The 122,014-nt window shown below is 56.5% G+C and overlaps 5 protein-coding genes across 9 annotated transcripts; 3 read left to right on the top strand and 2 right to left on the bottom strand.

Moving 5' to 3' along the window:
* Positions 1-6,003: 6,003 nt before the first annotated feature.
* CFAP410 (cilia and flagella associated protein 410) lies at positions 6,004-16,157 on the top strand. 2 transcript variants are annotated; one of them, XM_020883597.2, is made up of 7 exons: positions 6,004-6,297; positions 8,078-8,096; positions 9,464-9,510; positions 12,059-12,288; positions 12,465-12,636; positions 13,571-13,661; positions 15,727-16,157. In XM_020883597.2, the coding sequence occupies exons 1-7, from the start codon at positions 6,221-6,223 to the stop codon at positions 15,856-15,858; spliced, it is 768 nt and encodes a 255-aa protein (XP_020739256.2). In that variant the 5' UTR covers positions 6,004-6,220; the 3' UTR covers positions 15,859-16,157. The 2 variants fall into 2 exon arrangements, with proteins under 2 accessions (XP_020739256.2, XP_020739255.2); XM_020883596.2 differs by having other exon boundaries at positions 13,568-13,661.
* Positions 16,158-21,751: 5,594 nt separating this feature from the next.
* Positions 21,752-47,146, bottom strand: PFKL (phosphofructokinase, liver type). Of its 2 annotated transcripts, XM_070466861.1 has the most exons (22): positions 46,977-47,146; positions 41,614-41,687; positions 39,498-39,575; positions 37,376-37,565; positions 36,559-36,724; positions 35,923-35,967; positions 35,566-35,674; positions 33,786-33,881; positions 32,760-32,852; positions 31,415-31,540; positions 30,323-30,387; positions 29,611-29,674; positions 27,663-27,809; positions 27,232-27,302; positions 26,675-26,762; positions 26,056-26,208; positions 24,430-24,594; positions 23,879-23,940; positions 23,550-23,661; positions 22,885-22,984; positions 22,692-22,797; positions 21,752-22,308 (listed from the first exon to the last, which is right to left on the bottom strand). In XM_070466861.1, exons 1-22 carry the CDS (start codon positions 47,059-47,061, stop codon positions 22,161-22,163), a joined length of 2,343 nt encoding a protein of 780 aa, XP_070322962.1. In that variant the 5' UTR covers positions 47,062-47,146; the 3' UTR covers positions 21,752-22,160. The 2 variants fall into 2 exon arrangements, with proteins under 2 accessions (XP_070322962.1, XP_070322963.1); XM_070466862.1 differs by lacking the exons at positions 31,415-31,540; positions 32,760-32,852.
* A 4,930-nt stretch (positions 47,147-52,076) lies between these two features.
* AIRE (autoimmune regulator) lies at positions 52,077-62,704 on the bottom strand. The gene is made up of 15 exons (XM_020883572.2): positions 62,624-62,704; positions 62,227-62,559; positions 61,565-61,739; positions 61,195-61,350; positions 60,767-60,841; positions 60,105-60,218; positions 59,171-59,313; positions 58,917-58,997; positions 57,921-58,036; positions 56,754-56,856; positions 56,052-56,231; positions 55,170-55,291; positions 54,901-55,036; positions 53,318-53,386; positions 52,077-52,341 (listed from the first exon to the last, which is right to left on the bottom strand). Exons 1-15 carry the CDS (start codon positions 62,702-62,704, stop codon positions 52,261-52,263), a joined length of 1,965 nt encoding a protein of 654 aa, XP_020739231.2. The 3' UTR covers positions 52,077-52,260.
* Positions 62,705-64,374: 1,670 nt separating this feature from the next.
* On the top strand, positions 64,375-101,369 carry DNMT3L (DNA methyltransferase 3 like). Its single transcript, XM_020883571.2, has 13 exons — positions 64,375-64,448; positions 84,662-84,790; positions 86,875-87,365; positions 87,682-87,726; positions 88,602-88,681; positions 88,756-88,868; positions 89,899-90,070; positions 91,982-92,069; positions 93,195-93,283; positions 95,187-95,262; positions 95,763-95,902; positions 99,049-99,134; positions 100,897-101,369. The coding sequence occupies exons 1-13, from the start codon at positions 64,375-64,377 to the stop codon at positions 101,060-101,062; spliced, it is 1,749 nt and encodes a 582-aa protein (XP_020739230.2). The 3' UTR covers positions 101,063-101,369.
* Positions 101,370-108,556: 7,187 nt separating this feature from the next.
* ICOSLG (inducible T cell costimulator ligand) lies at positions 108,557-121,187 on the top strand. 3 transcript variants are annotated; one of them, XM_070466860.1, is made up of 7 exons: positions 108,557-108,754; positions 110,429-110,469; positions 111,379-111,741; positions 112,761-113,042; positions 116,015-116,185; positions 117,102-117,137; positions 117,988-121,187. In XM_070466860.1, exons 3-7 carry the CDS (start codon positions 111,402-111,404, stop codon positions 117,996-117,998), a joined length of 840 nt encoding a protein of 279 aa, XP_070322961.1. In that variant the 5' UTR covers positions 108,557-108,754; positions 110,429-110,469; positions 111,379-111,401; the 3' UTR covers positions 117,999-121,187. The 3 variants fall into 3 exon arrangements, with proteins under 3 accessions (XP_070322961.1, XP_070322960.1, XP_020739258.2); XM_020883599.2 differs by lacking the exon at positions 108,557-108,754 and adding an exon at positions 108,784-109,057; XM_070466859.1 differs by lacking the exons at positions 108,557-108,754; positions 117,102-117,137 and adding an exon at positions 108,782-109,057.
* Positions 121,188-122,014: the final 827 nt, after the last annotated feature.

The raw sequence follows: 122,014 nt of genomic DNA, 5'->3' as shown, positions 1-122,014 counted from the left end.
CCACACAGGGTTCACCCCAGCAGGTGCTGCCCCAGACCCACAGGTGCCTTATCCCCACCCCGGCTGCATGGCCCTTCCCAGTCCTTCTGGCTGGAGCACAGAGGACTGAATGCTGACTGCTGAAAAACTGATCGAAGCTCTTCCTACGACTCCAAACTCCCTCACCACAAATCTTTCACCCCACAGCGGCCCTCTGCCCTCTCCTTCCTGGCTGCCACCCCATGCAGCCTCATGATCTAGGGAAGTGAACAGGGTCCTGTGCCTCCTCTGATGGCAGGGCCTGGGGCTGCCAGCTGACCCTCATTTCCTCCTCTGGGTGCATGGATGCAGTGTCCAGACTCCTGCCCAGAGCATCCTCCTCTGGAGGGCCTTTTGCCCCATCTGCCTCTGCCTCTCTGCAAAGCTGCCAGGTGCATGGACAAAAAGTGCCCCAGGTGCACTGGTCAATGGCTGGCCCCTGTCTCACTCGCCCGCCACCCAGAGGTTTCCAAGCAGCTTGGGGTAAGTGTCAGAACCCATCAGATCTCCTTGTACAGCACTCGATCGTTTTCTCAAGGTACTTTGAAGATGACTAGAGTCTCTCTTCCAAGGTGGTTGGCACCACCAGTGGTGGCTGTAACCCAACAGCTCTGGTCTGCAGGGCTGCCCACTGCAGGGCACAGTACCTCGCCATCATGGCTGGTCCACAGGACTGCAGCTCTGGCCTGCAGGACTTCACACTGCAGGGGCAGAGGCGCCAGCCACAACAGCTGCATCTTCAGAGCAGTGGGTGCCCAGCGAGTGGCCATCACGGGAGTTCTTCTGCTACACGGACGGCCACAACCCCTAAGAGGCATCTCAGACCCTAGTCAGCCAGTGAAGGAAGCGGAGACCCACCCGTGTCCGCAGCCGCTTGTCAGCAGCTCTGTCCACACTCTCACCAGGGCTCCTTCCCCGATGCCCTCTGGCCCGAGAGTCACCTCACGTCTGAAAGCGTACTAAAGGGAAGTTAATATTTCATGAGAGGGCAGTAACTGAAGAACCGTCGGACACAGTGGCTTTCATTTCCATGTATCCCAGGGCCTCCGTGGGAACATCACTTAAGGCCGAGTATCTCATGAACCAGGCTTCTGACAAAACATTTGTGCCCACAGTGTCCCCTCTGGGGCTCCTTCCCTTCTAGAAAACCATATATTTCACAAGCAGGTCATGCTCCATTGGCCAGACACCACTGCAAAAGCAATTATGAAACATCTTTTCCATAAAAATAAGAAGCAGGAACCATAGAGTACAAGATCAGCAAGTACTGATCCTGACTGAGGGGTGTTTCAAGTTCAGATAAAGGAAACACAGGGGAGAGGACTTCGTTACAGCACAGACATCATGCCAAAGACATAAAGCCCCTTGCTCTTCCAGCCAGAGAAAAACCACAGTCACTGAAAAAGAGAGTGATCTGACTAGCATGGCACGCTCTTGTCATGAATAATACATTGAAATAAAGAGGTGAGGCTGTTGGCTCCTTGGAGGAGGAGCTGGGGAGGGTTGGCCGAGGAAGGAGGGGAGAGTATGAGGGCTGGGAGCCCCAGCCCCTAGACAGGCTCTGCCCATGCTGAGGCTTCATGAGAAGCCTAGAGAGGGACTACAGACTTTTATAGGGGGCCAGATGGTAAATTGTTAGGTTTGCACCTCCGTTTAAACTACTCAACTCTGTCCTTGCAGCCAGAGAGCAGCCATTGGCAAAACACAGGCAGGTAGGTCTGACTGTGTGCCAATAAAACTTTATTTACAAGAACAAGCAGAGGGCCTGGCTATGTGTCAATAAAACTTTATCTACAAGAACAGGCAGTGGCTGGATCTGGCCTGTGGGCTGTAGGTTGCTGACCCCTGGTTGAGAGAGAGGATGAAGAGTAGTGGGCTTCATGCTAGGGGACAACATTGTTTTCCTTCATCACTTCATTGATAAGGTCAAAAGATGGCCTCCATTCTAGAAACGTCTAATCAGAAAAGACTGCCCATGGAAATAAATGGGCATGGTGTGCTGCCCAGGATGGTAAAGACTGTGGACACCCTAGTGGCTGAGTGCCCTTCTAGAAAGTTCTACCAGATTGCCCATACATTCTGCAGTGACAGCGATGAGAATGGAGGTGGAAATGACCCAGACAGTCAGGACATGGAATAAAATGAATAAACACAGGCCACTCTTCTCTCTACAAGTCCTTCCTGTGTTTTGCCACAGAGTCCATCCGTCCATCTCAATGGCTTTCTGCACCAGCCAGAGTCACTGTCAGTGGAGGAGGGCAGAAAGGCTCAGTCACTCAGCCTGGGCCCCCCACACGCCAAGCATCGTGTCAAGTTCCCACGTGTTTGCAGACTTTGTGATCCAGCGTAGAAGGAAATCTTCTCACCCCCAGTGGATGATGAGGGAGTGGTGACTTGGGAACCTGCCAGAACTGGCATCGAAGGCACCTGCAGACCCTGCATGCTCATCAGTCGGCCAGCCCACAGGCACCTCCTGAAGCCTTACTACAGGGAGTCCATGTCTAGGGGCTGGGGCTCCAGGGAGAAGAGCCCAGGCCCGCAGTCCACGGGGAGAAGGGCATAAAGCACAAGGGACATGATAAACATTGAGGTCAGCAGGACAGGAACTGGAGGTCACAGTGTTGGTGGGAAGGTAGCTGGGAAGGCCTTTCTCAGCAGTGTGGATAGAGGAAGTGATCCACTTTCTGAGGAAGTAATGGATCACGCCATAACAATCAATGAAAGGCATCTGGATCCAGGGAAGAGCAGGTGCAAAGGCCCTGAGGTGAACTCAAGTTGTATGTTTGAGGACCATCAGGAAGTGCACCAGGGGAGTGTGGCATGAGATGAGGGGAAGGGGTGGGGGCCAGATCACGAAGGGCCTTTGGGCCCCTGAAGTGGGTCCTCTAGTCTGATGCGAGGTGTGGGACCGATCCTGTGCTGGTGGATCAAACCACAATGAGCCCCAAGACCGTGGTACTGGCTGAGTCCCCACAGGCAGGAAGCTGAGCCCAGATCCAGAACGTGTCCATCCCGCTGGAGCGCATCACTGCCCAGTCTCTCCGAGGGACAATACTGTGTTCAGCCTCCATCTTGGTCACACCCTGTCTGACCCACCAGCCAGTACCAGGCTGGTTGAGGAAAGAGGCTGACGGTCATCGATGGGCTGTCTACCCGCTGTCCAGTGCCTCGTCCATGGTGGGTGCCCCACGGCCTCACAGCAGGGTATGAGCATATCCACCTGCCAGCCTACACCTAGTGCCCCTTCCAGACCTCCTTGCCCTGATTCTCCATCTCTCTCCTTTTTCTCCCCCCCGCCAACACCACCAGCGGGGTCAGGCCATCCCTACCTGCCGGTGAGCCCATGCACAATCCAACATCGGCACACTGCCCTCCACACAGAGCAGACGGACAGGCACTCCACGTGGCAGCCAGGCCCCTAGAACTCTTGCTCACCTACAGGTCTTGCTGGTGTGCCAAGGTGGCAAGGCTGTTTCCTTTGGTTGTTCCTACAGCTGGTAACCTTGAGACATGAGGGTCATTACCCCTGGACAAAGATGGGGATCGCTCACTACTGGCTGGAAAAGTGGTGGATCCACAGCTCCCTGATCCTTCTCGGTACCATGTGCGCCCATGGCACAGGCAGTGAGCATTCATGGAGCCCACCAAGTCGCTCCTGTGAAACTCGGATGTGGGGTCGCTGATGTATATGTGTCAGTGCCACGAGGAATAAGCCATCCTTTGCCTCTGACCCAGGAGTTGCAGTCTCCTGCCGGAACTCACAAAGGAGTAACAGGCTGACTCACTAGCCTGCTAGAGGGATCAAGGGCTTTCCCTGGTGGCTCAGATGGTAAAGAATCTGCCTGCAATGCAGGAGACCAGGTTCAATCCCTGGGTTGGGAAGATTCCCTGGAGAAGGGACTGGCAACCCAGTCCAGTATTCTTGCCTGGAGAATCCCATGGAAAGAGGAGCCTGGGGAAGGTTACAATCCATGGGGTCATAAAGAGTCTGGACTGATTGACTAACACCTTCAGCGGGATCAAACCAAATCCCAGGCCAGCGCCCTGCTCAAAGTGCTGCCTGTTGTGGGCACTGGCCTTCACGAGTCTTTCGGGACCAACAGAGGGAGACATCCTGCAGCTAGCACTGAGCCAGCCATCCTTCACCAGCTGATCAGAGGAGCCCCCGTGTGGCCACACAGGCTAGTAAACCAGTGCAGGTGGCATGTGGGTCTGGGACACCTGTGCTCCAGCTGGCCGTGCTCTCTGCCCCAACTCCTCACACCGATTCTACTCACTTAAGACTGTTGCTGGGCCCACCCACTGTACAGAAGAACCCAGGCATGGATGGGGGGCTCAGGCCAAGACTTGACTGATAAACCCTTTGCAACACCACATGTCCCTGCAAAATACAGCACACGGGACGAAATACAGGAAATGCAGCATTTAAACTACTGCAAGGATGCTGTTCTCTTTTAGAATCCCCTGTATTGTCTTTATAATAAACATAACAGGCTACAGCAAAATTCCACTCTCCCCCACTGAATCACGGCCCCTGGTTGTGCCAGGAGTCCCTCATACAGGCAAGTCCTCCACCAGTCTCCAGGACCCTGGGCTTCGGATATTGCTGAGACACCCTGGCAAAGCCACCTCTGACACTTGTGAAAGAAAAAAATTATCCTGACACTTGTTAAAAGGGTAAGGAAGACTTTATTCAAGACTATTGCACTTAGACCCAAGCTCAACTCCAAATTCAACAAGGAATAGGGGGATTTACAGATAAGGAGCAGTGAGAGGACATTGGATGGAAAGTTACTAGGAGATCAACCTAGAGAGCATATTAAAAAGCAGAGACATTACTTTGCCAACAAAAGTCCGTCTAGTCCAGGCTATGGTTTTTCCAGTAGTCACGTATGGATGGGAGAGCTGGACTATAAAGAAAGCTGAGCACTGAAGAATTGATGCTTTTGAACTATGGTGTTGGAGAAGACTCTTGCGAGTCCCATGGACTGCAAGGAGATCCAACCAGTCCATCCTAAAGGAGATCAGTCCTGAATGTTCATTTGGAAAGACTGATGTTGAAGCTGAAACCCCAATACTTTGGCCACCTGATGTGAAAAGCTGCCTCATTTGAAAAGACCCTGATGCTGGGAAACATTGAAGGCAGGAGGAGAAGGGGACAACAGAGGATGAGATGGTTGGATGGCATCACCGACTCAATGGACATGAGTTTGAGGAAACTCTGGGAGTTGGTGATGGACAGGGAGGCCTGGCATGCTGCAGTCCATTGGGTCGCAAAGAGTCGGACACGACTGAGCGACTGAACTGAACTGAAGTGAGGAGACCTCAAGAGCGGAGGATCTTACAAATGACAGGCCAAGAATATTAGATACCACTTGCGAGGGAGGGAAGAGGAACAAAATCAGACAATGAGGGTACGCAAAGACCAGGGTGGGGGTGACAACAGGATCTTTGCTGAGACTGGACTGGACAGGCCAAACACAGGAACCGGGTCCAGTGAGAAAGGTGTCCGAGGTGAGGCTGAGTTTGGTCTTGTCACCTCTGAGGTCTGAGATCTCGGACACCTATTTTAATGTACTTTGCAACCCAAGCAACCCTTTGATTTCTAAAATGTCTGACTACTTGTGAGGTCTCTGTTACCTTTGGCACCTGCCTTCTTTGCTTAAACGCTGAGAGGGAGAGGAATCAGCGCAGCCCTAAAACTCTTCTAGATTTTTCGTTTCAACACTTCAGTGAAGGGGCCTAATTCAGGGCAGTTAAGAGACCATCACTTCTAACTCACCAGCCTCGGGGCGAGGACTGGGGCCAGGGGTTGGAGTTCGGGGTTCGGGGTGGGGATCGGGACCTGGGTTAGGATTTGAGACTCTGGCGACGTCGCTCATAGCCGTCTGGCGCTTCCAATCCGGTCGCCGCAGAGCTACGTCAGAGCTTGCGTCACCATCACTGCGCACGCGCAGGACGGGGCTAGTGGCTCCAGGGGCTGGTCGAAGCAAGTGAGGGAGGAGCCAAGACGCGAGGCGGAAGCCCAAGCTGCCCCACTGCACTCGCGCCGGCCCGTCCCCTCACAGGGGGCCAATGGGCTCTCAGGACGCGCACCTAACGACGCGGGCCCCGCCCCTTGGAGACGCGCGCCGGCCTGGCCAACATCCGCCGAGGTAGCGAGAGGTTTGAGAGGAGTCTGGGGTCCTGGCTGCCTGCCGCGATGAAGCTGACCCGGAAGATGGTCCTGTCCCGGGCCAAGGCCTCGGAGCTTCACAGCGTGAGGAAGCTCAACTGCTGGTGAGGACCAGAGGCCAGAGCCCGTCCCGGCGCATCCTCCCCGCTGCCCGGCAGCCCTTCTCCGGACCCCCGCCCTGGGGCAGGACTGGGAAGAGCTTTCTAGGAATGGAGACCCCTGTCCAGAACCTCCGCCCTGGAACGGGGACCCCTGCCCGCCACCTCTTCTCTGGAGCGGGGCCTGCAAGGGCCTGCAGAGGATGCACAGGGGCTTGGAATCTGGGGGGCGGGAGGGGGGGGCACCTGGGCCTCACTTTCCTGACCCATGTCTGGTTCGCCCAGCCTTTGGGAGGTGTTCCATAAGCTCAGGGGGCCTTTGGCGAGACCATTCCAGAATTTTCATCCCTCCTGACCGGTGGTGTTTCACACACAGCTCCAAACCTGCCCTCCTTGCACAGGACAATTGGAATTCCCTTGAAGACTGGCTCTTGGGCTTCTAGATGGCTATAGTGGGGCAGACAGTTCTCTGTAGAGAGGTGTCTTTTCTGAAATTGCCAGCAGTCCTGGGAGCCAAGCCTGCTGATGAGATGGGAGATCAAGGTGGTTAACACCCTTTCTAGGGCAAAGAAAGGAAACTGAAACTCCAAAGTGATGCTTCAGTAAACACTGTTGTAATTAAACCCTGGGTAGGGATGCATTGTCCCCACTGTCTTGGAGATAATGGTTGGAAATACAGGTGCTGTGGGGTCAGTGCAGCCTCAAAGACAGGGTGGCCAGGGCTAGCTGAGCCAAGGAAGGACCACGAGTGCTCCTGGAACTCCTGAAAGGCCTCCCTGTGTTCACTGGGGACTCCAAGCAGGGCACCGAGTGCCTCCGTGCCCTGGACAGTTCAGCTGGCACTCAGCCAGAAGCGGATGATCCTCCTGCTGGTTTCGGGCAGATCGACTGCAGTGAGATCTGCCTGCTCATTAAAAGCCTTTCTCTTTGCCCCGCACATCTGGTATTTTGGCCACAGCATTCCTGTCATTTGTTTTCAACAATGCATGCCTTTGTTCTGCGTGAGCAGTCAGCCTTCCCCTCAGGAGGGAGGCACAACGACCCCATTTCAGGCTTTCTGAAGTGTGTTTCATAAATCATACGTTCAGCCTTTGAACGTGTCCTGTTACAGAGACTCCCTTGTTTATGTCTGTTAGTCAGGGAATTATTCCTGGGCACAGCAGCCTTGAGAATGAGGAAGTCTTTGTGTTCTTCAGATCGGGCAGCCTCTGCCACTGCTTAGTCTGAAGAGCAACTGCCAGCATCAAATTGTTTTGTCCAAAATCAACCAGGAAATTATTTTGGGCACCTTTGTCAGTTATCTGGGAAAGTTTTCTTTGTCATTGAAATCATAGACCTTTTTTTTTCTTCACGTATAGATTATTTTTTAAAAATGCAGGTATTTAACTTTTGGCTGTGCTGGGCCTTTGTTGCTACATGCAGGCTTTTCCTGTAGTTGTGGCAAGCGGGGGCTATCCTCTAGTTGCAGTACGTGGGCTTTTCTCATTGCAGTGGCTTCACTTGTTGCAGAGCATGGGCTGTAGGCACCTGGGCTGCAGCTCATGGACTCTAGAGCACAGGCTCTATAGTTACAGTGCACAAGCTTACTTACATGTGGAATCTTCCCAGACCAGGGGTGGAACCCATGTCTCTTGCACTGGCAGGCGGATTCTTATCCACTGTACCACCAGGGGAGTCCAAAGTCGTAGACTCTTAAAGTTTGTAGACGTTTGTCATTAATTTTTGTTTTTAGTTTTTTTATTCAGCTTGGACAAACTAAAAGTGCATATGTCTTTTCTCTCCCCAGGGGCAGCCGTCTCACTGATGTAAGTACCATGCTGATCATCTCCAAATGGTCCCTGATCCCTCAGAGGAGGGTTAAGTGGACAGATCCACACCCATCCCATCCAGGCCCCTGTCCATTTGTTACTTTAGCAGCTCTAGTAAGGAAGAACCACTTGTGAAAAGAGGTTCTATAGCCCCAAGTTAATTCCGAAATCCCTTCACACATCCTCCTGCGGATGAGAAGCAGGCCTCACAGAGGAGGGGGCTAATCCAGGATGCAAACCTCTCCCACCTGAGGAAGGGCCCCACAGGCTTGGTTGACTTTAAGGAGCAGTGCATTTGGCTTGGGGGAGGGGGTGTTTTTTAAATTTTTTAATAGGTTCTTGGACTTCATGTCCCTAAGGAGGTTCCTCACTTCAGTCCCTTCCCTGGTTAGATCCATCTTCACCCCCTATTCCCGTGGCAGGAATAGATGAGGGCCAGGCAGGGGCAGAGAGAGGAGCTTGGCAGAGCTGAGTGTCTCTGACTCGTTTTCTTCCAAACTCCAACCTCCACCCCCACCCCCCAGTCCTGGGATGAATGTCTCCATCTCACACAGAGTGTGGTGCCCAGCAGTTGGTTCTTATTGACTTCTGTTTTGTAACTTGAACTGTACCTGTCCTGAAAAGCAAAGTTGGACATTCTGAGTATTGGAACCCTCCAGAAAAGCCTGTTGCACCTGATTCTGTAGTGGCAAAAACAAAGCAAAACACTACTGTAGCAGAAAACAGATCCACTGCAAATGTGAAGCATTCTGACCAGACAGCTTGTTGATGTCAGGAGGCCCCTCTGGCTCCATGCCCAATGTCTGGCAGACACACACACACATATTCGGGGCTCCACTGCTCATCAGCCTTGCAGGTTACAGGGTCTTCGTGGACCAGCCTGTGCCCCACTGCCCCTTTCCCCCAAGTCAGTGTTAACACGCTCTCAGGTCTAGTTTTGAGCCTGTCTCCATATCAGAACAGTTCTGTTGGCAAGAAGGGGCTTCTGTCCTTTCTTGGATGTCAGGGACAGTAGAGAGAAAGGCTCTCTGTCCGTTGAGATCTCCTCAGTGAGATCCTTTAAGGATATCTACAATTAGGAATGCCCCATCTCGATGGCTGCCAGCATTTGGTGGTAATGATGCTGGTTGGAGTTGTGGAAAGGGTGCCATTTTTCCATCAGGCAGTGGGGACGTCTAGGCTGCAGAGGGGAGTGGGCTGCAAAGCCCTGCGTATTCCTAGTTGGGAGAGGGGAGGCTTCTCCGCTTGGGCCCTTGACAGGGGTTGGGCAGCAGCTCCCCCTGGGTTCTCTTGGCTGCTGGAGAGGTGTGATGTCACATGCCAGCATCCCGTGATGTTTGCAGTCACTTTCTTTTCCTTTGTAGATCTCCATTTGCCGGGAAATGCCCAGCCTGGAAGTGATCACCCTCAGGTACTGAACCCAGGCTGGCCATCCCTCCTAAGTCACCGGGGCTGGAAGATGAGGAGAGTGTCCAGATCCCTCCCGTGGGCTGGTCAATAACCTGAATAACTGATTATCCTTTGATAACTCCCAACCGTGGTCTGGGAGGACTACTTCTGCAGGCCACACTGAGGTGGCACCAGGGCTTAGCTGCTCCTTAGCTCTGCCCTCCTTCCTGGAGGGCACCCAGGCCTCCCCCTGAGCTTGCCCTGCCTGTCCCAGGGTCATGGGGTGCCACCCCAGAGTGGTTGTGTCTGTCCCAGCGCCCCCAGTGCCAGCTTTGTCTCCCTCCTGGTCCCATCAGTGCCCGGAGCTCTGCCAACTTCCTGCACTGCATGGTCTGTCGTTGATAATAGTTACTCTTCCAGGGTCATACACCTTTTAAGGAAAGCTTGGATGAGCCAAATGCTGCCTTTGGGGCTCCAGGCTCCGGGTAGGGTGGGGGCATTTGGAAGGTGAGGGAAGGAGGAAGTCTCGCCCCACCTGAACTCTGACCCACCCACTCTGGGTCTGGGGAGGAGGCTGTCCCTGCAGATGCTGGAGTGCTTTCTGCAGGTCCCCACATGTAAACCTTGTGGAGATTGAAGCGCTGCAATGAAGGCTAACTCCTTGCTTGGCAGCTCAGAAGGTCTCGGGAGTCGCCCTGTGTGTGGGGTCATGTGGGGTCACATGAGTGACCTGGGTCCCATGCAGGGGAGACTTACCCCTGAGACTTACCTTCCTCATCACACTGGCCACCCTGTCCTTCCTGAGACCCCGCTTGTCCTTTGTGCCTTCAGGGGTCACCCTGGGTGCCTTCTGCTACCCACCTTGTGCTCACCCACCCCCAGCCCTGACCCGACAGGCTGGGGCTGGCACCTGCTTGCAGGATGAAGGAATGAATGAAGGAGTGGGCCCGGAGCCCCCTTCCCTGCCTGGGCCCAGCTCAGCCCTTGTGCCTCAGCTCCCCCAGCTGTAAGACAGTGACTGTAGAGGTGGGGGGTGAGGAGGAGGGGATGCAGTGGGGAAGATGGAGCAGCCAGTGTGTGCAAGCGCCTAGCGTCTGCTGTCACTTACCTGTCATGATTGTCAGTGAAGCTGACAGTCAGGGGCATGTGCGCCTAGAAGGCCTTACCTGTCATTCCCCAAATAGTAGGAAACTTGGAGCAGGCGTGGACTTAACCCCGTCTCTGCCAAGCACTGTCCGAGGGCTCTGGGGCAAGTCCCCAGCCTCTGAGCCCGAGGCCCCTCGTACCACAGGGGTTCTCATCGCTGCGGCCTGAAGCGGGACAGTGCCCGGGGTTGTGGCCTGGACTTCTATCCCTGCTGGAACTGGGGGGCCCTGCGGCTAAGCCGCCATTCCCAGGCCACTGGACAGCAGTCCTATGTGATGTCGTTTTGGTTTGGTCTCAGTGCCCGTGGGTGGGCAGGCTTATTCGGGTCTGGCTGCTCTAATGGGATTTCACAGGCATTTGTCCCTCATAGTTCAGAGGCCACAAGTCCAAGACCAGTGTCTGGGGAGGGTGCCCTGTGTCCTCACCTGGTGGAAGGTTCGGACAGCTCTGGGGGTCCGTTTCATAAGAGCGCTGGCCCCACTCATGGGGGGCCCGCCTCCTCACACCACTGCACTGGGGGTCAGGATCTGAGTATATGGCTCTGGGGACATACAGTGTCCAATGTATACAGATCCAATGTGTGGGTCTGTAGCAACAGCAGCCATAGCCCTGTGGTCAAGGAGGGGTCTCTCAGCCCCTGCCAGCTGAAGCCCTCGACCTCAAGCCTCCAGCCCGAAGGCTTGTGTGGCTCCCCCATTGCGAGGGTCCCAGAGCCTGGGTTCACTTGTGCTGAGACGGTGGCACCCTTGTCGCTGCTTCAGTGACAGTGTCAGGTGTGGTGGCAGTGATGCTCGGGACGTGTGAGGACGTCCCTGCCCAGCCCAGCCCAGCATCCAATGGAGAGTGGTCCAGACAGTCTGGCAGGACGGGCAGGTCCTGCACGGCCTGAGGCTTATGGTCAGCCACCCCCCTCAAACTGAGCCTGCATTCACGGCTGGTCCTTCTGGGTGTGCAGGAGGTGACCTTGCTCTGTCAGCTCAAACCTTCAGGTCTCTGCCTGGTGTCTGGGTGATTTCCTCTTTCCTGTTCTCTCAGTTTAATTCTGTAGTAAATTCTTCTGTGAACATGGGGTTTGGAAGTTCAGTGCTAAGGTCTTGGTCATGTGGGGCTTGAATGGGCTTGCTTACGTTCACCATGGGTTTTCCTGGCTACTGCCCGTTTTGGGCTCACTGGTGTATCCCACGGAGTCCTCAGTCCCCTGTCCTGTCAGGGGGAGGACTCCCACCCCGACATGGACTCCTCACAGCCTCAACAGAGTAGGGGCTGCCACTCCCACTGCAGCTGGAGGGTGAAGCTTTCTCTTGGACCTGGGGGCTCCCTTGCCCTACACCCTAAGGAGAGGGCAGGTGGGTACTGGCTGGCAGCGCTCATCTGCGTGGAGGGGTGGGGGCCCCGGGCCAGCGCTGATGGCTGCGTCCACACAGTGTCAACAGCATCTCCAGCCTGGAGCCCGTGAGCCGCTGCCGGCAGCTGAGCGAGCTGTACCTGCGCAAGAACCGCATCCCCAGCCTGGCAGAGCTCATCCACCTGAAGGGCCTCCCGCGCCTGCGCGTGCTCTGGCTGGCCGAGAACCCCTGCTGTGGCACCTGCCCCCACCTCTACCGCATGACCGTCCTGCGCACCCTGCCGCAGCTGCAGAAGCTGGACAACCAGGGTGGGTGCCCTTACATCCCCCCGCCCCATCACAGGTGCCCGAGAGGCCAGCCTGAGGGCTGAGCCACCTCTCCAAAGGGGACCGTGCTGAGCCGAGGGGACAGCCAGGCTGGGCCGGGTGGGCTCATGTGCGGTGAAGCCACTGATGCTTCTGCACTGCCCCCCCCCGCCCCCCAGCTGTGACGGAGGAAGAGGTGTCCCGGGCGCTGATGGAGGGAGAGGAGGTCACGGCCCCCAGCAGAGAGGACTTGGGGAGCAGCCCACCTGAGCTGTCCTACACCCCGAGTGCTGTGGATGCCGCCACTGAGACGACACAGGATCCCCTGAGCCTCGGCGAGGGGGAGGCCAGGTGTGGCCTGGGGGCCTCCCGGCCCTCCCGCGACTGCACTTCCAGGGCTGGGGGTGGGCTGTGTGTGCTTGTTTCTGGTCTGTCTCTGGGCCCCTGCCTGGTGTCAGCCGCATGGCTGAGAGAAGGCTCAGGGCAGGCAGCTCATGCCAAGTGCAAGACCAGCCCTTCTGGGGAGCAGTGGACTTGGGCAGTGAGCTGGTGGAGATATGGAGCTGGCTGCACGGGAGGGAAACCCTGTGGCCCTGGCCACCCAAGCCACTGGTCAGGAGTCCTGGGGATGGCAGGGCATGCAGGCCAAGGAAGGGCCCTTTCTGACCCACAGGGCACCTCGGCTGATGGATGTTTGTGGGCAGAAACTGGACGGGGGAACATGGTGAAGACCATTGTTCTCAGCGGGCCCCAGGCCAGGCATCCACTCACAAATGAGGGCCACCTGCTGGCTGTCCCACGGCATGGCAGGAGGGCACGTGGCTGTCCTGCGGCGTGGCAGGAGGGCACATGGCTCTCCCGCAGCGTGGCAGGAGGGTATGTGGCTGTCCCTTGGCGTGGCAGGAGGGTGCGTGGCTGTCCTGTGGCATGGCAGGAAGGCACGTGGCTGTCGCCTGGCAGGGGCAGCTGCAGGCCCCCCTCCATGTCTGGGGCTCACATTGTCATGTGTGTTAGTGCCCCTGTCCCGTGTGAGCTCCAGGGGGAGGGAGGTGACCCCAGGGCTGAGAGAAGTCATGCTGCCCCACCCCCCTGTCCACTGCTCCCAAACCCCAGAAGCAGAGTCTGGAGTGGCGGTTTCCCTGCAGGTGGGCAGGGTCTACTTTTAGGAGTCTTCTCCTCCCTGGGCCCTGGGGCGCCAGGCCCGGACCCACAGATGTGTGGACGGTGAGGGCTGGGCTCCAGTCGCCTCAGGCCTCATGCCCCGCTGTCCTCCTCCTGCCAGCAGCGACCAGGGGCAGCGTGGCCTGAAGCCCACCTCCCGGGACCGGTTTCCTCCATTCTCACAGCGGGAGGCTGCAGGCAGTCGCGCGAGCAGGGTGAGTGTGATGAGGCCACCTGGCCGGAGGTGGCCCTGGTTCCCCCTCTGCAGAATGTGGACACTGGGGGCTGAGAGCTGAGGGACGGGGCTGAAGACACTGCAGTGAAGCACAAAGCCAGGTCCTGGGGGTGGGATGCCAGCCATCTGGGTCCAATGTCTGTGTCCAGATCTAAGCTGGTCAGACGTGGCGAGCAGAGGGGGCTGTGTGGGCGGTGGGGTCCCCAGCACCGGGGGCTGTGCCGAGGGCGGTCCTGGGGGGTGGAAAGGTCACTGTGGCAGTGCTTGACCCAGAGAGGTTGCTGCTTGGGAAGAGCCCTCCCGCCTGCTGTCGGAAGTGGGGATGCTCCGGTGGGGGCAGGGGCGGGGCAGTGTCCCTGTGCGGGGACCACGCGGTGGGCCCCTGGGCTCCACAGGCTCCCCTGTGAGGGTCACGGATGTTGGCTGAGCGTAGGTCACATGGGCGGCAGGGGTACATGGGTGAAGACCAGCTCCCTCCAGGGTCTCCATCTGCTGCTCGAGTCGCTGCGGCTTGCGCCCGGGCTCGTCCCCGCTCACGGGCCACCCTGCCTCCGAGGGCAGAGCCGTTTCTCGCTCCGTGTCCTCTGGCCGGCACAGCAGCTTCCCTGTGTGCCCCTCCCCCCAGCAGGTTCGGAGCCATCCCCTGACCCGGTCTTTGGCAGGGAGAACTTGGAGGGGACCTCGCCACCTGGGCACGGGGGGAGGGGCTGTCCGAACAGGACCAGGGTCTGTGGGAATGGCCAGGACCCCCTAGCACCTGCTCCAGCCCCTGCTCGGCCTGACCCACGCTGTAGGGTGCTGTGACCTCCCTGTGGGTGAGGGAAGCCACAGCGGGGCCTTCCTCACTCATGTGTGCAGCGGCAGCTTGAAATGGGTGCAGAGCTCACCGGAGGTGCAGAGGTGGACACACTGAGGCCGTGTCCCTCCAGAAGGCGTCCCCCCAGGGCTGCGGTGGGTGTGACCGCAGGCCAAAGGCCAACGCAGAGAGCAGTCGGTGGGCCTATGGCCAGTCTCCTTCACCCGGCCCCGCCCCAGAGGGCCACTGCCCCCTGGGACCACAGCCTGCTCTTCCACGAGGTGGCTGTGTGGACAGCTCCGGGTCCCTGCACACACCTTCCACATGTCTCAGGAGGAGCCCAAGGTGTGTTCTGTCGCTGGTGGCAGGTCTGCCCAGCGGCTGGGCTGAGGCCAGGAGCTCCCCACCCCACCCCCATGGCAGGGCCTCTGCCGAGGAGAGTGGACCAGGGATTGAAGGTACTGGTTCAACTCCGTGCCTGCCATAGATACATGCAAAAGACTATCATACCTGTTCAAACAGGATGCTTGCTCTGAAAGCAGAGGACAGAAGGGTCTGGCCCTGCTTCCAGGGGTCCCTGTGGTCACCCAGGCTGGGTGGCCCTATGGCATCCAGCCCCCCACAAGCTTCTGAGTGTGGGTGCTGGTGGCCAGGAAGACCTGGGAACACGGGGAGCTAGAGAGATTTGAGGGAGCAGGAGCCTTAGGGCATTGCAGAGGCCAGGGGCCAGCATCCCAAGCGTGTCCACATGGGCCACGTGCTCTGATTTGTGGCCATCCCTCCAGTCATCCCACAAGAAGGATCAGCTCAAATAGCCCCTTTGTGTAAAATCCTTCCCGGATTTTCCCAGTAGAAGCGGCGTTTCCCTGCTCAAATGCAGATGGAACCCAGGTGTGGTCATGTGGACATGTGTGTGCATCGCACACTAACCCCATGTGCACTTGAGCACATGTTACTGATCACCTGCTTCTGGTCTCTGCTCTATTGCTGACCAGCTGTGTGATGAGGACCCATTACTCAGCTTCTCTGGGCCTCAGGGCTGTGAGCAGGAGGTGAGTCAGTTCATAGGAAGTCCCCGCAGGTGACAAGCGCTGTACCCCAGCTATAGCCACGGCTTCTGTCCGCCCGGGTCTGTCTGGAAGGCTGCCCCTCTGAAGGCTGTGCTCTGGTGATGTGTGTGTGTGTGTGTAGTGTGGGTGGCCCAGTGTCACAGGTGTGGCACTCAGGCAGTGACTCTCTGTGTCCCCAGAACAATGTCCTGACGGCCATCCTGATGCTGCTGCGCGAGCTGGACATCGAGGGACTGGAGGCCGTCCACCAGACCGTGGTCAGCCGGCTCCAGGCCCTGCACAAGCAGGAGTTGCAGGAGGGCATGGAGTGACCCCAAGTCAGCGGGACCCTGCGCTGAAGCCCAGTGTCTTCCCGAACCTGGGAAGGGGGCTCCCAGCCACAGCCTCTGCTGGACAACCCCAGGCTGAGCCCAGGCACAGGGCTGCATCCCTGGGAAGCTGGACTCTTGTAGACGGCACCCGGCAGGGGCAGGAGAGGCTGCTGGGTAGACCGCCCTGTGCCCTCCGCTGGGAGGGTCATGGCTGGGTGCCTCCTGTCTCCCAGGACCACGTTCGTGTGGCTCCTCCTCAGGGTGGGCTTTGCGGCCATCCTAATAAATGCTTTCCTGAAGTCTGGTGTGGGAGCAGGCGTGTCCTCCATGACAGGTTCACTCTTGTTAAGGTGAGGGCATTGCTCACATGTTTTCTCCATGCCAGTTGTGACTCAGTCACGGGATGGATTTCTGTCAACCACAGGGAACTTCCAGAATGAAGGCAGCCGTAGGGACAGGCCGCCTGCCGCCTCCAGGACATTTTGTCTGCAAGGCACTTTGTGTCCATTGTCAAGAGCCCCACATGATGCAGGGGTCTATGCTGCCCCTGCATGAGGGGCTGGACGGGGAACCGGTCAGAAGCAGCAGCTGCATGGGAAGGGACAGCTTCTGGAAACCATGCCTTAGGTTTTCTTCTGTTGGGAAGCATCGTTGGAGAGGAAGCCGCGGTCCCAGGGGCTGTCCTGGGGCCACAGTGCAGTGGGAGGAGGGGCCCTCTGACCCATTAGGGAGTGCCTGCCTGTTCTTGCTGGGGTGGAAGTGGGCACTGGTGTCTAGTGGGATCTGAGGGTGCACAAACCCAGGGGGGGCTGGCTGAGCACCTGGAAGACCCCTGACTCTGGGAAGAGGTAGCTGCACCCACTGAGGCTCATCTCCCCTGGGAGGGTGGTTCACCTGTGGGGCCCCCTGTAGTTCTCAGGGCAAGGGTGGGCTCTGGCCTTGGGCAGTGGGGATTCGCCACGTGAGGGCATCCAGAACGGATGGCCACTGCCATGCACGTGCCTTCTCTTGTAATTATGAGATGTTGGATGTTCTCAATAAAGTCCATCCTGATGAGAACAAGCTGGGTGTGTTTGTGTGATATTAACACCCTCCCTCTCCCCACCCACCGGGCACTGCTCACACCCACCACGCCAGCCCCATGACCTGGTACACCTCAGCTGGGGACCCTTGACTTGCACCCTGGTTGGAATGAATACCCGCCTCAGCCCCTTGACTCTTCATCGCCCCCATATCCCACCTCTGACTCCCTAGTCAGGGCCTCCCATCAACTCACTGTCCCACTCAGCCACCTGCCTACTCAGTGCCCTTTCAAAGCCCTCAGGCTGGACTGAGGACAAAGCGCTTCTACCCCTGGCCTGGATCCCAGGCCTCCGATAGTAAACGTTCACGTCACAGCCCCTACTCTGAGCTTGTCCCCAGGTGACATTGAGAGCAGGGTTTCTGAGCAAAGCAGGTGTTGGCGTTACACCCTGTGTGTGTGTCCTGCTGGTCCCAGTTATGGAGCGGAGGGCTGAGACCCAACAGGACACATCGTTCATCTGAAGTCTGTCACTGGAGGCCAGCCATGCACCACACACTCCCCGTGAGCTGCTGAGCAGGAACAAGGGCAGTCACTATCTCAGACCCACCTCAGGGTCCACTAAGCCAGTTGCCAGCATGCTTCATGGAGAGCCCAACATTCATCTGGCAGGACAAGTGGGGTCTGGGCCTGACCTGGCTGTGGCACTGACTGGGCCAGGCCACAGTGCAGCCAGAGCCAGGGGATGGCTGATGTCCCCCCACCAGAGCCTCCCACGTGGAGGTGACATCCATCTCAGACTGCCAGGTGGGTGGGGACCCCAGAAGCCCCTACAGCAGTTTTGAGCTGCAGACCCTCCCTCTGCCCTGCCCACCCCCACGGTGAGTCAGGAGGGGAGCTCTGAGTTCTGGGGAGACACTCTCAGCGTGCCCTCTGATCATGTTGACTGGGGGAACCTTCCAGAAGGAGCAGGAGGGAACAAGCCTTCCAGGGGCCACTGACCCACCATGTCCCCAAGCCCAGGGCTGCCCTGTTTGCAAGAGGACGCTGGGCCACCCTCTGATAGTCGTCCCCTGGGGCTGCACTCATGGATGCCTCCATCCCTGAGCCCATGGGACACTCACAGGTCCCCCATCAAGCTGGGAAACAAACAACAAACAAGGGGTCCTACTGCCAGCATCCTCCCAGGACAGTGGTTCTCCAGGGTGAATGGACACTGGCTCCAGGATCTTCCTGGGAAGCCTGTGGTTCCGAAGGGACCCGCCAAAGCCTGGGAGGATCTGGCTATGCCGTGCAGGCAAGATGCGACCGTGGCACCCGCCAGATCTTCTCGGGCCAAGAAGAGTGCCAGCCCAGCTGGGAGTGGCAGTGCACGGTGTCCCGGTTGAGTGAGGCCAACCGTACTGCCAGCATGAGAGTCGTTCCTGCCCTACGCTCCTCGGGCTACTCAGCCAGCCGGAACCTCAAGGGCACGTGGGACCCCGAGCTGGGTCTGCACTCTGCTGTCACCAACCTGAGAGTCTTCATGCTTGTTCAACAAGGGGCCTGCTCCCTGGGAAGTCGGTTTCTTTCTGTTTCTGCAGGCCTGTCACTTTTGACATTAGGGAAAAACACTGTTTCTGCATAAAGGCAAAGCTGCCCATCACAGCATCATGCAAGAGAGTTGGATGGCCACGGCTTGGCCTGAGGAGCCCCACAGATACCTGTCCCCCTCCTCAGGGGACTGGTAGGTGGGTGGAGCAGGATTGAAGAGACAAATCTATGAACCTTAGCCAGGCCAGGGGTGTAGTGTCTGCGTCAACACTTCCTCAAGATGTCAACAAGTAGGAAAGTCAAGACAGTGTCACTCACCATCCCCACACACCCAGTGGGCGGGACGGCCGACAGGTGAGGACCCCGATGGATGGGTACCCCAACTCGACCATCACTCTGAGACAGACACTGCCTGTGGCCTTGATGTCCCCTGGTGTCACTCACTCTCCCCACACACCTGGTGGGCGGGACTGCTGACAGCCGAGCACCCTGACAGGTGGGCATCCCAACCTGACCATCAGACTGAGACAAACATGCTGCCTGTGGCCTTGATGTCCCCTGGCCGGACTGTCCGGGCTCTGCAACAGAGTCTGAGGGCCTCTCCCGCCCCCTGCACTTAGGCCCTCGGGGAGGTCCGTCCCACTGCCCCATCGGAGTGCACCTGTGCAGAAGCCTCTGGAACGACCATCCAGAACACTCTCCAGCTGAGTCTGCTGAGCCTGCCGCCGGCAGAATTACAGAGAAGGGCTCTAGTTAAACCTGCTGCACAAACGTCTGCTTCGGTGGATGCTGTTCAAAGTTCCATCACCCCCGCAAGAATGACTCATGGGCTGCCTTCCTTGGAAACCTCGTGGAAATAGCAGGGTTTGGTAGGGCCTGAAATAATAGTCTTCACATAGTGAGAACGAGCTCGAGAAGGCTGAGACAGAAAAACAATGCACTTGTGGTTGCATGCGTCCCAGAGCCTTTCCTGGCTGCCTCCGCAGTGGGCACCAGGCTCAGGGAGGGGGTGTGGCTTGGGGAGAGCTGCCCTCCAGGATCGCCCTGGGCCAGGGGGCAGCTGTCAGTGTTGAGAGGGGCTCTGGGTTCAAATGCTCCCCTCCCTTCCAGCGCGGTGGCCCTAGACCAAGGCGGCTGAGCAGGAGTTGTGGGCACCGGGAGTTCAGGCTGCTTCCCAAGGTGGGAAAGTGATCGCCCCTGCTCTCTGGACCACATGGATGCCTGCCCAGCACCCCTGTGTGCAGCAGACCTCCCTCAGCCCCTCCCAGGCCTCTCCCCAGCCTCAGGCAGCCAGAGGGTGATGCGTGGCCTCTGGCTCACCCTGCTCCTGGGCCCGCAGCCCCTCCGACCAGCTGTGTCCCCTGTGGCGTGTCCTTGGCCGTACACAGCACCCCACCCTGTTCTGAGAAACTGCAGCGCACACACTCCCCTGCAAGTGAGGCCCGCGCTTGTTGTCTGGGGGAGGGGGCGGGATTCCCAGGTGCCCCAAGGTCCTGACCCCTGGTGTTTCCACCAGACAAGACCCCACCCCTAAGTGGGAGGGCAATCTGAGTGTGGATATGCTGCCTTATATGGCCAAGGTGAAGAGGTTCACAGATGTAGTGATGGCCCTCATCAGGTGAAAGTGAAAAGTGAAAGTCGCTCAGTCTTGTCCAACTCTTTGCGACCAAGGAATTCTCCAGGCCAGAATCCTGGAGTGGGTAGCCTTTCCCTTTTCCGGGGGAATCTTCTCAACCCAGGAATCGAACCCAGGTCTCCTGCATTGCAGGCAGATTCTTTACCAGCTGAGCCACCAGGGAAGCCCCTCATCAGGGGGCTCTGCCTAATGAAAGGAGTGTCCTGTGGGCTTGCCCTGATCGGGTGACCTCAGTTCCCCTGACAGGCATCCTCAGATCAGGGCTAAGGAGGCCGTGGTCCCTCCCTCCCTGAGCTCAGGAGCAGCAAACACTGGAATTATGTCGACAGGCAGCTCAGTGGGATTGAGGTCCTGGTGAGACCATACCTGGCCAAACAGGGAGGCCCCTTTGCTTGGGGAGCCCAGGGCTGGCTGAGAGGAGGAAAGTGGGTGATGGGGAGGAGCAGAACAGTGGTTGGGCCGGACCCCTAGGCTCTCCTGCAGCAGCTGCAGTCTCACCCTCAGCTTCCCGGCTGCAGGTCAGGTGGCCGGTGGCATTGCTGACATCCTTCAGCCTATGAGGCAGCTTCCTATGTACCCCGCACTGACATGCCCCAAGGAGGGAGGCTGAGCGGCTCCAAGGAGGCAGGTGGCAGGCCCAGAGGACCTGTCCTAGCTGGCAGAGGCCAGCATGGGGCTGGGTCCTCCCCTGCTGCTGAGGCAACAGCTGCCTGCCAGGATGCCACGCTGGCCCAGGCACTGCCCAGTGCTGGCCTCATCCGTGCCCAGATCCCCTTGACCCCTGCAGTGATAGGGGCCGGGCCATCCCAGGACACCCAGTGCCCAGCCTGGAGAAGTGAGAAAGAGCCTGTGAGGCCAATATTCCAGGGTTTCACCAGCATCAGCAGACTCTGCCCATTTAAGCAAGACCAACCTGAAAATCCTGGAAAAACCCAGGGTCTGTGGGGACATGAAGGAACCAGAGAAGGTGGGCCCCAGCCTCGGCCCTAGAGCCGGTCAGCCAGTTGAGACCTGACCAGGAGGCCCCCCAACCTGGGGACCCCCTAATTGGGCCTGCAGGCCCTCCAAGGTCAAGGCCTCCCCAAAAAACCTCATCTGACCTTCTGTGGGTGCCAAGGGCAAGAGTGCAGGCGGAACAGCCTTGGATGAAGTACCCAGGTGACCGCTGTGGAAACGTGTGGATTGGCAGCCTGCTCAGAGGTGACAGGGACTCCAAGCGCAGCCGTGTGGTCCACATCCAGCTTGTCCTCCTCTCGGCGCCTTGCTGGCATCTGCTGTGGAGCCAGGCGCTATCACAAGCCAGGGACTTCTAAGGCTCAGCCCACCCATAGCCCCCAGTGGTGACAAGTGTCTAGCTGCCTCCCAGCCCCCCCACCAGTGTCTCCTGGGTGGTCCCTCCCACCACCACCTGTCCCAGGGTCCTTGGCTCTGCTTCTGAGACCCCAGCCCAGGCAGAGTCTGGGGAACATTCCAGGTCAGACTCAGAAGTCCTCCCAAGACTGGTGTGGGGGTCAGGTCACCACACAGACAAGGGTGAGGAGCTGCTGGTCCAGGGAAGGGGTGTGGCCCCAGGAGACGCACGTCCCTGAGACAGCCTCAGCCCAGGGGCCAAAGGAGGACCCCAGACTCATGCGTACAGGTCCAGGGATGACCAGCCCCCAGCCCGCCCACCCTCCCCATGTTTCCAGAGACTGACAGCGCTCCACGGTCAGGTGATTTTATTCCTAGAAAAGGTGAGAAGCTCTGCTCAGCCCCGGCGGCCAGTGCACACAGAAGCAGGGTCACAGTGAGGTCCACAGGGTATGCCCTCCCACCGCCTTGGGCCTAGGGCAGGTGAGGGTGCAGGGCCGCCTAGGAGAGAGGCTCCAGGCCACAGAGGGTGCTGAGTCAGAGGGGCAGCCATGTCCAAACAGATGCCAGCACACGCCCCTGCAACTGGAAGAGGGTGCCCAGGGTGCTCTGTCCCGGGAGAGAGCCGAGAGGGCGGCAGGAAGGAAGTGGGCGGTGGCCCAGCGGCCCACAGCCCCTGCCCACGCGCCTGCAGGGTCCAGCAGCCCGGCCCCGAGGAGCGGGGGGAGGCGGGTGCAGGGTGAGTGGGGCATGGACGCGGCTTCAGAAGCCAGTCTCGATGCTGAGGGTGCGGCGGGTGACATGCTCCAGCTCCCCGGACACGTAGTCGGCCATGCTGATGCGGTAGTGTGCAAGCATCTTCAGCATGAGCCGCAGGTTCAGCCACCACTGCTCCCGGGGCATGCGGTGCCTGGGGCGGGACAGGGTCAGCGTCAGAGGGCGGGGTCAGGGGCGGGACCGGCGGTGCCTGCGGCAGGGCGGGATCAGGGGCGGGGGCGGGGGCGGGGCTAGGGGAGCGGTAGCTCCCAGGCACGTTCCCTCAGGACAGCTGGCCACTGTGTTGGGGTCCTGTCCCTCTGGGGTCCACACCCAGAAGAGCTCAGCAGACTGAGTACACCCTGAGACCTGACCATCGCTGACCCCCACCTTCTCACTCTCACCCTCTACCCTGCTGGTGGGGGACAGGGCAACCCTGTGGGGTCAGGGTTTGAGTGTGGCCACACCCCTCTCCCAGCACATTCGTCCCAGGCAGGTCTGGGCCCTGCGGTCCACCCTCTCTTTGGAGGCACTCACTCAAAGTCGGTGTCCTTCTTGAGCTCGGTGACAGGGCTGAAGGCCACCGCTTTCTTCTGCAGGCCGATCACGCAGGCCGAGTCAGGGGCGTTGGCGAACACCCGCCCTGTGGACACAGGCCCGTGATGGCAGCCCCCACACCAGGGATGCCAGTGGAGGGCAGGCTGGGCCGGCTGCTGCCTCCCCCACTTACCGTTGCGATAGACTGCCCGCAACTTCTCCGACATCCAGAGTATGGCTTTCACCCCAAGCTTGGTACCATAGTTCCGGTCAAAAGGGGTGGGAGCCCCACCCTGGAAACACAGTGGGTGAGCCCAGGTTCTGGCCTTTGGGGAGCCATGGGACCACAGGCAGCCCTAGCCCTGGCCTGAACCCAGCATCCTGGCCCGACCTTGACTTAGGTGAGCCATCCCAGAGAGTTCTGACACCCCATCCCCTCGGCCTGCAACAACTCAGCCCCTTTCTCCATCCCTTATCTAGCCTAAAAGCCACCTCCAGAGGCCGGGCAGTGGGCTGCCGACTCATCAAGTGCGGGGCTTCTGTGGGCCCCGGCATCCAGCAGACAGATCCCACCACTCATGTGGAAGGGGTGCCTTGTGGGTGCACACGGCTCTCACATCTGGCTGGGAACCCACAGCATGGGTCTCACCAAGACACAGCCTGGGTCTCCTGCCTGTGCAGTGGGTGATGAGCACTTGGGTCAGGGGTGTACGGATGAAGCGGCCCCTGCAGCCAGGTGCCCCATGAGGAGGGGCACAGAGACATGTCCTCATTGTGCTGCAGCCCCCTGGGGCCCTGGGCCCGGGCACAGGTGTCAGGGGGTGGCCTTTCGGAATCCACGTCCCCACCCCACCACACCTGCTGCAGGTGGCCCAGGACGTTGGTCCTGCAGTCGAACACGCCCTTGCCCTCGGAGGAGTAGAGGTTGTACAGAAACTCTGTGGTGTAGTGTTCATGGCACTTCTCGTTCCTGGAAGAGGAATGTGGGACCTGAGTCTAGCAGGATGCTGAGCCGCTCTGGGCTGGCCCACAGGCTCGAAGGAAAGCTCAACCCCACCACGACTGCCTCAGCCCCCGTCCTCCCTCCGCCCAGCTGCCCCTCAGCAGCCCTGACCCGCAGCCCAGGGGTCCAGAAGCGCCCCCCCCCCCCCCTGCCCCGGGCCCTGTGGGCTCGCCGGCAGCCTCACCGGAGCACCAGGCCCCGCTGGATGTCCGTCTTCATCTTCTCGGTCATGTGCTCCACGTTGGCCTGCAGAGGGAGGACCAACCACAGTGCACAGTGAGTGAGGTCGGTGCAGCCGCCAGCACTGCCCGCCCCCTCCAGCAGCTGCGGGCTGTCCAGGAAGAAATGTTCCAGAATACCGACAGGCAGGGCCAACATGACCCAGGTCAGCCTGTGGGGGCGGGCCGGTCAGGGATCCTGCAAGCCCTGAAGGACTAGGAGGGCTGGTGCGGATGTGGGCCTGTGGCTGGACCGTGAGGCCGGGTGGGGAAGCCACGGGGCGGGGAAGGGGGACTGCACAGAGGTGGGGGCGAGGGGGTGGGACTGCACAGCGTGGGGGGACCGCTCAGGGTGGGGGGACTGCACAGACCACACTGTGGGGGAAGGCGTGCGGGGGTCATGGGCTGGGTCCCCTTGAAGGCGGTGAGTCTCCAGCCTGCTGGGCTGTGCTCCTTGGCAGGAGTCCCAGCCCCTTCAAGTGGTCTGCAGCAGGAGAAGCGCAGGGGCTCCGCTCACCTTTAAGTCTTGGATGTTGAAGGGATCCTCGAAGACATAGGCAGCGTCGGCCCCCACAGCGATGCCAGTCACAGTGGCCAGGTAGCCGCAGTAGCCACCCATGGTCTCCACAATGAACACACGGCGCTTGGTCCCCGAGGCCGACTGCTTGATGCGGTCACAACTCTGGGGGCCAGGGGGTAGTCAGAGACCTCCCTGCAGGCCTCAGGGACTCGGGTCTCTGGCCCAAGCTGAGGACCAAGACTGAGGCAGGGAGGGGCTGGGACAGGGTGTGTGCCAGGGTGCTGGCAGCCTTCACCATGATCCCTCCTCTTGGCCACACAGAATCGAATTCCCAGTCTCGGCAATTCTGCCCCCAGGATGAGGCGGGTCACTAGTGTCTGGTGGGTGGAGGCCAGGGTCACTGCTAGGAGGCTCTCCCTGACCTCGGGCCAGGGACATACTGGGCCTTAATCTGCCAAAGGGGGAGACATGCCTCCACGTCAGGGTCATAAACAGGGGCCCAGACAACACATGAAGTAAGTGCTCAGCACACACCAACGATAACGTGACACCTGATAACAATCCTAGCTCTGAATGGTTCAAGGAAATTATAGTATTAGATAAAGAACCGAGGAAGGAGAACTAAGAGAGATAAGTAGGTCACTGGTGTCTGAACTGTGAGGATCAACCCCAGATAACCGATGAAGAGCAAAGCGGAGGAAACGGCCACAATGTTTGCAAAGAGTCTGTGTCCCACAAATGTAAAGAGCACTTACAAATAAAAAAGAAAACGTGCCAAGAGAAAAATAGGCAAGTGGTGGAAAAAGATAATTTCCAAAAACCCACAAATGGCCACCAATAAATGCAGGGAAAACGCTCAGCTGTACCAGAAATCAGAATTGCGAATGGAAATAGAATCCTATCTTCCCCCACCTGGTGAGGTTCAGGGACACCAGAAGTTTCGGAAGAGCAGTGGGTGCAGCGACCCACAGCCAGTGCAGATGGAGGTTGGATTCTAAGAAAACCCCTGAGGATCGTGGTATTCTGGGAAGGAGGATGTAGGGGTGGGGGGTTTGGGGGTCTCCTTTAGTCTCTTGTTCCACTAGTATTTTCTCCTTCATCTAATAACATGTAGCACTTATTAGAGCAGCACACCCTTTTCCAGCTTCAGATCCCCCAAAGGGAGGTGCTGAACCCTCAGGGGAGCTGGGTTCATGAGAGGTAATAGACAGGGTGGGAAAGGTCTGGAGAGTGAGTCAGGGGGACGCCCGTAGGGAGCAGAGTGGGGTAGCCTGCTGGGACCCTCCCCAATCCCAGAACAAGGCTCCCACCTCCCACGTCCCAGTCAGAGCCCTGGGTACCCCCAGAGCCACATGTGGCTGCTTCACCAGACAGAACCAAGGCTGGATGTCCACACCAGTACAGTAGCTCAGTTAGGTCGGCTGCAGCCCTGACCACCATCATCCTCACACCCCGTCACTCCAGGGCCACTCCCCCCGGTGCCATCCACGAGGCCTCGGGGGGCAGCTGGGTCCTGCCGACTCCCCACACAGGCCACCAGCCTCGGTGGGGACCCGTACCTGTCCCACCCGCTCGGCAGCCCCTCTGCACGCTCCCCGCTCCTAGCCAGCCCCTGGCCCGCACCTCCATGGCGGCGTTGACGGCCGTGTCGGAGCCCAGGCTGAAGTCAGTGCCCGGCACATTGTTGCTGATGGTGGCGGGGATGACGCACATGACAATGCACAGCTCCTCGTAGCGCCCACGGGCCTCGACCAGCTGCAGAACCCCCTCGTAGGCCTGTGGGGGTGGGGGGCAGCTCAGGCCCGGCCCTGGAGAGGCTGGGCTGGGGGCCAAGGCCAAAGAAGGGGACCCTGGGTCTTGCTCCCCGCCATATGTGCAGGGCTGGGCATCTGAGCCCACCTGCCCCTACCCGCAGGGCCGAGATCAGGTGGGCCCCACCCAAAAGCTCTGTAGCCACCGTCCCCAGGGAAACTGGCCTCCACAGAGGACAGAAGGAGGCCAGCTGCCTTGACCCCGACCCACTGCACACATTCTGCAGGGGCTCAGGTTCTCTCAGGAGAGGGCAGGAGTGGATGTCTGTCATGTAGGGGGGCTGACCGAGCACTAACATCACATGGACATGCCCCCACTACTCACAGCTCCACTCTGAGGACTGGCCCCGCGCCAGCAGGAGACTGAGGCCCTCGGCCACTTGGTCCTCCTGCCCAGGCTGCCCCCGCATGCTCCCCTGTGGCCCCCTCACCTCAAAGCCCCCAATGACCAGCAGGGCGTGGATGTTGTGAAGGCGGATGTTTTCCACAATTTTCTCCAAGTAGCCCTTGGGCAGCGTCCTGCAGAAGATAAATCAGATGGATACGTGAGTCCGCACAGAATACCAGGCTGGAGGGACACACGTCCACACTGTCTGACCGCTGGAGAAGGCAGGCCTGGGACCTGGTAATGCAATTATTCCCTGTTAGAGGTGGAGGCAGAGGTGAGGCATGGGTGGGTGTGGGTGAAGGGACTGCCAGCAGGACAGGTGGCCTGGCACCTGCTCAGTGCCCTCGCTGGACACTGGACACTGCCCTCCCCACACCTGGGCTGTAAGCCTCACTTCCTGCCTGAAGTAAGGGGGTGCCTCTTGCAGGCTGGGTAACCAGAATAGCTGTCCTCTACACAAGTGCCCTCAGAGAAGCCCCAGGCAGCAGGGTCTGTGTCCCGCTCTGGACAGGCCATCAGCCAGGGAGGACTCAGCCTGGGGCCACAGGGCTGGTTTCCCTGATATACCCCCCCACTGTAAACAGTGGCCAAGCTGCTCACCTCTTCGTCCCCAGCATGGAGCCGCCACGCCCCAGCCAGCCAGCCACGTCATGCCAGTTCACTTCTTGCACCTGTGGGGGAGGCACGGCTTCAGGGAGCAGGCCAGGGGCACTTGCCCACTTCTCTGCAGGCCATGGGCCTGTGCTCAGGAGCACACATCCTTGGAGGGACAGAGGCCAGGCCAGGGACTGACCCCCCAGCCACAGGTTGGAGCAGGGTCTCAGGGGCTGGCCTAGGCTGAGGTAGATCCAGCTGTGCCCCCTCCACCCCGGGGAGCAAGCCCGGCCTTTCCCTTGTGCCCACGTCGTGAGTCCCTCGGTCCTTGTGTGTCTGTAAGCCAGCCGGGGACGCAGTCTAAGCTGACCAAAGGCAAACAGGCCCACCACCACAGGCCAGGTCCCCCACCCGACCTCGGGCACGGCCGCACCTACCTGATTCTTGGCCAGGCCTTCAAAGCCATCGTGCACGACATATACTGTGTGGCCCTGGGAGATGCCAGAACGCACGGCCGAGCGCACGGCCGCGTTCATGCCGGCCGCCGGGGCCCCCACATTCAGGATGGCCAGGGAGAAGTTGGTCTTCAGAGAAGAGGGAGAGACAAACACGTGAGCACGGGGCTAGGAGAACCGCTGACCCAGATGGAAGTCAGCAGACAGCAGTTTCCGGGGAAGGGGCCCCGGTCCTCGGGCCAGCCTGGACACCGTCCTGGGACTGACCTCCCCTGGACATGACAAACACCTGTCCTCCTGATGCCATAACGCTCAGCCCAAGACCACACAAGCTACTGTGAAGACCCCACCCACAACCCACAAAGTCCTCATCCAAAGGCAGGATCGGGACTCCAACCGCTGTCAGCCAAGTGCAGCTCGGGCCACAGTCAGCGCCTGCCTGGATGCCCCAGGCACTCACCCTGTGCTCAGGGCTCAGCGCCCCAGGACATCCTTGGTGAGCAGCAGGGGTGCATAGAGAGAAGGGGATCTCTGCAGCCACAACAAAGTGCAAAGAAGCAGACAATGCCAACTTAGTACTAATGGTGGTGTAGTCACCAAGTCAGGTCTGACTCTGCAGCCCCATGGACTGTAGCCTGCCAGGCTTCTCTGTCCATGGGATTTCCCAGGCAAGAATACTGGAGTGGGTTGCCATTTCCTTCTCCAGGGAATCTTCCTGACCCAAGAATCGAACCTGAGTCTCCTGCATTGCAGGCAGATTCTTTACCAACTGAACCACCACGGAAGCCCTTTAATATTAATAATTAATAGTAACACAATGGTTGATTTAACCTGATAGAACCAATATGTCATCACCTCAACTCGGAATCAATGTAAGAAATCGGGTCTTTCACACCCATTTCCCCCGCTGCTCCTCAGACCCTACACCTATGGGGCATGCAGGCACCCCGCTAGGGACAGCCACATTCCCAGCAGTCGGCAGCCACGTGTGGGCCGCTGGCTCTGCTGGGCTGTGTGGCTCTGGTGGGTCCTGGTAACACCAGCCTGATGCCCCAGAAGTGGTCATGACCCAGAGGGTTCTGGAAGGAGATGCGGATACCACTCCACCTTGCCTGGAAATGCTGCCCACCCCCAGCCAGCTCTCGGGATAAATGGTGGGGAGGTGGACCAGGACCCCACCGTCCAAGATTGTCTTGGTCTGGCCCTTTCTTTGTCCCGTGATTTCAGAGACGGATCCTGCTGTTGTCCTTATTTGGAAGAGAGACCATTTCGTGAAGTTTTTAGCTGTTTGGGAACATGTCTTAATACTCTTGAGAGTCCCTTGGACAGCAAGATCAAACCAGTCAATTCTAAAGAAAATCAGTCCTGAACATTCATTGGAAGGACTGATGCTGAAGCTGAGGCTGTAATACTTTGGACAACAGATGCAAAGAGCTGACTCACTGGAAAAGACCCTGATGCCAGCAAAGACTGAAGGCAAAAGTGAAGGGGGCGGCAGAGGATGAGATGGTTGGATGGCATCACCAACTCAATGGACATGAATCTGAGCAAACTCCAGGAGATAGTGAAAGACAGGGAAGCCTGGAGCGCTGCCGTCCATGGGGTCTCAAAGAGTCAGACACGACTGAGCAATGGAACAACATAACAATGGAGCCCTCCTCTCCTAAGGTAAACCTATGGGCCTGACTTAACCTTCAGCCAACTGAAAAGCGACAGGCCAGTGTGATCCCCGGGCCCAGACACATGCTGTTGGGACCTACTGGTCAAGCAGAGGCTGAGCCTGCCCTCTCAGCCCGCAGCTCAGACCCAGGCAGGAGGGAGGGTCCCAGCCCCCTGAGCAGGGGCGTCTCCCTACTCCCTGAGCCAGGTTGTGGGGGAGCTGGCAGGTGGAGGCCACAGACACAGCCAGGGCTCCGCACCCCGCTCTCACCTTCTCCTTGGAGATCTTCTGGTGGGCAAGTAGCTTGTAAATGTTCCAGTTGTTCTCAAAGCTCCTGGAAAGGAAGCGGGTCGTGCACAGCGCAGCCACAGCCGAGCAGCCTGGCCCAGCACAGCCACAGCCCAGCCCAGCACACAGCCTCCAAGGGGCCAGACACGGGCGCGGCCCACTTCCCCACTCTTGTCGCCATGGAGCCTGGCTGGGGGCCATCGCCGGGCGGCAGAGACCCCTCTAAACATGCGTCCCCAGTGCCCCCTCAGCAAAGCAAGTGCCCGCGTTCAGCCGGCATGGTCTGCAGCTCCAAGGCCAAGGGAACCAGAGGAAAGAGACCTGTGGGTCCAGTCAACCTGGCCCCAGGCCTGCTTCCACTGCTTCCTCCTGTGGTCTCCCCTCCTCCTGCCCCCTCCCCAGGCCCCCTTCCTGACTCTACCTGCGCTGTGTTCTGCACTTCCCCCCAGCCCTGCAGGCCCCTCCCTGCCCCATGGGGAGCATCCACACAGCCTGCCTGCTTCCTGGTCACAGGGACCGTCACACCCCATCTCCTGCACGATGCATGCCCGAGGAGGGCGGCTCAGAGCACCACCTCTGCAGGTGGGCACATCCGCGTGTCAGGGGCAGGGGGTGACAATGGGTGAGCCACTCGGAGTCTGCTGGGGCCCCCGTAGAACAGACCATTGCACCATTGCCCAGTGTGGGCCCTCACCTGCCTCGGAGCTGGATGGCCTCGTCAAACCTCTTCTCGTCCATGGCCTTCTGCACCTCCTTGGTCTTAAAGCAAACAAGAAGCACAGGCTGGAGGCAGGGGTCTAGCACACTCAGCAAGAGAGGCCTGGCCCAGACCTGCCAGGAGCTGTCACTGCTGGCAATCGGGAGGTCTAACGGCAAGACAACCCCACCTGGCCCGCTGGGTCTTCCCCTCCCTGGAAGGGGCACCTGGACCTCACACCTCCTCAGACCCTGGCTGGCAGCCAGGGTCTAAGAACGAAAGGGGAGGCAGTTCTGACCCCCAGGCTCACACCACCAATGACCAGCCTGCCCCGAAGCAAGGCCCCATGAGGTCACTGCAGTAGGGTGTTCCAGGAGAAGCGCCAGGGCAGCCCCCTTCTGCCGCCAACCTGCCTCCCCTAGGTGGGCCCCACCCTGCCCCCAGCTGCAGAAGGGAAGCCAGCACCCACATTTCTACCAGCCTCCCAGCCTCTCTCTGCCCTCACCTCCCGCTCCCCCTCCCGCAGTGGCCCCTTCTCTGACAACACAAGATGTCCCAGTGGTTCTGGCTTCTCGCTCCCCCTTCACCCTCTCATCCCCACCCCATCCAGTGCAAGACCTGTCCCAGACCACTGGCTCAGGGAGGCTAAGTGACCTTGGCTCCCCGCAGGGTTGCACGAACTCCAGCTCACCAAACCCCCCCAGGCTCACCGGCTCCCTGCAGCCCCCACACCTCTCTTAGGACTTGTCTCCCCGAGGCACCTGCTGACACCTCCCTCCCCGCTTGGATGACTGCAGGCCTTGGATACCCTGAGGCCTGCTGGGGTGGGCAGCAATGCACCAGGGTGGGCACACCAAGAGGTGGTGCTGTGTGAACCGCCTGCTCCCTGCCACACACGTGGGGGAGCAGCAGGACCCCGAGAAGGATGGGCTGGGGGCCCTTGCAGCCCTGCAGGCTGGGCCCTGAGAGGCCTGGAAGGGCAGGCAGCTCCGGGTTGTGGTGGGGAGGGGGCCACAGCAGAGCCCAGCAGAGCACAACGGCCCCGGGCACCTCCCTGGACACCCTCACCCTGGGCAGGCCAGTGCTCACCATCTGCACACACTCCATGAGGGGCAGCCGCACGGACTGGTTCCCTGAGAGGCTGACCACGCAGGCCGGCGTGTCGGGCGTGGCCTCCAGCAGCGCCATCACCGCCTCCATGCCCATCTTGCTGCTCTGAACGGGGAGAGGGTGGTAGAGCTCAGGCAGGTGTAACCAGGAGGGAGCCAGCCCCATGCCACACACATCCCACAGCAGACCCACAAGGCCTCAGCTCTCAGAGCCTGCCCACCACACACATACACACACACATGCACATATGCGCTAGAAGCTTCTAGAATAAGTGGCACCATTTATTTTAGAAATGCTGACTCTGCATGGTCATCTTTCACAACACCCACTGCCCCGCCTGGCACCATTTCTCAGGTCTCAGCAGCCCTTCTAGAGGGCATGGCCCCGGCACCCCAGGTTGCAGCGGCAGGGCCAGACCTGGGTTTCTGGGGTTCTCTCCACTATGACGAGGTTTCTCATTTTGGGCTCCCTTGTCACAGCTGTTCTGGGGTGGGTGCAAACGGGGGCGTGGGCTGGCAGGCTGGACCAGCTAAATCAGGTAAGGACTGCCCTCCCTGGGGACAAACCACAAACCTGGGTCCCAATACAGACAGCGGGAACACACAGGTGCGTGGAGAGCAAGGCCCGTGGCTCTGTTGGGTGAGACAGTGTGTCCCTGCGTGCACCACGCCGGGCCTCCCACACTGGCCAGGCAAGTGTCACGAACAGCCTCGGAGGAAAGGCCCCGCGTCCCTCGGGAGCACCGCAAGCCGGCCCCCCTCCTATAACCCCCTGGGGGCCTAAGCTCGGGGACCAGCACCAAGCCGCTCCTCCTTTGTCTCCCTCCCAGGCATCCTGTGTCTCCACCAGCATCCGCAGAACCGGGGGCCCAGGCACAGCTCCCACCCACCCCGCAGCCTCCGGCCCCTCCCCAGGGTGACCAGTGTCTCACAGGCAGGCGCTTTACCACCCAGGGGCGTCCCTGACTGAGTCCCTGTCACCCTGGGGCTGCAGCAGGCTTCCCACCCTGCAGAGGATGAGGCGGGACCAGCAGCAATCAGGACACCGATGACCCTTGGGCCAGGACCCAGCGCCTGGGCCCTGGAGCTGAGGCGCCCAGGCCACTGGCCAGACTCAGAACAACCAGACATCAGACCCGCTGCTCCCCCAGCCCTCCTCCCCAAGGTCTCACCAAAGGCATCGCCAGGAGGCTGGGGAGCCTGGGCTGCCAGGCCTCAGTCTCACTATGAACACCGGCAGCAGTGAAGAACCATGCGCCCGAGCATGCACACACACCATGTCACCCATGCACGCACACCCAGCACCAGGGTGATGCCCCACCTACCAGGATGCGGTCGAATGCCGAGGGGGTCCCTCCCCTCTGCACGTGGCCCAGCACAGTCACACGCGTGTCGAAGCCCAGCCTCTGGACCACCAGCTGCTCATAGGGACAGAGAAGCAGGCGCCCTTGGATTTGCCATACCTCTCCCACTGGACAGGGCCACCGCGTGGCCCCCAATGCTCTTCCCTCCCCCGTCCCCCACCTGCCTCAGGGATTTCAGGGTGTCAGAACCCCAGGGGCCCTACAGAGCTAGCCCAGGGTTCACTCCGACAGCCTGAGTGTGCCGGGGGCTGTCTCCATGTGTGTGTGCGGATGCATGCTCCTGTGTGCGTGGGTATCTGTGTCACCATGGGGGCGTGTGTCACTGTGTCTTCACGCACACATGCCAGGTTGTAGGAATTCGTCATGGTCTCCTGCCCCTGTGGGTCAGGCCCCACCAGCCACTGGCGGGAACCAGGGAGCACAGTGAAGGGGCAGACGGGCCAGTTCCTGGCAGCACCTGACTGGACCTTGAGGACAGGGTGGGTGGCCAAGGTGAGGGGCATGGAGGCCCCCAGGGGCTGTGCCCCACTGGGGGACATGGGCCCAGGGCCCTGGGGCAGAACCAGGCATGTGGGTGCGGGTCACAGGTAGGAAGGATTCCCCAAAGCCCCAGCTGTTCTGTTATGAATCTGATATGGATGGGCGGTGGGCATCCCTGTCACTGAGGGGCTGGCAGGGGCTGGACTCAGCCATTGGGACACTGTTGGGGACTGGATGGGGCTCCTAGGATGGGGGCTGTCCTGAACGAAGACTGGAAGCCAGAAGGTGCAGGGCTCCCAGCAGGTGGGGCCAAATTTCAGCCTGGGGGCCCAGGGCTTCTCAGGGGGTCCCAGCCATGCCCATCCCACATCTGACAATCACTGGGGCCAAGGACACTCCCTCCACGGGCCAGGGTTGGGACCCCAGCAAGAGCACGTGGGGACTGGAGATAAAGGGGAGATCCCCCCGAGGCCCTGCCAATCCCACATGACCCAGGGGTTCACTCACGTCCTTCACGTAGCGGGATGAGATGGGCTTCCCGGTGCGGTCGATGGCGCCCTCAGCAATGATGATAATGTTCAGGCGGGACCCTCGGCTCCGAGTCTGGGTCAGAGACACCACAGGGCTCAGCCACCAGCCTGCAGATACCTGTCCCCAGACACCTGGAGCCCTCCTTGGGGTCCACAGCTCGGGGCTCATGTGGGCGAACCAGGACCCTGCTGCCCAACCTGGGCTTGGGGGTCAGGGAGCAGGAGCTTGCAGGGGGCTGGGGGACTGGAGGATTCTTGCCCGTCACCCACTCCCCAGGCTGAGGGAAGTCTTCCTGCCTCAGTTAGTGAGGATGAATTAGCATCACCCATTGCTGCAAATGAGAGGGTCTTGGATTTAAAAGTGCTTTCTACCTATTTCCTCAACAAACATTTGTAAGAGTCACTCTGATCCACCAGCCCCTGTTGGCCCCACAGCATTAGAAGAAACTGAGAAAGATAGGATTGGAGTAGCTCCTGCGAGGCATGGGTGCAGAGGGGACGGGGAGCCAGGCATGGAGGGCTGCCTGGAGGAGGTGGTGGCGGTGCAGTGAAGTGAAGCTGCCAGAAGGGCCCACACCTCCCCGCCTCACTCACTGCAGCCCAGGAGGTGGGCAGGGCAGAGAGTGACAGCTGCATGTAACAGGTGGAGAAACAGGCTCAGGGAAGCCCTGGGGGGTGGGGCAGGGGTGGGGCAGAGGGCCTTACGCAGAGCAGGAAAGCAGCAGGATGTGTGAGCCTGAGTCCAGGCCACTTCCAGGAAGATCAGCCTCCAGTTCTCAGCGAGTAGGTCAAGGCCAAGACCAAGGTCAGCTAGGGACCATCACCCCCAGAGCCGTGCTCCACCGATCGAGGCTACGAAGCCACTCGGGAGTACAAGGACTCCACCCAAGGAGAGGACACAGGCCTCTGGCCCGCCTCCCTGCCAGGCTCATTTCAGTCTCACCCTTGCCTTCACTGGGGAAGGTTCCAGAATGCAGTCGTGACCCTCAGCCCCACCCACTGTCCTGGGCAGGGACACAAAGCCCTGGTGGTGGGGGTGGCTGGCGGGGGAGCATTCACCAGTGGATGGGAATGAGGCCACCTCCTTGGTCACATGGGGACAGGGACATGCGGGAAGCACAGGGCTGGCTCTGACCACCCCCAAGACGCCGGAACAGCAGGCCCAGCCCCAGGCAGCCTCCACGCTTGTCCTGCCCTTGGGCCAGTTTGCAGAGGACATTGTGGGTGGACACAGCCCGTTAGGGCCCCTGACTGGGCCTGAGCGTGAACTTGGGAGCACAGTCTCAGGGGCTCCCCAGCTTCGAACCCAGACCACAACCCTGGAACACCACCTCATGGAAGGGCGCCTCCCACCCCTGTTCTAGCCCTCCTGTCCACCGCTGAGCCCTGGCCTAGCCAAGCGGCCAGCCTATCCCAGTTGGGGGCTTTGGGGATCCCTACCTAGGCCAGGGTATCTGCCTGTTCTGTGCCAGAGGCCCCAACTTCATCTTGAGGGACCAGAGAGCTGCGTCCTGGGCACCCTGGCTCAGGCGCCCCTGCTCATCCCTCCTGGGTGAGGCCTCAGCCCCCCTTCTGCTCCCACCCCCATGACCTGCCCCGTCGGAGGCCCCGCCACACGTGCCTGTGCACCATCATCACAAGGCCATGCCCCCAACTCGGGCTCAGCAGTCAGGGCCCCCAGGAAGCCAGCTTGACTGTGTCCCTGCTCCCGCCGTGCTCATAGCAGGGACCCTGGGAGAAGACCCTCACCCGCTCACCTCGCCGAGCCGCTCACACATGAAGTTCTCCCAGCCGTCCTCGGGGGGCGCCTCGGGTATGAACAGCCAGTCGGCCCCCGAGGCCAGGGCGGACACCAGGGCCAGGTACCTGTACGGGCAGGAGGGGGCGGGGCTGCAGTGGGTGGACCCCCACCCAGCATCCCGGACCCCGGGGCCCGGGGTTACAGGGCAGGTACCCAGCCCCAGCCCCAGAGTCAGGGCTCCCCAGCCCCACCCCAGCTCACACCAAAAGCATCGAGGGAGCACCCGCCACGTTCAGGGCACCGAGGCGGCCCCGCGTCCTACTCCCGCTCCCCAGGAGCCCCGGGCCCCCGCTGACCGGGACCGCCCCCTTACCCGCAGTGCCGTCCCATCACCTCCAGCACGAAGGTCCTCTGGTGGCTGTGGACACAGAGCGGACAGAGGGCATCAGTGCTGAGGCTCGCGGAGCAGCCTGGACTCCTGTGTCCCGCCACCCACCACCCCAGCTCAGCCAAGAGCATGCCTGGGAGACACAGAGGACGCGGGGACAGCCCAAGGACAGACAGCCTTTGTCCTTCCCAGGGCGGCCAAGTCTCTGCACTGAGTCACCTCCGTCGGGCTCACACCCGGCGTCAGACTGGTTTTCACTAATCTTCTGTTCCTGAGGCTGAAGGCCATTTGCCTGGCCTGGGCTTGGCTGTCTTAGCTAGCAGCTGAGGACCCCTGCGGGATGCACCATCACCCAGGGCCACAGGAGCCCTGTAAGAGCCGGCGCCCACCCAGGGCTCAAGGGAACCTGGTGGGGTGGGGACCAGACCAGAGACCTTTCTGCTCACCCCACTGTGAATCTCCCTCTGACTGGGGGCAAAGGGCAGCCAGCACAGACCCCTAGGGATGGAATCATACTGACAAGCCGTTGACTCTGCAGAGCGGCCACCTCAGCTCCTGGCTGGGGGATGGGATCCCGAGCTTGCCTGCCTGGTGGCCTGGCCGGGTGGAGGCCTCGCTCACCTCTGGGCGGTGGTGGTGATGGCGTCGATGACTTCCATGATGCGGTGCAGCGCCGAGTCTGTGCCGATGGTCATGTCGGTGCCGCAGAAGTCGTTGTCAATGGAGCCCACCAGCCCCGCGATGTTCAGGTGCGAATAGGTCTGAGCCGTGCCCTCTGAGATCTTGCCTGGGAAGAAGGGACCAGTCTGGCTGCAGCCTCTGTGCCTCCACCCAGCTCCCCTGGCCACAACATGGGGCTCAGACCCTGATCCCTCTCACCTCCCTCAGGCCACCCTCAGTGCAACCTGATCAGGCCCTCAGGCTTGGCTTCTTCCTCCCCAGGTCCTGCAGCAGGGGTCCCGGGTGTGGGGAGGGGAGCAGTGGCTGGACCACTGGAATCGAGTACAGACTCTTCCCCTACCCAGAGACCCCCAGGGAAATCCTGGAGTGTGCACCCCTCACCTCCACATCCCCATGAGCGGCACAGAACCAACAGAGCTCCAATAGGCCACTTTCCAACTGGGGATCCCCAGGACTGCATCTTATGTTACCAGATTTTAACTATCACGCTTCTGCAAACTAGGACAAACCCATAACCAACATCCAGGAACGAATCCTGCAGCACAGGTAAGTCAGCCTGGGAACTGCCGTCCAGCCCCAGGAGGCCTCACTACTGGCCAAGCTTGGAGCATCAGATGAGCACCTCCCACCCCGGCCCACACCTCCTGGAGCGTCCAGGCCCCTCCTCCCGGCCAGCAGCCAGTTGGCCTCTCACCTCCTCTGGTCCTGCCCACTCCCTGCCCTCGAGCTGCTGTGTCCGGGCTGGGCTGCAACCCACCTTCGCTCACCAGCTCCTCCAGGAGGCTGCCCCACTCGCTGCGGAAGATGTTGGCGCCAGTGAGGCTGCCGTCCCCACCAATGACGCACAGGTTAGTGATGCCGCGCTGGACCAGGTTGTAGGCGGCCGCCCGGCGCCCCTCCCGCGTGGTGAAGGCCTTGCAGCGGGCGCTGCCGATGACGGTCCCACCCTGCATGGAGGAGGGGGAGCCTGAGCCAAAGGGGCATGGGGGGAACCTGAGCACTGCGCGGGGGAACTGGGGACCCCAAAGAACTGAGAGGGCTGAGGCCAGGGGCTCCTCAGAAGCCTGGACAGGTGTCCCCCCGCTCCCTGGCATGTCTCCTCATGTGAGCGAAGAGGAGACTCTCCACCGCCAGGCTCAGGGAGCGCGACAAGGCGAGGGGTGAGCAGGCTCCGAGATCTGTAAGGTGCACACACACACACACACATGTGCACGCACACACGCATGCACACGTGTGCAAACATGCACACACGTGCATGTACTCTGGTGGATACGTCAGGAGCCAACACAGAGACCTGCCTGCGAAGCTCACACCAGCATCCACATGGCCCCTCCCTGCTCAGCCTCAGCCGGGGCTCCCCAGACTGCCCCCAAGAACACCTGCGGATCCCCTGCTCTCAGCCAGGTGTGAGAACAATGTGCCCGGGCCATGCCATGCTGCTCCCGAGACCACGAGGCTGGTTTCCGACTTCATGGAAAATGTGAGTCAGAGCTGCCCCTGGCCTAGCCCACTCCCTCCTGGAGCCCCTCCGGCCCCTCTTGCCCCCAACACCCCCAGCCCCTGTGTTCTGTGCTGCTCCTCATTCCTCCCCAAAGACCAGCTTCTCCCACATCCTTAGGGCCCAGCTTTCATGCAGCTTCACTTCCCAGCTACCACGTGGCCTAACACCCCTTCCCTGGGTGCTCTCTCAGGACAGAAGGACGGCCATCCTCAGACACAGGGTCGGAGCAGAGCGGCAGCTGTACCCAGGCCTGAGGCAGGACGGCTGTCCTTCTTGGACCCTTGGGGTGGAGGATGAGGTACCCAGGCGGCCACAGCCCCACCCACGATGGGGTCAGGGAGCACGGCTCCAGAACAGGGGAACAGGGGACAGGGGACTGACGAGGCCCAAGATCAGGGCTCGTCTGTGCCCCGCTAGGCCCACCAGGCCTCAATCAACCGGCTTGTTCCCACGGTGCCTATAGAGCGCCGTCCCCTGGGAACGTCCACCCTGGGCAGGAGGGGAGGGGCCGACCTCAGGGTTGGCCATGCCTGGATGACTCTGGATCCAGGCCCATCACCCACTGCTCTGCTGACCCACGTGTGGCTTGTGGTGACAACAGACCACTTCAATAAGCAGGTGTCAGCTGGTGGCCCGGGATACAGAGGTGACAGGTGGCCCACAAAGGTCCCTGCTCTTTGGGAGGACTAGGGTCTCCCCATAGACACCTGGTTCAAAGACCCCCTTGTGTAGAAATCCCTGACCCCGGTGAGCTGCTCATCCCCCGCCCTCACTAAATAGGATGATGAAAGGGAAGGCGGGGGAGGCGCCGAGAGGCTGAGGCCGCATAGGTCTCCCTCCGGGGTGCCCTCTTCAGCCTGCAGCAGGAAGCTGAGACACCTGGGGCCATCCCGACCCTGTGATCTCTTAAGCCCATGACCTCCCACCCCCGTGAACCCAAGGCAACTGGATGGCACAGTCAGCCTGGAGCCAATCCCTTGAGGGATGGTGTGTAGCCTGCGTCCCTAAGCGTGCAAGTCCCCCTGGGTGCCTGTGTGTCTCTCTGTGTGTCTATGCGGCTCTGCGTGTGTCTGACATGTGCACCTGTGTATCCCCGTGTGTCTGTATGTGCCTGTGTGTATCCCCCTGTGTGTCCCCCTGTGTGTCCTTGTGCCTGAGTGTGTCTGTCTCGTGTGTCTGTCTGTCCCTCTTTGTGTCCCGCTATGGGTCTAAGTGTCTATGTGTGTCTGACATGTGCACCTGTGTAACCCCTTGTGTGTGTCACTGCGTGTGTCTGACACGTGCACCTGTGAATCCCCCTGTTGTTCCTCCACGCGCCTCTGTGCATGTCCCGGGGCGCACACACGCTCACAGCAGGGAGGGAGAGTCACAGGCTCACCAGCTGGATGATGTTGGAGACGCTGAGCCAGTTGGCCTGCTTGATGTTCTCGCCTCCCTCCACGAGGCCTTCATAGCCCTGAAAGTGAGGGGACAGGCCGTGAGATGGGTGCCCATGGACGCAGAGAACACCGCCCACCCGAGCATGAGCATGGAACCTCGGCCATGCATGGAACCTCCTGCTGACAGAAGCAGGCCCAGGGGTCCCAACTGCAGAGGCCCCCCCACTCCCAGGGCCTTGGGGGACGAAGCTGGGTCGGTTGGGGTCAGGGGTGTTAGGGGACAAAGCTGGGCTTGGCTGGAATCAAGGCAGTTGGGGGAGAGGCCTGGCACCCAGAGGGTCTCCCGGAGCACCCTCTGCAGGGCCTGCAGGGTGGTGTATTACAGAGCGTGACTCGCTCAGCAAAGTGCTCCTGTCATAGGCAGACCTTCTGAAGCGTGTCCATGAACTGCACCTGGGTCACACACCGGGGTCGGAACCAGAGTCAGTCAGCACCCTGTGGCCCCTCTGCCCTGCCAGGACCGGCTCCCCCAAAGGTGCCCAACTGCCCCGCCTCCCAAGGTGTCAACTAGATTCAGAAATGACAGGCATAGCATCCACTCTGTCTGGCCTCCTTCTCTCGGCTGGGTGACTGTGTGGCCCCACAGGACCACGTGCGGCTGTGACTGTGCTCACTTGCGGGAGTCCCCTGAGCAAGCCCCCAGTGTATGATCTATTCACCGTTCGCGGACCTCCGGAGTGCATGTCTGGTTTGGGACTATTGGACCTAATGCTGCTAAGAACACGTTTGTGAATCACTAGGCGTGTGGCCAGCCTCTGACCGCACTGCTACACAGTGCCCCACCTGCCGTGGCCACCTCGTCCGTCAGCAACATGGACAGGGCAGGCCTCTGGGCGCGTCTCCCCCAGTGCCAGGCCATGCAGGGCTCCATCCTGGAGGCTGCATGTGGCCCCTGCAGGTGGGTTCTCCCCCTGAGCTCCACTGACAAACCAGGTTATTTCCCAACGACATAAGCCACTGGCCGCCTGGACAGCCGGCCGTTCTCATTAGCAGGAGCTCTTCATACAGTCTGGACCAGGCCACGTGCTTTCACACATGGTGAGGAGGCAAAGCACCGCCAAGCACCATGTGTACAACCTCCGGGAGACTGGCCTTGGACCCACCCCACCCTGACTGGGGACCACTTGTCCACGAAACTCAGCCACTCCCTGAAGAATCTCACCCTGCCCTTTGGAAGGTTCTAGACCATTATCAGGGCCTGGGCCCCCCCCACCCAGCTCCTGAGGCCCTGAGGAGATGGCTCCCCAGACATGACGTTGAGGACTCCGGCCATCTGAGCCTGGTCTGAGGGTCCAGATCCCGGAGGAGGGGGGACCTGCAGAAGTGCCTGCCCATGTGTCCATTCAGATGGCCCCGTACAGCCAAGGCCGGGAAGTCACGCCTGACCTGGGTCAGGGCGAAGGGACAGGGACGCAGACATGCCCAAGGTGGGAGGAGGAAGCTCCGGGAAGAGCAGAGCAGGCTGGAGTTCCGCATTCTAGTAAAGAGTGAAAACACAGTAACACAGTAACACGTGTGAGGGAACTCCAGGGCTGCCCACGTGTCTGTGTCTATGTATCTGCTGCAAGTCTGAAACCCGGATTTAGGGGAATAGGAACGGGGCGGGGGGTGGAGCAAAGGGGAGTCCCAGCTTCTGCCAGAACAAAGCAGAACAATGATTCTCTATTGCTTTGCACAGGGAGGCTGTTTGCTGGGGTGACTCAAGCTCAGGTTAGGCGAGGAGGGTGCTGGAGGGCTGGGGGTCAGAGGACAGTGGGGTGAGGTCCTGGCCTCAGAGTAAGACCACAGCTTCATGCCCTCTTCTCTCTCAAGGGACACACCCGCACCCAAGAACCCAGGCTGAAGGCAAGCTCCCCACCCACAGCTCAGAGCCAGGCGGCCCTGCCCTATCCACTGTCCTGACCAGCCTCTCTCTGGGCCTGAACAAGGACCAGTGACCCTGACAGAACAGGGTCCCGCATCCCTCCTCCCTTCCCCTCCCCCCACAATGTTCCCCACCCGCTTGAGCACAGGGCCCACCCACCAGAGTTTGGAGCGAGGAACCCTGCACCTTACCTCATAGATAAGAAAGACCTTGGCCCCCACGTAAATGCCCATACGAGTCACGGCTCTGACAGCGGCATTCATGCCTGCAAGGGGTCAGGGAGACGCCTGTCAGTGGAGACACAGTGTGGAGGAACCCCGGACCACCCCTCCCCACATCTCAGGGAGCCCAGCCAAGGGTCTGAGTCCAGCCTGGGGTGAACCCCTGAGGTTGCTTCGGCTTCGCATCTGGAAATATGCCACCCCCAGAGTTATGCCGGGAAGGCCCCCACCAGGCCAACCCCTGAGCCTGCACTCCCGACTCTGCACGGTCACCTGCAGACCAGCCACATCCTTTCCGGCCGTATCCTCCCCAGTGCTCACCTGCAGACTCTGATGCCCAGCACAGCCCTCTCCCTGGCCCTGAAGGCTCTGACCTGGGGGAATCCCAGCAGGTCAGGGACTTGGCCCCAAGATGAAAGAGGAGGCTGGCGGGAGGCAGGAGACAACCACGTTTCAAACTCTCTGTCATCCTCTGCCAGAGTCTCAGACCACCACACTGAGCTCCGTGTCTGTGGCCCTGGGGCCACGAGGCCCATAGGGGCCTCCATGAGCCAGGAAAGGGGGGCAGTGTCCCTGAGAGTCAAGGTCTGGCTGTTGGGGGTCTGGGAGCCTCAGGCAGTGTAGCTGACTCGGCTGACGCCCCTGCCCCCAAACTGCACTGCACACCGGGGCCACCAGGCTTGGTGGATCACCTCTCTGGCCTGTCCCCTAGCCTTAAGACCCCAGTCTCCCACCCCCTCCGCCCCCCGTCAACAGCAGCTACCCTGCAACACAGGCTTCGTGGAAAGAGAGATATTCATGGGGAGGAGGAGCAGACAGCTCATAGGAAGTGCTCAGAGGATCTCAGAGGAATCTGGGTCCCCTTCCCTCACGGTCAGTCCCGAGACCGAGACCCACAGAAGGCAAAGGGGCCCCTGAGGTCCCTGTGGGGGATCATCGTGTCCCTAAGATTCCTCCGTGGAAGACCACACACTGTGTCCCTGGGGTCTCATATATAGTCAGGTTCATGAGGCACGACTTGAAGAAGCCCCCGAGAGGCCCGACCACCAGCAGGGGCCCCACATGGTGACCCTGCTGCTGTCTGAGGGTGGGACGTGGCCCCGCCCAGGGAGCAGGCCTCCAAGTGGCCCGATGGCAGGGCCGCAGCCGTTGCAGGTCTGGACAGGTCAGGTCAGGGTCCGTGGCCCTGTGCAGGCACCCGGGGAGGGCCCAGCCCCCACACTGACTGCTGCCTGGAGGGTAGCCAGGGCTGAGGCCCACGGACGGGCTCGGGGCTCCGGGCTCAGGGCTCGGGAGCCTTGAATCAGTGGCTTGTAGGCAATCTGCCTCAAACCTTCTTGCCCGTCACAAAAGATATCAGCATTAGGAACAGGCGGGGTGGCCCCACGTCCTCAGAGAGGAAGAAGATTGGCCAGTCACCTGCCCTGGGTTCCAGCCTGTGACGCTGGGTCTGGGGACTGGATCACAGAGGTTATGCCGTGTCTGACCCCAGGACCACCACTGCTCCCCCGACCTTCTTGCTGGTGGTCCTGGCTCAGAGCGCATGCACATTCCGTGATCTGTCCCTAGGCTGTGAAAGCTTTTCCCTGGAAGGGCGGGGCACCAGCTGGAGTGTGACCGAGGGCCCAGGAGCCCTGCCCTCCCGGCTCATGAGCTGGTGGAAGGGCGGTGCACATCAACTTGGGAATCCCGTGGGAGGACCATGAGGGTTAGACCACATACAGTACCTCAGGAAGAACCCAGTGGACAGAGCCTGCCCCAGTGGAAGCTCATGGCACTGGGCTCCCAGGAGGTCAGCACAAAGGTCACTCTCCAGACGGGAAGCTGGGGGTCCCAGAGGGAGGGAGGGGGGCTGCTGGGACCCCAGCTGGTGCAGGCAGTGCCCGGAGACACCCTGGACCCCCTTACCTTAGGCACAGCAGGCTGCCCTATCCCCACCCAGCCACCGAGGCTTCTGCTATCTGACGACTGGAGGGACTCCCCAGGGAGGGGCCCCTGGACATCACAACCGGCAGGGCACAGAGGCCGGACAGCCCTGAACTGGCCACACTCACGGCTTACACACCTGCCTTTATCAAGAGAACTCCTTTTCTAAAGAAATCATAACTCCCATGTTCCTGTAATGGATGGAAGTGAGGTTATAGTGACTGAAGTTAGCAGTAGGAGCCCAGTGAGCATAGCAGCCCCGCCCACACCACCAGGCTGCTCCAGGAACAGGATCTGAAGGCCAACAGTCCTGCTGCCGAAGGTCAAGTAGGTCAAGGGGCTGCGGGCTGTGGGGCTGGTGGAAGTGGGGAGATATGACAGTTGCAAAACTGCCCCTCCGGCCCCCAGCAGGCCCTACGTCCTGCAGAAGTGCTTGGCTGCCTCTGGGGCCTTGGCCGGCCCAGGCTTTCCATTCTCAGGTATCTGCCTCCCCAGTCACCCCCGCTGGGATGAGCCCACTGTGGCCTCACTGCAGGCTCAAGGCCCAAGCCCCACCTCTGGCAGCAGCAGAGAGGCCAGCACTTCTGGATCGGGGGTGAGGGGAAGGGCAGTGACTGGAAACCAGGCCACCATCCAACTCAGAGGTCATGGGCATCTCCCTAGCCAGCCTGGTGGGCTTGTCTGCAGCCCCAGGGACTGCAAAGGTCCCCGTTCTTAGAGTACTGTTCTCAGTCTTGCAGAGAACAAATGACTGTGTTACAGGAAAACTCTTGACTCTTCGAATGGGATTGTGCCAGCTGCCATGGAGACGGAGGCCTAAGGGTGTGGGCTTCCCTGTAAACCTCACAGTAAGCTGCCTTCCTAAGAGGGCCTTTTAAATTGCCCTTTAAGCTGCTTTTCTTTCTCAAAATAAACCAAGGATGGCAGCCACAAGCTCCAGGGTTGGAGAAGCAAGGAGAGCAGCTGCATCCACTGCTGATGAGCCAGCCCTGGACCCTGGCTCGACCTTTCACCCCAACCTCCCCCAACCTCTGCCCTAGAGCAAGCCAGGGAGACTGCTACCGATCACTTCCTGTTGGAGGAAATGGACATCAACCAAACTGATGTCAGAGGTGAAAGCATCTGTTCTGAAGGTGACTTTTCATCATAACTAGCTTCCAGAAAAACAAAATGTACAAGAAAGAGGTGAGCTGATCTTGGGGGGACAGGGGGCCCAGCAGGTCCATGTTTATTCATCAGTCGATGTGAGGATATGGAACTGGACTGGACAGCTGAGGGAAACTGAGGCCCCAGGGACAGGCTCAGGTCAAGTCACAGAGCTGGTCAAGGCTGGCTCCCCATCACAAGGCTGGGCTCCATTCACCCCGACAAGAGCAGACTTGAGTGTCTGGGAGGCAAGTGCAGGTCAGAGTGGAAGCCCGTTCTCCACGTGGCTGTCAGCCCCGCCCCACACGGGAGGGCACGCAGGGAGGGCCAAGTGGCACCATCAGGTCCCTAGAGGTCAGCCTCTATTTGGAAGGCAGTGGTGAGGGTCCCTGGGGGAAAACTGAGAGGCCACTGTCTAGAGCCACTTCTCTGGAGCAGCACTAGCGAGAAGGAGCAGCCTCAGGCGGACACCCATGGGCGCTCCCAGAACTTACAGAGCAGAAAGGCTCTGCCCCGCAGACAGCCAGCTGGCCCACATCCTCCCCCAGGCATCAGCCTGAGCCCTAAATCAGGGAAGTCTGCGAAAACCTCCTCAACCATAAAACCGGGGGTCACAGCCAGGGGTCTAGGAGAGTGCGGATGGACGGTGCATGAGGTGAGGGGGCTGACGGTCAGCCCAGCCAGCGGCACACAGGTGGCCACACCCCAGGGCATTCAGGAAGCACTCCCCATTACATGTGGGGCACCAGGGCTGGACTGGCCAAGAGGAGACCTTCAGTCAAACAGGCTTTGCCCTCAGCTGGCCTGCCTGCCCGGGCCAGCAGCAGCCAGGGTCCTTTCCTTCCGGCCCCTTGTCCTATTTTGTCTGTGCACCCGCGGAGCTCAGCTCCCCTGCCTAAGTGTACCTCATTTATCTTCCCAGCCCTCCCTGCAGCGCTGCTGTTACCGTGCTGCAACAGGAGCCTGGGGGGAGACCCCCTGCACCCGCACCAGACTTCACAGAGGAAGGGTCCAGCCCTCTGGCGATGCGTCTGCCCTCCACACACCCGGCCCTTCCAGTGGTCCAATCTCACAGGATGATGCTTCCCCAAGACCACCCTCCAAGCCCACTCTCCTCCTGCCCGGCCCCGGCCCACCAGCCTTGCTCTAAGAGGGCGCCAGCCGCCACTGCCCAGCAACAGGCAGCCGCTCTGGCCACGCAGGGCTGCCGACGTGCAGCAGAGCACACTGCCCGCGGCCAGTTCCGCGGAGGGCTCAGCCAAACCCGCGGACGCCTGTGCAGGCGGGGGTGCAGACAGCCGCGGATCCCTCTGCCGGCCTGGCCCGGCTCCCTCGTGAAATCCGCCCCCACCCCCGTGCTTTCCCCTGCGCCCGCGGGGGAACCAGGAGTCAGGGGTCTGGGGCAGAGACGAACCAGGCGTTTGGACTTTCTGATCTGGAAGGAGGCACACCAGGCTCACTGCGCAGCCTGAAGGTGCTGGTTCCATCCCTCCCGCTTCCTGGGCTACTTAAGGTCTCTCCTGGGGTTCAAGGTGTGTGGTGTGGCCATGTGGCCAAGCCCCACAGGTGTGATACTGGCCATCCCAAGCCATTGGTCCTAGAAAGCAGGGGTCAGGACAGGACCAGGGTGCCAGGAGGGGGCTGCCAGGACAGGCCCCCAGGAAGGGCACCAGCCTGGCTCTGCCAGGTCCTGGCTGCGGGATGCTGGGCAGGTCCCCCGAGAAGACCACCGTCTTAGACACGCGGCGTGAGGACAGGCCTGCACTAAAGAAATGCCCCAGAGTCGTCCTGAAGGTGGTGTTTGGGGGAAGCGCTGAGCCCTCGGGTCGTGTTTCAGAACCAGGAAGAGACGGTTCTCCAGGCCTGCGGTGACTGCCCTGCCCTCCGCGGCCTCCGCTCAGCGTGCATTCCAGGAAATGGGGCTCCTGACACACGTGAACGGGAAGGGGTGCCCGGACCGCCTGGGCCGGCGAGAACCGGGAGAGCTCCGGGTCGCCGGCCACAGCCGGCCGCGCAGACACGCCCCCGGGGCGGGGGCAGGCGGGCGCGCGGGGGGGGGGGGGGGCGGATGCCGTGGTGGGCGGCACGTACGCGGGTACCCGGCGCGCCGGGGCGGATCCAGCACAGGGACGCGGACCTGGGCTGGGAGGACCTGCCGACCGCGCGCCGCAGATCCGGGCCGAGGGTGGCGGGCGCGCCGCAGGGACCCGGGGACAGCAGAACCCCCGCCCGCCAGCGACCCGCCGCGCGCCCGCGCCCACCTTGCGCATCGCCGCCGCTGGTCAGCACGCCGATGGCCTTGCCGGCCCCGGTGGTCCGCAGCTTCTCCAGATCCACGCTGGCCATGGTGGCGCCGACTCGGCCGCGCTCACTCTCGCGCCCCGCGCCGCCGCTGTCGCCGAGCCCGCCCCGCGCCTTGCGCTCCGCCCCGCGCCGTGTGAGGTCACCGCAGTCCGCGCCGGGGGCGGTGGGGGAGCGGGGCGGGGCGGTCGAGGCGGGGGCGGGGCCGACGTGCCCGAGCGGATGTCCCGGGTCTCCGGCGCGCACCGCACCCCCTCCCGCCCCCCTACCCCACCCCACCCCGCTCCTGGGCGGAGGGAGGGGCGTCCTTCTTGATCAAGTTTTAAACCTGTTCAGTCTAACACGGGGCGCGTTTATTGACCGGGGCGGACGGTGGCCGTCCAGATCTGTTGGTCACCACCTGCGGCAAAGCTGGTCAAGCACGTTGACCAGACCTGAGAGAAGCCCCACGTGTCCTTTTGCTAATCGCTGGCTGCCCTGCTTCTCACAGGAGTTTGTAATTCTGGGCACCGGTCTGTTTCAAGTTGTTCATTGCAGGAATCAAGAGAGTCCTACCCCGCCTAAGGGCACGGGGTGAATGCTCTCCCACTTGGAGGGGAGCAAGACTAAGGCACGAAGAATTAAGAGGAAAACCGGCCAGCGTTCATTCATTCACCTATCCAGTTATAGCTAAGCACAGCGCATAGTGTCCTTTTATATACATCCTATCTATCTATTATAAATATACACTTTTAAATTGTACATGTATATACAGGTGACCCTTGAAAACATCAATTTAATCCACCTATATGCAGATTTTTTTCAATAAATATATTGGAAAACTTTTTTGGAGATTTTTGACATTTAGAAAAACTTGCAGAACCATGTATCCTAGAAATAGAAAAAAATAAGGAAAGGGTATGCATGAATGCATAAAATATATATAGACATACATACAACATACAAAATACAAATTAACCAACTGTTTATATTATCGGTAAGACTTTTGATCTACAGTAGATCTAAGACTTCTGACCTACAGAAGTAATTAAGTTTTAAGGAAGTCAAAAGCTATGCTCAGATTTTCCACTGAGTTGTTCAAGGATCAACTGTACATAATCTGTAGCTAGTTAGCTGAACAGACGACACTCTAAATACACAAATACACACACTATGTACATATATATAAAGAGATAGGGAGGTAGTTTGACAAAGAATGCTGTGGTGTGCTTACTCTCTCTGTTGTGTCCGACTCTGCAACCCCATGGACTGTAGCCTGCCAGGCTCCTCTATCCATGGAATTTTCTGAGCAAGAATACTGGAATGGGTTGCCATTTCCTACTTCAGCGGATCTTTCAGACTCAGGGATCAAATTCACATCTCTTCCATCTCCTGCATTGGCAGGCAGATTCTTTACCACTAGCACCACCTGGGAAGCTCTCTCTATCTATATATATATTCCCTGGTGGCTCAGAGCGTGAAGAGTCTGCCTGCAATGTGGGAGAACTGGGTTTGATCCCTGGATAGGGAAGATCCCCTGGAGAAGGAAATGGCAACCCTTTCCCAGTATTCTTGCCTGGAGGAACCCCATGGACAGAGGAGCCTGGTGGGCTACAGTCCATGGGGTTGCAAAGAGTCAGCTGCAACTGAGCAACTTCATTTTCACTTTCATATATGTAAATATATACTCTGTGTATACATAGATTTTATATTTATATAAATATAATTTAATACACCTCAGTTCACCCTCTGGGCTTGTGTTTATCATTCTTATTGTCTGGACAGCATCCCAACCTCTGACATTGTTTCTCCATGGATACTGAATGTTTAGTTCATTTTCAGAATTGGATTCACTCACTCTGAGCACTGACCAGCCTGGCACACACAGTCTGGAGGGGACGGTCAGAGAGCAAGTGACCAGACAAAGGGGCCTATGCCCTGAAGGTGTGGAGACGAGGCCATGGTGAGAACAAGGGTCTTCCCTGAGACTGGGGTGCAAGGTGTTCAGGATGGGTGTCCTGTAGTGTCGTGGGTGGTCTCTATCCAGTTAGAGCCAAGCTACAGAAGCTGCAGGCGGAAACTAAGTGGCCGTCAGAGCCCCCGGGGACCTGGGTCCCACTAGCACCTGTCCCCAGGACCCCCGTGAGACCCCCACCTTCAGTGGCGCCACTCAGCTCCCAGATGGCCTCCAAGGCCCTAGAGAATCAGTGGAGGTGAGACAACTGTCCTGGGAGCTCCAGGGTGACATCAGATGATGGAGCTCGGGGCACAGGACTGACAGAGGTTGCGTCCAGTCCAGTTCAGCCCACGAGCCAAGAGCTCAGCCCACTTGCTTATCTTGAGTCTGACTGTCCAAAGCACTGTCTTCTTCCAAGCCCACCAAGCCCCGATGTGTCCACCTGCACCAAGCTCTTCACTGCTTGTTAGCCGTGACCCCTGACCCCGTCGAGGGCCCAGCACAACGTGAAATTCAGACTCCTTGTTCACAAACCATTAACAATTTCTGAACAGTGACAGCTGAGCCTCCAACCAGGGGTGGATCAACAAGACCTCTGCCAGCCTCCTGTGGATGAAAAGAGCAATGTCGTGGCCAAATCCTGCCCATATTAAAGAAAAAGGAGCCCATGATACTTGCTAAGGTGCTGAGGGCCTTCCCAGGTGGCTAGTGGTAAAGAACCCACCTGCCAAAGTAAGAGACACAAGAGAGGCAGGTTCGGTCCCTGCGTCAGGAAGGTCCCCTGGAGAGGAAAATGGAAACCTGTGCCAGTATTCTTGCCTGGAGAATCCTGTGGACAGGGAAGCCTGATGGGCTACAGTCCATGAAGTTGCAGAGTCAGACAGGACTGAAGCGAATTGGCATGCGAGGGACTACACTTGGAGGTGGGGGGGGACCCTGCAGTGGGGTTTGCAGGAGGGGAGAGAGGTCCAGCTCAACTCCGAATACAACCTGGCAAGTGGGGGTTTATGGCCAAGGAGCAAGGTGGGGCCAGTGGATGGAGATTGCCAAGAGCAAACACTGGGACCTGGGGCCATGGCTAAGCCCCTCGACAGGACCCTTGCTGAGGGCAGGCCAGGTCATCAGCTATGGAGGCTGAAGAAGAGAAACAGATCAGATGTTCAGAGAGCTCAGAGTCCAAGGAAGGGGGTTCTCCCAAACTGACTTGAACTTGTAAGGATCAAAGACAGAGACCAAGGTCAGAGGCCAAGGTTGTTTGAGCTGCCTGGTCTGTGGCACTTTGTCACAGCTGCCCAGGAAAGGAGTCCAGGAACAGGATGTACAAATGTAGCCGCTGGCCGGTGCAGCTCACCCGCTGGGCGGACACATGCTGCAGGGGGTTATGTAGCCGGCCGCCACTCACTGCCAGATGAGCAAGACCAACTTCCAGCACCACAGGAAGATGGGCAGGAGCAGCAGATGGGCAGTCAGGCCCTAAGGAGGAAAGTACAGGGGCTGAAGAAGGGTAGGACCCACTCTGGACAGTTGTTCTCTCCTGTCCTGTAAGTCTAAATCAGCGTACAAACAATGCCACCAACCCCAGCTTCCGACAGCAGGAATGGCCCCTCCCCACCGCCTCCTTCCCACAGGCTCCCTGCATGCACACCATGGACGGACAGACAGACGACCCTCGGGGTTGCTGTGTGCCCCTCACCCCACCCCACCCCGTGCCCAAGTTTGGAGCGACATTTCCTGAACTTGAGGAAAGTAACACAGGTGCAGTGGAGGCCACTGGGCCACCAATGGGAGCCCTGAGCCCCCAAGGGAGGGTCTTCATGGACCTGTCCACAGAGGGATTCTGATGAGGCTGGGGTCTCCAGAGCCCAGGATGAGACCCAGTGGCCAGGGGGCTGCAGTGGGCTGAGAAGAGGGCTGGTCACGTCTGTACTCAGCAGCTGCGGGGGTCCTTGGAGGGTGTGGGCAATGATGGGCAGGGTGTCTGTGACATCTGGGTCCACCCTGGTCAGTTCCCTGACATGTCCCTCCACCACTGCCACTGCCCCCACTGTGTCACCCCCACTGGCTTTTGCAGCCTTCATCCAGCCCTGCTTCATCCTATGGGTGGGGGGACAGGGGCAGGGACGGCAGCTGGGTTCCCTGGGGAAGAGCCAGCTCTCAGACAAGCAGGACCCCCCACTAGTCAGAAAGCCCTCGCTCCATCCCTGCCCCTGGTCCATTCCATGCCCCGCCATGGGCCCTGCTCACTCCTCCCCCCACTAGCCACCCAAGCCTGGTCTCTAGTCCCTCTCTCCACTAGGTCTTTCCCTGTCCACAAATGTGATCCAGCCTCCAACTGGGCCGCTCCACATGTGGCCACGTCCTGGCATCACTGTCCACTGCCGTCTGTCCCACTGCTGCCCGCTTGGCCTGGCCTGGGGACGTGGCTGAGAACTAGACAGCATCCCAGGTCCCCAGGGGCTGCTCTAGGAGAGACAGAGACCACCAGGAAAGATCTCCATTCTGACGGGCTCCCTTCCAGTGGCAGGTGCGGTGAGCAGGATAAGCCCAGCGCTGTCCCCCACAGCTCACAGCACCCGCATCCCTGACCTGGTGTCTGTCCCAGACACCCCAGCTCCCGGCCCCTCCCCCTGCACACGCTGGCCCCCTGGCCCTGTCTTGTGTCTAAGGTCACCCTCCTCTTGTGAATGACCTGCCACCAGAATGTCCCCTAGTGCTCAGCCTATAGAAGAGTCACAGGAAGGGTTTCCCGAATAAATGACCCTCTGAATGGAAGAATGAGGAGGTGGCTTTGGAGCTGAGACCTCCCATGGGTGAGGGAAGAGACAGGCGGAGTACCAAGGGGAATCCCAAGCAGAGGGAGCAGCCCATGCAAAGACCCTGAGGTGGGGTTGTGCTGGGCCCTTTGAGGGGCAGAGGTGGTAGGAGCAGGTTGGCAGGGGGCAGGCAAAGGTGGGCAGAGCCAGACCGGTGGGGCAGGAGTTGTGCCGGGGGCTCCCGCAGAAGGGGAGAAGAGGGACTCCTGCTCCCAGCGGCATTCTGGCACCCTCTTTCCAATACAGCCAGCTCAGCCTGCACGACGGGCCCCAGAAACAGACCCCCCAAAACAAACACACTGCACCGGAACTCATGATGAGCACGCAGAAGTGATTTTAATTTTAGACAGGGTGCTGATCAGCTGAGTGTCGATGGCACACGGAACATCCATCTCAGATCCTGGCCCTAACCTCCCCTAACCTCCCTCCCACGGGTGCCTCCCCTCCCCCTCCCATGCTGTCTGCAGCCCAGTCTGGGTCAGCCCGGCATCCAGATCAGGAGGGGAAGGTGGGCGCCTCGGCCAGCGGGCGGGACATGCTCTGGATGGCCCACTGCAGGATGCCGTCAAAGGAGTGCTGCAGCCAGAGCAGAGAGCAGGCTCAGGGCCTGGCGGGAGCCTCAGGGGGCAGGTGTGCCTGCCTGGCCCACAACCGGTCCTCCCTGGCCTCCAGGGCCACTGAGTCATCCACATCTGACCCAGCCGTCCTGCTCATAGGTGGGGAAGCTGAGGCCTGAGGCCCCACCGTACACGCCCTCCAAGCGTCCCTGAAGCCTGGGCGTGGCCACCACGTGACTTTTTCCTGGGTGACTGGCAGAGCCAGCTCCTTCACTCCCTCTGCCCAGCTCTTTGCAGGGCCTGCCTGGCACTCCAGCAGGACTGGGGGAGCCACGGGAATGCCCAATATTCCAACAACAAGGTGACCTGCTCCACAAGGGGCTTGTGCATCTGCCCCCCGCCATGTCTTCTTATATCGGCACCTCGGGTCACCCCAGCCTCCTGGGGCCCCTGGGGTCTCTAAGGACACCTGTAGTATCTGGGACCTGCCCGTGCCCAGGCCATCACATAAGACAGGACCTCCATGGTCAGCTGGGATCCCCAAGGTGCCACACCAGGGTCCTGAGGAGGACACACACTGGCCACCTGGGGCCTGGGGGTGGCTGGAGAAATTTGACCTTTTCTAAAAGCCACCTTTTCTTCCCAGTTATTCTAGCTGCTCATCGTGGGGTGGAGAAGCCTGCGTTGAGAGCAGTGAGTGAGGGATCTGCAGGGTCCAGAATGCCCAGGCCCCCACCCCCACCCCCGCACCTGGACTGCCTCCACGTCAGGCTTCTGCGGCCCTGGTGCCAGATTCTGCACCGCCAGTCCTTCAGGGTTCCAGGCCTGGGACCTCCAGGGAGGCTGGGAAGGGGGGCAGCTTGGGGCTTGGAATACCATGGGCCCAGAATAGGGGTGCTGACTGCTTCAGAGGCCATGGAGGAAGGGGAGGAGGGGAGGAGGGGAGGCGGGGGAGGAGGGGAGGCGGGGGAGGAGGGAGCCGGGTGACATGTTACCTCACTCAGGAGAGACTCCAGGTCATCCCTGTGCAGAACCGGCTCATGACCAGCAGAATCGTCCCCCGCCTGGACCCCAGAAAGATAGGAGGAGGTCAACCCAACTTCCACACCTCTGCTGGGGTCATCACCGCAGAAGCAGGACTCCCTACAGAGGGGGCAGGGCTGGGGGCAGTGGCCATGCCAGGGCAGCGGGTGCTGTGTACTTCTCCAGTGGGACCCCGGGAACTGAATTCTAACATCCAGCTCCTGGGGGCGGGGCAGAGACAGAGTGGGCATGAGTGAGGTGGGGGCTGCCCACCTAGGGCCCCGCCACCCCTCTGAAGTGGCTGCCCAAGGCCCCGGGGCCTGCCTGCCTCTGCAGCTCTGGGGGAAGGAGCAGCTGGAAGGACTCCTGCCACCAATGAGAATCCAGACCCAGAGAGGAAGGGTCTGATTCCAAGCCAGCCCTTCAGTGACCCAACAGTCATGCCAACATTCCCTGCCCTGCCCCTGGGTGAGGGGCCAGAGCAGGAGATGAGGCACACTCCCCCATCACAGGTTAGGAGGGGGACAGGCCATACTAAGTGGAACCCTAAGACAATGCCCGGTTTGCAGCTGCGAACAGCCACTTGTTCCGGCCCCTGGAGGTGCCGCCAGCCTGGTGTGGCTCAGCAAGGACAGCAGACGCTGGGGGTGAGGTGAGGCTTCCAGAAGGAACGGGGCACCAGCGGGTGAGGGCCCTCTGTGCCCAGTGTCCCGGAGCCCCATCACCCACAGGGTGTAGGGAGGGAAGAGACGGAGGCGGGGCTGGGAGGTGGGATGGACCATGGACAGGGGTAGGACATCACCACCCTGGGTCCCCCAAGGATTCTTCGGGGGGCAGGGATGGGGTCAGGAGGTCCCTGCTGGGGGCTGGAGGCTTCTGAACAGGAGAAACTTGTGGTGGTGGTGGGGTCCCCAGGTTCTGAGGGAGCCCTGGGAAGTAAGGTTCAATGAGGCTAGAGTTACTCCTCCCAAGGTCCCGGGGTCCCAGGCTGCTGGAGGACTGTGGGGATGACATAGAGGCGGGGGAAGTCACACTGGTCACCTGTGTGTGCCTGCTTGCTCATTCCTGGTGGGGAGCCTCCTTCCGGCTCTCCCCACCCCACCCCCACCCCAGGATGGCGCTCCTGGCACAGGGCACTCCGGGGGTCCTGGATGGGCTCAGGGAAGGTGGGGGTTAGGGGAGCCCTGAGCCTGGGTTAATGGTGAGCCAGGCCTGCAACCAACCAGAGACGTCACAGATACTATTGCTTAGGAGGGTTTCCGTTTTTTTTAAAAAAAAAAAAATTATTTATTTGGCTGTGCATCTAGTCCTCTGACTACGGATGGAACTCTGGCCCCCTGCGTTGGGAGCACAGCGTCTTAGCTAATGGACCACCAGGGAAGTCCCAGGAGGGTTTCCTTTTTAGGTAGATTTAAATTAAACAGGAGTCGATTTAAACAAAAATATCATACATACACAACCGTCAGGCGGTTTGGTGCTCACTGCGAAGCTGGCCCCCGGGCCTCCCCTGGCGTTGTGCCCACCACCCCCAGCCCCGCGACGCCCCTCCCCTCACCTGCGCCCCGGGGCCGACGGCGCCGGTGGTGAGCTTGGGGGTCGTGGTAGCCGGGCGGGCGGGGCTCGCAGCGGGCGCCCCCTCCCCAGGGGCGGGGGCAGGGTCTCCGGAGCAGGCTCTGCAGCGCAGGGCGGCCCTGGCGAGCGGAAGAGAGGCTTCGGGCTCCTGGTTGGGGCCAGGCTGGGAGCGCCCTCTGGGGACCCGGGTCTCGAAGAGTCTTGATGGAGGGCGCCAGCCCTCCCCCTCCCCCTCCCGGGCCCCGCACTCACCCGGGCCGAGCGGCGCTGCTGGGAAAGTGGCAGCGCCAGTGGAAGGCGGCCGCGCAGTGTGCGCACCGCAGCGCGTCCGCGCCGTCCCCGCACACCCCGCAGCGTGCGCCGGGCACCGGGCCCTGTGGACCGACAGACCACTGCGGGGTGACCGAGGACGCGGGCGAGGCGGGGGGGGGGTTGGGGGGTTGGGGGGAGTGGCGGTGGCCTGAGCGTCTCGTGTTCAGGACCGCCGGGACCCCGCCGGGGCTAAACGGCTGGGAGGGGCGCACGGGGTTGGGGAGCGGGTCCGAAGTTTCGGGATCCAGAAAAGGAGAGGTCAAGGGCACCCCAGCACCTTTGGGCTGCAGCTTGGAGAAACCAAGTGCCCCATCTCCATCCTCCTTGGTGGGCCCAGGCCCCCTCCAGGGCTGGTCAAGAGGTCCCCGGAGGCCAGGCTCCAGAGGATGCAGGAGGGACTGGGAGACCTGGGACTACCAGGTCCCAGGTACCAGGTAGACTGCAAACTACTGGCTTTATTATTCTGCCCTGGTTGGGTGGGTACGGGGGTGGACAGGCGGCGGGGAATGGAGCTTAGTTTCAAGCGAGAGGAGAGAATGGTCACCCCGGCTGGAATCCCTCCAGGAGCCCCCTTCCCCCTATCCTCTCCCAAGAGCCCCCACCTTGTTCTGTGTAATCTCACAGCCCCCACAACCTCTGCGCCTCCCTTCAGCCTCCTCCCACCTGCCTTCCCCTTGGCCAGCCTGGCGGCTCCCGACAGCTCCATACCCACACCTGTCCAGCTCCTACCTCCTTACCCCTGCTTGCCCATCACTGTCCTATTTCAGGCTCGCCTGGCTGCCCCCGTGGACCCTGGGCTCCCTGACCCCAGCACCGCCTCACCTGCTGGCCCTCAGGGCCCACACACAGTAGGGGGCGCAGGGCAGAGGGGTCCAGCACCGGCAGGGGGGCTGCAGAGGGCGGGGCCAGCAGGTGCTTGTAGGTGACCGCAGCATCCGTCCCTGGGGGCGGCTCCCTGGGCAGCGCCCTCATCTCTTCCCCTGACCTCAGACCCGGGAAGGCCTGGAAGCAGAGGGTCAGCTCTCACAGGGGCTGCAGGGGGCTTGCCTAGAACCACCCCAGGGTTCATGAGCATGGGGAGCCTGGGGCCCACACTGGGTGGGAAAAGTTGAGGCACAGTTCCTGGGTCTGTGGCCCCTGACCCTCTCCCCATCTGAAGGCGGTGCCCCATGGCCCCGGGAGGCTGTCAGAGTAAACACTCTGGGGCGCGTGTCCTGTCCTTCATGCCTTTGTGGCGACAGAACGCTTACAACATTTTGGAGAATGTTATCTGTGGTCGAAGTGTGTCCCCTGTGTCGGCTGACAGCTGAGGGCCCAGAATCAGCATAGAGAAAGCGGTCCTCATAAGGGCCACTTCCCAATGGGCTGCACCCCCATGGCCCCACAGGAAGGAGAAAGTCAGACTGATGGGGCCAGGCCAGGGTAGGGGTGCATGGCTTTATGGCTGGGGCAGGTCCAACCCACAAGAGTGGCCGGGAGGCAGGGAGCAAGTAGACAGCGGGGCCGCGAAAGGTCTGGGCATACCGGGGACTCTGCAGGCAGCTCCTGGGGCCGGGGCTGCTCTGCCCGGGGCAGGTCCCGCTGGGCTGTTGTTCCCTGGACGCAGTTGGAGCACCGCCAGGTCCCGCTGGTCACCGGCCGGGGACATGCGGGGCAGGACAGAGGGGACAGTAGACTCCCATACTGGCAGCGCAGGGGAGGCCTGACAGCTCCTCCAGGTCACCCACCCTCATGGTCCCCAGAGGGGGAACCCAGTCCCAGCAGGAAAGTGGGTGGAGACCAGGGGAAGGGCCTGCCCACTCATCATTGGGAGAGACTGAGGGGCCAGGATAGCTAGCCCTGGTGGGATGGCCTTCACCAGCATGGCACATCCCCTGAGTGCTTCTCGGATGAGCCCCGAGAATTCCTGACACCTGGGAACCAGTAGTGGCCTGAGCCTGTGTTTGGCTCCCATGGACCCTGCCTTGCAGGTGGGGCCTCCGAGGCAGGCCTAGTGACATCCTTGGGACCCTCCCCCAATTCCCTGGGGGGATGGTGCCCAGCAGAAAGGGAGCCGGTCAGGGGCAGGAAGGAAGAGAATGGAAGAAAACGGAAGGGCAGTGTTGAGCGGAAGCGAGGGATGACCAGGCCAGAGATGTGACCTGGTCAAGGTTGTGCGGTAAGTGGGTCAGGGCCGGGTAGAGAATGCCAACCCCGTGCTCCTCCCCACAGACTGGGCTGCCCTGACCTGTGCAAGCTGGTGGTAGAGGGCAGTGCTCTCCCCGAGGGCCAGGACAGGGGCCCTTGCGCCAGGTGGAGGATGGGGAGCCCCCTGGCCCTTGGGGAGCAGCTCTGTGGCCTCCATGCTTCCCAACGTGACTTGGAGTCAGACTCTGCTTCGGGCTGGGGGTCAGCTGCTCAGGGGAGTTTGGGCCAGGGCGGGGGAGATGAGATGGGATAGAATGGCTACTCCTTGCCTTGGGTCTCAGGGCCCCGTAGGCCAGGCTGGAGGGAAAGCCTGGCCACGCGGGGAGGTGGGGTGGGAAGATCCCAGGCCCCAGACCCACCACTCAGAGACCTGAACCAAGGCCTCTCCCAAGCTGGCCTCACCATCCACCGGTGGAGCGATGGGACTTTTGGGCAGGGGTGGGAGTGGGGGGCGGCTGGGGGGAAGCGGGGGTCGGCTGGGGGGAAGTGGGGGCAGAGGCACACCTGGGGATCTCGCTGAGGGGCGGGGTCAGGCAGGCCAGGTGGAAGGCACGGGGGCAGCCATCACAGCAGAGCAGCTCCCCGCCGTCCCGGCAGGCCGCACACTCGTCCTCATTCTTCTGGCAAGAGACACGTGTGTCTGGAAGACCCAGGATGGGGCGGCCCTGCCAGAGACCCCCCACCCCCACAATAGCCGCCCAGGGGCACCCAAGTCCCCTGGCCCACTCCCAGCTGAAATCCTGCCCTAACTGCCTGCTCCCTGGGGCTCCCCACGACCCCACCATCTCTGAGACTCTAGCACCACCCCCTCTTGGGAAGAAAGAACAGTCTTTAAGAAAGTCTGGCTTCCCACGTGTGCCTGCGCTCCAGGGCCCTGAGGCTGCAGGCCCATCCCCGTGCAGGCCCTTCCTCACAGGGCGTGGAGGGCAGGCCCAGTGGTGTTCCCCTTGGCCCTGGGCACCCTCTGTCCCCTCTGCCTGAGGCTTCCTGGCAGCCTTGGCTGGATGCACCCACCGTGCCTCCTTGGATGTCATCTCCTTCGGAAGTCCCCCTCCCTTGCCCTGGGATGACAGGGCTGGATCGATGTGCACAGCGAAGAGCACGCTGACCGTAGTAATACCCCACCCCCTGGACCCCGCCAGCCTTGGAGCTCCTGGGAGCAGGCATGGCATCTGATGGAGGTGCCAGGTTCTAGAGCTGGTTCCACCTTGTTCAGAACCAGTGCAGGGAGCCCAGGAGATTCTGTGGCTTCCAGCAGGGGCCACCATCCCACCTAAGGGCCCAACTATGAGCACGGGACAGTGGGTACCTGGGCCCAGGAGGACTCATTTGCTCTGACTTATGTGACTTTTTACAGTTGTGTATTATCAGGAAAAAAAAAATACTATTAAAATAAAGAACTCCACACTGTGAGCAGAAGCTGGGCCTTTATCCCCCAGTCCCTGGACGAGGGACAGAAACCACCCCCCTACTCGGATCCTGGAATGCTCCGGGCGCTACCTGGTGCAGCTGGGGCTCGCTGGGGAGGGCAGGAGGGGCTGGGGCCCTGTCCCGCGGGCCAGCCCTCGCGTCACCTCCACCCTGCAGGGAGATGTGGGCGGGTCAGCAACAGGACAGAGGAGGCAGTCTGGGCAGGAGGGGCCGACCCCAGCCCCAGCAGAGCTCCTGACCCGAGGTGACGCCACTGTCCCTCGAGTGCTGGGTGAGGGGACCCAAGGCCAGGCTTCCCCAGGGGTGGTCCCCGCAGTGCTTACAGGGGCAGGGGCCTGGGTCCCCTTGGCTCGAACCAGGGTCTTCAGGCTGCTGCTGCGGGTCTTGTTCTTTCCCCCAGTGGGGTCCTCAAACTTGCTGGGCGTGTAAAACTCCCCCCCAACCTGGATGCACTTCTTGGAGCCACCTGGGGGGAGATGGGGGGGCCTGGTAGGGAGGCTCTACAGCATGCTCTTCCTCCTTCAACATCACCCCCAGTCAACTCTGGGTCCAGGGTCCTGGGCACAGGTGGGGTTCTCCGCTGGGGGAAGGAAGCGTGTCTCCCAAATTCACATCCACTTGGAACCTCAGAAGCAACCTTATTTGGAAGTCAGGTCTTTGCAGATGTTAAGATGGGCTCACACTGGACCCTACGTCCAAGGACAGGGTCCTTCTGAGAAGAGAAGGCAGAGACACAGGGCAGAGGCAGAGGCTGGAGTGATGATACCACAAGCCAGGGCACAGGGTTGGGGTGCCCACTCCAGGAGCTGCAGGAGCTAGGAAGATTCTGCCGTAGAGCCTTGTGAGGGGGCAAGTATGGTCCTGCCTGCACGGCGGTTTTGGAGCTGCTTGAAGCCACCCTGTTTGTGGCGATTTGTCACAACAGCCCTAGGAATCTGCTGCAGGGACCATCTGTGGAGCCTGGTGAGACTGGAGCCTGCATCAGCTCCCAGGGTCCTCGCATGCCCTGTGGGTGCCCAGCACAGGGAGTGGATGAAGGAGGTGATGCAGTGGTGTGTCGGGCAGAGCAGGGGTTGTGCTCGTCCCCCTTTAGAGTCCAAGAGTCCCCCCTGCCCAGACCATTTCCTCCAGAGATGGCAGACCCACTGGGGGAGCAGGGCAAGCCAGCTGCCTCGCCCATGTCCCAGCTGCTCCAGAGCCTCCAGGGAGCTGCGTGGGGATGTGGATGCGCTGGCAGCCTCTCCCAGTGCCATCTACCTGACTCAAACACCTGCTGGATAAGGATCCCCTCCACGGCCCCGCGGGCTCCTGGGACGTCCCCAGAGGACACAGCCATGGCTCTCTGGACCGAAGTGGACATGGTCTGAATTCCTAGGGAAGCAAGCATCAAAGTAGGGGGAGGTGGTCATCAGTTGGGTGATGACTCCTGAGCACAGGCAGTGGGGAGCCAGAGGGGTCTGGGCAACAGAATCCTTCCTTCTTTCCACCCAGGGCAGGCCAGACTCAGACAGACAGACAGACAGCCTGCATGTCAATGCAGAGATGGTCGTGATGTGTGTGTGTGTGTGTGTGTGTGTGTGTGTGTACATGTGTGTGGTATGGCCTGGTGTATGGTGTGAGCTGGCTGAAGACAGCCAGCAGAAATGAACAGGGACCCTGGGACATGACCCTGGACAGTGCTGGGAGGGGGCAGGGTCCCCAGGGCCTGCCCACAGGTTGGCACCAGCCGGCCACAGGAGGTCTCTAGGGTCCTAGGTTGTGTCCAGCCGAGGGACAGGGAGGATTCTCTGGAGGAAGCAGAGTCCAAGCTGGCCCCGACGGTCAGGACATTAGGATGGGAACAGATGGGGTGACCCCAGGCCAGCATGGTCCCAGCTCCCAGGATGGCCCCTGACCCCAGGACCTTGGACCTGGCTCACCGTTGCCCAGTGGGAGGCGCTGTGGTTCTGCGTTGCTGTCAGGCTTCTTGGCGGGCTTGGCCTTGGTTTGGGAGCCTGTGTTGGCTGGGTGAGGGGAGAACAGACAGCCTGGCCCTCTTTCCTCTGCTGGGGGGGCCAAGCCTGGGGGGCAGGTGGGAGAACGACAGCAGGGGACTCCCAGACTCTGGTGGACCCCCTTGAAAGGAAGTACACCTGTCTGCCCACTCGGGGGTTCAGGGGGCAGGGCGGCCTGCCGGGCTCACCCAGGGTGTCCATGTCCCTGGAGGGGCCTCTGCCAGGCTGGTCAGGTAGGAGGGACAGATGCCCCTGGAGCTGGTTGGGACGGGGTGGTCAGGGAGGGGTGCGGTCGCAGGTGGGTGTGGAGCTCCCGGGGACCTGTGACCCCACCAGCTCCTCAAATGGGGCACCTGGACTGGAGGTGCCCCTTGGGGACGGGGCTGCTGGTGGGGCAGTCCGTGGCTCCTCGAGTGCCTTCCTCTTGGTGGGGGGCCTGGGCAGCAGCACAGTGGCCTTGGGACCGGCCGGGGGCCTCCTCCCCTTCCGGGGCTGGCTGAGGTCCACGTCTGCGGGGCACGTGCAGGACCCTTCGTTCAGGGAAGTGAGGCCTGCCCCTTGGTATCTTAGAACCCAAGATAGTCTAGGCAATATCAGGGGCTCCTAAACACCCCATCCCTCCCCTCTTACAGTCCAGTTGGGGCCCAGAAACCGACTCCAGCTGCCCCAGCCCCTCTGAGGGAGGCCGAGCCAGCCAGGACCCCAGCCCCCGGTGCCCCGCACCTTTGGGGAAGGTGTCCAGGATGGACTGCAGCCGGGCGTATCTCTCCAGGTTGTAGTCCTTGAAGAGAACCCTCCAGAAGTCCAGGATGGCGCCCGCGTCCTGGGTCAGGAGCCAGGAGAGGAGCGCGTGGAAGGCCTGTGGACAGCCCTCCTTCTCCTTCAGGCGCAGTGTCTCCTGCAGCAAAGGTGGAGTGGGGGCCCTGCCCTGCGGTGTCCAGGCCCCCCTTCCTGCCACCTCCACTGCTGATCGGAGGGCGAATGCTGACCCCCGGAGGCAGCTGTGTCCAAACCCTAGGCTTGGGGCGGGTGTGGGGATGGCGTGGGGGTGCTGGGGTGACGTGGGGGCCACCTGGGTTTCATCTTATGGGACTGTGCTCAGTTTAAAGGCGACTGCGGGAGGGCAGGGAGGGCGCTGGGGGCTCAGTAACATGTCCTGGAGACCACGCCCTCCGCTGGTGGGTGGGGCGTGGTCAGGCTGCGGAGTTGGGAGCTGGGACCCTAGGGCTTTGCGGCCTAAGGGAGGGGAGGAGCGTTGAGGGCGGAGAATGGGGAGGGCGGGTCGGGGGAGGTCCCTCTGGAACGCGTCTTCCGAGACCCTGCCCGCTCCGGGGACGGCGTGTGGGCAAGTCTCCCGCGCGTAGCGACTCTGGGTCGCGGCCCACCTGGAACTTGTCCTCAGGGACCACGTCGTGGTCGGCCAGCGCGTGCAGCAGCGGGAAGGCGCTGTCCACGGCCACCGCGATCTCCGTGCGGTGTAGCCTCAGCAGGCGGCGCAACGCCGCGTCCCCACCGGCCCGAGCCTCGCCCGCCATCGCGGGGTCCGGGGACGCGGCGCTGGGGACGCCCTCTCTCCCCGCCCTGGGGTCTCGGGGCCTCAGGGCGCCGCTGGCCTTGTGGGGTGTCCGGGCCGTGTCTGCCTCCTGGTCCTCGCGCTCCGCCTGCGCCGGCGACACCTGGGCGCTCCGCCTGCGCCGGGGACACCTGGGCGGGCTCACCTGGGCGGGGAGAGGGAGCCCTGAGTGCTTCCTCCGGCCTCCTTGGGGCAGGAGTCTGTTATACCTGCGTCTCCTGGGAGAGAGCAAGGGCCGCTCCGCCAATCAGGGCCCAGGCAGCTTCCTCAGGGGCCGGAAACTTCCCCATGACTGAGTTCCCCAAGGTCCCAGCCACCTGCCAGCGCCCTTGAACACCTCCGGCAGGCTGTTGACTTTTCTTTCCTTTGTAAAGAAGCGTCTAGACTCAATTCCCAAAGCGTGGTTCCAGCCAGCATCCCACGGGGCACTGTTCAAATAGGGGAAAGCAGTGCTGAGTATCCTTCACCCAGCTGCTCCAGCAGCGACCAGGGGCCAGCGCAGGAAGCCTCCAGGGAGCTGAACCAGGGCAGAGTCCCGGATGGAAGTGGGCACTGCTGCCTCCGCAGCTGCTGCTCAGAATCCCTAGTCTGGGGCTGTAAGAGGGGTCCAATGAGGGGTACTGTCTGATAAGGGGTGCCCTGGGCTAGACTTAGTGTGTTAGTGAGTTCAGTGCTGGGCATCACCTGGAGGCTGGGTGATGCGGGGCAAGTGTCTCTCCTCCTCTCATCTTTGAAATGGACACTTTCCACTGGGAGTCCTCAGGTTCAATCCATCCTCAACCTCCCCTGGGTGTGTTGGGAAGTAAAGCTTCTAGGAAGGTGACTGACCCCATGGACAGACATGTCTGAGCATTAGCCATAGGAGCCCTTGTCTGGCTGGCTCACAGTCCAGGGAGGGGCACCCCAGGAGTCTTCCTAGGGTGGGGGACAGAAGCTTCTGGGGGAAGTGGGGAAGGCTCCCTGGAGGGTCGCAGCAGGGGTCCCTGGTTCATGAGATGGGAGCATACCAGCAACGGGTGGGCAGGGGCAGAGGACCAGGGTGTCCACAGACCCGGAGCACGTGGTGGCTCAGGGAGCATGGTCTGGGAGGTGGGCAGGGACCTGAGACATGGTGGGAAGGCCCGTCCATGTGGTCAGGCTGAGGAGCCCAGGAGGCTTGTGGAGGAAGGCATCCTGCCAGGTTGTTAGGGAGGAGAGCTGGACACCTGGGCACAGGTGAGTGGGGGGAAGCCTGGGGTCAGGGCCAGCACTGGGCTGGGACCCACCACATGGGGCAGAGGGGAGACTTGTGACCAACTGGCTGGTGGTATCCCCAAGACTTCTCATGTGTGTCAGCCTTCATGTTTTACACTGAGGTGAGGGTTCACGGTGGGGGGATTGTGGGGCCCCCTCCTGATGCAGGAGCCCTGCTTTGGTGTTCCCACCTCCAGGTCCTGGGCCCTCAGGCTGCTGCAAGCCTGGGGAGGGGGTGTCAGAGGTGAGCTCCAACAGCCTGGGGTCTGGCACAGGAGGCCATGGTGAGGGTGGAGGCTGCTGTCATCTCAGGGGCCAGGACTTGAGGGTGGCTCTCTTGGGCCAGCTCTCCTGTGTAATGTTCTGGGAACTGACCTGGGAGCAGGGCCCTGGTGCTGCCCACCTCTGGGGCACTGAGCCCAGTGGCTGCTGTGGGTGTGGACGTGGAGGTGTGGGGCTTGGGTTGCGTGTCCTAAGTTGCCCCCAAATTCACACACAGAGGCACCGGGATGCCAGGGAGCCATGTTTGTGGCCTTGGGGTGATCGGCCCAGAGGGCCTCCCCCTTTCAGCATCGTGGTCTTCCAGTATCACTTTGCACCTGGTGGATTTTCTCCTTGGGGGGCTGAGTGGTCATTGGGGGATGCCTTAGCCACAAGCCAACTGTTCAAGGGAAATTTACAAACTGCCAAGAAGACTAAAGTCTTCACTTCACTTTTTAAAGCCCCAATGCCCTTGCAGGTGGCTCTGCGTCGTCAGGCTGGCCTGGCTGCTTTGGGCGTTGCCTGGCCGCTGGCTTGGAGGTTAGCACACAGACTCCTGTAGAGTTTTGGACTTTCCACTGCACCGGGAGTTTCCACAGCAGCCCCTTACCTGCCAGCAACCCAGAGCGACCTGGGGTGTTTGGAGGTGGCCTGGGCAACCAGAGAAGGGCCCAGGGAGGGCCTGTCCTGTCTCCAGCCAGGTCACTTGCCTGGAGGCCTGAGCCTCAGCTCCTCCTCCAGGCAGTGGCCCACATCTGGATGATGCTACGTAACAGACACCCCAGCCCCACCGTGCACCAGCCTTGATCTGAGTACCTGGCACCTGCCCTCACCTAATCTCAGAACTGCTCCATTCAATCAGCATTGTTATCAGCCCCATTCCATAGACTGGGAGACTGAGGCACAGAGAAGTTAAGCAGCTGTGTGCTCAGTTGTGTTCAACTCTGTGACCCCATGGACAGTAGTCCACCAGGCTCTTCTGTCCATGGAATTCTCCAAGCAAGAAAATTGGAGTGGGCTGCCATGCCCTCCTTCAGGGGATCCTCCCAACCCAGGGATTGATCCCAGGGAATTTGACCAAAGTCATACAACTAGTAGATGGCCTTGGGCGGATGGTGTCCAGCACTCAGGACACTGGTTGGGTGCCCAGGTCATGCCAGACCCTCCCAGGAACAAGGAGGAGGAAGTGCTCCCTGTGTGACATGCCCAGAAGTCGGGGAGAAGGAGGTCCCATTGGTGGGATGGGGATGGAAGGGGCCCCTGCCCCTTGGCTGCTTGGCCTTGGCCCCTCAAGCAAGCCTGGACACTGCAATCTTATCCTCTTGCCCCAGACAGAAGCTTCAGTCTGTGTGTGTTTTAGTTGCTCAGTCATATCTGACTCTTTTGAGACCCCCATGGACTGTAGCCTACCAGGCTCCCTGGTCCATGAGATTTTCCAGGCAAGAATACTAGAGTTGGTTGCCATTTCCTTCTCCAGAGGACCTCCCCAACCCAGGGATTGAACCTGGGTCTCCTGCATGGCAGGCAGAGTCTTTACCATCTGAGGCACCAGAGAAGTCTGTGTGGCTCCCCCAAAAGGGATGGGGTCCCAGAGGTCAGGAATCCTGGACTGAGATGATCTCAGGGGCCTCAGAATGCCAGCCCAGGCTCAGCTAGAGGATCAGCGCAGGAGGGGCCCTGGGCCTGCTCCCTGAGGACTTCCTGGGAGGTGGGGCTCCTGCTGACTCTCTACCAGGACTTTAGGACCCTCTTGTCCTCCAGCTAGCTGTGTGGCCTTCTCTGGGCCCGTCTTCCTGAGAAAAGCTGTTCAACACTGTTATTCATTCCAAAAATGCTTATTAAAGCCAAGTGAGATACCACTTCACCCCCACAAGGATGGCTGGTATCAAAAACAGAAAATATCAAATGCTAGAGAAGATGTGGAGAAATTGCAGCCCTCACACATTCACAGTGGGAGTGTAAAATGGAGCAGCCACTCTGTAAGTAACTTTGGCATCTCCTTAATGAGTCCAGGGCTTCCCAAGTAGCTTAGATGGTAAAGAATCTGCAATGCACGAGACCTGGATTTGCTCCCTGGATCGGGAGATCCCCTAGAGAAGGAAATGGGTAGCTACTCCAGTATTCTTGCCTGGAGAATTCCATGGACAGAGTAGCCTGGTGGGCCACAGTCCTTGGAGTTGCAAAGAGTTGGACATGACTGAGTAACTAATGCTTTCACTTTCTAATGAGTTCAACATAGCACTACTGTATGACCCAAATTCCACTCCTAGGTGTACACCCAAAAGAGTCAAAAACAGATACTCAAAAAAAAGTTTGTACACAAATGTTTATAACAGCACTATTCACAACAGCCGAAGTACGGAAACAACTCAGATGTCCATCTACAGAAGAATGGATAAAGTGGGGTTCATTCATACAATAAAACATTACTCAGTTGCAACATGTGTGAACTTTGAGAATCCTACACTAAGTGAAATAAGCCAGACGTAGGAGGCCACCTAGTGTATGATTTCACACATGTGAAATACTCAGAAGAGGCAAATTCATAGAGACAGAAAGCAGATTTCCAGGGTGTGAGGTGGGGTAGGAAGGAAGACTAAAGCTTAATAATATGCAGTTTCTATATTGGGTGATGAAAAAGTTCTGAAAATAGACAATGGTGATGATTAATACAACACTGTGATGTATTAATTGCTCCTGAATTTTAAACTCTCAAGTGGTTATATATATTTTAGCAAAATAAAAATTATTTAATTAAAAAAAATCAATTGGACATATTTGTGTGGACCTATTTCTGGGCTCTGTATTCTGTTCCATTCATCTCTGTGTCTGTCCATCCATCCATACCCCAAATAGTTGACTACTGTAAGTCCTTTTGAAGTAGGCCAAACTACAGGGAGGGAACACAGCTCCACCCATTGATAGAAAATTAGATTAAAGATTTACTGAGCATGGCCCAGCCCATCAGAACAAGACCCAGATTCCCCCACAGCCAGTTCCTCCTATCAGGAAGCTTCCACAAGCCTCTTTTGCTTATTAATCAGAGGGCATACAGAATTAAAACCACAGTCACAGAAAACTAATCAAACTAATCACATAGAAAACAGCCTTGTCTAACTCAGTGAAACTATGAGCCATGCCATGTAGGGCCACCAAAGATGGATGGGTCATGGTGGAGAGTTCTGACAAAATGTGGTCCACTGGAGAAGGGAATGGCAAACCACTTCAGCATTCTTCCTTGAGAATCCCATGTACAATATGAAAAAGGAAAAAGATATGACATTGAAAGATGAACTCCCCAGGTTGATAAGTGCCCAATATGCTACTGGAGAAGAGTGGAGAAATAACTTCAGAAAGAATGAAGAAGCAGACCCAAAGCAAAAGCAATGCCCAGTTGTGAATGTGACTGGTGATGGAAGTAAAGTCCGATGCTGTAAAGAGCAATATTGCATAGGAACCTGGAATGTTAGGTCCATGAATCAAGGCAAATTGGAAGTGGTCAAGTAGGAGATGGCAAGAGTGAACATTGACATTTTAGGAATCAGTGAACTAAAATGCATCAGAATGGGCGAATTTAATTCAGATGACCGTTACATCTACTATTGGTGACAAGAATCCCTTGGAAGAAATGGAGTAGCCCTCATAGCCAACAAAAAAGTCCAAAAAGCATACCTTGGTGCAACCTCAAAAATGATAGAATGATCTCTGTTCATTTCCAAACCATTTAATATCACAGTAATCCAAGTCTATGACCCAACCACTAATGCTGAAGAGGCTGAAGTTGGACAGTTCTATGAAGACTTACAAGACCTTCTAGTTTAGTTCGGTTCAGTTGTTCAGTCATGTCCAACTCTTCTAGACCTTCTAGAACTAACACCAAAAAAAGATGTCCTTTTCATCATATGGGACTGGAACGCAAATGTAGAAAGTCAAGAGATACCTGGAGTAACAAACAACTTTGGCTTTGGAGTACAAAATGAAGCAGGGCAAAGGCTAACAGAGTTTTGCCAAGAGAATGCACTGGTCATAGCAAACACTCTCTTCCAACAACAAAGAGATGACTCTACATATGGGCATCACCAGATGGTCAATACCAAAATCAGACTGATTATATTCATTGCAGCCAAAGATAGACAAGCTATACACAGTCAGCAGAAACAAGACCAGGAGCTGACCTATAGCTCCGATCATGAACTCCTTGTTGCCAAATTCAGACTTAAATTGAAGAAAGTAGGGAAAACCACTAGACCATTCAGGTATGACCTAAATCAAATCCCTAACGATTATATAGGGGAAGTGACAAGTCGATTCAAGGCATTAGATCTGATAGACAGAGTGTCTGAAGAACTATGGATGGAGGTTCATAACATTGTACAGGAGGCCATGATCAAAACCACCCCCAAGAAAAAGAAATGCAAAAAAAGCAAGATGATAGTCTGAGGAGGACTTACAAATAGTTGCGAAAAGAAGAGAAGCAAAAGGCAAAAGGAAAGATATATCCATCTGAATTCAGAGTTCCAAAGAACAGCAAGGAGAGATAAGAAAACCCTTCTCAGTGATCAGTGCAAAGAAATAGAGGAAAACAATAGAATGGGATAGATGAGAGATCTCTTCAAGAAAATTAGAGGTACCAAGGGAACATTTCATGCAAAGATGGGCACAATAAAGGACAAAAATGGCATGGATCTAACAGAAGCAGAAGATACTAAGAAGAGGTGGCAAGAACACACAGAAGAACTGTACAAAAAAGATCTCCATGACCCAGATAATCATGATGGTGTGATCACTCACCTAGAACCAGACATCCTGGGGTGGGCCTTAGGAAGCATCATTATGAACAAAGCTAGTGAAGGTGATGGAATTCCAGTTGAGCTATTTCAAATCCTAAAAGATGATGCTGTGAAAGTGTTGCACTCAATATGCCAGCAAATTTGGAAAACTCAGCAGTGGCCACAAGACTGGAAAAAGTCAGTTTTCATTCCAATCCCAAAGAAAGGCAATGCCAAAAAATGTTCAAACTACCACACAATTGCACTCATCTCACATGCTAGCAAGGTAAGGCTGAAAATTCTCCAAGCTAGGCTTCAATAGTACATGAACTGAGAACTTCCAGATGTTCAAGCTGGATTTAGAAAAGGCAGAAGAACCAGAGATCAAATTGCCAACATCCACTGGATCATAGAAAAAGCAGAATTCCAGAAAAACATCTACTTCTGCTTCATTGACTATGCCAAAGCCTTTGACTGTGTGGATCACAAAAAAACTGTGGAAAATTCTTCAAGAGATGGGAATACCAGACCACCTTACCTGCCTCCTGAGAAATCTATATGCAGGTCAAGAAGTAGCAGTTAGAACTGGACATGCAACAACAGACTGGTTCCAAATTGGGAAAGGAGTACAACAAGGCTGTATATTGTCACTCTGCTTATTTAACTTATATGCAGAGTATATCATGTGAAATGCCAGGCTGGATGAAGCACAAGCTAGAATCAAGATTTCTAGGAGATATGTCAATAACCTCAGATATGTAGATGACAGCACCCTTATGGCAGAAAGCAAAGAGTAACTAAAGAGCCTCTTGATGAAAGTGAAAGAGGAGAGTGAAAAACCTGACTTAAAACTCAACATTCAAAAAACATGGCATTCAGTCCCATCACTTCATGGTAAATAGATGGGGAAACAATGGAAACAGTGACAGACTTTATTTCCTTGGGCTCCAAAATCACTGCAGATGGTGAATGCAGCCATGAAATTAGAAGATGCTTGTACCTTGGAAGAAAAGCTATGGCCAACCTAGACTGCATATTAAAAAGCACAGACATTACTTTGCCAACAAAGGTCCATCTAGTCAAAGCTAAGCTTTTTCCAATAGTCATGTATGGATGTGAGAATTGGACTATATAGAAAGCTGAGCACCATAGAACTGATGCTTTTGAACTGTGGTGTTGGAGAAGACTCTTGAGAGTCCCTTGGACTACAAGGAGATCAAACCAGTCAATCCTAAAGGGAGTCAGTCCTGAATATTCATTGAAAGGACTGATGCTTAAGCTGAAGCTCCAATGATGTGAAGAACTGACTCATTGGAAAAGACCCTGACGCTGGGAAAGATTGAAGGCAGGAGGAGAAGGGAACGAAAGAGGATGAGATAGTTGGATGGCATCACCGACTCAATGGACATGAGTTTGAGCAAGTTCTGGGAGCTGGTGATGGACAAGGAAGTCTGGCGTGCTGCAGTCCATGGAGTCACAGAGTTGGACACAACTGAGTGACTGAGGTGAACTGACTGTAACTCTTAATATATGATAAATCTTGAAAGCCAGTAGGCCAACTCCTCCAATTGTATTCTTTTTCAAAATAGTTTTAGCTATTCTCTAGTTCCTTTGATTTTCCATGCAAGATTTAGAATAATCTTGTCTCTATCTACAAAATTCTTGCTGGGATGTTGTAGAAATTACAACTTGGGGGGAAACTGATATACTTATTGAGTCTTCCAATTCATGAATGCCTGTTTCTCCATTTATTCAGGACTTCATTAATTTCTTGCATGCGTGTCTTGTAGTTTTCAAAAACTTTCAAAAAGTTGTAGTTTCAAAAAGTTCTATACCTGTTTTGTTATATTTACACCTAAGATTTAATTTTTTTGAGCAAGTATACATAGTTTTGTGCCTTTAATTTTAATTTTGGTGTCTCTATATTCATTGGAAGGACTGATGCTGAAGCTGAAACTCCAATAGTTTGGCCACCTCATTCGAAGAGTTGACTCATTGGAAAAGACCCTGATGCTGGGAGGGATTGGGTGTAGGAGGAGAAGGGGATGACAGAGGGTGAGATGGCTGGATGGCATCACCGACTCGATGGACATGGGTTTGGGTAAACTCCGGGAGTTGGTGATAGACAGGGAGTCCTGGCGTGCTGCGATTCATGGGGTCACAAAGAGTCGGACACGACTGAGCGACTGAACTGAACTGAATTGAACTGATATTCATTGTTAGTATTTATAAATATCAGTGATTTTTTTTTTCTTTTTTGAGTGTTCATGTTATATCCTGCAGGCTTGCTGGATTCATTTGTTCTAGGAGTGTTTTGTTTCGTTACAGAATCTTTGAGATTTCTACAAAGAAAACTGTGTCATCTATAAATAGGAATCATTTGATGTCTTCCTTCCCAGTCTGTATGCCTTTTGCTCCCTTTTTTTGCCTTACTGCCCAGGCCAGAACTTCCAAAACTATGCTGAATAAAAATCAGGAAAGTAGATGTCCTTGCCTTGTTCCCAACCCTAGAGGGAAAGCTGTAGGTTATTTGTGATGTTCTTTATCATGTTCAGGAAGTCCCTTCCATTCCTATGCTTATGAGAGGTTTTTTTTTTTTTTTTTTTTAATCATGAATGGGTATTAAGTTTTGTTAAATGCCTTTTTGGGACTGATTGATATGACCAGATGATTTTTTGTCATTAGCCTGTTATATATGGTAAGTTACATGGATTGATTTTTTTGAATTTTGAATCACCCTTGAATCCCTGGGATAGACTCCACTTGGCCATAGTATATCTTATTGAATCTAATTTTCCAAAATTTTGTTAAGGATTTCTGTATTTATATTCACAAAGTATTAATATATTGACCTATAGTTTTCTTTTTTTGACTGTTTGGTTTTGGCATTAGGATGATGTTAACTTCATACAATGAATCAGGGAATATTCCATCCTTGTTTTTCTGGAAGAGATATGGAGAATTAGTGTTAATACTTTTTTAACTGTTTGATAGAAACCCCAATGAAACCATCTGGGTTTTGAGATTTAGGGGAAGGGATAAGTTAAGAACTTAATCTCCTTAATAGTTACAGGCTGTTCCAATTATTTTCTACAGGTAAGTTGTGGCAGGTTGTGCTGTTTTAGGAATTGGTTCATTTCATGTAAGTTGTCAAATTTATGAATGCACAGTTGTTCATAATCTCCCCTCATTTCCCTTTTGCTGTCCTTAGAGTCTGTAGTGACTGTAAAGACTGGAAATTTATGTCTTCTCTATCTCTTTTTTGGTTAGTTTTTCTGGAAGTTTGTTGGTTTAAAAAAAAAAATCCCAAAGAACCAGTTCTTCATTTCATTGGTTTTCCCTATTGTTTTTCCATTTTCAATTTTATTGATTTCTGCTCTTATCTTTACCATTCTATTCCTTCTGCTTGCTTTGGGTTCATTCTGCTCTCCTTCTTACAGGTTCTTGAGGTGGGTGCTTAATTATATCCCTCTTTTCTTCTTTTTTTTTAAAAAAAACATATAGTCTATGTCTATAGTATATGTCTAATATATATGTCTATATATGTCTAGTATATAGTATATGTCTAGTATAGTCTAGTCTAGTCTATAGTATATATTTAGTCTATGTAGTCTAAACATATAGTCCAACAAAGCCAAGTTTATAGGGTCAGTGAAGCCAGGAAGGACTCTCTGAATAACTACACATCTCTTGACAATGGAGAGAAGGCATGTGACACAGCTGTTTTCAAGTCTGGATTAGGCGCACACTTGTCCAGCCAGTGCCCCCCAGCTCAGGTGGTATTGCCACGACAGAAGGTTCTAGGGTTTCTTCATGTCCTCCTTTGAATAAAAGGTGTCAGCAAGAAGACAGAGAGCACACACTTCCCTGTATCCCAGGGGTGCAGGTGGGGGCAGGGGTGAGGGTGGCAGGTGGACAAGGACCGGGCAGACACGCCCAGCTTGGCCCATGCCCACGGCAGCCGGAACATGAAGGAGCCCTGGGAGTGATGTGAATGTGACTCCTTGACCCACAGGAAGCATTTATTTAGCACCTCCTGTGTGCTAGCCAGTGTCCCAGGAGAACAAAACAACTCAAGCTCCCTGCCCAAGAGGATCCTAGTCTAGTGGGAGGAGACTGACAACCCACAGACGAGAAGAGAGGCCTGAGTGTGCCAGAGGGGAAAGTGCAGATGAGAAAGTAGGGCAGGAAGGAAGAGGGGAGGTAGGCTGGGCTGGGGGTCAGGTTTTGCAGCAACAGGAGGGGAGGCAGCCTGAGAGAAAGCCCCTGAGCTGAGACCCTGTGGATGTGCTCTTGGGGGGCAGGGGCAAAGCCCTCTGGAGGAGCCAGCCTGGCGTGGAGGCCAGTGAGCCCTGAGCAGTGGTGTGTGAGTGAGGGACCAGGGGGAGAGGCAGGTGATGAGAGCCGTGGACTTGAGCCTGGGATTCTGACACCCCTCAGAGTGAAACCAGACTGGGAGGCTCAACAGGAAGTCACCCCCAGTGACCAGGGAGCCACGGGAGCCGGGCCCAGGCGGAGGAGGGGCCCGTGGTCCGACGCTGGGTGTGTCTGGGGATGGATTTGCTGAAAGTAGGAAATATTCTTATGGTTGCCAACAGGATAAGGGGTGGAGGGATAAATTGGGAGATTGGGATTGCCATAAACACACTACCATACATAAAATAGATACCTAATAAGAACCTACCATACAGCACAGGGAATCTACTCAATACTGTGCTATGGCCAATATGGGGAAAGAATCTAAAAGAGAGTGGGTATATGTACATGTATAACTGATTCATTTTGCTGTACACCTAAAACTAACACAACACTGTAAATCAACTATACTCCAATAAAAATTTTAAAATTAAACACTAAGAGAGAGGGAGAGAGAGAAATGTTGGTGTGGGTGTGAGACGCAGGAAGGACCCTGGCAACCAAGGGATGCAGGCATGGTCCACTGAGATGAAGGGGCCTTGAGAGGGCCAGGCTGGCGGGGGAACCACGTGATGTGGGACAGAGCATTGGCCCATCACGGGTCACTGATGAGCTTGCTGGCATTAGAGCCCTCTGGGAACTGGGGTGCAGCCCAGGAGAGGAGGCTGCGAGGTACACACCCCAGCAAAGTGTAGCAGCATTGGGAGAAGCCCAACACGTGTGCATCTGGGGAGGGACCCGGCCCAGAGGGGAGTCACATGGTGGAGGAGAGAGGGAGGCCTGGAGCCAGCAATGGCCTTAGACAGCCCCAGGCAGGCCTGGCTGGTAACATGTCTGGTTTACTGCCCACCTCTCAGTCTGGCTCGAGCCTCCAACTCAAAGTGTGGGCCCTGGAGTATTCGCATTACCTGGGACCTAGAAATGCAGAGTCCCGGGTCTGCAGAGTCAGACAGCCTGAGGAGGGTCCAGCAATCTATTGTTCCACAAGGACTTTGGGGGTGGGAGACAAGGCTGGATGCTGAAGAGAGGGGGCTCTGAGCCTGGGAGGGAACAGCCAGGAAAGGCATCAGCAGGGACCCTCTCTTGTCCTACTCTTAGATCCTGGTTCTATAAAATCTACTTTGACTTTAGGTAGAAATTCTAGAGCACCACAGCCATGACGAGATGAGTCTGCAGGCTCCTTTCACGGGTGTGTCCTATTTTGCCTTTCATCAGTTCAGTTGCTCAGTCATGTCCAACTCTTTGTGACCCCATGGGCTGCAGCACGCCAGGCTTCCCTGTCCATCACCAACTTCCGGAGCTTGCTCAAACTCAAGTCCATTGAGTCAGTGGTGCCATCCAACTATCTCATCCTCTGTCGTCCCCTTCTCCTCCTGCCTTCAATCTTACTCAGCATCAGGGTCTCTTCCAAGGAGTCAGTTCTTCACATCAGGTGGTCAAAGTATTGGAGCTTCAGCTTCAGCATCAGTCCTTCCAATAAATACTCAGGGCTGATTTCCTTTAGGATTGACTGGTTTGATCTTCTTGCATTCCAAGGGACTCTCAAGAGTTTTCTCCAACTCCACAGTTCAAAAGCATCAATTCTTCAGCCTTCTTTATGGTCCAGCTCTCACATCCATACATGACTACTGGAAAAACCCTAGCTTTGACTAGACAGAACTTTGTCAGCAAAATAGTCTCTGCTTTTTAATATGCTGTCTAGGTTGGTCATAACTTTCTTCCAAAAAACAGGTGTCTTAATTTCATGGCTGCAGTCACCATCTGCAGTGATTTTGGAGCCCAAGGAAATAAAGTTTGTCACTGTTTCCATTGTTTCCCCATCTATTTACCACGAACTCATGGGCCAGATGCCATGATCTTAGTTTTTTGAATGTTGAGCTTTTTTTTTTTTTCTTTTTTTTTTTCTTTTTTTTTTTTTTGAATGTTGAGCTTTAAGCCAGCTTTTTCACTCTTCTCTTTAACTTTCATCAAGAGGCTTTTTAGTTCCTCTTGCTTTCTGCCATTAGGGTGGTGTCATCTGCATATCTGAGGTTATTGAGATTTCTCCTGGCAATCTTGATTCCAGCTTGTGCATCATCCAACCTGGCACTTCACATGGGATATAATTTCTGCTGTGATGTGCACAGATCTGAGTGCCTGTCTGAGATGGCCCCCTCACCCACCCCATGTAACTCATACCCCATCACCAGACGGAACATGTCCATCTCCCCACAAAGCTCACTGGTGCCATCTCCTGGAAGTAACCTCTGACCTAGTTTGGGTCACTGTGGGTTCATTGTGCCTATTCTGGAACTTTCTATAAAGGGAGCTATCTGGTCTGAACCCTCCACGGGTTTGACTTCTTTCACTCCAGGTGCGTCTGAGCTCCTCCGCGAGGCTGTAAGCACCGGTACTTCATTCCAGTACTGCCTGGACCCCCGAGCTCATTCATCTGCTCACCTGTTGGAGGGCATCTGGGCTAACGTGAACCTTCTCATCCAAGCCCTTGTTGGGCCAAGGTTTTCATTTCTCATGGAAAAGTTATTAGCCACAAGAGGAATTCCTGGGCCTTAGCGTCAATGTGAATTCAGGGACACAGTTTTCCAAAGCGACTGCACCATTTTGTGTTCCCACCAGCAACACATGAGGGTTCCAGTTGCTCCACGCCCTCAGAGAACACCTGGTGATGTCTGGTTACAACCATTTTGCTGCGTGAGTGGTGGTGTCTCACTGCAGCTTTGATTCACGTTTCCCTGATGACTGATGCTCTTGTGTGAATTGGCTATTGGCGTATCTTCCTGTGCCAACTGTCTGTCCACATCTCTTACCTGTTTTAAAAAACTGGTTAGTTTGCATCATTGATTTGTAATTCTTTACATGCTCTAGACACAAATTTTTTCAACTTTTTATTTTGTATTGAGGTATAACGGATTAACAACATTGTGATAGTTTCAGGCAAACAGGGAGGGGACTCAGCCATTCATATACATGTATCCATTCTCCCCTAAACTTCCCTCCCATCCAGGCTGCCATACGACATTGACAGAGTTCTCTGAGCTGTACAGTAGGTCCTTGTTGGTTATCCACTTTAAATATAGCAGTGTAGACACAGATTTTTGTCAGATGTTGCAAAAGTGTTTTGCATATTTCCTCTAAGTCTGGGAGTGGCCACCTCATCTTAGATTTTAGAATCTCCTGGCCACAGGCTGCGGCCCTGCCCAGCCCCCACCAGGCCCATCCTCTGCAGGTTCAGGACATGTTGAGTGGACAAGAGGATGAGCCCCCGCTTTCTGGGGACAAGGGAGCCAGCCAGGGAAGTGCCAATGGCCTGGCACTGGGAAGAGTGTGAGCCGGGAGTAACAGGATGGGGACCTGGCCCCCACAGTGCAGGAGCAGAAAGCATGGAGTGAGCTTCCAGGTTAAAGGGCCGGTGGTGGGCACCCCCGCACCAGGGTCTTCAGCCTACCCAATGCTCCCAGGCAGATGCAAGCCACTCTCTGGTGTCTCTGGGAGTCCAGTGGGCTGGGACCCAGGCTCAAGCAGGCAGGGAAAGTGCACTGACACCAGTGTTCTCTGGGGACATCCCTTCTGGAAGGTCCCAGCAGTTCCTGTCCCCCTGGGTGTACAGGGAACAAAGCAGAAAGGCCACCTGCTCCAGGTCAGACGGGAGTCCCCTGCAGATTGTGTGTGAAGTTGAAGGAAGGGAAAGCCCCAAAATGTCCCTCAGTGGAGACTGGCGTGTGTCAAGGCCACCCCTCTGTGGATGGCCAAACCAGGGGAAGGTGGGGTGAGTCCAGGCCCACACTGTGTTTACTATCTGCTGCAAATAGCAGTACAGTTATGTGCAGGGTGACTCAGTTATTGTGAAGAAAACAAGAGAAGAAAAAAGAAAATGTCTCCATCTGGGAAGAGACTTAGCAGGTGTGAGCCCTGAGTGGGGAGGGGGACAGTGAGAGGGACTTTGGGACTTAATCCATACACTTAAATATGGTTTGTCTGCAGAGATTTGTTTTTACATGAAAAGTAGGAAATAGAATGTCATGGGAAATATTCACAATACCAATCAAAATATCAGATAATTGGGAATAAAGATAGTAAGAACTGTGCTGTACCCAGATTTCATTTATTTTTATTATTTATTTATTTGCTTGTATCTTTTTTATTAAGGTGTAATTGGCATATATAATATTTTTAAAAGAAGAAAAGAACAGGAAGACGCACCATGTTCCTGGATTTAATTTCCTAATTGCATCTTAAAAAGCAATTCTTCATATCTACAAAACAGAAACAGACTCACAGACATCGAGAGGAGACTTGTGGTTGACAGGAGGGAGGTGGGGTGGGAGAGGGAGGGCTTGGGAGGCTGGGGTGAGCGGTGCAAACTGCTCCATATAGACTGGAGAGACAGCAAGGACCTACTGTATAGCATAAGCAACTGTATTCAGTATCCTAGGATAAGCCATAATGAAAAAGAATATGAAAAAGAACACATATATAGAAAGAATATGCACAAAGGATATATATGGAAAAAGAAATGTATAATGGAATCACTTTGCTCGACAGCAGAAATTAACACAGCATTTTATTTTATTTTATTTTTTTCATTCATTTTTATTAGTTGGAGGTAACACAACATTTTAAGTCAACTATACTTCAATAAAAAATTGCTTTGAAAAGTGGCCCTTAATCTCAAAAACGAATACAATTCCAATCAACTTATTAAGGGAGTTTAGAACTTGAGTCTCCTGTTCTTTTGGCACATGAGTGAACCAGGGACAAGACACTTTGGAAGAGGATCAAGCTGCCTAGACAAAACATTAAAAAGCTGCAGAGAGGAGGACAGGAGGGCTGGTGCAGAGATGCAGATGGCTGAGTGAACGGCAAAGCTCAGAGCAAGACCCAAACATACCTGCGAATTATGGGTGATAACTGTATCACCTGGAATATATAGGGGGGAGGGGTAGATGGACCCTTCGATAAATCTATCAGACCAGCTAATCAGTGCAAAACTCCTACCAAACACCAAAAAAAAATTCCTGAAATAAAATGCTAAAATTAAGATGAATGCTAATATTATCTAATAATATAATAAAGATGAACGCTAACATCACTTTGGAGTGGAGAAGAACTTTTTAAGTATGATAGGAAAAGTGAAAACCATTACAGAAAAGACAAAGATATTTGTGTGTTAAAATATTTTTAAAAATTTAAATCGATAGAACAAGCTGAAGAAAACATTGGTGACACATATGTGAGAGTTAGCTAAAAGTTAATATCTTTCATATAGAGAGTTCTCAGATCAGTAAGAAAAAAAATACTCAAGAGTTTAACAAGAAAAGAGATTTGACCTTCAAGTTTTATTCCACAGCCCAGTAGCAATAACGGGTCAGACTCCAGCACTTTTTCACTGTCTACTTTGGGACTTCTTTAAAAATTAATTTTTTTAAAATTGGAGAATAATTGATTTACAATATTGTGTTGGTTTCTGCCATATATCAACATGAATCAGTCACAGGTATACATATGTCCCCTCACTCTGAGCCTCCCCTGCACTTCCCACCCTGTCCCACCTGTCTAGGTTGTCACAGAGCACCAGGTTTCAGCTCCCTGCATCATACAGCAAATTCCCACTGGTTATCTATTTCTCATGTATTAAAATGTTTCAAAGCTACAATTTGAAAATGTTGAGACTTTTGAATATTAGTCTATAAAAACATACAGCCTGTGCCCAGAAAATATAACTAGTGTTTATAAATGTACCATGAGAGGGCTATCTTTGTGTACGTGAGCTTGGAGGAGCAGCAGGTTAAACCCAGTAAGCGGGCGGTCACTGCCATGTCTTCGGGGATGCCACCTTGAGTGGGTCTGGACACAGCCCTGCTCTCAGGCAGGAGGCAGCTCCAGATGGGGTGCCGTTGGGGAGCAGAGTTGCAGGGACAGAGCCTCTTAGGGCACCTCATCCAGCAGCAGTGAAGATGTGCAGTCACCGTTTTGGCCAGAAGAGGGGGATGCCTGGTCACTTTTGGGGGTGGTGGAGGCCCTTGCTTTTGTGCTCACAGCGACTGGCCTTGTCTTTTCCACTCCCCTCATCAGGGCACCAATTGGTGGGCCTGAGGCTCTGCTCTTTGTGGCCACAGGCATCCACCAGGAGTACCAGGAGTCCAAGCTGTTAGGCTGCAAACCCAACCCTAGCCAAGCTGTCCATGGGTCTCCTCTCTCTGCATACAGGAAGCATCCTTAATGGCCAAGTCAGGCTCCCCCGGTGGCTCAGAGAGTAAACAATCTGCCTGCCATTCAGGAGATGCAGATTTAATCCCTGAGTCGGGAAGATTCCCTGAAGAAGGGAATGGCAACCTACTCCAGTATTTTTGCCTGGAGGATTCCATGGACAGGGGAGCCTGGCAGGCTACAGCCCACAGGGCCACGAAGAGTCAGACACGACTGAGTGACTAACACTGCACCTGCAGGCTGGGGGGTGGAGGTGGGGTACATGGGCACATGGGCCGGAGCCTGAGCCGCAGCCAGCCCCTTCTCCCACCTTCCAGAAGCATGGTCATGGGCAGCCGGGGGAGCAGGATGGGTCTCAGTCTGGCTGTGTACCACTCCCTGCTTAGAACATCACAGTTTCCATCACTCCACAAAGGTCTGAAAACTCCTGCAGGATTAAGTCCTGCCCACTTAATCTTCCACTTCCCCCAACCCTGTTTCCACAGAGACTGTTTCCTTCTCAGGACACTGAAAAACACTGTATGTGTGACGCACAAGCTAGGGAATCAGCTCCCGATACGTGACATGACTGCTCCCAGGCCATCTCCCCAGGAGCCCGTCTCCCTGAGCTCATTTCCCCGGGAGTTTTGTCTAGTGATAGCACAAAGGTCTGCAGTCAGCGAGCCCACACTGTGGTGGGGGTCAGCGGGGGGTCAGGTGGGGGGTCAGCGCTGGGCTCCTCTCTCCTCCCCCTCATCCAGGCCCATAGTCTGGGAGAGGTGGTCTCTGTATCTCCTCCTGAATGACCTATGAGTGGCCAGGAGCCCACACCTGGCACCCGAGACAAAGGAGAAAGCCTGAATCCCAGTCCCCGATGGATGCTTGCATGACGGTTGCTTCCCTGATGCAGGACAGCAGTCCTGTCGGCAAGCCCTGGTCAGCGTGCACTCCAGGAAAGGTGAAGCTACACCTCTGCCAGGCCCCCTCTGTTTCATGTGCCTGAAAACCCTCTCCAGATGCCTGTGGTGTGACCTGAGCCCCTGCTGCTCTGGGGGCCTCACGGGAGTGCAGAAGGACAACATGAGGGCAGCAGGGTGGGGTCCCTTCCCTTTCCCAGGAAACCTGGTTGGTGCTCTGTCACTGGGACAAGATCCCCCCAGGCTGTGTGTCCCCACCTCCACCTCCCACACTTGGACCAGCCTTGGGTGCCGGGCTGAGCCTGACTGGAGTCAGGTGCCATTCAGGATGCCCTTGGGCCCCAAAGCCTCTGAACTAAACTGGGAGCAAGCTGTGGGTCACCTATCTGGCCAGCACCCAAAGGTGGCCACCAGGCCAGGCAGGACCGACCAACCACAGGCCTACTGCGGCTCTGAGGGGTGGGGGCTCCATGCAGGGGCGCCAGCAGGCCCTCACTGCATCCATGCCAGCCTCACAGATATCCTAACTGGGGAAAGCAGGGTGTCAGGCAGCTTGGGCTGGGCGGGGCGGGGCTGGGTGGTTTACCCAGGAATCTTCAGAACCACCCCAGCAGGGCCCACCCACTGCTGGGTGTGAGGTCATGGGGAGAGGTGCAGCTGGCAGGCGGTCCTCTTGGAGATGGAGACCTGCATTGTGTCCTGCCCTTTGCTCCCACACACGTGATCTCCAGGCTTCCTGGGGTGTCCACGGGTGAGGACAGTGTGCCCTTGACCAGAGGGGCCTGATGTGTCAGAGTCTGAGGCTGGTGGTGTCCCCAGAGACGGAGCTGGTCAACCAGAGGCCAGCTCCTCTGAGGCCTGTTTCCAATCTACTAGGCTCCCCACGACCCCATGCTCCCCTTCAGATGGCACTGTCTCTGCCAAGCTGCCTTGGGGTGCACAATGACCCGATACCCTGAGAGAAAATCACCTGCCCAGGAGTGTCCGGGGTTCCACCTGCACCTGTCCACACACTCTGGGCAGAACCTTCCAGCAGCCTCTGCTCCTCACCACTAGGTCAGGTTCTCCTGCCCCCAGGATGCCCTCCCTGCTGCTCAGGTCCAACAAAAAGAAGTTTGTCCCTTCCATGGGGCTAGAATGGGCCCCTGGAACCCCCACATTCCCCTTCTGCCACAGGAACAACACGCACAGACAGGGCAGAGTGGGGAGCAGCGGTGTGTGTTCAGGTGACAGGTCTACACCCCAATCCTTTCTGGCCCTTATAATCTTTTTAAATCTGGTGTCCCAGTTTAAAAACTAAAATAAATAAAAGGAGGAGAAAGCAATCAAGACAGTGTACTCAGATACAGGGAAAATATTTCATCATCATTGTCAGCTTCATCATTCTCTTCCCTCCACTAAAAAATAGTCTTAATAAACTCTTTTAGAATAAATATTATAAAATATTGAGAAATATATGCTCATGAGTTGAAAGAACTAATATTATTAAAATGATAATACTATCCAACATAACCTATAGATTTGACAAAACCGCTGTCAAAATTCCAATGGCATGTTTCACAGAAAGGGGGAAAAAAATCCTAGAATTTGTGTCTAACCACAAAGACCCCAAATTGCCAAAGCGATCTTGAGAAAGAAGAACAAAGCTAGAGGTATCACACATCCTAATTTTGAATTATATTGTAAAGCTACTCTAATTAAAACAGTATGGTACTGACACAAAAACAGGCACAATAGATCAATAGAAGAGAATAAAAAGCCCAGAAGTAAATCCATGTATAGATGTACAATTAATTTATGACAAAAAAGCCAGGAATATATAATGGGGAAAGAACAGTCTCTTTAATTAATGGTTCTGGGAAAACTGGGCAATCACAAGCAAAAGAATGAAACTGGACCTCTATCTTACAGCATACACAAAAATTAACTCAAAACAGATTTAAGACTTGAACAGATAACCTGAAACCATAAACCCCTAGAAGAGAATATAGGTGGTGAACTCCTTGACATGGGTCTTGGCAATAGTTTTTTGGATTTGATGACAAAAGCAAAGGCAATGAAGGCAAAAACAAACAAATGAGACTATATTCACACTAAAAATCTTTACTACAAAAGAAACTAATGACAAAATGAAAAGGCAACATACTGAATGAGAGAAAATATTTGGAAATCATATATCTAATAAAAGCTTAATATCAAAAATATATAAAGAATTTATACAGCTCAATAGCAAAACAAAAGACAATTTGATGCAAAATCTGGGCAAAGAATCTAAATAGATGTTTTCCAAAGAAGATATATAGATGTCTTCTGTATGTCTTCCAACAAACAGGTACATGAAAATATGCTCTACATGACAAACCATCAGGGAAATGCAAATCAAACCCACAGCAAGTTATCACCTCACACCTGTCGGAGTGTCTGTTATCAAAAACACAAGAATAACAAATGCTGGCAAAGATGTGGAGAAAAGGATACCCTTATGCCCTGTTGTGAGAATGTAAATTGGTGCAGCTGCCATGGAAAACACCAAGGAGCTTTCTCAAAAAATAAAAAAGAGAACTACCCCACAATCTAGCAACACCATTTCTGGGTATGTATCCAACAACAATGAAAACACTAACTTGAGAAGATATCTGCTCCCTCATATTCACTGCAGCATTACTTACAAAATCCAAGGCACAGAAACAACTGAAGTGCCCATCAATGGGTGAATGCATCAAGAAAATACAATGTATATATACAATGGAATGCTACTGTGTCATAAAAAACGGATGAAATTTTGCCATTTGTGGCAACATGGATTGACCTTGAGGGCATTATGCCAAGTGAAATAAACCAGACAAAGACAAATACCATATGACCTCACTTACACTGTGGGATTAAAAACAAACAAAAAAATCCAAACTCACAGATACAGAGAAGGTGGTCGCCAAAGGTGTAGATTGAGCAGTGGATAAATGGGTCTGGGTCTCCCACATTGCAGCCTGACACTTTACCCTCTGAGCCACCAGGGAAGCCCAGATAAATGGATGGAGAGGGTCAAAGGGTATAAACTTTCAGTGAAAGATAGATAACTCACAAATAGGTATTTAAAGTATTGCATGATGACTAGTCAATAATTTGTTGTTGTTTAGTTTCTAAATTGTGTCTGATTGTTTGCAACCCATTGGACTGTAGCCCGCCAAGCTCCTCTGTCCATAGGGTTTTCCAAGCAAGAATACTGGAGTGAGTTGTTGCCGGGAGCCAGCACACAAGATCCTACCCATGACAAGGTCATGAGGGAGAAAACCTGATGGGCAAGGCAGATCAGGTTTTCAAGAATTCCGAAAAGGCTAGCTCACGAGATCCCACCCATGACAAGGTCATGGAAAGAAAGCCTGACGGGCAAGGCGGATCAGGTGTTCAGGGATTCCGAAAAGCTGCCCCAAAGCTGCCCCCGGAGCTCACCTTAAAGATGATATTTGTTCTTCTGATGCTTGCTTTAATAGACTACTCCCTAAGTTCTGTAACATAGGCAGAAGGCCTTCCCCAATCTCGTTCCACATAAGAATCAATTCAGAACTTTAATCAATAAGTTTCCCAGGTGGTGGTATTTTATGAAATTATCCAGGGTGAAAGGAGCGTTTTAATTTAAACTCCTTTGCTGGTATTTTAGTTTGTTTGGCAAATGCATTTATGCCCTTAGTACTAATATGCATGATTGCTTATAATATCCTAATCATAAAATAGCATGAAGAACCTGATTATATAAAAGCCCTAATAGACATAGAGCCTTTTTAAGGGGTAAAGGAGTCCTATTAGAAAACATAAGAAAAATTATTCTGTAGGTGGTTATTGGGTTGAGATTTGCTTGCTGTGTTTTGCTTGCTGTGTTTTTGCTTTTAATATGCTAAGGTTGTGTTATAGAAACCATTGTTAATATAGTTAAAGATCTAGAGAAATAAGAACTTAGCCCTAGTGTGGTAACAATGAGATGGTTGCTAATTGTCAGCCAGTGCTAGGCAGAGGCTGCCTCACTGAAGCCGCAGAGTCTGTGTGGGGTAAACTTCTTAGATAAATACAACTGACAACTTCTGCAGAAGGATTAATTTTTGTGTTAACAAGGTTATACTTCTACTCTGTACTGTTGCCCTATGAGACTGCTACCTTTCAGTTAAGGTCACCAGAGAAACAGAAAATAGGTTTACATTCACCTGACCTGCATAAAATGTTAATGGGCCCCAAGGCCAGAAGATAATGTACAAGACCCTCATAAACAAAGAAGTATGCAGAAAACACCCTGGTTTTGTGAAGGACAAGCTGACGTAATGTTAAACTGTCTTCCCCTTAGAAATGTACTAACTTAGGTTATAAAAGCTATGGTAAAAAATAAAGGATTGCCAGACTCTGCCAGACTCTCTGCACCCCAGTCTGGTCATTCTCTCTCTCTCTCTCTCTTTTTTTCTCTCTCTCTCCCTCGCAGACTGGGCCCTATCAAGGCCGGTCTCACGTGTCTTCTATCTCTCACCGACGCCGTTCATCCTGAGGGTACCCCCTGGATCCTGCCGAGGCTGGACCCCAGCAAGTGGTGCCACGAACAGGGAACCCAAAGGTAATCCCCCCCATTGTTCAGTCTTCGGGACGGCTAGGACCCCACTAGGGCGCCGCGGGCCCCCCTGCATAAAATAGGTAGGGTGAGGAAAGTGGGTAGGCTTTAGGTTTTAGAACCCCACTAGGGCGCTACAGGCCCCCCTACATAAGAAACGTAGGGTAAGAAAGGTGGGTACGTTTCAGGTACTTTCCTTCTTCTCTAAATTAAGCCTCTTCCTTTTTTCTCTTTTTTTCTTCTTCTAATTAGTAACAAAAATGGGTAAGAGTGAGCCAAAAGAAAGACAGCTTTTTATTGGAATCATAATGCAACTCCTTAACCGCAGAGAAATTAAAAAGACCAGCGTTCAGTCCTTTTCTACCTTTGTCCAAGAGCAATGTCCTTGTTTTCCAGAAGAGAGCAGTTCTGGGTTCCCTTTTCCTCCTGCTCTCCACCCCAGTGCTCTTTCCAATGAGATCTCTTGCTTTGTCAGCGCATGTGCCTCCTCCGACAATTCAAGAGCTCAGTTTCAGGCCCTGGAAGGGGTCCCCCTTCCTGCAACAAGTTGTCATTTCCTTCTCAAGGCGATTTTCCCTACTCAGGGATTAAACTCTCATTTTCTGCCCTGGCAGGGGATTCTTTACCTCTGAGCCACCTGGGGAGTTTAGTCAGTAATAATACAGTGTGGTTAAAAAAGAAAGTATTTTAGAATACTTTGTATCTACAGAGAATCTCTGAAGCTAGGACAGAGCTCCTGCAAACCCATACCCCTGTGATCAACATCTTGCTTCAGTGTGATACACTGTAACAATTGGTGAATCACTACTGATACAATATTCTGGAAGCTAATGAGCCATAGTTTACTAGATGCCCTTGGTTCTCCTCTAATGTTTTTCTGTGGCATTTAGTCTAATCATCATGCCTCCTTAGGCTCCTCTTGGGTGTGACAGTTTCTCGGATTTTTTTCTGATGAGCGACACTGTTGTGAAGAGTCTCAGGCAGGTACGTTGCAGGCTGTCCCGCTCCTGGAATCTTCCGGTGCTTTTCTCATGGGTGGAGGCTGAGTCACAGGTGGGGAGGGAGCCCATAGAGGTGACACCCCATCCTCGTCTCACCCCATCAGGAGCAGAACTGTCCACTCCACTGACCACTGTGCTGTCGACCTTGACCGTGGTAGGTTTCTCACTGCAGAGCTACTGCCAGACATCCTGCTGAGCTTTTAAAAGTGTATATATACATATATATAATTTATTTATTTATTTGGCTACACCAGGTCTTAGTTGGGGCATGTGGGATCTAGTTCCCTGACTAGGGATAGAGCCTGGGCCCCTGCATGGGGAGCCTGGAATCTTAGCGACTGGACCACCAGGAAAGCACTCATTGAGCTTTACACAGGGAAGTCAGGCCACCCAGACCACACCCAAGCTGAAAGGAGGGAGCCATGAGCCCTCCCCAGGTCAACTGAGCTTCCTCCACACTAAGGGTCCCTTGGCCCCTCCCACCGCGGCAAAGGCCCCCACTCCCATTTATCCCACCCAGAACCTTCTCCCTCATTAGGCACCACACCCCTTAGAGCCCTAAACCCCACTGAACTCCCTCCCAGCCGGTGCTGCCCCCCTGCGCCCGCCCCCAGCCCTAAGCCCCGCCCCTGAGTCCCCCACCCCCGCACTCAGGCCCCATCACTGAGCCTGGTCACTCCGCCCCTGAACCTTCCCCCCCCACCACGAGTCTTCTCATCCCTCCCCACTGTGAGGACTCTCCTCCTCCTCCTCCTCCCCATCCCGGGGCTCCCTAATGCCCCACCCAGCAGGAGCACCCCCACAGGAGCCCTCCACCCTTCCACCCAACACCCACTGGCACTGAGGGGTCCCCGCTCTCCCCTGCCCCCATCCATACGTCCTCCTGCGTGCCCCGACCCCACGAGTCCAGCACCCTGGTTTCCTACTGATTCTGGAAAAGGTCCTTTCCTAGATTCCATGGCCCTCTCCCCCCGGGGGACCCTGAACTTGGAGACCCTGGATGGCTTGGACCCTGACTCAGCCTTGCCGCTGGATGGGGGGCAATGGCCCCCGCCCTGTGAAATCCGTGAGGCCCTTTCTTCTTCTCAGGAGCCCCCCTGCCTTCAAGGGTTCTTGGGAGAGACCAAGGCTGGGTGGGCTCTGGGAGACCCTGGGACGACAGGAACGTGGGATGGCTGAGGGGCCCACAGCTGGGGGAATGCAGATGGAGGAGGTGCCGCGGAGGGCCTCGGGCCTCGGGCCCTCTGAGGCCCAAGTGGCCCACCTGCTGGGCCCCCCTGAATTCCCCTGTGAGGCTGGCACTCACTACCAGCATTCCTGCCCCTCAACACCATCCCCGCCCTGGGTTGGGAGGGGTGAGCGTCACTGTGGGAGGCGGGTAGGGGCTGAACAAGGACCCCGAGGCTCCAAGATGGAGGCTGATGGGGCACCTTCTCGCTCTCGCTGTCTGTCCTGTCTCCTGGTTGGTGTCCCTTTGGCCGCTACCCTAGTCCTGGACCCAGAGGTGGAGCACAGTCCGGACATCATCCTAGTGGGTTCCAGCGAACTGTCATCCCCACCATCACCCGGGCCCCGCAGAGGTGAGGATTCATTTGAGTACTGGGCCCCGCTTGGGGCCAGTACTGGCATCGCTTGTGATGCCAGCTCTAGGCCTGAGCACTGTCCAGGGTTCCTGGCTTCTGGAATAATCACGCCTCACTCAGGAGCAGGAGGGCCCCACTCCAAGCCTCCCCCATCCCAGCGACCAGCTGGGATGTTTAAATGTCAAGGTGAAAGGTGGAGGAGGGAGGGTGGTGCTGGCCCTCTGGGTCCTGTGACTTCAAAAGATCGACTCTGAGGCTTGTCTCTGGACCTGTGTGATGTAGGAGACAGGCAGAGGCATCTTTTCTTTTCTAGATCTTATTGCATACGAAGTCAAGGTCAACCAGCGAGACATAGAAGGTGAGCATCACATACCCACCCAGGCCAAGGGATGTCAGCCCGATCAAAAAGGCTTACAGCCTCACTCAGTTGTCCATCCCTGGAGGAGGGCAGTGGACACCGCTGGTGCCCAGCTTATATTCCCTCCACCTGCCCTAAAGACCCTGACCCATCATTGAAGGTGTACACTTCAGTGTCTTTTAGTATAATCATACATAATGTGCCACCACCACTACAATCTAATTTTAGGGCATTTTCATTACCTGCACAAGAAACTGGTACTCACAGTAACTCCTTCCTCATCCCTCCCCTCTTTCAACTCTAGGCAACCACGAATCTACCTTTTTTCTCTATGGGTTTGCCTAGCCTGGATCCCCTGCATTTACATGTGAATTTTTGGATCAGGCTAGCAATTTCTGAAAAAAAGAAAAAGAAAAAAAAACCAGCTGGAATTTTGAGAGAGATCTGTAGACCAATTTGGGGAGGCTTGCCATTTTAATGGGCTTCCCTGGTAGCTCAGTGGTAAAGAATCTGCCTGCTAATGCAGGAGATGTGGGTTTGATCTGTGGGTCGGGAAGATCCCCCGGAGAAGGAAACGGCAACCCACTCCAGTATTCTTGTCTGGGAAATCCCACGGACAGAGGAGCCTGGTGGGCTATAGTCTGTGGGGTTTCAAAGAGTCAGACACGATTGAGTGACTGAGGACACACAGCATTTTAACACTCATTAGTCTTCTGATCCACAAACATGGGATGCCCTTCCATCTGTTTGAACTTTCTTTCAAGAGCAGTTTGTGGTTTTCAGTGTACAGGTCTTGCACTTTTTCTGTTGTTGCTAAGTCTGTTGCTCTGTCTGGAGGTGTCATGACGCATGTTGACTGTGGGTTTCTGCCTCAGATGTGTGTATCTGCTGTGGAAGTCTCCAGGTGCACACACAGCACCCTCTGTTTGAAGGGGGGATGTGTGCTCCCTGCAAGGTAAGCAGGGAGGTGAGGGTGGCTTCGTGGCGGCCTCAGGGCAGAGTGAGCAGCCTGGCTTTGCCCTCGCCAAGGACAAGTTCCTGGAGTGCCTCTTCCTGTATGACGATGACGGGTACCAGTCCTACTGCTCCATCTGCTGCGCCGGGGAGACACTACTCATCTGCGAGAATCCCGACTGCACCCGGTGAGGCCAGGGGCACCGGGGATGTGGAGTCTTGAAGGACTGTTGCCCATAAACCTGGGGAACACCCATCCTTCTGGGCTCTGCATCCCGGAGTGCAAGGGACTTTCCCACCCCCCTCCCCAAAGGATGACTTTCTCCAAAGCTTTCAATTTCCATCTCAAGTATTTCATTTGCTGAAAAGCCTTGACCTATGGGAGGGGCTTCCCAGGTGGCACCAGTAGTAAAGAGCCTGCCTGTGAAAGAGAAGTAAGAGATGCTGGTTCGATCCCTGGGTGGGGAAGATCCCCTGGAGAAGGGCGTGGCAACTCACTCCAGAATATTTGCCTGGAGAATCCCACACACAGAGGAGCCTGGCAGGCTATGACCTGTGGGGTCACAAAGAGTCAGACATGACCGAAGTGACTTAGCACACATGTACGCTTGACCTATGGGAAGGGGTGTCAGAAGCAGTGTGCTTGTGATTTTTCTGTTTTTATCGCCCAGGCACAGCTGCTCCCTCGATGGTTAAGTAGGACAGTGACAGGACACCCTCATGGCCAGGGTCAGGCGGGTACCTTCGTTCTTCCCTACTGTGTGCCCACCTGAGCTTTGCTTGCAGTCCCTCCCTCCAGCCCCTCTGGGCCATCCTTGTATTTGCAGCTCCCCACCCCACACCTGCGCCCCTGTCCCCTCAGTGGGTGCTTCTGCACTTGAGTTCATGGGCAGATCTCACCCGCTTTCTTAGGTGCTAAAGTTGGGAGGAGGAGGAGGACAGCTGCTTGGGGGAATCTTGAAAATCCGCCACAGTCCACAGGTCCCCTTGTCCTCTGCAGATGACTGGGGCCCTGTGGCTCTAGCTGCCTGAGAGGGACTGACACCCTCCCTCAGCCACAGCCTTGCCTCCCCGCCCTGCTGGCCTTGTCTCTCCACCTGTCTTTTCACTCACTCCAGAACAAGGAGCAGGCTCTCTGCTGCTTGCTGGACCACCGGGGTTTCACCTGGTGATGAAGCATCGTCATTTCTGCCGCTGTGGTTTTCTGTTTGACTCCAGATGCTACTGTTTCGAGTGCATTGACACCCTGGTTGGCCCCGGGACCTCGGAGAAGGTTCACGCCATGAGCAACTGGGTCTGCTTCCTTTGCTTGCCCTTCCCCCGGAGTGGGCTGCTGCAGAGAAGAAGGAAGTGGCGGTCGGGGCTGAAGGCCTTCTATGACCGGGAGGCGGTGAGTGGCATTTGGGGCTGGAGGACAGAACGGGCAAACGACCAGCCCTAACTTGGCTCGTTTCCTCTGTCGACTGGTTGCAAAATGCCCATCCGCTCTGCTTATGTGATGAAGTTAAAGGCTTTTGAGCAAATGCACTTTTCTCACCTTCCTCTTTGACAGCAGTGTCCACTAGGTGTCTGTCTTCCACAAATCCCTTCAGCACAGCAGCTTCATTTCTCCCAAGCCTGGGAGCCAGGCATTTGTAGGAGAGGGCCCAGCAAATGTGGGCCTCTGAGCTCGGCAAGTGGGAACAAATGCCTGAGCAGGATCTCCTAGTCCAGCCCAGACAGCTGGCACAGATGTGGGTCCTCTCTGGGATCAAAGTCAGGGCCATGAGCCAGGCAGGAGTGTGGGTTCATCCCAGTAGGGTGGATTCATCACAGTAGTTTGAGCTCTGATCCTCAAAGATACACCCAACTCCTAACTCCTGGTACCTGTGAATGTGACCTATTTTGGAAATAAGGTCTTTGCAGATGTAGTTTAGAGAAGGATCTCGAGGTGAGGTCATCCTGGATTGGGGTGACATGAAATGCAGTGATTGGTGTCATCTAACAGGAAGGAGTGGGATAGAGACACAGGAGGGTGGGGGTGTGGGGGCTGAGTGAGGGGGCAGGGTGGGCACTGACTGGGACAGCCTGGAGCCTCAAGTTCCTTCTCTGCTGTTCGAGGCTGGCCAGTTCTGGGGAGTCGCTGCACACTTGGCATTGCTGGGCCAACCATGGGGGCATGTGGTGGCCCCACCGCCCTGTGGTCCCTGACCCTGGATGGAGCAGCCTTCAAGGTGCTTTTCTAAACTAGGCACCTACCCTCCAGTAGAGCCTTCTTCAGGTCCATCTTGTGGCAGAAGCCACCCATCTCTCTGTAAAAGACTCTGAGCCAGCAAACTGCAGGAGGAGTTTCTCATCCAAGGGAAAAGGGGTAGATGCTCTGAACCTCTGCTACTGCCCCAGGGGAGTAGGGGGATGGAGGCATGGCTCCTGCAGCTGCCACGGGGAACCAGGAGGTGTGTCCCCAAGTGTCTGTCAGGGCTGCACTTACACTGGATATACCCTGCCCTCCCCATGCCCCCAGGAAGCCCAGGACCACCTGCCCTCTCCCTCTGCTTCACTTTTTGCCTGCATTGGGCGCCGTCCACCTGCTCCAGTCCTGGGCTCAGGGTCTCCTGGGACCCCCACCCTCCACTGCTTGCAGACAGCACTCCTGCCCAGGCCTGGTCTTCCATCCACAGCTCGATGTCATGCTCATAGGAGGCCAGGAAGCCTCCTGGGGGTCGGGGGCTCGGGAGTCCTTGTTTCGTGGATAGATCCACTGCATCTCTGCCAGCCAGTGCCATGCATGGGAGGGTGGGTGTTACCGGACGCCTTCTTGGGCTCCTGTCCTCAGCCCAGCCCCTTCACGCAGAGACAGGTGCTGGCTCAGGCCTGGCCTGGGAGAGGCCTTGTGCTCATAGCCTTCACGGGTGGTGCCGGGTGACTTGGGGCCTGGGTTCAGAGCCTGTAGAGGGAATGGAGAGGGACCCATTGTTTCCTATGGCTATGGGCGTTCAGAGTGCCCCAGGTCAGAGACTCTTGCCAAGAAATACAGGGAAGTGGTTTCTCTAGGGATAGAGTTATCTCCTCTCACAAGCAATGAAGTCCTGAACACCTGCCTCCCCTTTGCTGGAGAAGCGACTGGTAGGGGAGGGCAAGAGCCTCAGCCTAGGGGATGGGCCAGATCTTCATGAAGGCCTGGGGGTCAGTGCAATCAAGGCAGGGCCAGCCACCTCAGCAGGTGTGCAAGGCCAGAAAGAACTTGTCTTGACATTCATGGGCTCTATGACTAGGTAGTCATCAGAATGTTCTGGGTTTGTTTTTTTTTTTTAATAAACAGGAGAATCCCCTTGAGATGTACAAAACTGTGCCTGTGTGGAAGAGAGAGCCCATCCGGGTGCTGTCCCTTTTTGGGAACATCAAGAAAGGTGGGTGCAGTGACACCTGAGGACTCATGCTAGAAGAGGGGTCTGCTTGGAGCGAGACCCACAGGGGCCCCAGGGTGTGTGCATGAGGGTGGGGGGTGCGAAGGTCCCCAGCATCACATTCACTGCATGTCTGGGATTGGGGGCCAGGCAAGAGGATGGCCTGAGGGCCGTTTCCAGGAGGCGAGGTGTGTAGGGGGGTGCTGTGCAGGAGCCGCTGGGGCCCCTTCCTTCAGCTGGGCTGCCTTGGAAAGAAAATTCACGTAGCAAGACGGTGGGCGTGAAATGCCACAGTGAGGGCCGTGTGGCCAGTTCTCTGCTAGGACAGCCCTGCCCAGAGCCCCCGAGCCTCACACATCTCCACACACCTGGCCACCTTACCTGCCCCAACAGTTGCCAGGCTCACTGCACCCTCCGTCTCTTCCCAGATGCCCCTATCACCCAGGCAGTCACAGGCTGCCTGGGTGTCCTGCCCCTGCGAGCCCCAAGCAGACCCCCACCTACTGGTACCTTTGGAAATCCCGTGGATTCTTGTGGGCCCAGCAGATATAAGAGGAATCAGTGAAGATACCTCTGTTAGTCTCTGGCCAAGTGGAATGGGGCCCTCTGCCCGGCTCCTGGTGCTAGCCAAGTGTCAGGTAGTGTGATCACAGTGGCCCCATGCACATCCGTGTCAAGGATCTGGGGCCCGAGACACACAGGCAGGCATGGCCTCTCCTGAAGGAACCCAGGAGTCACGGCCCATGGCCACTCAGCCTTCCAGTCCCTGCCCAGACAGTGCGTTACTGAATTTGCAAGCGCCTTTCTGAGCTCGTCTTGCAGTGCCTCGGCTGCATACTGTTCTGCAGCCCAGCCCTGTCACCCAGCCTGACCGGGTGACATCAGCATGCATTGCCGCCACCCAGCGGTTTCCTAACCCAGAGAGTGGTATGCAGCCTGGGGTGCTGGTTTTGCAACATGTGGCTTGACTTTCTGAAATCAGTGCTTGCTCACCCCGTCATGTCACTGGAAAGATAAAGTCTGCTCGCCATATGATAGCCATACATTCTGATAAGCCGTTGGCCTTTGATTCCACGTCGGGTCAAAACCCAACGCCGGCCTTCTGTGTCCTCTCGGCTCCCCACCCAGAGCTGACAAGTCTGGGCTTTTTGGAAGATGGTTCTAAGCCGGGAAGATTGAAACATTTGGATGACGTCACCAACGTAGTGAGGAGGGACGTAAGTACTGCCGGCTCCTTCAGGCCCCTGGTGAGAGCAGACTGGGGGGAAGGGGACAGGGGACCAGGCAGAGAGAGGGGGAGACACAGCCCCATGTTCTGCCCCCTGCAGGGCCGACCTGGGGTGGGGTCTCATGGGGATCGCCCCCACAATGGGGGAGATGAGAGGGGCATCTTTGTGGCCCCCACGCTGCCTGTTCCTGCTGTCCTGAATGTGGCCTGGGAGGGAGGGCCTAAAAGTGACTCAGCCAGCTCGGTCAAGAGTGTCCTGGGGTGGGAAAGGGATGGGAAGCCCCCAGGGGCCTCTGCAGGAGGACCTGGGCCCTTGCCCGAGGCCCACACAGCCCCCCGCATCAGGATTAAAGCCCATCGTCCCTAGAGCCCAGCCCTACCCCAGGCACAGGGCCTGAAGGGCCGGAGCGCTGGCCATTGCAGGCGGCAGCAAGGAAGCGGCCAGCGTCGGGAGTCCACTCTGCCCCCGGGGTGCCAGCCAGAGCCTTACAGCTCCATTCTGCAACCTCCCCACCATCCTAGCCTGACCCAAGGGTGTGTCCAGGGGCCAGCCCTCCTCTTTGGCTGGGCCTGGAGACTCCCCCGCCACCAGTCCATCCCCCTGGGGTCTGCCCTGCCTTGAAGGCCAGAACAGTGTCTTCTTGCCCCACTGGCCCCATCAGATGTCCCACCAGGGAGAATTTCTGGTCATCACACTCGTCCTAGGCTCCCCAGGTGGGGTCCTCCCTTGAAGGGCAGGATGGTCCAGGTGGGGCTGGACAGTGATACGAGGCCTCTCCCCTCACGCAGCAGAGCTGCAGGACAGAGCAGATGTGGAGGGGCTCTTGCTGGTGCAGTGGAGGGTCTAGACCCGTTCCGTGATGAGCTCTGAGTCTCTGTGGTGACAGCGACGCCCATGTGTGTTGTCATTGCTCGGTTCCACCAGCGTCCAGTCTTTTCCATGAGGCTCGTGACCCAGGCCTTCCTGCAGTGCCACTACCCTGGAGAAGGGGCATCTGGCTGCCACCCACTCCCACGTCTGCACGGCCACATCTAGCTGTCCATGTCTGTGGGTCTCAGGGGATTCAGAGTGCTTGCTGGCAGATTCTTGGGGAGAACAGGGTGTCCCTGTGAGACCTTGCTTCCTTCACAGTGTTTATTGGGTCATCACAGCAGCCACCAGCCTGCAGACCCTGGCCCCCCAGCTCAAGCTCACCTCCTCTAGCCCCCTTGCCTCCTCCCCATCCAGACATCCCTCTGTACTCATCTCAGTCTGCAGCCTGCAGTAGTGCACTTGGGCAGGGGCAGAGGCAGAGCTGGCTGCAACAGGGCATGTGAGGTCGCGAGGTGGGGAGCTGGCATCTGGGGCAGGCTTCTGTCCACTGCTTTGGTGATGGTCCAGGGAAGCCAAGTCTGCTCTGGACAGGTTGCTGTCACAGAACCAGGCATCCAGTGTTTGGGTCTCATTTATTTTCTTTTTAAGAATAACTTGGGCCAGTGTCTCTAACTGGGGCCCTGGGTCACGTGGGAGGGGCACTTGGGCCCCTGGTGGTGAAAGCACGTCCTCCACCCAGGAGGGTTTGGGGGCCTTGGGGTGGGCGTGTTGCTGCAGGGGCAGGAGCAGCTCCCGCTCCCGCTGTCCATTGACCCATCAGGGGCTCGATGTGTATTTTCCAGCAACACAGGAAATACGCATGAATCTGGGGGGCCCGTGTGTCAAGCTCCCGGGAGGGTCTTTGAGGACACAAAGGAATCATGATGCTCAGATTCCCAGGCTGCCTCCTCCAGATGGAGGAAGTGAGGTTCCCCACCACCCCTTCTGTGAGGGTCAGCCTGAATCACATGATTAGACGAACGAGGTGCCTGACCCGGGGACCACGCTGCCCTCCTGAGCCTCCCCTGTCCTCCTGTAGGTAGTCGAGTGGGGCCCCTTTGACCTCATCTATGGTTCCACGCCTGCCCTGGGCCACACCTGCGACCATCCCCCCGGTAAGAAACTGCCATATGCTGGGACTCCAGGGCCTCTTGGCCCCCACCCCCTCCCACACACCCCCAGCACTCTTCAGGGAGGGCAGGAATTGCAAATTGTCTGCAACTTAAAAAAAAAACAAAAACAAAACAGCTTTACTGGGCATCAGAGACCTGTGTCAGTGTCCGTATTCAGTGAGCACGTCCTGGTGGGTCTTGAAGTGTGTACCCTGTGAAGCCATCACTGTAACCTCAACATGAGCGGGTCTGTCACCCCAGGGAGGCCTGGCACCCCTCCCACCCTGTCTGCTGGGCTGTGTGTCCCGCAGGGGCGTTACCAGCCACTCGCACCTGTGCTGTCTTAGCATCAGGCACATCTGTGCCCTCCAGGCTGCTGGGGGGCAGGCAGCCACAAGCCAGCTGAGGCTTCCCCTCCCTGCTTCCACCAGAGCCCCGCCCTCCTGTCTCAGGCCCCTCCCAGTGGGTGGAGCCCAGACACACCTGGACGCCCCCCTCCCCAGGGTGGTACGTGTACCAGTTCCACCGCATCCTGCAGTACGCGAGGCCCAAGCCTGGCAGCCCCCAGCCCTTCTTCTGGATGTTCGTGGACAACCTGGTGCTGACGGAGGAGGACCTGGATGTGGCCACTCGCTTCCTGGAGGTGTGTGCAAGTCAGGGCCTCTCCAGGGGACACTATGGCCCCTTGGTAGGAGTACCACTTAGGTCCCGGCCCTGATGACTGGTTTTCCAGAATTCATGGGGCCCACGAGGGCTGTCGTACACTGAGGCCCCAACGCTGCCTTCTCGATGCTTTGCTCTGGATTCAGGAAGCTGCCACTGGGGGTCATGTCTTTCTCCCCCCACCCAGCACACATGTGCACACACCCACACTCACACCCATCCTGGGGAACCAACAGCCTTGCTTTTTCTGTCCTCAGGCCCAAGTCCTGGCCTAAAGGCCACTTCTGAACTCAGTGACCCTCTGTCCAGGCCTGACCCGGCCCATCTTTCCCAGCTTGCTTCATCCCCCACACAGGGCAGCCCCAGGCCATGCTGGGTGTCCCCTCATCTCAGGACATCCCCCTGCTGTGTTCTGTTGTTTATAAATTGACAGAAAAGGTCTCCTGGCCGCCCTGCTCCCACCATTCCCACTGCATTTGTCTTTAGGTCCCTGTCACCTCCAGGACTTCTCCACAAACTTGCAAATCTGCCCACAGGCTTTTCTCACTCACTGTTGCCCTGGAAATCCTTCTGTTGGAAAAGTGCCTTTCTCCTTTAATTCATGTGTTGTTGTTTTGTTCTATTTATATAGACATAAAAAATTGCCTTCAACCTGTTTCCGTGAACACCCAGTTGGGTGGTTTCTAATCTCTTGCTCTTAAAAACATTGCTACGAGGCAGGGATATGAGGGGGGATGTCTGTGGGGTGGATTCGGGAAGAGAGGTGGTGGGATCCACGTGCCGTTTTCAGAGATGCTGCCCTCCACCCCTAGGATGCCTGCGTAGCCCCTCTGCCGGCAGAGCTGCTCTTTCCCTCACCCGCCCACAGGGGGTCCCCAGCCCTCTGCCTTCCTTCTGTTGCTCCAAGCGTCCTCCTGCTCTTCTTCCCTCCTATGCAGTTGGGATTTTTCCATTCTGTATCTTACTGGTTTTGATTTGTATTCAAGAAACTATTGATCTGTCTAGACTAATTTAGCTCCCGTCACCTTATTGGACTACTTTGTGGATGACAGTGGTTTGCAGTTGATTCAGGTAGACTTCCTAGGTGTTTGAGCGGATTATCTGCAAGCTGTGACAGTTTTCTTTCCGATTCTGTACCTCGAATTTCGCCGTTCTCGCATTTCTCTGGTCTCACGTTGTATCACAGTAGTGGTGGGACATGCCTGCCTGGCTCCTGACTGTCACGGAAATGTTCCCAGTGTTTCTCTCCTAGGCTGATGCTGATTTTTGAGGTCACAGTTGATAAATTGCACTGTGTTAAGGAGATTTCTAGTCATTTCCCTTGACTTCTACTTTTTTGATCCATTTTAATTAAGAATAACAGTTGGATTCCGTCAAATGTCCTTTTTTATGTTCATGGAGATAATTAAATTTATTCTTTAGATCTGTTGTGAAAGTATTAGTCACTCAGTTGTGTCCGACTCTTTGTGACCCCATGGACCGTAGCCTGCCAGGCTCCTCGGCCCATGGGATTTTCCAGGCAAGCCTACTAGAGTGGGTTGTCATTTCCTTCTCCAGGGGATCTTCCAGACCCAGGGATCAAACCTGAGTCTCTCAAATTGCAGGCAGATTCTTTACTGTCTGAGCCACCGGGGAAGCCCTTTAGACAATAGACGATGCTAATAGATTTTCTAGTAGTCAACTGTCCTTGCGTTCCTGAACTCACCCACTTAGCTCTGTGTGCAGCTCTTTTGACGGATCGCTGAATTCTGGTGAGCAGCATTTTTATGTAGGATCTTTGCTTTGACAAGTGCAAGAGAGGTGCATATGAGGTTTTTATTGGCTTTGTGCTATTTCTATTGGTTTGGATGCCAATGTTAAGCTTGCTTTGTAAAAATATTTAAAGATTTGACAACGGTGAAATTGTCTGGATTGGTCATTGTTGCACAGGTTTTAAATGGGAGCAATTCTTCTGTAGAAACTAATCTGTTAAGATTTTCAATCTTTTCTGAGATCACTTTGGTAAGTTATGTTTTCCCAGAATGCCACCCATTTAAGTAAAATTTAAAATCATTTTCATAGAGTTGAGAAAAGTGTCCTCATGATTCTCTTACTTTCTTCTGCCATCTGTGGTTATTTCTCCTCATTAGGGAGCGTGGAATTTTTAAATACTGGCACCCCTGTTAACCACATACAAGCAGTCAGGACAAGGCTTGTAAGATTCTCTGATTATTGAAAAGTCTATGAATATGTGATCCTGAGTTCAGCCAAAGCCAGTCTCCAAACCTGGGCAGCAGCTGTCAGCAGACATGGAGGACAGCAAAGATGCTGGCTCTTGACCCTTTAGTGAGCGCAATTTGGTCGATTGGAATCAGTCCTGAATGGAAAGTAGGCAGGAAAGAGAACTCACCGTGTGTCCTGTGACTACGCCCACTTTGCTGTAGATCCACATTTCTGCTGATGGCAGGGAACAACTAGATGTGCCAAACACAAGCCTGCCTGTCTCTGCCCCGTACATGACGGTACATCCAGCTGTGAGCTCTCCTCCCCGCCAGGGGTGTGGACACAGCAGGAGGCCAACATGCCCAGAATGGTTCTGCCACCCCCACTCTGAGTCTGGGGAGGTGGAGTCCAGGCCGCCTTGTCGTGTGCTGGGGATTGGATGGTCTCGCGACCCCGTTTCTCCTGCCATGGCTCCCCCAGCCCCTCCTCCCCTGACCTTTCTAGGGAGACCGTGGCCCCAGGATCCAGGTGTTCCCTTAGATCGAAAGGCATCAGCCCTTCTGGAAGTCTGCTGTTTGCCCGCAAAGCTTCTTATCTGCTGGAGGTGACACAGCTCTTGGCTCAAATATCAAGGAATTCTTTGTCCTTCACGGAATCCACCTCTGCTGGGGAGCAGACGGGGAGTCCCTGGGCATGTGACCTTTGGAAATGAAAAATCTGCCAGTTAAAAGGTCTAAAATAGTAACTCAGTTTTATCCTTATAAGGTGGTTGATAAGAAAACAGACATGCCATGGGAACAGTGTCGACTGGGAGACAGCTTCTGTCCAGGAGGGCTGCAGACTGTGCTCTGGGCTGGCAGGGCGCTCGCGGTGGCTGAGGCCTGTGGGTGCTCCCAGCTCACAGCCCGTGTTCCCATCCCTCAGACTGACCCGGTGACCATCCAGGATGTCCGTGGCAGGACTGTCCAGAATGCCGTGCACGTGTGGAGCAACATCCCTGCTGTGAAGAGGTATCCCTGTGTACACCAGGGCCCTGGAGGCCTGGAAGCACACCGGCTTGGGCCCATCACCAGGGAACCCAGGGCAGCTGAGGGAGCCATGCCCAGGCAGCCTCTGTGGCCACCTGGGGCACCCCACAAGTTCTGGACAACCTCAAGGCCAGCGGGCCCCCTTTCCACTTCAGGGCCCTCCTCCCTGCTTTCACACTGGTCCTTTCTGAGCAATTCACCTCTGGACGAACTCCTGGACGTGAGCCACCCGGCGTGTGTGCCCCAGTCCCCTGTCCCCAAGCTCCGGGCACCTGCCTCACCCTGCACACCCCCACCCCCACGTGAACACGCCCAGTCTCTCATAAGCTCACACTCATCATACACACAGAGCACATACTCACACAGACCCACATTCTCACTCATGTTTCACCATGCACTTTTGGGCCACACTGAGCTTCTTCTAGCCCCTCAAACAGGTCTGCCTAGGGCCTTCACACACACACGCACGCACACACACACACACACGCGTGCTCATGAAGACACACACAGCCCCCGCTCTGCTCCTAGAACACTCTCAGTACTGCTGATCCGCAGGAACACCCCCTCGCTGCCCCTGCACACCCTTAGCCCTGGCCCAGCCACCCCACTGCTCCAGGGACTCTGCACTCCCCTCCTGACCCTGCCACATGCCCCCCCAGGGCCCTAGAGGAGAAGGCCATCTCTTCCCCCAAACCTCATGCCTCTGGCCTTTGCCCTTGTCTTGCCTGCATCTTCCAGGGCAGTAAGTCATGTGCCCTCCTCCTGACAGTTTCTGGAAACTTCTCTTTGCCACCTCCCACACCAGCCTTCTCTATGCTCACATTGTGGTGGCCGCCAGGCCCCCACCCAGGACCGTAGTGGGGGTAGGTGGGCAGCAAGGTGGAGCAGGTTCCTAAAACACTGTCTTTTTGAAGACTTGAGGGTCACCCCACCTCGTCTACGGTATCTCCCCCCACTTCTGGCCCCTGGAGGGAGGTGGCGGGGCCTGGGGGGAACACCTGGGCCCCAGAAACACAGTGGGTGCATCCTCTTAGACCCACGCTGCCTCAGTAGTGAGCGAGACCTGCCTCACGGGACGTAGGGACCTCTCCGCCCAGGTGACGGGCACCTGCCTCTGGACAGCCCCAGACTCCCTTGGACTATGGAGGCACAGATGGAGAGGGCGAGCTGGGGTGGTCTTCACCCCCAAAGTGAGCTGGGAAATGTTCCCCAAGTCCAGTGAGGTGCCCAGCACCACATCCGGCAGCCTTGAGTCCTTGGGTTGCATCACATGGTGAGCGGGGTCCCTGCTGCGTGGCCTCTGGCCAGGCAGTCCAGGGCCTGCAGGCGGCCATGATCAGCTCGGGTGCAGTCGAGCCCACGGGGAGGCCATGGGATGCTGCTGGACCGGCCTCGCCCACGAGTCCACCCTCCCGCCTCTGTGGGTCTGCTGCGTGATGGCCTCTCCACGCGCCAAGTGGGACCTGCTGAGCTGGGCCAGTAGTCTGTCCTTGGGAACCCTCTGTGCCTCCATCTCCAGGGACAGGCTCCTCCCTGGGGCAGGTGGGAGGTGAGGGGGCCGTTGTCCCCTACGACCCAGGATACACCTGTCACCTCCCCCGACTGGGTGAAACTCACAGAGGGTGGGGGCTCTTATAAGTGTGTTTATCTCAGAGGCCTCGGGGAGCCTGGCGAGGCTGTACCCCTGGCTTCCAGGGTGTCTGTGGGGTCCTCGGGTGGGCACTGAGCCCCTTTCTCCTCACAGCAGGCACTCGGCTCTGGTGTCCCAGGAGGAACTCTTCCTATTCGCTCAGGACAGGCAGCGAATGAAGCCCCCTGCCCAGGGCCCGGCCACCCTGGTGAAGAATTGCTTTCTCCCCCTGAGAGAGTATTTCAAATATTTTTCAACAGAACTCACTTCCTCTTTATAAATGAGTCATTATACCGTGAAGAAAAAAAAAAGGACTTCTTAGAACAAAGGCAACTTTCCTTACATTGTCTCTATTTTCCTTTTCAAATTATTATTTTATTTGCTTAACTTTGGGTTTCCCGTGGTTGCTAAAGACCCACCATCACCCTTTGGATCCAGTGGTCCTGCCCCCACTGTGACCTTTGGTGGGAAGAGGTGAAGCCCAGGGTCTCATGGTGGACGAGACCCAGATGTTTTCATGTACCTTGTGCTGCTGGCAGCATTTCTGTCCAGTTGAGAAGTTACAAATATATTTACTATGATCATCACAGGCCCCTTTTTGGTGTTTTTGTGTGTGGTGCTAGGTGCTAAGTTGCTCAGGCATGTCTGACTCTTTGTGACCCTATGGATTGTAGCCAGCCAGGCTCCCCTGTCTATGGACTTCTCCAGGCAAGAATACTAGAGCAGGTTGGCATGTACTTCTTCAAGAGATTTTCCCGACCCAGGGGTCAATCCCACGTCTCTTATGTCTCCTGCATTGGCAGGTGGGTTCTTTACCACTAGCACCACTTTATTTATCCTGTAGGACGTGGGGCATGTGTGTAAGACAAGCAGGACGCATGGCTATAAGCCCCCGCTGCACCTGTGTTATTCGTACATGTAGCCGATGCCGTCAAAACTGCCATGTGCCGTGACGGTTAAAACCATCCATCCTGGTGAGAGGCACATGAAACATCCCAAACCTTTGCAAAGCGTGGAGCATCTGCTTGATCAGCAAAGGGAGGACAGGCTGAAGGGAAGGAGTGGAGGCCATGGCCAGGTCCACTCATGGAGCGTGTGACCTCTGTCCTCCTTAACCCAGAGGGACTTGCTTGTGGAGGCAGGGTCCCCATCTGCCTTGGGCTCTGGTGAGGACTTTGCAGTCCAGACACAGCTGGCTCCAAACCACATGTGATAAACCCACAAGGGATCTTTCCAGATTAACCAGAAAACCCCCCAAAGAGACCTAGACTCAGATAAGCACGCAGGTTCCCCTTGTCCTGGGCGTGACCTTGCAACTGGGGGTATGCTTGGGGTCAGCTAGTGCTGATAGTGGCTTGTGGAAGAAAGCTGGGGGGGGGGGTTAAAATTGGACTTCTGAAGGTGTTTTTAAAATATTTTGAAATAGAATGGAAGTTGTGATGGTTAATTTCAGTGTTGACTTGGCTACAGCATCCAGATATTTGTTCAGACATTAACCTGGAGGTTTCTGTGAAAGGATTTCTGGGTTAGGTTGACAAACCGGTGGACTTTGAGTAAAGCAGGTAACCCTTCACAAGGCAGGTGGGTGCTGTGGTCTGAATGTCTGTGACCCAGAATTCACCTGTTGATCCTAACCCAAGTTGGCCTCCAAGGTGATGGTGTTAGGAGGTGGGGCCTTTGAGAGGTAACCCTAAGATGGGATTTGTGAAGTGAAGTTGCTCAGTGATGTACAACTCTTTGAGACCCTATGGACTGCAGCTCACCAGGCTCCTCCATCCATGGGATTTTCCAGGCAAGAAAACTAGAGTGAGTTGCCATTTCCTTCTCCAGGGGATCTTCCTGACCCGGGGATCCAACTCAGGTCTCTTGCATTGCAGGCAGACTCTTCTCAGTCTGAGCTACCAGGGAATTCCCCAAGATGGGGTTAGTGCGCTTACAAAAGAGGCCCCAGGGAGCTTTCTCACCCACCCCTGCCCGTGTGAGGTCACCCGAGAAGTGTGTGACCAGGGAAAGGGCCCGCTCCTGACCCTGCAGGCACCTGATCCACCGCTTCCAGCCCCCAGCACTGTGAGCAGGATGTTTCTACTGTTTGCAAGCTTCCCAGTATGTGGGATTTCACCATAGTGGCCCCATCAGACTGGGACAGGGGGCAACTGCTGAGCCATCAAAGGCCTAACCTCCCCTGAGCAAGAAGGCTGGCTAGCTCACCCTGCAGATTCAGGGTTCATCAGGCCTTCATAATTACAGGAGCCAATTCCTTGAAATCAATTTTCTCTCTCTCTCTCTACACACACGCGCACACACACACCCAGCCCTAGCTGACACATTCTCATCTTCATGCAGACCTTCTCTCCAAGCTGGCAGGAGGACAATCATGGACTCTGATGTCACAGGTCTCCTGTCTAGGGGCTAAAGATTTGCAATGAAACTCAGGTCATGCAGCTCCAGAAAACATCGAGGGCCAGTGGGGACAGGAGCATCGAGCACAGCTGAGACCCCTGGGGAGGCCAAGCTCTGGGTCCAAGCCAGGACAGGTCTGGTGACAGCTGTTTGCCAGCGGGCTGACTCCAGCTGCTTCCACCCATGGCAGCCAGTGCTGAGAAAGCTGATCTGCTGGTGTCTGCTCTCCTTCACCTGCTGCCAGGCAGGGGCCCAGAGCCTCTCAAAGCAGCTTTACCTCTTTGGCTTTTTTTCAAACACCTTGAAATTCTCCAAATATTTAATCTAACTACAGGGCCCTTTGTGATCTCCCCTCGTGGTCAGCTGAACAATGACCCCCAAAAGATGTCCCTGTCCTAAAGCTCAGAACCTGTGAATATCAACTTATATGGCAAAAGGTGACTTGGCCGAGGTGAGGAGGTGGAGACAGGGAGATCAGGCTGAATTATGTGTGATCCCAAAGATCCTAGTCAGGGGAGGCAGAGGAGATCTGACCCCATTCAGAGGACAAGGCCGTGGCCCCGGGGGCAGAGGGAGCTGAAAGCCTAATGGGCCTGAAGCCCCTTGAGGATGGCTATTTAGGGCAACCAGCCCCCAGAACTGGATAGGAGGCTGCATTTCTGTTGTTTTACTCCACTTGGTGGAAGTGGGGTCCTGCTTCCGAGACTGCCCCCAGAGCCTCGGATCAGTCTTGGTTCCTATGCATAGACAACCTTCTGGGGGCTTCTCTCTCCAACTCCTAACTCCCACCCAGATTGCCTGAGAGACAGTCGCAGTGAAGGGGAAGAGAGGAAAACTTTACCTCACCCACAGGAAGCCTCCTAAGGGCTGTTTGTGTGTGTCCATTTGTCTAGAAATCCTCCATGCATAACCCATGTGCGGGTCTTGGTGTGTATGTTCTATGTGTATTCATTCACGATGACCTCACATCAAGGCTATCCCCACCTCACAAACGGCAATTACAGGCACAGCGGGGTTAAGTAACTTGCACTCAGTGGGGTTAAATAACTTGCGCACAGCAGGGTTAAGTAACTTGCCTAACATCACTCTGCTCCTGAGGAGCACTTGCCAGTCTGAGGTTCCTGGGGCTGGTCTTCTGCCCACTCCAGGGGTACCCCTGCCCCACTGCCCTGAGAAGCTTGGATGCCCCCTTCCAACCTGGCTGCAATCCCTACCCTTCTCTGCCTGCTCAACCAACAGCGCGTTCCTTGGGCCTGGGGTCCCCACACTCTGGTGGGCCTAGCAGCACCACTTGATCTTCTGCGGTCTGGCATGGAGGGCAGCCAGAGCATGCCAGAGCCTGGCGCCAGAGCGCAGGCGCCAACTCGAGAGTGTCAGCACCTTGAGAAAGTGTCAGCTCCCTCCTCCGCTGCCCTGGGGCAGTAACCGGGCGGCACTGAAGGGCTCCTCTCCAGACACCGACTGGGCGCCTTCGCTTCCCGGGTCCACGTGAACCAGCACCCTCCAAGGGAGACTTTAACCGAGGGGGGCTCGACCTGGTACTCTCCAACAATCTGAGGTTGCAATGGGGTCCACCGCTCGCGCTCCCGCTCCGGCTCCCTGCGGGTAGAGGCGGCATCCTCCTGGGGAGCCAGGTGGGGGGGAGGAGAACCCAGCCGTCAGCCAATCAGTGCAGCGCAGCCCTCCGCCTGTCCAATCAGACAGAACCTCGGGATTTGCGGGCGGGGCTGGACCCAGGGAAGGTGAGAAGCAGCGCCGCAGACGGTCCCTTGTCTCTCCCTCCTCACCTGTGGGTGATGCTGGGGCTGGCTCTCCGCAAACGCAGTCCTCCTCTGCCAGCTGTTGGGGGAGAGGATCAAAGGCCGATATCATGCCCGCTCCAGCCCCGCTAGGCCTGATGCGATGCTCACTCCCATCATCAAGTGTCCCCGCTAAGTGTGTTCTAGATGCAGCGCTGGTTTCTGGCTCTGGCAATGGGAAGCGTCCTGAGACCCCGTTTCTGATTTGATTCATGCCCATGGCCAGCTCTCCTGGTCAAATCTTACCTTTCCTCCTGGCTCCCATTTCCAGCCCCCTCAGGAAGTCCCCCACCCAAGTTCAGACTGTCTGTGCCCTCACTGGACACCTGATCAGGAGCCCTGACCAGGACTCCTGTCTCTTCTTCACTCCTGACCACAGAAAAGGGAAGGTAAATCCTCCTTGGACTCTTTAAATCCTCCACCCCAGTCTCCCAGCCTGACCTGGGAGGAGTGAAGCCCCTGGGCTTTAGGGCTGCAGGCCTCTCTCCCTGGCCACCTGCAACCCCCACCGTCTCATCCCACCTCCCAGCCCATCTCTTTTACTTCTTTGTCTTGTTTGTTCTTGTCTCCACAGAGGTGATCATTTCCACCAGGCAGAGATCCTCTTATTTTAAGCTTTTATCGTTAGTGCTCACACAGGCCGTGGTAGGTGGGCACTAAACCTTAGTTGCAAGAATGATAGCATGAAGGAGGTGGCTGGGGCCAGGGCAGCCTCCTTGGTTCCCTCTCAACCTTACACCCTCCCTCTCCAACCCCCCTCCAAAGGCAAGCCTCAGCATCCCCATCAGCCAGGGCAGCAGGACACACCCCTCCTGCCTGCTCCACCCAAGACATGACCCTCCAGACCTGAGGCAAGTGCCCAGGATCTCAGGTCCTTCCAGAGATGCCCAGCAGAGAGGGCACCTGTTCTCTCATGGCTCCATCCCCTCACCTCATTGGCACCTACCTGCCCAGTGCCGAAGGGGGTAGGGGGAGCACTGACTTAGCTGGGACTCCCGGAGAGAGGCCAGGTTGACTGGGAGGGGTAGGGAAGGAATAAACAGTGTTTGTCCTTAGCGTGGGGCTCTGGGGCTCCCCCAGTGTTACCAGACCAGAAAACAAGAGCATCAAGTCCCACAGGCTTGGAGGAGCAAAGACTGAACAACTTTCCACAAGTTGGGCTTCTCAGAGCCTTTAATATGTAAATATGCAAATAAGTCTTTAATTCAGACTTAAATTGAAGAAAGTAAGGAAAACCGCTAAACTGTTCAGGTATGACCTAAATCAAATCCCTTACAATTATACAGTGGAAATGACAAATAATTAAAAGGATTAGATCTGCTATATAGAATGCCTGAAGAACTATGGATGGAGGTTCGTAACATTGTACAGGAGTCCAAGATGAAAACCATCCCCAAGAAAGGCAAAAAGGCAAAATGGCTGTCTGAGGAGGCCTTACAAATAGCTGAGAAAAGAAGAGAAGTGAAAGGCAAAGGAGAAAAGGAAAGATATATCCATCTGGATGCAGAGTTCCAAAGAATAGCAAGGAGAGATAAGAAACCCTTTCTAAATGATCAATGCAAAGAAATAGAGGAAAGCAATAGAATGGGAAAGACTAGAGATCTCTTCAAGAAAATCAAAGATAGCAAGGAAACTTTTCATGCCAAGATGAGCTTAATAAAGGACAGAAACGGTATGGACCTAACAGAAGCAGAAGATAATAAGAAGAGGTGGCAAGAATACACAGAAGAACAATACAAGAAAGATTTTAATGACCCAGATAACCACCATCAATCACCTAGAGCCAGACATCCTGGAGTGTGAAGTCAAGTGGGCCTTGGGGAAGCATCACTATGAACAAAGCTAGTGGAGGTGATGGAATTCCAGTTGAGCTATTTCAAATCCTAAAAGATGATGCTGTGAAAGTGCTGCACTCAATATGCCAGCAAATTTGGAAAACTCAGCAATGCTCACAAGACTGGAAAAGGTCAGTTTTCATGCCAACCCAAAGAAAGGCAATGCCAAAGAATGTTCAAACTACCACACAATTGCACTCATCTCACACGCTAGCAAAGTAATCCTAAAAATTCTCTAAGCTAGGCTTCAACAGTACATGAACTGAGAACTTCCAGATGTTCAAGCTGGATTTAGAAAAGGCAGAGGAACCAGAAATCAAATTGCCAACATCCATTGGATCATAGAAAAAGCAAGAGAATTCCAGAAAAACATCTACTTCTGCTTCATTGACTATGCTAAATAAAGCCTTTGACTGTGTAGATCACAAAAAACTGTGGAAAATTCTTCAAGAAATTGGAATACCAGACCACCTTACCTGCCTCCTGAAAAATTTGTATGCAGGTCAAGAAGCAAGAGTTAGAACTGGATGTGGAACAATAAACTGGTTCCAAATTGAGAAAGGAGTATGACAAGGCTGTTTATTGTCACCTGCTTATTTGCCTTCTATGCAGAGTACATCATGTGAAATGCCAGACTGGATAGAGCACAAGTTGGAATCAAGATTGCTGGGGGAGGTATCAATAATCTCAAATATGCAGATGACACCACCTTTATGGCAGAAAGTGAAGAGGAACTAAAGAGCCTCTTGATGAAAGTGAAAGAGGAGAGTGAAAAACCTGGCTGAAAACTCAACATTCAAAAAACTAAGATCATGGCATCAAAACAGTAAGAGACTTTATTTCCTTGGGCTCCAAAATCACTGCAGATGGTGACTGCAGCCATGAAATTAAAAGATGCTTGCTTCTTGGAAGAAAAGCTATGACCAACCTAGACAGCACATTAAAAAGTAGAGACATTACTGTACCAACAAAGGTCTGTCTAGTCAATGCTATGGTTTTTCCAATAGTCATGTATGGATGTGAGAGTTGGACCATAAAGAAAGCTGAGCGCTGAAGAATTGATGCTTTTGAACTCTGGAGTTGAAGAAGACTCTTGAGAATCTCTTGGACAGCAAGTGGATAAAACCAGTCAATTCTAAAGGAAATCAGTCCTGAATATTCATTGGAAGGACTAATGGTGAAGCTGAAGCTCCAATACTTTGACCACCTGATGGGAAGAACTGGCTCATTAGAAAAGACTCTGATGCTGGGAAAGATTGAAAGCAGGAGAAGGGGATGACAAATGAGATGGTTGGATGCCATCACCGACTGGATGGACATGAGTTTGAGCAAGCTCCAGGAGTTGGTGATGGACAGGTAAGCCTGGTGTGCTACAATACATAGGACCGAAAAGGATCGGACAAGACTGAGCGACTGAACTGAACTGAACTGAGTGCTGCGGCAGGTGGCCCAGGATGGAGGAAGGACAGAGGAGCCAGACTGGGGGCTGGGGGCGGGGGGGGGGGGGGGGGGACCTAGGACTGGACTGGAAGATGGAGCCTGCCCCTCTGCCTTCCCGCCTTCCGGCCACTCATTCATTCTTTCCTGAACAGTCATGGAACTCTCAATTCACCTCGCCCTGGAGGAACTGACTGGTTCCCAAGAAGGGGAAGGAGGACAGGAGACTGACACCCAGCCCGCCCCGCCCCGCCAGGCTTTCAGGGCGCAGGGGTGGGGCGGCCGGCGCAGGCGGAAGCCAGGCGCTTGGGGGCGCGGACGTTCTGTGCGACTTTTGGGGACAGCATTTAGCCTCCCTTCAGCCAGGCAAGCGCTCCCGCAGCGGTCTTGGTTGCCCTCCTCCATGGGGCCTTCCCTGTCCTCAACTTGCCGGGCCTGGAGCCCCCGGCCTGCTACCTTCGGGGCCCGACTTCACCCTTGCCTGGGAAGGGCTTAACTTTGGTGAGTCAGTGTCCACGCTTCGGTTCCCACAGCTCCTGGCCGAGGCAGTGGGAGGGGCCAGGGGCGGGGCCAGGCTGATCTCTGCCTGGTGCTCATCCCACGACCCGCTCAGGGCCCAGAGCCTCCGAGGCGCGGCGGGAGCTCGGCTGGTGCTGGCCGGCCGCTCCGAGGGCTCCCGCGGCCCGAGGTCGCCCGTGCTCGGAGTTCTTCCGCCGCCCGAGACCTCCCTCTGGCCGCGGTCTCTAGCGCCCCGAGATCTCCCGGGCGGGCCAAGATCTCCGCCCCCACCATGCGGCCGAGGAGGTGAGTGTGTCCGCGGCCGCGTCCTGTAGGTTCGCGGGACGGAGCGGAGGCGGCGCGGCGCCGGGGAGCTAAGTTCTGTCCGGGGACCGGTCGCCTGACGGGGCAGCGGAGGCGGGGCGGCCTCGGGCAGGGCCGCGGCAGGTGCGGTTACCTGTGGGCGGGAGGGCAGCGAAAGACGGTGGCCTTGCGCGGGTGTGTGCTCGGGCCAGGTCCCCGCCGAGGGAGGAAGAGCGGAGAGCTGAAAAGACGCAGCGACCCACGCTTACTTCCCCCCTTGCCCTCCCCTGTCCCAGCGGTTACCCAGAGGAAAGACGGGCGTGACCGCGCTGTGCCAAAGTCGCTCGCTCATTTCCCTCAATGCGGGCTGGTACCCACCGCCCCCAAAGCCTGGGTTGCCCCCCACTACCCGCCCCCTGCTCCCACCGCCCCCCCCCCCCCTCCACCTTTTGGCCAAAACGCTGCCTTCAGGGAAGTCTTAGGGTAGGCAGCCTGTGCCCTACTTGATGAGCTGGTGCGGTATCCCATCCCCAGGTGTCCCACCACACAACCCAGAAGACCCCCCCCCGCGGGCACCCCCCCCCCCGCCACCGTCCCGTCGGTCCCACCACTTAGTCTCCCTAGTTAGAAATGCAGGTAAAGATTATCCCCTCAAGAAAGGAAAGTAAAAGTACTGAGATGTCACAGCCACCAGTCACCATGCCCCTGAGCAGGTAGCCCTGTGTGTGCTTTCTCCCATCTGACCCAGGGAGCTGTGGGCTGGGGCGGGGCAAGGAGGTGACAGGTGAGGCAGGGGGCACAGCTGGGGTGTGCAGGGTGCAGAGGCTCCCAGACTGAAGGTGCCAGGAGCCTGGGAGTGCTGAGACACATCTGCTGGCCCCCAGGGCTGAGCAGCCCACAGGCTGGGGTGGAGCCACCAGATCTGGTTCCAGATTGACTGTGTTCCTTCAGAAGGTTGTCCTGGGGCTGCTCTGACCTTGCTTGGAGGCAAGCATCTTACATCCTCTCTGTCTCTCAAATCTCAAATGCCAGGAAAGTGTTTTTTTCTGATTTTATACAGTTTCTTGGACCCCATCCATGCGAAGTCACACTCCCCAGGGTCTGGTGACCCATCTCGATAGCCTTTATCACACTCTCAAAATTGCTCTGAGGGGTGTTCTGTTAACACAGAGCTGGTCTCTGGCAGGGGGTTGCCATGCTGGGCAGGGAGGCTACGGCCCTGGCTCCTCTCCCTGAGTTCCTGGCTGCCCCTGGGACCCTGGGTTGATGGGCTGGCTGGTTGTGGATGTATTCCCATTTGGATGATGTGTAACCGGCTCTTGCCTAGTCTGGAAGAAGCGGGACTCACCTGGCTTTCTGGTTGTTTCTTCCCAGTCCTGGACTGCTCCTGCTGCTGCTCTGGGGTCTGCAAGCCGGTAAGTGCAGGAGGCGCTCTTGGGGAGGCTTCCAGCTCTTCACTGCGGAGCAGTAGGACCGGGGGTGGAGGCAGGTGTCAGTGGGGTCCTCGCCACAGGCCTGCCTGCTCTTCCAGGGGTCCTTATGAGAAAGCTGGGCCCCCAAGCCTGGAGTAATGTGTGGGACTGACTGCCACTAAGGGGAGCGCTCCACCAGCCCCCAAGGTTTCATTTTGTTTCATGTTTGGGGCAGGCACTGTACAGTTCCCCCCAAGTGTTTCAGAACCTCCACTTCCCAGAGGAGCCAGGAGCTGGGCTTCCTGTTTCTTGCAGTCTCCGTGCTCCCCAAAGCCACCAGCATCCAGGAGAGCACAAAATGGGGTGCGGCACCCCAGTGGAGACCGAGGCCTTGTCTGGTCTTCCAGCCCACAGAGGAACGGGTCAGGGCACATGGCCACTTTCCCTGCTGGCGTTCCTATGGTTGGAACACCCCGGAGCCTTGCTGGGCTTTCACTGATGGAGCACGAGCAGCATCACAGTGATTTGAGAAGCTAATGCTTTCTTTCAAAATGTCTAGATTTTTTTTTTTTAACTTTTTATTTTGAATTCGTTATAAAAATCCCAAGAAGTAGCAGAAACCGTGAGGAGCAGTCCCGGTGCCCCAGGGCCTGATCCTCCCAAGGCTGGCCTCCCACCTGATCACAGGAAACCAGGCCCAGCCCTGCAGTTCACCGCCAGGGTCCAAATGTTTAAGAAACTTCGGCTTCCTTATGTGCTTCTTATTAACACATTCCCTTCCTACCGACATGAGTCACAATTGGAATTTGAGTCTTGCAACTCAGCAGCTCCCACCCCCGCCCCCCATAGGGTGCCCTCAAAGTTGGGGACCAGGTGCGGAAGATGACTTCTGTTCTCTCTGGGTGGTTGCAGAGAGTCAAGAAGAAGTGCGAGCGATGGTGGGCAGCGACGTCCGGCTCCGCTGCATTCACCCTGAAGAAAACAGCTTCGATTTAAACGACCTTTACGTTTACTGGCAAATCAGCATGGCGGGCAAAGGGAATGCCGACTCCGTGGTGACCTACTACCTGTCCGGAAACGACTCTACCAACCACAGTGACAACCACTACAAGGACCGGGCCCAGCTGTCCTTGGACAGCATGAAGCGGGGCGATTTCTCTCTGCATCTGCGTAACATCACCCCCCAGGACGAGCAGAAGTTCGTCTGCCTGGTGTTTCAGATATCCTTGCAATTAAAAAAGATTTTGGAAGTTACGGTCACGCTGCATGTGGCAGGTAAGACAGAGGAGGCTGCCGAGCTGATTTCATCCCAGCCTTATGTCCCAGAAGAAGTGCCAGTGAGACCCGTTTCCTGTGGCTCTTTCACCTGTGTGTTCCCTTAAAGAAAACCCCGATCCCTCTGTGGTTTGGTGTTTAACTGTGTGTACAGCTGAGGGGAGCAAAGATCATTCAACTCCTGAGACTGTTTTCCAGTATCCGAGGCTGCCTGCTTCCATATGGGAGCTCCCCATCTTGCTGTCTTTGCCTTGAACTCTCCAGCTCAATCCAATCTAGACTCTTTTACATTATTCATTTATTTTATTTTTGGCTGCACTAGATCTTCATCGCTGCATTTGAGCTTTCTGTAGTTGTGGCAAACAGCGTACTCTCTAGATGTGGTGTGCAGCTTCTTATTTTGGTGGCTTCTCCTGTTGTGGAGCACCGGTTCTAGGGCATGTGGGCCAAGTACTTGCAGCTCAATGGTGGGCTCAGTAGTTGAGGCTCCAAGCTCTCGAGCACAGGCTTAGTAGCTGTGGTTCACAGGCTGAGTTACTGTGCAGCATGTGGGATTCTCCCTGATCAGGGATCGAACCTGCGTCTCCTGGAATGGCAGGCAGATTCTTTACCACTGAGTTGCCAAGGAAGCCCCCCAAACTAGGTTTTTTGATGAACCATTGCTGTAAGGCACTAAATGAGGTCAGGAGAGCCAGAAGATGAACGCGTCTTCAGCAGGCTGCTCGGGGCATCATTCAGTGGACATGGGGGATCGGGACTTAAATGAGGCCAGCCCTATTGGGGCAGGAAGTGGGCACCGGTCACTGCTCACCAGACTCAGTAGCCCCCTTATTGACCTGGGGGGTGGCTCTTGTGCAGAACGAAGCCTTGCTGCTGACGAGACCACACTTTGGGTCCTGCCCCTGCTCCAGCATCACAGGCTCAAGGGCTGCCTCCCCCCTGCTCTGGCCCTTGGCATGTGTCCCCCCTTTTCTGACCTTCAGGACCTGGCACCCCTCAGCACATTTCTCTCCCTGCAGCAAACTACAGCATGCCCGTGGTCAGCGGCCCATCCCAGGACGAGGAGCTCACCTTCACATGCACGTCCACCAATGGCTACCCGCGGCCCAATGTGTACTGGATCAACAAGACGGACAACAGCGTGCTGGATGACGCCCTGCACAACAGCACCGTGTCCCTGAACGCGCGGGGCCTGTATGATGTGGTCAGCGTCCTGAGAATCGGGCGAGCCCGCCGTGTCAACGTGGGCTGCTGCATTGAGAACGTGCTGCTGCACCAGAACCTGACGAGCGGCCAGACAGGTGAGGTCCCAGGGGCCCCCACGGGGCTGCATGCTGACCCCACCCCAAGGCCGGGCCGGGAGTGACCGGGCAGGAGACAGAGCCCCTGTGAGCAGACTGGGCAGCGGCGTCAGAGGTGGGGCAGGGAGGGGAGGTGAGAGTGTCACCATGCTGAGGGCAGGATCTGGCTGGTGCTCGGGGTCAGTTTTGGTGACCCATTTCACAGATAGGGGACTGAGGCTCTGAAAATCTCAGAAGCCCCAGAACGAGGCAGCAGCAGCACTGGGATGGAAGCCCCATCCAGCATGGCCCCCTTCCACATTCTTTTTTTTTTTTTTTTTTAAATAAAAAGTTTTATTGGAGAAAAATAGAACCACCACGTACACAGGGAAAAGAGCACAAAAATTCAACTGACACAGAACTGAAAGTCACAACTACCCAATATTGTTTGTGATTATTTTCAATTTCTTAAATGGTTTCCCTCAATTTTTTAAATAGCCTTGCCAATTTTTTTCAGCTGAAATAACATCAAGTTTTCAAAAAATTAAGAGCCTCAGCGAAGGGACCAGCTTTTAAGATAACAAAGGTGACACCAAGAGTCTCCTAATAGGACCAATTGTACCGAAAAATTCCTAAAGCACCTAACTACTGAGTCTGGTAGAACAGTAGCTCAGAGACCATCAGGGATTAGTTAGAACACTGACTCAGACGGTCCAGTATGCAGAGAGGACAAACAAAAAAGCTGCATTTCCCTGCCAGATGAGTCCACGTAAGAAAACCAAGGAGGTGCTAAGAAAATACAGGCAATGGCTGCTCAAAATAATTAAGAAGGCAATCTAAATACCACATATTATTAGACAACAGTGTGTAAAGTGATGCAATTAGAAAACAGGCAACTTAAAAAAAAAATATGGTCACAGGTCTTTGAGAACTCAAGAAAACAATCAATAGCAAACACAAGAGCTGAAAGTCTTCGAAGCTGAGGGTTGAAAGTGAAAGTGAAGTCACTCAGTCGTATCTGACTCTTTGCGACCCCATGAACCGTAGCCCACCAGGCTCCTCCGTCCATGGGATTCTCCAGGCAAGAATACTGGAGTGGGTTGCCATTTCCTTCTCCATCCTTCCACATTCTTTGGACATGTGCCCCCTAAGAAGCAAGAACAACTCCTCCACCAGCGGGTCCGGCTGGGCCCAGCCACCGCACACAGCCCCCCGTGGAAGGGTGAGGGCGGGGGCCTCCTTGGTAGAAGCCATAGGCTCTCTGGGTCTGTGAGTCCCTGTCAGCAGGGTTGAGATGCTGGAGAAGGAGGGCAGGAGCTGGGGATGGGGTCCAAGCCTGCCTGGTACCGAGAAGCACCCTGGCTGCTGGGAGGGTCTGGCCCGGGCATTCTCCTGGAATACGGGTGCAGCCCTGTGACTCAGCAGTCGCGGTCCTCTGGCTGCACCAAAGGCCTCCTCTGACTCTGTGTCCCAGCAGGATAGTCGGAGTCAGGGGAGGGGGTATAGGAGGAGAGCAGGAGGGTCTCCTGGGGTCGTGGTCTCAGCCTGGCTGCTCTGGGGAACACCTGGGAACCCCTGTCCCTCCTCACCGCTTGCCCACACCCTCTGAATCAGCACCTCTGGGCTAACTGGGCGTCAGGATGTGTTGAAAAGCTTCCGGGTAATTCTAAGGCACATGGGGGGCCTTGCCACCGTCTGGGTTTGTAGCTTCTCTAGGTTTGGGGAAACACGGGGCACTTGTCACAAGCTGCCTGGGGAGGGTGTTGCTTGTCTGCCCCTGAGAACCGCTCCCCAGGAGGCACCATGGTGGGACACTGGGACAGGGGGGCTGGTCCGCTCCTGCACTTCCAGCAGATTCAGAGTGGTGCAACCGCCATGGAAAATAGTCTGTTGGTTCCTCAAGAAGCTAAACACAGGATTAGAATGTGACCCAGCAGTTCCAAGAGCTCTGGAAGCGAGACTCAGACAAATACTTGTACGTGAATGTTCACAGGAGCTTATTCACAGTAACCAAAAGGTGGGGACGCCCAAGAGTCCACAGGTGGACGAAGGGGTGAGCACAGAGTGTCCAACCACAAGGTATAGCGTTACTCAGCCACGAAAAGGAGTGAAGCTCTGAGCATGCTACAGCGTGGATAAGCCATGCAAATGATGCTCAGTGGGAGAAGTCACACACAACAGTCCTTATAGCGAATGACTCCACTGATACAAAGTGTCCAGAATAGGTAAACCCAAACAGACAGGAAGTAGATTAGAGTTTGCCGGGGGCTGGGGGAGGGAAGGGCTTCCCAGGTGGTGCAGTGCTAATGCAGCAGACCCAGAAGACTCAGGTTCAACCCCTGGGTCAGGAAGATCCCTTGAAAAAGGAAATGGCAACCCACTCCAGTATTCTTGCCTAGAGAATTTCATGGACAGAGGAGCCTACAGGCTATAGTCCACGGGGTTGCAAAAAGTCAGACACGACTTAGTGACTGAACACGCATGCGGCCCGGGGGAGGGGGTGGGGAGTGACTGCTGGTGGGCAGAGGGTTTCCTTTTGTGGCGTGAAAAGTTCTGGAATCAGATAACAGCTATGGCTTCATGAACTTGTAAATTAGTAAACACCACTGAATGGTTATAAAATGGTTAATTTTATGTTATGTGAATTTCACCATCTTTTTTTTTAAGCCAGCAATTAAGCTAGAAAGAATTAAAGTTTAAAAAGCCAGGAAGATTATGCTTCCCTCCACACCATCCCCAGGTGTGAACCTCTACGAATCACTGGGGTTACAGGTCTCACAGGTGGGCTGAGGAGAAGGGGCATCCCAAGAAGAGATGAAGACTCACCTGAAAGAGGAAACCTTTGTCTCCATCAGCTTTATAGCTTAAAAACAACGAAGTACCTCTAGGAAGTCTTGTTGGATCAGTGCTTCTCTTCGAGCCCAGTCCTTCAGGATGAAAAAACCCCCTTTTCTCCCCATCTATAAGCCCTGCGTGATTTTCCTCTCCTGCAGAAACATTCACGGGAACCAAGGACAGCATCACAGAGGACCCAATCGATGGCAGCCACGGGGGAGAACCTCGGCCGGTTCTTAGCGTCCTTGTCGTGCTGGCCGTGATCGTGGCCCTGGCTCTAGCCATAGGCTGGCTGTGTAGGAGCAGGTGTCCGCCCAGAAGCTACACAGGTATGGGGAAGCCTGTGCTGTGGACAGCGCACGTTTGTGCTGTTGGGGTGTGGGGCCACCTTTCCCAAGATGTTTACAAGCTCCGAGAGGTGTCACTTTCACGGGACATGCAGCTTAACCGTGCTAATGAGTGTGAGCATGGTAGCCGCAGCACCCTCCTGGGTGTGATCTCAGCCTCCGAGATCCTGACACTGCCCGCCCCCGAAGAGAAGGCCAGTCTCCTGGGTTTGGGGGAGGACGGTGGACTCTACTAATGTGGAGGTCAGGTGGAAGGAGCTGCCTTCCAGTCCCTTCAAGGCCTTCTGTCAGTTCTGGCCCACTCAGACAGATACAGAAAGTCTGGGGTTTGACTATGTAAAACAAAGAAGCAGAGCTCACAGTGAGAGCAGGAAAGCCAAGAGTGTGGACCTTGGAAGAACCAGGGGTCAGAGAGAGGGGCTGAGGGCTGGCCTAGGCCCAGCACAGTCTCCCCAGGGCAGCCTGGAGGTGGAGGTTAGCAGACATCCCCGAAGGTCCTATTAAGAGTCAAGACTTGCCGAGACCCCCCGGAGAGCGAGGAAGGGGAGCGTGGCTGGACTCAGGAAATAGCCCATGGTGGGAGGCCCGCCTGACGAGAGGGGTTTCCACCTGCGGCCCTGGGATATCCCTCTGACTGCCAGCTTCCAGCTCCTAGAGATGTCGCCTGGTGCCCTGGAACCCTCATGGCCTCAAGGCCATGAAAGCCCTCAAACCTCTCCAGGTGCTTCCCACATGACCTCCTACAAAGTCTCGTCCTGGGACTCAGGGTGGCCTGAGGATCCCCTCAGGAAGCTGGAGGAGGGTTGAGTCGTGGGCTACTGAGCATGGGGCCCCTGGAGTCTTCAGAGAGGCTTTGCTTCACTACCCCACCCTGAGCATTTATGATTAATTCCCACAGGTGCCCAGGTTGCAAGGCCAGAGCTGGCGCTCACGGGTGAGTTTGCTGGGAGGGAAGGAGAAGCGTGGAGGAAGCTCGGGTCACACAGGCAGGGTGGCTGGGCACTTGGCCCTCTGCACGAGCATAGCTCAATGACCAGGAAATAGGTGCTTCCAGTGCACAGCTGGTGAAATCCCGAGTGGAGGCCTTCCCTCCTGGCATGCTGCCCTGCCCTCTGCTGACTCTGGGATTTTCCAAATGTCCGCAGAAGCAGAGAGCCTGGAGCATGATGCCCACCCCCACACACCCTGTCTCCATTCCCCTGATCTCCCTCCATCACAGCCCTCGGGGAGGGGCTCTCGGCAAGTCCTGACCCTTTGTGCAGATGAACACCTCACAGTTCCCATGCAAACGTCACATGATTCCCTCCCTACTTTGGGAAAGTATCGCACACGGGGCCTTTGGTTTCGGTTTCCCACTGGCAGATGCCTTGGGCTGCCAGGGCCTTTGGGGTCCCGCCAGCCGGCTCCATGCCTGAAGCCAGTGTCCTCACCTCTCTGAACCCCATTCCCCCCCACCGCCCTTGAGAAGGGTTGTCAGGGGAGGGTGACCACGACCCACACGACGTGCCTGCCCACCTGTTTACCCAGGTGATTCCCGGCCCGCGGCTGCCTGGTGCCGCAGCAGATTCACTCCCGAGGCCTGTCCCCGAGGCCCATCCTGGAGGATGAGGGACACAGCTTGCTAAGGAATCCGGGTCCGCAGACCTGAGAGTCTGGTGTGCACTGCCTACAGGCATTCTCAACCCTGTTTTCACTGTGCTGGGCCCTGAGAAGACCAGTCTCTGCCACCGAAATGAGAATGAGTGGACTCCATGCTCACGCCCTCTCCCCTCTTTCCTTCCAAGAGCACGTGTGATGAGGGACCGCCCCACCCCAGGACGAGAGCTCCCAGGAGATGCCTAGCTGGGATGTCAGATGGCAGCTTGAGAACTGACTCGGACAGGCCGGGCAGAGGGGACCATCTGCGCCAGAAGCTTGGAGCTGCATGGACACTGGCCTCCTGGCATCGGGGGGACATGAAAGGCACTCCTGGAAGGACCACACTGATCCCGGGAGCATGTGCCAGCTGCTGACCCGATTCCAATGAACCTTTCAAAAGTTTGGCATGGTGGCTCCCCGGGGTTACACATGCCCCCAAGTAGGTGGGCCCCCCACCTTTGCTGCCAAACACAGAATAAGAGAAGGGCTGTGACAGCCCCTTCCTGCCACCAGCCTTGGACCCGACTTGCTGTGGGATGAACTCCTGAGGCTGGAGGAAGAATGTCTGGTTCAGGAAGAGGTGTGCGGGTGCCCTCTGTTCCGGATGACCCGTGCTGGGCAGTGGTCGCTCCAGGTGCAGCGGCCACTCTCTGGGTCTGCGTGTGAGGCTCCCAGCCCACCCCCAGCCCAATGGCCCCGTATCTGTGTGCGTGTCCTGAAGCACAAAACAGGAAACACTGGAAACCCGAATTCACGTCTCTACAGGATGCTCACTGGGAGGAAAACCTGACCTCCTTTGTTTTGTTCAGAAGCTAGGTTTCCCTCCTCAAAAGCACGTGGAATTTTAGAAGCTCTGTGCTGGGCGGAGCAGCTGGACACGGCAGCCCAGGGCTTGGACTCTGCTGCAGGGGACACTTGGGCAGATCTGGGATAAGCATTTCCGGTGAACACCAATGTGGACAGGTGACCATCATGGTCCTTCACAGTGGGGCCACGAGTGGACAGAGGGTGACCTCCCGGCCACAGCAGCTTTTCTTCAAACACAGCAGATTCCCTCAAATCTCGCTGGGCAGCCCCTGCCGGCCCCACACCATTGCCTGTGCCCCCACCTGCCTCCCCTGAGGACCTGCAGGGTCATGACAGCAAGTTGCCTCACCCAGGGGGTCCCCCAGCCCACCAGGCCTGCTGGGCGGCCTGATGCCCTGCCCCCACCCAGGTGGTTTCCACGTTAATTCCGGGATTGCATCCAGCAGTTCAGTGTTCCCAGCAGGTTCTGTGATGGAGTCTGCCAGATCGCCTGGGTGGGCGCCACCTCCCCCCCACCACAAGAAGTGGGCCTGTCGCCCTGTGATTATTCAGCACCCACGGGCATGTGAGACCTGCGCCTCACAGACCCAGACTCGCAGCAAACTCAACAAGGCGGCTTGGGGTGGATCCTGAGCCAACAGTGTTTCAAGGATCCTGCGTGTGTTTGTACCAAAAGCCCTCACATGGCCTGTATATGACTGTGATGTGGGATCCACACAGACTTTTAATATGAAAGCATTAGAAGACATGTGTGGTTCCTCAGAGAATGACAGAAAGGTGACTCATGACATCTCGAGCAAGAAGCCCAAGTGGCAGGCGGGGGTGGGCAGGTGGGAGCAGCCAAGTGGATACGGGCAGGTGGGCGTGGCCCGTCCACAGTGACTGTGCTGTGATGCCAGGACAGGTACCCAGGAGGGCTGTTCCACCACCCTGCCGGAGGCCCGGGGCCTGCAGACCCTGAGCAGCCCCTGGTGGGGGGGTGGGGTGGGGGTGGTGTCTCAGCAGCTGCAGGGGGACCGAGTCTGGTTCCAGCTTTCCAGCCAGAAGTAATTTCCTTCTTGGGGAAGCGGCAGGGCTGGCCCTCCGGCTCGGGCCCCCTTGACGCCCTGGCCCGGGAGACTTGCTTGTGAGCTTTGCCTTGGCCCTGGCCTTCCCGAAGCTGAGGACACGCCCTCCAGGCTCCGTGCCAGAGTTGTTATCTTCCTGCTGGACCTCTTCCAGACCTCTGGGGCTACAGCGGTGCCCGCTCTGTCCAGCTCACACAGGTCACCCCCGGCCAGTTCACCCTGGGCCTTTGCTTGCGTCTCATGCTGTGTTATGGATAGCATGTGAGTGCCGAGTTTTGACATTTTTGGAAGCCTGGTTCCAGAGAATATAAGCTATTGGCATGCCTGGGTTCAGTCACTTTGGTGACAGTCCGCTTGGTCAGTCCTGATTGTGGTGGGGGACCCGGCCCCTGTCCCTCCAGAGTGGCCCCATCTCCTGGGGGACATGGATCAGTGTGGAGGCATTTGGTCACCCTTGGGGCTTCCTACTGACAGTGGGACACTTCTAAATGTCCCACACAGATGGGGTCCTGCCCAGAGGTCAGTAGCCAAGATTGAGGATCCCCGTGTCACCTTTCCCTGGAAGGCAGGACAGCAGAGCTGCTGTCGGGGTCCCCACCTGCACTGGGTCCAGGAGAGGTGACTGACGGTTCACCGGGGAACATTCCAAGTCAGGGGCTGGGCGAGAGTCCAGGGTGCTGGCGTTGCCGTGGGTGGAGGCCACAGGCTGCAGGAGTCTGGTCTCTGGGAGCCTGTGGCCCCTGCCCCCTCTGCCCTGCACACAGTGGGTGCGCAGTGAACACCTGTCACGGAGGTAGAGCCCGCTGGCAGGGGGAGGCTCATCGAGAGGGCAGGAGGCAGAAGGGAAGCCGCGTCACCAGCACGCCCCAGTTTCCCTTCCCAGGAGGCAGGCAGCTAGAGCCTGGTTCTGCCTCCCCGGGCCCGGCAGCTCGGACGCTCCCCGTGACTGCAGCCTGCACTCTGGGGAGGGCAGCTGGGGCACTGGAGACCGTCAGGAGAGGGCCGCCCTGCTCTGCCAGTGCCCGTGAGGCCCTGGTGCTGTGATGCTGGTCCCTGGTTGGGCCGGAAGCTGGCAGGCGGCTCAGGACAGTGCCTGGGCCAAGCAGGCATATCCTGTCTGCATCTCCTTCCAAGCCCCAGCTTCTCAGAAAGAGGTCGTTTCCAATCAGAAGGCACTGACCTGGGACCATTCTGTTCTTGGTGACTGATTCCCCATCCCCACACTGGCCCAGCCAGCCCAAAGATGGTCTGAGGCTGGAGGGGGCAGTCTTACCCCCCAGCGTGGCCAGCCCTGTGTTCCCACCCTCATCAGGCCCACCAGCCACCGCTAACCACGTCTGCTACATTCCTGAATGTTCTCCAGCCTTGACTCAGCACCCGCCCCACCACAGTCCCCAGCTGCCCAGGGCTCCTTCCTGACTCCTGAGTCCCATGGGGAGCATTGCTAGTAAACATGTCATATTTTCCTTGAATCTGTGTTGATCCTGCCGTCATCAGGGAGAAGTGAGAAGCTGGGCTTTCGTCACAGGGGCAGCGTAGGGCAGCTCCAGTGGGGTGAGGGTGTGGGGAAGGCTGGACCTTGTCCAGGATCTTTAATGTCAGGAATTCAGGGGCTTGTCCCAGTGCCCCCCAGGCTCAGCCTGAGCTCTGGGGAGGGGGTTTCTGCCACTTCCGCTGTTGGGAGGGCATAGTGCACACTTCCTGGGGGCTGGGGGGGTGGGGGCCCTGGCCAGAGCCCCCCCGCCACCCCGTGTCAGGAACAGAACCACAGCCATACCACCTTCAAAGTCGCCTAAGGACCCAGATAGGTCTGGGTCTTGGGGGTGTGACCCCAGGGCAGGAACTGGTCAGCTCCTCCCCTCCCCTGCCTCCCCCCCTCCTTACGTGCTCCTGTCCCCATGCCCTCACAGTGTCCTGGGGCCTGAGCTCACCCCGCCCCGCCCCCCGAGGCTGCTGGGGGTGGGCCAACCAGGAGGGGGTGGGTCACTGCCACCCCAGGGCCCAGGCAGAGGGCTGTGATCAGAGAGGCAGGGGAGGACGCGGGGCACAGCTGGTCCACAGACAGCGCGGCTGGGCACGTGTGGTTCAGGTACCCCGTGCATTTCTCCATGGGCTCCCGGCAGATCCAGGGCAGGACCCCTCACCCGAACCCAGAAAGTGACACCATGATTTGGCTAAAATGCAGCCTGAGAGGGCTGCTGCGACAGGCAGGACCTCTGTGCAGGATCTGCCTCCTCTGGGGGGAGGGTGGCGGGACTCACCCACGCTGTGAGTCAATGAGCTCCCGGGAGGGGCTCCG

This window comes from Odocoileus virginianus, chromosome 4 (genome assembly GCF_023699985.2).
Source record: "Odocoileus virginianus isolate 20LAN1187 ecotype Illinois chromosome 4, Ovbor_1.2, whole genome shotgun sequence".
NCBI lineage: Eukaryota > Metazoa > Chordata > Mammalia > Artiodactyla > Cervidae > Odocoileus > Odocoileus virginianus.
Note: the sequence above shows the minus strand (reverse complement) of the source record. Positions and strands in the feature narration are given on the sequence as shown.

What these genes read in the sequence shown, in the direction of transcription:
- CFAP410 (XM_020883596.2), top strand. Translation starts at nt 6,221, where the DNA reads ATGAAGCTGACCCGGAAGATGGTCCTGTCCCGGGCCAAGGCCTCGGAG. An exon ending in GCAGAAGCTGGACAACCAGG is followed by an intron (nt 12,289 to 12,464) that starts GTGGGTGCCCTT and finishes CCCGCCCCCCAG; the next exon opens with CTGTGACGGAGGAAGAGGTG. An exon ending in CAGGCAGTCGCGCGAGCAGG is followed by an intron (nt 13,662 to 15,726) that starts GTGAGTGTGATG and finishes CTGTGTCCCCAG; the next exon opens with AACAATGTCCTGACGGCCAT.
- PFKL (XM_070466861.1), bottom strand. Translation starts at nt 47,061, where the DNA reads ATGGCCAGCGTGGATCTGGAGAAGCTGCGGACCACCGGGGCCGGCAAG. An exon ending in CATCCCGCTACGTGAAGGAC is followed by an intron (nt 32,853 to 33,785) that starts GTGAGTGAACCC and finishes CCCTATGAGCAG; the next exon opens with CTGGTGGTCCAGAGGCTGGG. An exon ending in CAGCGGGGCCTGGTGCTCCG is followed by an intron (nt 23,662 to 23,878) that starts GTGAGGCTGCCG and finishes TTCCTCTTCCAG; the next exon opens with GAACGAGAAGTGCCATGAAC.
- AIRE (XM_020883572.2), bottom strand. Translation starts at nt 62,704, where the DNA reads ATGGGGAAGTTTCCGGCCCCTGAGGAAGCTGCCTGGGCCCTGATTGGC. An exon ending in AGCTGCCTGCAGAGTCCCCG is followed by an intron (nt 56,232 to 56,753) that starts GTATGCCCAGAC and finishes CTCTGCTTCCAG; the next exon opens with GCCTTCCCGGGTCTGAGGTC. An exon ending in AGCAGCGCCGCTCGGCCCGG is followed by an intron (nt 55,037 to 55,169) that starts GTGAGTGCGGGG and finishes TCCGCTCGCCAG; the next exon opens with GGCCGCCCTGCGCTGCAGAG.
- DNMT3L (XM_020883571.2), top strand. Translation starts at nt 64,375, where the DNA reads ATGCCCTTGCAGGTGGCTCTGCGTCGTCAGGCTGGCCTGGCTGCTTTG. An exon ending in CACGAACAGGGAACCCAAAG is followed by an intron (nt 84,791 to 86,874) that starts GTAATCCCCCCC and finishes TCTTCTTCTCAG; the next exon opens with GAGCCCCCCTGCCTTCAAGG. An exon ending in TGGCCACTCGCTTCCTGGAG is followed by an intron (nt 95,903 to 99,048) that starts GTGTGTGCAAGT and finishes CCCATCCCTCAG; the next exon opens with ACTGACCCGGTGACCATCCA.
- ICOSLG (XM_020883599.2), top strand. An exon ending in CCTGACGAGCGGCCAGACAG is followed by an intron (nt 113,043 to 116,014) that starts GTGAGGTCCCAG and finishes CCTCTCCTGCAG; the next exon opens with AAACATTCACGGGAACCAAG. An exon ending in TCCGCCCAGAAGCTACACAG is followed by an intron (nt 116,186 to 117,101) that starts GTATGGGGAAGC and finishes TAATTCCCACAG; the next exon opens with GTGCCCAGGTTGCAAGGCCA.